This window comes from Sceloporus occidentalis, unplaced genomic scaffold (genome assembly GCF_023333645.1).
Source record: "Sceloporus occidentalis isolate IW3139 unplaced genomic scaffold, rSceOcc1.0.p SCAF_102, whole genome shotgun sequence".
Taxonomy (NCBI): Eukaryota; Metazoa; Chordata; class Lepidosauria; order Squamata; family Phrynosomatidae; genus Sceloporus; species Sceloporus occidentalis.
Window position 1 is genome coordinate 3,555,083 of NW_028317082.1, and position 144,179 is coordinate 3,699,261.

General features: G+C 37.3%; 39 non-coding genes across 39 annotated transcripts; 12 read left to right on the forward strand and 27 right to left on the reverse strand.

The window, feature by feature from the left end:
* Nucleotides 1–12,478: 12,478 nt before the first annotated feature.
* On the reverse strand, nt 12,479–12,565 carry TRNAR-UCU (transfer RNA arginine (anticodon UCU)). Its single transcript is given in 2 exon segments — nt 12,479–12,514; nt 12,529–12,565. It is a non-coding gene; the product is annotated as a tRNA-Arg (tRNA).
* A 247-nt stretch (nt 12,566–12,812) lies between these two features.
* TRNAR-UCG (transfer RNA arginine (anticodon UCG)) lies at nt 12,813–12,885 on the forward strand. The gene has a single exon. It is a non-coding gene; the product is annotated as a tRNA-Arg (tRNA).
* A 782-nt stretch (nt 12,886–13,667) lies between these two features.
* Nucleotides 13,668–13,778, reverse strand: TRNAL-CAA (transfer RNA leucine (anticodon CAA)). Its single transcript has 2 exons — nt 13,741–13,778; nt 13,668–13,713 (listed from the first exon to the last, which is right to left on the reverse strand). It is a non-coding gene; the product is annotated as a tRNA-Leu (tRNA).
* Nucleotides 13,779–14,681: 903 nt separating this feature from the next.
* On the reverse strand, nt 14,682–14,769 carry TRNAR-UCU (transfer RNA arginine (anticodon UCU)). The gene is given in 2 exon segments: nt 14,682–14,717; nt 14,733–14,769. It is a non-coding gene; the product is annotated as a tRNA-Arg (tRNA).
* A 1,101-nt stretch (nt 14,770–15,870) lies between these two features.
* Nucleotides 15,871–15,981, reverse strand: TRNAL-CAA (transfer RNA leucine (anticodon CAA)). Its single transcript has 2 exons — nt 15,944–15,981; nt 15,871–15,905 (listed from the first exon to the last, which is right to left on the reverse strand). It is a non-coding gene; the product is annotated as a tRNA-Leu (tRNA).
* Nucleotides 15,982–27,240: 11,259 nt separating this feature from the next.
* TRNAR-UCG (transfer RNA arginine (anticodon UCG)) lies at nt 27,241–27,313 on the forward strand. Its single transcript has one exon. It is a non-coding gene; the product is annotated as a tRNA-Arg (tRNA).
* A 1,795-nt stretch (nt 27,314–29,108) lies between these two features.
* TRNAR-UCU (transfer RNA arginine (anticodon UCU)) lies at nt 29,109–29,196 on the reverse strand. The gene is given in 2 exon segments: nt 29,109–29,144; nt 29,160–29,196. It is a non-coding gene; the product is annotated as a tRNA-Arg (tRNA).
* A 9,047-nt stretch (nt 29,197–38,243) lies between these two features.
* TRNAR-UCU (transfer RNA arginine (anticodon UCU)) lies at nt 38,244–38,330 on the reverse strand. Its single transcript is given in 2 exon segments — nt 38,244–38,279; nt 38,294–38,330. It is a non-coding gene; the product is annotated as a tRNA-Arg (tRNA).
* A 247-nt stretch (nt 38,331–38,577) lies between these two features.
* On the forward strand, nt 38,578–38,650 carry TRNAR-UCG (transfer RNA arginine (anticodon UCG)). The gene has a single exon. It is a non-coding gene; the product is annotated as a tRNA-Arg (tRNA).
* A 782-nt stretch (nt 38,651–39,432) lies between these two features.
* TRNAL-CAA (transfer RNA leucine (anticodon CAA)) lies at nt 39,433–39,543 on the reverse strand. Its single transcript has 2 exons — nt 39,506–39,543; nt 39,433–39,478 (listed from the first exon to the last, which is right to left on the reverse strand). It is a non-coding gene; the product is annotated as a tRNA-Leu (tRNA).
* A 1,816-nt stretch (nt 39,544–41,359) lies between these two features.
* Nucleotides 41,360–41,469, reverse strand: TRNAL-CAA (transfer RNA leucine (anticodon CAA)). The gene is made up of 2 exons: nt 41,432–41,469; nt 41,360–41,404 (listed from the first exon to the last, which is right to left on the reverse strand). It is a non-coding gene; the product is annotated as a tRNA-Leu (tRNA).
* Nucleotides 41,470–42,371: 902 nt separating this feature from the next.
* TRNAR-UCU (transfer RNA arginine (anticodon UCU)) lies at nt 42,372–42,459 on the reverse strand. The gene is given in 2 exon segments: nt 42,372–42,407; nt 42,423–42,459. It is a non-coding gene; the product is annotated as a tRNA-Arg (tRNA).
* Nucleotides 42,460–43,560: 1,101 nt separating this feature from the next.
* On the reverse strand, nt 43,561–43,671 carry TRNAL-CAA (transfer RNA leucine (anticodon CAA)). The gene is made up of 2 exons: nt 43,634–43,671; nt 43,561–43,595 (listed from the first exon to the last, which is right to left on the reverse strand). It is a non-coding gene; the product is annotated as a tRNA-Leu (tRNA).
* Nucleotides 43,672–55,160: 11,489 nt separating this feature from the next.
* On the forward strand, nt 55,161–55,233 carry TRNAR-UCG (transfer RNA arginine (anticodon UCG)). Its single transcript has one exon. It is a non-coding gene; the product is annotated as a tRNA-Arg (tRNA).
* A 782-nt stretch (nt 55,234–56,015) lies between these two features.
* TRNAL-CAA (transfer RNA leucine (anticodon CAA)) lies at nt 56,016–56,126 on the reverse strand. The gene is made up of 2 exons: nt 56,089–56,126; nt 56,016–56,061 (listed from the first exon to the last, which is right to left on the reverse strand). It is a non-coding gene; the product is annotated as a tRNA-Leu (tRNA).
* Nucleotides 56,127–57,363: 1,237 nt separating this feature from the next.
* On the forward strand, nt 57,364–57,436 carry TRNAR-UCG (transfer RNA arginine (anticodon UCG)). Its single transcript has one exon. It is a non-coding gene; the product is annotated as a tRNA-Arg (tRNA).
* Nucleotides 57,437–66,494: 9,058 nt separating this feature from the next.
* On the forward strand, nt 66,495–66,567 carry TRNAR-UCG (transfer RNA arginine (anticodon UCG)). The gene has a single exon. It is a non-coding gene; the product is annotated as a tRNA-Arg (tRNA).
* A 7,701-nt stretch (nt 66,568–74,268) lies between these two features.
* TRNAL-CAA (transfer RNA leucine (anticodon CAA)) lies at nt 74,269–74,378 on the reverse strand. Its single transcript has 2 exons — nt 74,341–74,378; nt 74,269–74,314 (listed from the first exon to the last, which is right to left on the reverse strand). It is a non-coding gene; the product is annotated as a tRNA-Leu (tRNA).
* A 903-nt stretch (nt 74,379–75,281) lies between these two features.
* TRNAR-UCU (transfer RNA arginine (anticodon UCU)) lies at nt 75,282–75,369 on the reverse strand. The gene is given in 2 exon segments: nt 75,282–75,317; nt 75,333–75,369. It is a non-coding gene; the product is annotated as a tRNA-Arg (tRNA).
* A 1,101-nt stretch (nt 75,370–76,470) lies between these two features.
* Nucleotides 76,471–76,581, reverse strand: TRNAL-CAA (transfer RNA leucine (anticodon CAA)). Its single transcript has 2 exons — nt 76,544–76,581; nt 76,471–76,516 (listed from the first exon to the last, which is right to left on the reverse strand). It is a non-coding gene; the product is annotated as a tRNA-Leu (tRNA).
* Nucleotides 76,582–77,818: 1,237 nt separating this feature from the next.
* TRNAR-UCG (transfer RNA arginine (anticodon UCG)) lies at nt 77,819–77,891 on the forward strand. Its single transcript has one exon. It is a non-coding gene; the product is annotated as a tRNA-Arg (tRNA).
* Nucleotides 77,892–78,673: 782 nt separating this feature from the next.
* On the reverse strand, nt 78,674–78,784 carry TRNAL-CAA (transfer RNA leucine (anticodon CAA)). Its single transcript has 2 exons — nt 78,747–78,784; nt 78,674–78,719 (listed from the first exon to the last, which is right to left on the reverse strand). It is a non-coding gene; the product is annotated as a tRNA-Leu (tRNA).
* A 1,816-nt stretch (nt 78,785–80,600) lies between these two features.
* On the reverse strand, nt 80,601–80,711 carry TRNAL-CAA (transfer RNA leucine (anticodon CAA)). Its single transcript has 2 exons — nt 80,674–80,711; nt 80,601–80,646 (listed from the first exon to the last, which is right to left on the reverse strand). It is a non-coding gene; the product is annotated as a tRNA-Leu (tRNA).
* Nucleotides 80,712–81,614: 903 nt separating this feature from the next.
* On the reverse strand, nt 81,615–81,702 carry TRNAR-UCU (transfer RNA arginine (anticodon UCU)). Its single transcript is given in 2 exon segments — nt 81,615–81,650; nt 81,666–81,702. It is a non-coding gene; the product is annotated as a tRNA-Arg (tRNA).
* A 1,101-nt stretch (nt 81,703–82,803) lies between these two features.
* TRNAL-CAA (transfer RNA leucine (anticodon CAA)) lies at nt 82,804–82,914 on the reverse strand. Its single transcript has 2 exons — nt 82,877–82,914; nt 82,804–82,838 (listed from the first exon to the last, which is right to left on the reverse strand). It is a non-coding gene; the product is annotated as a tRNA-Leu (tRNA).
* An 11,345-nt stretch (nt 82,915–94,259) lies between these two features.
* On the forward strand, nt 94,260–94,332 carry TRNAR-UCG (transfer RNA arginine (anticodon UCG)). Its single transcript has one exon. It is a non-coding gene; the product is annotated as a tRNA-Arg (tRNA).
* Nucleotides 94,333–95,114: 782 nt separating this feature from the next.
* On the reverse strand, nt 95,115–95,225 carry TRNAL-CAA (transfer RNA leucine (anticodon CAA)). The gene is made up of 2 exons: nt 95,188–95,225; nt 95,115–95,160 (listed from the first exon to the last, which is right to left on the reverse strand). It is a non-coding gene; the product is annotated as a tRNA-Leu (tRNA).
* A 1,237-nt stretch (nt 95,226–96,462) lies between these two features.
* Nucleotides 96,463–96,535, forward strand: TRNAR-UCG (transfer RNA arginine (anticodon UCG)). Its single transcript has one exon. It is a non-coding gene; the product is annotated as a tRNA-Arg (tRNA).
* A 9,069-nt stretch (nt 96,536–105,604) lies between these two features.
* Nucleotides 105,605–105,677, forward strand: TRNAR-UCG (transfer RNA arginine (anticodon UCG)). The gene has a single exon. It is a non-coding gene; the product is annotated as a tRNA-Arg (tRNA).
* A 7,680-nt stretch (nt 105,678–113,357) lies between these two features.
* TRNAL-CAA (transfer RNA leucine (anticodon CAA)) lies at nt 113,358–113,467 on the reverse strand. Its single transcript has 2 exons — nt 113,430–113,467; nt 113,358–113,403 (listed from the first exon to the last, which is right to left on the reverse strand). It is a non-coding gene; the product is annotated as a tRNA-Leu (tRNA).
* A 903-nt stretch (nt 113,468–114,370) lies between these two features.
* Nucleotides 114,371–114,458, reverse strand: TRNAR-UCU (transfer RNA arginine (anticodon UCU)). The gene is given in 2 exon segments: nt 114,371–114,406; nt 114,422–114,458. It is a non-coding gene; the product is annotated as a tRNA-Arg (tRNA).
* Nucleotides 114,459–123,994: 9,536 nt separating this feature from the next.
* TRNAL-CAA (transfer RNA leucine (anticodon CAA)) lies at nt 123,995–124,105 on the reverse strand. The gene is made up of 2 exons: nt 124,068–124,105; nt 123,995–124,029 (listed from the first exon to the last, which is right to left on the reverse strand). It is a non-coding gene; the product is annotated as a tRNA-Leu (tRNA).
* Nucleotides 124,106–125,008: 903 nt separating this feature from the next.
* On the reverse strand, nt 125,009–125,096 carry TRNAR-UCU (transfer RNA arginine (anticodon UCU)). Its single transcript is given in 2 exon segments — nt 125,009–125,044; nt 125,060–125,096. It is a non-coding gene; the product is annotated as a tRNA-Arg (tRNA).
* A 9,055-nt stretch (nt 125,097–134,151) lies between these two features.
* TRNAR-UCU (transfer RNA arginine (anticodon UCU)) lies at nt 134,152–134,238 on the reverse strand. The gene is given in 2 exon segments: nt 134,152–134,187; nt 134,202–134,238. It is a non-coding gene; the product is annotated as a tRNA-Arg (tRNA).
* Nucleotides 134,239–134,485: 247 nt separating this feature from the next.
* Nucleotides 134,486–134,558, forward strand: TRNAR-UCG (transfer RNA arginine (anticodon UCG)). The gene has a single exon. It is a non-coding gene; the product is annotated as a tRNA-Arg (tRNA).
* A 782-nt stretch (nt 134,559–135,340) lies between these two features.
* TRNAL-CAA (transfer RNA leucine (anticodon CAA)) lies at nt 135,341–135,451 on the reverse strand. The gene is made up of 2 exons: nt 135,414–135,451; nt 135,341–135,386 (listed from the first exon to the last, which is right to left on the reverse strand). It is a non-coding gene; the product is annotated as a tRNA-Leu (tRNA).
* A 961-nt stretch (nt 135,452–136,412) lies between these two features.
* On the forward strand, nt 136,413–136,485 carry TRNAR-UCG (transfer RNA arginine (anticodon UCG)). The gene has a single exon. It is a non-coding gene; the product is annotated as a tRNA-Arg (tRNA).
* A 782-nt stretch (nt 136,486–137,267) lies between these two features.
* TRNAL-CAA (transfer RNA leucine (anticodon CAA)) lies at nt 137,268–137,378 on the reverse strand. Its single transcript has 2 exons — nt 137,341–137,378; nt 137,268–137,313 (listed from the first exon to the last, which is right to left on the reverse strand). It is a non-coding gene; the product is annotated as a tRNA-Leu (tRNA).
* Nucleotides 137,379–139,470: 2,092 nt separating this feature from the next.
* TRNAL-CAA (transfer RNA leucine (anticodon CAA)) lies at nt 139,471–139,581 on the reverse strand. The gene is made up of 2 exons: nt 139,544–139,581; nt 139,471–139,505 (listed from the first exon to the last, which is right to left on the reverse strand). It is a non-coding gene; the product is annotated as a tRNA-Leu (tRNA).
* Nucleotides 139,582–144,179: the final 4,598 nt, after the last annotated feature.

Here is a 144,179-nt window from a genome sequence, read left to right on the forward strand (position 1 = left end):
TCGGTCGCCCAAGAGAATTCGAAGGATTCCTCAATGCTAGTTTTTGATGAAGCCGAGATATTCATCATTACAGCTTGTGTTTTTGTGATATTCAATTTATAATTCGAGAAGCTGCTAAATAAATTAATTTCGGCCATCAAATGATCAACTGAATTTAACGGATCATACAGAGATAGTAATATGTCATCCGCGTATAGACAAAGTTTATTTTCCAAATCACCAATTCTTATTCCTTTAATGCTTTTATTGAGTCTAATTCTCGAAGCTAATGGTTCTAATGTGAGAATATATAGCAAAGGTGCCAATGGGCAACCTTGTCGAGTCCCGTTATTTAATCTAAAACGTTCCGATTTAAAGCCTTGACCAACTACCATTGCGGTTGGTGTTGTATACAACGCCATAACAGCTCGAATAAAGCCTTCACCAAAGCCATAAGACCTCAATGTCTGTTCTAAGAAGGTCCAGTTAACCCGGTCAAAGGCCTTTTCCGCGTCCAAAGCCAAGAGGATTGATGGAATTTCATGAGTGGTTACATATTCTACTATGTCAATAATCTTACGGACATTATCACTAGATTGTCTTCCTTTTATAAAGCCAGACTGATCTCTACAAATTAACTGTGGGCACAATGGTTTTAAACGGGCAGCTAGTATTGAAGAGTATATTTTAGTATCCAAATTAATCAAAGAGATTGGCCTATAATCGGACACTTTCAAGCACTCTTTCCCAGCTTTAGGTATAGGAAGAATAATAGCCTCCAACATGCCATTAGGAAAGGACTTATTTGCGCTGATTTTGTTGAACATACTTGTTAGGTGCGGAACTATCAATTTGGACAGTTTTTTATAAAACAGTGCTGTATATCCGTCGGGACCAGGAGCTTTACGTACTTTTAGTTTTTTTATCGCTACATTTACTTCACTCTCCAAAAAGGGAGCGTCCAATTGTTCTATCAATGTATCAGTCAACTTCGGCAATCTGGAGTCCTGCAGATATTGTCTCATCTGTACATCATCTTGGGATTGACCTACAATATTATACAGGGATGTATCAAACTTACCAAAAGATGTCCCAATATTATCAGGACTAGAAATATATTTATCCCCATCTATAAGTTTAAGAATTCGATTTTTTAAATTTCTATTTTTTTTTTTTTCCTTTTTTTTTTTTTTTTTTTTTTTTTTTCTTCCTAAGGTATCTAAAACATTCTCCTATTGGGAGATTGAAATCAGCTTGTAATTGCTGGAACGTCTTAATTGTGTCTCCCTCGATTAAATCTTGTATTTTATTTATGCCGCTCTGTTTCCAAGCAAAAAGGTTTAAATTTTCTATCATATATTCTAAAGTAGAGATAGGAAGACTAGTTGGTATCATACCCTCTAGTCCCAGTTTTGATTTAATCTCATGCCAATTTCTTACTATATGCCGCAATGCTAGACTAGTTCCTGTTGCAGTAATTTCAATGGCTTTCCTAGAGGAGATCCAGAACAGATATTGTAGGTCCCCATTTATATTATTACCCGGTAGTTCCCCTTTATACCAGATTTCCTGTCTTGCGTTATTCGCTTGTGTTAAGATAGCCTGCATGAATAATGCCGCTTGTGCATATTCTCTTATCAGGGGGACTGCCAATCCGCCTTGATTTCTATTTTTTATAATAACTTGAAATTTCAATCTGGGTTTTTTTTCTCCCCATATAAATTTATTAATCAATCGTTGGATTAGTTCTAACCAGCTCACCGGAACTATATGTGGAACCATCCTGAAGATATAGATAAACTTAGGCAAAGTATATGAATTAACCACATTTATTCTCCCCCACCATGAGATATATAGTCCTCTCCATTTTTTAAAAGACAGATTCATATCTCTGATTAGGGGGAGGAGATTAATCTCCATCCAAGATTTAGGTACAGAGTTAATTCTTATTCCCAAGTAAGTAAAGTTATCTTTAACCCATTTGAATCCCACTGTCTCAATGCATTGTCTTTGTGTATAATCCAAATTGAAGGGTAAAGCCATTGACTTATCGATATTCAATTTATAGTTAGAGACCCAGCTATATTGATCTATCCATTTCATAATATGTTTTATGGAGTTTACTGGGTCCCTAATTGTCAGTAGCACATCGTCTGCATATAGTTTAATTTTTTGCATTCTCCCTTTTCCACAGCCCCTCACATTATGATCCGCCCTGATATCTCTAGCTAGGGGTTCTAGAGATAAAACGTATAATAGCGGAGAAAGAGGACAGCCCTGACGAGTGCCATTCGAGAAGGGGAACCAATTTGATATGATTCCAGGACCTACTACTTTACCCATTGGTTTAGTGTATAGAGCCATTATTGCATGGTATATTCGTCCTCGAAATCCAAAGGCTTTCAATACTCCTGCCATAAATCTCCAACTGACCCTATCGAAAGCCTTCTCGGCATCTAGCGAGAGGGTCAGTTGTGGAATATTAGTTTTAAGATTTTCCTCAAAAATACCAGCAATTGCTCTTATATGACTAGTAGCTAATCGATTCTTAATAAAGCCTACTTGATCTGTATGGACTAGTTGTGGTAGTACTACACTTAATCTATGGGCCAATATTGCCGCATATATCTTAGCGTCTGTATTGAGGAGAGATATCGGTCTATAGCTAGTTATCTCTTCCGGATTTTTATTTGATTTTAAAATTGGTGTTATATTCCCTCTTAAAAGTTCTTCTGGAAGGGATCTTCTAGCTATACTTTCATTAAATACCCTTACTAAATATGGGGAGAGTTCCTCTATGTATAACTTATAGAAACTTGAGTCAAAACCATCAGGACCTGGTGATTTTTTTTGTTTCAGCTCTCGAATTCTATTCTGGACCTCCTCCAGAGTAATTTGAGCATTTAAACCTGTCAAAGCTTCTTCCGAGATCTTAGGAAAGAATCTCATTGAAAAATAATCTTGGATATCTGTTTCTGTTGCATTATCTGGTAAATTATATAAAGCTTTGTAATAATCATTAAAAGCTTGTGCTATTTCATTCGGGTCCATCAGGATATTACCTTTATATGATATTTTAGAGATAATTCTTTTTTCTCTTCTATTTTTTAACAAGTTCGTGAGCATTTTATCTGCTTTATTTCCCTTGTAATATCTTTTAGAATTTAATGCCATCAAAACTTTATTGGTTTGTTCCATAAGTTTTATATTTATCTTGGTCTTTATAACTTCAATTTTCTCAGTAATTAATTTAGAGGGGGTCTGTTTGTTAATCTTATTTAGCTGGAATAAAGTTATATATAAATCCGATAATTTGGCTTCTGTATTTTTTTTAATATGTGCCGCTAATTTAACAAAATGCCCCCTTATTACTGCTTTGTATGTACACCATAAGTTGGATGCAGACATATTATTTACATCATTTTCTTTAAAGAGTAGTTGGGTTATTTCTTTTATATATTCAACATCTGCATTTTTCCTTAATAGGTTGTAATTCAACCTCCATTCTGAAGCCAATTTTTTCACAGAGTCTTCTATGTCCATAGTTACCAAGTTATGGTCAGACCACGTGATTTCATGGATTTTAGTATTTTTAATTTTTGATGTCAACCCGATATCTCCCACAATTAGGTCTATACGGGAATAAGCACAATGCGTTTTAGAGAAACAGGTAAAGTCTCTTTCGGTTGTGTGTAATATACGCCAAATATCATATAAACTATGTCTATTTAGTAGGGATTGAAGTCTGTTTGCTTGTGAAATAACACTGCGTTCTTTATTTAACTTTTTGAACGACTTTTTATCTAAATGGGGGTCTAGCACACAATTAAAATCTCCCATCCAAATTAATGGGCCTTGTTTTATTTTTAAAGTTTTCTCCAAAATGTTTGTTAAATAAATTACAGGAGAGCTATTAGGAGCATATATGTTGAGTAATGTTAGTATCATATTATTTATCTCTACTATAGCTATGATATAACGGCCATCTAGATCTATATCCATATGTTTAATTTTTACGTCTATATCTTTAGAGAATAAGATCGCAACCCCCCTTTTTTTTTTTGTTTTCAAAGATGCCTCTACGCATAGGGGATAGTTCTGATTTTTTATATTGATTTTATCTATTGTTCGCCAATGTGTCTCTTGTAAAAAGACAACATTTATCTTCTCTTTCCACAATCTCTGGAGAGCTAAAGATCTCTTTTGTGGGGAATTAAGCCCTTGAGTGTTAATCGTGCCGAATCTAATTAAACCCATTAGAAATTTTATACTTAATCTTTCTATCTCGCTTCATACAGAACTTGGATTGTATAAAATTAAAATAAACATGAATAAAATAAAAAAAAATACAACAATTACACAACATATAAAACACATATATTTTTAGGTAGAGTGACACCATGTCACACCTCCTATTTCTACAATCACCCCCTATATTGCAGAAATGTTTTGCCATCTCACAGATGGCAATTTGGAGCCCTGGGCTAAAGAAAAAAAAAAACAAAAAAAAATAAAAAAAAATGAATAATAATAATTATTGGATATAGGTATAAGTGATTAAAAAACTATATAACTCAATTCTTATCCCCAATGTGTATCTACTATTAATGATCCTAGGTGAGCAATTTCAGTGTCTTATCTATTCTTATGTCCATAATCTATATCTGTCAGGTCCAAATTTATATAATGATAACCAAAAAAAAAAAAAAAAAAAAATAGTGGTGTCCAAGGTTCAAGAATATTAAGAATTATCAATCTTGTCCATTAATAATTAACAAGATTACCTAATATCACCATACTGTGAGATATATTATACATTACCTACTCTTATGTATATTATTAATTTATATCTAGATCCAAATTCCATAAAATCATTTCATTTTATATAGTGATATCTCAGAATTAAATATGTAATATATAGAAAGAAAACACCAAAAAAAGGGAAATTATACATATAATAGTACATCCTCTATGTATAGCTATTTAATAATCCTTAGTGATCATTTTTCAGTGTCTTATCTTCTTTTATATCCATAGCCTATAACTGTCATTACTAGCCTTATGATATGTAGTAGTGTTTAATATTTTTAAAATAATATCGTGATATCCGAGATTTAAAAAATATTAAGTGTTGTCCATCCTATGTATTACCAATTAACAGTGTTACCTAATACCCTAAAGACCTAAGGAGATAATGATATCCAAGGTTCAGGAATATCTTATCTATTAATAATTGACATTATTACCTAATATCACCATGCTGTGAAGTATATTGTAGATTACCTACTCATATATATTATTAATTTATATCTAAATCCATAGTCATTTTGTTTTCTATAGTGGTAAAAAAAAATAAAAAAAAAATAAATAAATAATGAAAAAGGACATTATACATGTGATAGCACATCACCTATGTGTATCTATTTAATAATCCTTAGTGATCATTTTTCTGTGTCTTATCTTCTTTTTTATCCATAGCCTATGGCTATCATTTGCTAGACTTATAATATATGGTAGTGTTTAATATTTAGAAATATAGTGATATCCAAAAATAAAAAAAAATATTAAGTGTTGTCCATCTTATCTATTACCAATTAACAGTGTTACCTAATACTCTAAAGTCCTAAAGAGATAATGGTATCCAAGGTTCATGAAAATTGAAAATTATCAATCTTATCTGTTAGCAATTGACAATATTACTTAGTATCACCATACTGTGAAGTGTATTGTAGATTACCTACTCATATATATTATTAATTTATATCTAAATCCATATTCTATATAGTGATTTTGTTTTAAATAGTGATACCCAGAAAAAAAAAAAAAAAAAAAAAGAATTAAATAATAAAAACAAATAAATAAATAAGTAAGTAGGTCCTCCAACGTTAGGAGTTAGCTGCTGCTATTAATTTATGTTCTAGTAGCCACTTTTTCAGATTCTCAGGCGAATCAAACGTCCATGTTTTATACTCGTAAGTTAGAATTATTTTCACTGGGAACGCCCATCGGTAGCGAATTTGTTTTTGTCTTAAGATTTCAGTTAAATGTATATATTGTCGTCTCTTCATTCGTGTATAGTAGGATAAGTCCGGAAAAATTTTTATGTTTTTAAAAGGTTCTTGTGGTGTTACTTCTCTGTGTGCTCTCAGTATCTTTTCCTTTGTGCGCGAATCTGTGCAACAGATTAAGATATCTCGAGGAGTCTCTAATGGTAAATTTGATGGTTTCATCGTCCTGTGGCACCGTTCCCACATTGGGGTCTGATCTTCTTAATAAACTCCAATTTTTGAAAGATATTCTTTAAGATATTTTTCCAGATGCTCTTTAGAGACGGTTTCCGCTATCCCTCTAATCCTCAGATTTAGTCGTCGTGATTGATCCTCTAGATCTGCCATTTTTTCTTCAATGATATCAATTTTCATATTGTATTGTTTAATATTATCCTGGTGCATTAAGTCCATCATTATTAAATTTTCAATTTTCTCTTCATTTACTTTGACTCTGGTAGCAAGTGCCAAAAAATCAGTTCTCAAATCTTGAATCTGTAAGTGTATTTCTTGTTTTATCCTCTCAAACTGTTTGTCAAGTGCGGTATTCAAATATTCCTGTATTTGTGGGATCGGATCCAGGAGAGGTAACGTCATACTGTGTTGCTCTTCTTCACCCGAACTCGATCTATTCATTGCAACTTCTGCATCTGATCTTTCTTTTTCAAGTTTCGAAGTTTGAGGGGAGAAAAAGGATAATCTTTTATCCGTTCTATCCTTCCTATCCTCTCTTTTGTCTCTTCTTGCCGGGAAGATGCCGGGATAATGCCGGTATAGTGCCGGGATAATATCAGGAGCAGCAAGCCGTCGGAGGAGATACTCGAGGTTTTCGCGCCCAGGGCTCCAGAACGCCGCGCGCGAGCACGCTTACGTGCTACGTCATCGCTGAATAAATTTCTATTTTTTAATTGGTTGGTAAGCTGTTTCTCTGCCCGGTTCCCAGCGTAGTAGAATTTTTGCTTTAACTTAATCAAATTATAATTTGCTTTACTTATTAAACGGTCCTCAATTTCTTTTTTGATTTTAATCATATTCATAATGTCTTGTTCTCCATGAGATTGACCGCACTTCCTTTTTAAATTACTCAATGAAATATATAGATCAGACAATTTTTCTTTTCCTTTTTTCCTATTATATGCATCTTTTTTAATTAAATATCCTCTCAAGACACATTTATAAGCGCACCAGATATTACCCAGACTCATATTATGCGTCAAATTCTCAAGAAAAAACTGAGTGGTCGTCTGGGAAATGTAATCAAGAGAATCCTTACAGCCTAATGATGATTCATTTATCCAAGGGCGTAAAGTCAAATGAAATTTCTTTTCTATTTCCAGACAAACTGGATCATGATCTGTCCAGGCTGCATTTCCTATACTAATGCGCTTACAATCTGAAATCACGTTCGCTGTAGTTAATATAAGATCTATACGTGAAAAAGTCTTATGTCGACCCGAAAAAAGGTATAATCTTTGTCTGCCGGTCTCAACGTCCTCCAAATGTCATAGAGTTTATATTTACCAAGAGTAATACTGAAAGCATTAGATAAATTAACTTGATTTCTGTTAGGAGTTCTACCTCGGGGACTGGGAGTGTCCAATACTGCATCAGGAGCACAATTAAAGTCCCCCATACACAAAAAGGTTCCCTGGGTATATTTCTGAATTTTTTGTAGTGTGCCATTTAAGAAATGGTTCTGTTTATAATTAGGTGCATATATATTCAAAATAGAAAATAATCTCTCGTCTAATTTACACACTATGAAAACATATCTAGCGTGAGAATCCTTCTGCTTATAGATCAACTCAACTTTAATTTTATTTGAGATTAGGATAGCTACACCTCGCTTTTTCCTGCTAGGTAACGATGAATGTTCAAGCACCATATATCTTTTATTGTTCAGTCTGTAGATATCTGCATTTTTCAAATGTGTTTCTTGGACGCAACATATGTCTATATGATGATTATTTATATAATTGAATAGCGAATATCTGTTATGAGGCAGATTTAAACCTTGAACATTCAACAAAATAATCTTAAATAGATCTTCCATGTTTCGGATGGTTATTATAACTAACATAAACCTGATAAGGCTTGACACCCTCACAATCCATACATCCTACATCCACACACAAATAACACAATTTACAAAAATTAATGGAAGCCCAAATACTATCCAAACATCGGAGAAAAAACCCAACATTCTCCCAGGATATAGTAACTCCACCTTGTTGAGGAGCTATACGGGAACTAATCTATATTGAGGAAAGAATAATAAATAGACCAAATGGGTGAGGGGGGAAAAAAAAAACAAAAAAAAAACGAAAAAAAAAAAATAAACAAAAAAAAAAAAACTAGTGTATTTGGCAGTTAATCATATTAATCTTGTCTATGCCAAAATTAATCCTAAGTGATCAATAAAGATATCTTAGGGAAATAAGATCCCGTAAAAATATAAAAGATTTAAGTTATAAGTATAATTATGTGTTAAGTGGCATATATCGTGAAATTAGAAACACCATACTCCAAATGGTAAAATGCTTTATATCTAATTACATTTTTTTTTTAAACTAAGTGTGGATTAAATTATATCATTATTGCATATGTACATACCCTTCAAATCCATTAATTCACCAATACCTGTAGTTTAATAATAGCACAAGTGAATATTCCTCCTACACTCCTTCAAAAACCATATAATATGAGATTACACCTATATAATTTTGTATAAATAACACACACTAAAAAAAAAAAAAAAAATCCCCCCCCAGAAGTCGCGCATCCGCGAGATTATTATTGCAAACCATGTACTACATTTCCTTTAAGCCAACTCCTAGCTTCATCAACCGTTGATAGCTTAACTGGTTGATGCTGAGCGGACATAATAAACAATTTTACTGGGAATCCCCACGAGTATCTAATATTTTGCTCTCTCAAAATCTTGGTCACTTCTTTAAATTCAAATCTCTTTTGTCTAGTAAATAGAGAGAGATCTTGAAAGAACATTAAGTTTTGAAATTTATCTACTTTCGGAACATATTTACTTGTTGCCAATAATATTTTGTATCGTATAAAGAAAGTTGAGAAGCGAATAATTATATCTCTGGGTTTTCCTTCAGCAAGATTCTTTGGTTTTAACGTTCTGTGTACACGTTCAATCATATCGTCTCTATCAACATCACGGATGCCCATATCTAAAAACAATTCTTTCAAATACGTTCTGATAGAGTCCTGCTTAATATCCTCCGAAATGCCATGTATCCTTAAGTTCTTCCTGCGTGTGCGATCCTCGGCGTCATTTAATTTTTGTTCCAGGTTTCTTATGATGTTCTCTTTATGGTTAAGGTCATCTTTAATTGATTTTAACTCTAATTCAAGAAACTCATTCTTTTGCATAATTAGATTGAAACATTCTTGCGTTTTTTTAAATTCACTTTTCCACTCCATGTTCACTTTCATGAGTTCATCTTTAAATGAGTTCAGCTGAGATTCCATACATAATTGCAAATATTCTTTGGTAATCATTTGAGTAGATTGTGCTGCAGGACTTAAAGAGTGTCTTCCAATTTCATCAATAGTGGAATCAGATAAGCACACAGATTCCTCCATTTTCCTATGAACCTGGGGTGAAAATAGCATAGAAATCTTTTTTTCTTTTTTTTGGTCTAGATCTCTTTTCTCTCTTTTTTTTGATTTTGGATCCTCTCTTTTTGACGCCATCGTGTCCTCTTTATTATTGTAAATATCGAAATAAACAAATAAAAAGATTATGACTATATTTTTTTTCTTTTTCTTTTTTACTTTTTTTTTCCCTGTCCTTTTCCTTTTTTTTTTTTTTTTTCTTTCTTTTTTTTTCTTCTTATAACCACAGTTCAAGTATTGAGTGATAATCAAAATTTTATAAATTCATTAGTGAAGTATGTGTCAAAATTCATTAGTGAAGTATGTGTCAAAATATGAATCAAAATATATGATCCCAAAATCAATAATTTATATATAGACCATGATCCACTAGTTGATTAGAATCACAGAGACAAATCAAATTTCACCTCCTTCCAAGCTTGATTAGATTAAGGTGTCCTATTCCAGCATAATTATAATAATTAATAATTTAAATTAGATTTCAACATGATTAGAAGACGCAAGCCGTATCACGTAGTGGAGATAAACTGGATCAGTTAATTCCATCCAAATCTGAATTCATGTGTATAGATAATGGGTTGATAACATAATTGATAGCATGATTGATAGCATGATTGGTAAAGTTGAATTCATATAAAGGGATCAATTTTCTTACTCCTGTGTAGCTTGATTAAATTATAAAGTCTGTTTTCCAACATGATTAAGTTATAAAGTCTGTTTCCAACATGATTATAGTACTTTCAATATATTAGTATAATCATACATTTTTTCCCTTTTCCTTTTCTTTTTTCAATGGAAATATCCCTAGATCTGTTACCAAATTAGAATCTCCTCCACCATCATGATTGTAATATAGACAGGTTCCAAAAAATAATTCCAATCTTGATCCAAAAATAAATAAATAAATAAATAAATAAATAGAAAGTACTTTTGACGATTTCCAGGAACTCTGAAGATCCCACTCGGACACCTGCCACAGCTCCTCAGGATCAAAAATCTGTAGCGCGTTTCCCCGCCAAATATTAGATTTCTCTCGGTCTCATTCCAGCTTCCAGCATAACGGCAACATAGCCGAGTCCTTCAATATGGAGCATCAATCGGTAGCTGCCACACCTCAGGATGTTCTCCCGGGGTTGCTGCAACTGAAGAACTTCCAAGGAAGCCGGGGGAAGAAACCGTACGCTAGCCACACGCTGAGAGTTCGCAGCAAGATCGTCAGGCATACCGGGGAGGCAGATCGCAGGACGCCATCACCTGAAGTTCATCCCGCACGCTCCAACGCTCCACCCCGTGAGGGTCTCACGTCATCACACCACCGTCCAGTTTTTTTTTATCTTCTTTTTCCAACTATTGTTATGAAGACTTTGGCTCAAAGCGGCTCCATAAGAGTCACAGGCACCCTTGATTTTCTGTTGTACACTTCCTAATCTCTTTCCCCCAAGAAATCTATGTGACAGCTATTGGAAAGTATCTACACCTGGGTCGTTATTTTCACCTCTTTCGGTATGTCTTGTCTCCAAAGTGCGGAATAAGACTCTCGCGTTCCGTCCAGACCTCGTTGCTTAATTGGTAAGGTGTCTGACTTTGGATTGGAAGATTGCGGATTTGAGTTGTCTTGAGGTTGCTGGTGATTTAGATCCCCAGGTTACTGTTCTTTTGAGTCTAGAGATTGTACATTGCTGTCTTATGTTATGAAATCAATGTCTTCTGCAATGTACTCTTTCAACGCTTAAATTCAGTCTTGGATCTCAAAAAATTGTTGAATTAAATGAAGCTCAAAGCACAAAAGAAAGATGACTGTCAGAAGGGGGATTTGATCCCACGCCTCCACATGGAGACTAGAAGACCCTCGCAGAGAGAAGATAGCATTCTTGAGTCTGGAGCCTTAGACCACTCAGCCATCTTGACAAGCTACTGCTGTTAAGAAAGTAGATATTTTTTTACATGGTTTCAAGGCAAGGGACTAGCTCTTAGGGGACCTTTTGCCACTGCATTGGTTTAAAGTGGCTTCATTAGAGTCACAGGGTAAGCAGACTTGAGATCCTGCATGTGAAGGCTAAGATTTCACATGTGTTTTTTGATGTGCCATATGACCACCAAACTTATCGCCCTCTGGGCATGCAGGGTTCTTCTACGTATTGTGCGTTGCCAACACCTTTAATGAAATCAAAGTTGATTGCGATGTACTGTTTCAAACACTTAAAAGCAAACTTTAATTCTTTCTCCAACTATTGTTATGAAGACTTTGGCTCCAAGTGGCTCCATAAGAGTCACAGGGCACCCTTGATTTTCTGTTGGAAATTTCCTAAACTTTTTGCCCAAAGAAATCTATGTGATCATCCTTTGTATAATGTGCCACAGGGCCCACTACTGAAACACATTTCACACTAGAGTAAAATCTGTAAATTGTATTACAGACATTTTTCAGAGACAATTTGTGGATATTGCAACCTAAAACTAAACAAGTACATCAAATGCAGTCAACCACTGGAAAAAAAACACCACTCTAGTGGGACTCGAACCCACAACCTTTGAATATTGGCATTATTTTCGCATCAAAACTTTAATCTTACAAACGGAGCGCTAAACTGCTTTCCATACTTGTGTTAGATAGTTCTATTGTTTCAGATTACCATAATTTCTCACAGACAAATTGTGGATATTTGGAAATACAATTTAATGCTTCAATTAAAATCTGTCAGATTAAGATCTGTCAATAGTATTACAGAAATTTTTCAGAGACAATTTGTGGATATTGCAACTTACAACTAAACAAGAACATCAAATGCAGTCAACCACTGGAAAAATAACAACACTGGTGGGACTTGAACCCACAACCTTTGAATGCCTTGCCAAGTGCTAGAAGTCCAATGCGCTATCCATTGCGCCACAGAGCCTTGATATGTAGACGGCAAACGTCATGAAACCACCTATCTGACTCACGCATAATCCTTCGTACATAGATGTTTCAAATGCATTATTCGTTTCTGTGTCCTATGTTTGTCTGCGTGTTCTTAATTAACATCAGTCAGAGGAAGGACAGTGGTCATAAAAAGCATATTGTGGCATGTGAAGTAAAGGAAATATAGTTATGTTGCTCTATGAGAAACGTATCCACACATTTTTTCGCAAACGTTACATGCAGACCGCGTGGCCTAATGGATAAGGCGTCTGACTTCGGATCAGAAGATTGAGGCTTCGAGTCCCTTCGTGGTCGGAGTTGATGGAGGTTTGGTTTTGTTGTTCTTTAGAGTTCTTCCATATCAATGAATGTCAGGCAAGTGGAAACTAAGATTTCAACAGTTTCTTTCCATGTTACGTGTCACCCAAGATTTTTAGTCCCTCTTGGTATGAAAGGCAGACATGTCAAAACTAAGATTTCAAGTGTTTTTTTTCAATGTGCCATATGATCACCGAATGTAACCCCATCTTGGCCTACACGGTACCTCTACGGATAGTGCGTTGTTGTGAGATTTGATTCAATCAAAGTTGTCTGCAATTTACTCTTTCAAAAACTTTGAGCAAACATTAATTCTTTTTCCAACTATTGTTATGAAGACTTTGGCTCAAAGCGGCTCCATAAGAGTCACAGGCACCCTTGATTTTCTGTTGTACACTTCCTAATCTCTTTCCCCCAAGAAATCTATGTGACAGCTATTGGAAAGTATCTACACCTGGGTCGTTATTTTCAACTCTTTCGGTATGTCTTTTCTCCAAAGTGCGGAATAAGACTCTCGCGTTCCGTCTGGACCTCGTTGCTTAATGGGTAAGGTGTCTGACTTTGGATTGGAAGATTGCGGATTTGAGTTGTCTTGAGGTTGCTGGTGGTTTAGATCCCCAGGTTACTGTTCTTTCGAGTCTAGAGATTGTACATTGCTGTCTTATGTTATGAAATCAATGTCTTCTGCAATGTACTCTTTCAACGCTTAAATTCAATCTTGGATTCTTTCTCAAAAAATTGTTGAATTAAACGAAGCTCAAAGCACAAAAAGAGATGACTGTCAGAAGTGGGATTTGAACCCACGCCTCCACATGGAGACCAGAAAACCCTCACAGAGAGAAGATAGCATTACTTGAGTCTGGCGCCTTAGACCACTCGGCCATCCTGACAAGCTACTGCTGCAACGAAAGAAGATATTTTTTTTATATGGTTTCAAGGCAAGGGACTAGCTCTTAGGGGACCTTTTGCCACTGCATTGGTTTAAAGTGGCTTCATTAGAGTCACAGGGTAAGCAGACTTGAGATCCTGCATGTGAAGGCTAAGATTTCACATGTGTTTTTTGATGTGCCATATGACCACCAAACTTATCGCCCTCTGGGCATGCAGGGTTCTTCTACGTATTGTGCGTTGCCAACACCTTTAATGAAATCAAAGTTGATTGCGATGTACTGTTTCAAACACTTAAAGGCAAACTTTAATTCTATCTCCAACTATTGTTATGAAGACTTTGGCTCCAAGTGGCTCCATAAGAGTCACAGGGCACCCTTGATTTTCTGTTGTACATTTCCTAATCTTTTTGCCCAAAGAAATCTATGTGATCATCCTTTGTATAATGTGCCACAGGGCCCACTACTGAAACACATTTCACACTAGAGTAAAATCTGTCAATTGTATTACAGACATTTTTCAGAGACAATTTGTGGATATTGCAACCTAAAACTAAACAAGCACATCAAATGCAGTCAACCACTGGAAAAAAAACACCACTCTAGTGGGACTCGAACCCACAACCTTTGAATATTGGCATTATTTTCGCATCAAAACTTTAATCTTACAAACGGAGCGCTAAACTGCTTTCCACACTTGTGTTAGATAGTTCTATTGTTTCAGATTACCATAATTTCTCACAGACAAATTGTGGATATTTGGAAATACAATTTAATGCTTCAATTAAAATCTGTCAGATTAAGATCTGTCAATAGTATTACAGAAATTTTTCAGAGACAATTTGTGGATATTGCAACTTACAACTAAACAAGAACATCAAATGCAGTCAACCACTGGAAAAATAATAACTCTGGTGGGACTTGAACCCACAACCTTTGAATGCCTTGCTCAAGTGCTAGAAGTCCAATGCGCTATCCATTGCACCACAGAGCCTAGATATGTAGACAGAAAACGTCATGAATCCACCTATCTGACTCACGCATAATCCTTCGTACATAGATGTTTCAAATGCATTAGTCGTTTCTGTGTCCTATGTTTGTCTGCGTGTTCTTAATTAACATCAGTCAGAGGAAGGACAGTGGTCATAAAAAGCATATTGTGCCATGTGAAGTAAAGGAAATATAGTTATGTTTCTCTATGAGAAACGTATCCACACATTTTTTTCTCAAACTTTACATGCAGACTGCGTGGCCTAATAGAAAAGGCATCTGACTTTGGATCAGAAGATTGAGGGTTCGAGTCCCTTTGTGGTTGGAGTTGCTGGAGGTTTGGTTCTGTTGTTCTTAAAAGTTCTTCGATATCAATGAATGTCAGGGAAGTGGAAACTAAGATTTCAATAGTTTCTTTCCATGTTATGTGTCACCCAAGATCTTTAGTCCCTCTTGGTTTGAAAGGCAGACATGTCAAAACTAAGATTTCAAGCGTATTTTTTCAATGTGCCATATGATCACCGAATGTAACCCCATCTTGGCCTACACGGTACCTCTACGGATAGTGCGTTGTTGCGAGATTTGATTCAATCAAAGTTGTCTGCAATTTACTCTTTCAAAAACTTTCAGCAAACATGAATTCTTTTTCCAACTATTGTTATGAAGACTTTGGCTCAAAGCGGCTCCATAAGAGTCACAGGCACCCTTGATTTTCTGTTGTACACTTCCTAATCTCTTTCCCCCAAGAAATCTATGTGACAGCTATTGGAAAGTATCCGACCTGGGTCGTTATTTTCAACTCTTTCGGTATGTCTTGTCTCCAAAGTGCGGAATAAGACTATCGCTTTCTGTCCAGACCTCGTGGCTTAATGGGTACGGTGTCTGACTTTGGATTGGAAGATTGCGGATTTGAGTTGTCTTGGGGTTGCTGATGGTTTAGATCCCCAGGTTACTGTGTTTTGAGTCTAGAGATTGTACATTGCTGTCTTATGTTATGAAATCAATGTCTTCTGCAATGTACTCTTTCAACGCTTAAATTCAATCTTGGATTCTTTCTCAAAAAATTGTTGAATTAAACGAAGCTCAAAGCACAAAAAGAGATGATTGTCAGAAGTGGGATTTGAACCCACGCCTCCACATGGAGACGAGAAGACCCTCACAAAGAGAATATAGCATTACTTGAATCTGGCGCCTTAGACCACTCGGCCATCCTGACAAGCTACAGCTGCTCCGAAAGAAGATATTTTTTTTACATGGTTTCAAGGCAAGGGACTAGCTCTTAGGGGACCGTTTGCCACTGCATTGGTTTAAAGTGGCTTCATTAGAGTCACAGGGTAAGCAGACTTGAGATCCTGCATGTGAAGGCTAAGATTTCACATGTGTTTTTTGATGTGCCATATGACCACCAAACTTATCGCCCTCTGGGCATGCAGGGTTCTTCTACGTATTGTGCGTTGCCAACACCTTTAATGAAATCAAAGTTGATTGCGATGTACTGTTTCAAACACTAAAAAAAAAAGGCAAACTTTAATTCTTTCTCCAACTATTGTTATGAAGACTTTGGCTCCAAGTGGCTCCATAAGAGTCACAGGGCACCCTTGATTTTCTGTTGTACATTTCCTAATCTTTTTGCCCAAAGAAATCTATGTGATCATCCTTTGTATAATGTGCCACAGGGCCCACTACTGAAACACATTTCACACTAGACTAAAATCTGTCAATTGTATTACAGACATTTTTCAGAGACAATTTGTGGATATTGCAACCTAAAACTAAACAAGCACATCAAATGTAGTCAACCACTGGAAAAAAAACACGACTCTAGTGGGTCTCGAACCCACAACCTTTGAATATTGGCATTATTTTCGCATCAAAACTTTAATCTTACAAACGGAGCGCTAAACTGCTTTCCACACTTGTGTTAGATCGTTCTATTGTTTCAGATTACCATAATTTCTCACAGACAAATTGTGGATATTTGGAAATACAATTTAATCTTTCAATTAAAATCTGTCATCTTAAAATCTGTCAATAGTATTACAGAAATTTTTCAGAGACAATTTGTGGATATTGCAACTTATAACTAAACAAGAACATCAAATGCAGTGAACCACTGGAAAAACCACGACTCTGGTGGAACTCGAACCCACAACCTTTGAATGCCTTGCCAAGTGCTAAAAGTCTAATGCGCTATCCATTGCACCACAGAGCCTCGATATGTAGACAGAAAACGTCATGAATCCACCTATCTGACTCACGCATAGTCCTTCGTACATAGATGTTTCAAATGCATTAGTCGTTTCTGTGTCCTATGTTTGTCTGCGTGTTCTTATTTAACATCAGTCAGGATAAGAGTGATGACGTAGTCACGTAACTACGTACGTTTGAGGTGTGGTGATGGGCCGGCGGATGGTGAAGGGGCAGCATGGCTAGCGCGGAAGTACCGTAATCCCAAACGCCGACCGCTGACCGCTGACCGCCGACCGCCGAATGTTAAACGCCGAGCACCGAGCACCGAGCATTAAGCACCGACCGCACGCAGTGACCAGGGCTGAGCCCTGAGCTCGGGACGGCTTCAGACGACGGTGCCTTTTCTTCTCCTCCTTGATGGGGGGTGGAATGGAGACAGAGTGCTGAGTTTTGGATGTGGAGCGGTGGGGATTGCCTGGACTCCGGATGACGAACCTTTGTTTTTTGGGTTCCTGACGGCGGTGCTTCATCTGTTGTTTTTGTTTTTTTTTGTTTCCTACGTTTTGGCAACCAATTGCGGCGTGAGTGTTAGAAGCTGGACGCGGATGCTAAGCGTGGCAGAGTGCCAATAAAGCTCCAATAAAGTTGGAAGCGGTAACCGTGAGTTTCCTGGCTACTGGCTATTACACTCTTGATATCTCTAAATGAAATTACTAAAACCTGAATTAGCTGGACGCGGATACTAAGCGTGGCAGAGTACCAATAAAGCTCCAATAAAGTCGGAAGCGGTAACCGTGAGTTTCCTGGCTACTGGCTATTACACTCTTGATATCTCTAAATGAAATTACTAAAACTTGAATTAAACCAACAAGAAATACATGAAACATACGAACTGTGTATATATGTATAAATATATATATATATAAATACTCCCTTTTTTTTTTTTTTTTTTTTTTGGAAATAACATCCTATATTGCTATTGAAGATTATACCTTTCATTTTTTGAAATCTGATGTGTATGGATTTGCATATAATTTGCACTAATTCGCCTTAAATAGATTCTGGTTTAAAGGCGTAAAGATTTTTAAAGGTCTCTTCTCTATAGATAAAAGCGGGCAACGATAATGCCTCCAAAAGGTGACAAAACTGGCAAGGGTGATAAAGAGGAAAAATCTAAAATGTCTGTGAAAACAAAGAAACCTCCTCCAATTAGTGCCTACTACTCTCCTAAAAGTCAAACGGATACTTCTGTCTTATCATCTAAATCGTCTCCAGATCGACTAAGTGAGATTAGTATAACCAACCCGCCAGATTATATTACAAAGACCAATTTGATGATGGCACTAGATTCTTTATATATTAAAATTAAAGCTGATTTGGACCATAATCTTAAAGAATATAAGGAAGAAATGACCCATATGAAGGTCACTTTAGCTGCTCAATCAAAAGAAATTACTATGCTACATTTGAAAATCAAACAGCTTCAATCTCAAAATGAAGTATTAAAAGCAGATTTAACAAGACAAGATCTTAAACTTGCAGACCTAGAAGACAGGTCACGCAGACAAAATCTTAAAATTCGTGGGATATCTGAAGATGTGATCGAACTGGAACCGTACTTGATGGAACTACTTTCAACATATATAGACTGTCCAAAATACGGTCCGATATTAATTGAAAGAGCCCATAGACTTCCGCTGCCTCCTAATTGGACACAAACAAATACACCTAGAGATGTTATTATCTGTTTTGCCAACTCCAGAATCAAAGAAGATCTAGTTAAAGAAATGAGAAGGAACCCTACTAAAATTGCAAAATTTGCATCCCTAACTACATATCTCGATCTTTCACGTGCAACCAGAATACACAGAAAAAAATATTTTGATATTACTACTGGACAGCAAGGTTTTTAAATCTGGCGCCAAACAGAAGATCCCGCCCTGAGCAGAGTCAAGGCCACGCCTCCAGATGTCCATCATGTCCACGGCACCAGCCAGAAGGAGTAGCTGCGCCCCTAGTGGACGGACCGGCGTCCGGGCAGCAGGTAAGGGAACCCCTCTGGGAACTCCTGCATAGACGGGCAGCCTTAGATCTGCTCGTCGAGGAGTTCCCGGATCCGACCCTCCTTCTCCCATGTCGGTGGTCGGTCTGTTCGCCGCCGGCACGGAGAGAACGTGTACGTCCCTCGGGTGCCCGTGCGCCGCGAGCGGTAGTCCGCTCGCCGACCACGGGTCCGGAGGGAGAAGTATCGGGTCCCAGTGATCTGCGAGCAGACCCCCGCCCGCGTCTAACAGGGCCCGAGGACGTGACTGTGACAACTACCTGTTTACGGCAAAATAATATTATTTATTCCTGGGGTTTCCCCACAAAATTGCGAATTAATTATCAAGGGAAAATCTATATTTGCAATGATCCTACACAAGCAAAGGACAATTTACTGAAATGGAATCTTACCATATAAGACTCTCTAATCTATAGAAGAAAATTTATGTTGTTTTTTATTTTTTTTTTTTATTTTACATTTGTTTGGTTTTCTTTTTGTTTGTTTTTTTATGATATAAAGTATACGATATTACCATATTATTACCTAAAATACTATTCTAATTGGGAAATATTATGATTGGTTTATTCATTGAGTTGGCAATGTACTGGTTGGAAATGATGTGTTATGTGTTATAATTTTAGTCCAGTCACTAAGCTGGCAACGTATTGGTTGGATACGATATAAATGATATAAATGGTTGATAACAATATAAAAGATATAATAGATTACTTAGAATATAGATTATCACAAATTCTTTTTTTGTTTTTTTTTTTTCTCTTAAAAATATTAGATAAAATTATGGGACTCACAGAGACTCACAGAGATATATAAGTATTGTTAATCTTTAGATAAGATATCTTCACAAAGTTAGAATTGAGATATTAGGATAGGAAAATTTAAAAGACACTAATATATACTCATGACACATTATATATATGGGTGAATAGTAATAGATTTATTAGAATAAATCACTTGAGAAGAAGGAGACTTCTATTATAGCTATTAACATAAATTTCCTTTCTGATATATATATTGACAAAAACCTATGATCATATACTAATATAGGTATATTTATATATATATATATGTATATATATTTTTTTTCCTTTTTTTTTTTATTTATTTTTTTTTTTAATTACAATATTAGATAAAATTATGGAACTCACAGAGATTCACAGAGATATATGAGTATTGTTAGTCTTTGGATAAGATACTTTCCCAAACTAGAATTGAGATATTAGGATAAGAAAATTTAAAAGACACTAATATATACTCACGACACATTAGATATATGGGTGAATAGTAATAGATTTATTAGAATAAATCACTTGAGAAGAAGGAGACTTCTATTATAGCTATTAATATAAATTTCCTTTCTGATACATATATTGACAAAAACCTATGATCATATACTAATATGGGTATATTTATATATATATATGTATATTATTTCCCCTCCTTTTTTTTTTTTTTTTTTTTCAGGATTAATGATATAAGATATAAGATATTATCACAAGCTATCACCTAAAATACCATCTCAAATGGGAAATATCATGATTGGCTATACTATCATGGTACTGGTTGGAAATGATATATTTTGTGTTATAATCTTGGTCTGGTTATTGAGTTGGTATGTACTGGTTGGAAATGATATATTACTGAGATGGCAATGTATTGACTTGAAATAATATAAATGGTTAATAACAATATAAAAGATGTAGATTATCACATTATTATAAATTATTTTATTTTTTTTGCTTTGCGTAATTTCATTAAATATGATATTTGGATAGATAGATATAGTTTATACTATTTTTATGGAAATAAGAGATGATTGTGCTCCTTACCTTCGTTGGCCTTAAAACACGTCCTCATTCCTTGCTGGTTCAAGGAATTTCTTCACACTAATGGCGGAAATAATGTTTTTCCTGCATAGTGTGTTGGGTTTGATTGTTTTTTTTGTTTATGAATGTTGTTGTCAGGTGTTTTCTAGTTGGAGATTGAGGGATAGGGAGCAGTGCTGGTGGAGGAGGGGAAAACAAATATTCCATGTCCCTTAAATTGATGACAATTAATGCACAGGGTTTAAATTCTCCATATAAGAGATCTTATTTGTATGACACATTAATCAAAGAGGGGATAGATATTGCATTTATTCAAGAGACACACTGGAATCAAATAATAGAAAAATCTGCTTGGAAATATCATAGATACCGACATATTTATGTATCTTCTGAAGCGGGGAGTAGCAGTGGCGTCTCCAGGTTTCATATTTAGGGGGGGCACATGGGGGGCCAGGGACCAAAGTAGGGGGGCCAATTATAAAACGGTACGTATACACTATATATATATATATATATATATATATATATATACACACACACACGTTAGATGTGCATTTTTAACTACATAATATGCACTTATCTCTTTGAAGTAAAGACTGTGATTAAAATATGATTTCAAAATAACAGCTAAAGTGACAGTTATTTTTCATTCTTTAATATTAGCCCCTGCTGACAATATATATAAATATTAGACCCTGCTGCAGATATATAGAAATATTACACCCTGCTTCCGATATATATTAATATTAACCCCTGCTGCCAACATATATTAATATTAGCCCCTACTGCCGATATATAGTATTAGTCCCTGCAGCCAATATATATAAATATTAGCCCCTGCAGCCAATATTTATTGATAATAGGCCCTGCAGCCAATATATATTAATATTAGCCCCTGCTGCCGATATATATAAACATTAGTCCCAGCTTCCGATATATATTAATATTAGCCCCTGCAGCCAATATATATTAATATTAGACCCTGCTGCCAATATATTTGCCACACTGACTGCAGATCAGGGGAAGACAGTGAGAGTCAGTGCAGTGTTCCCTCCTTCTGACTGCACCGTGACATTGAGAGGTCCTCTCCCCTGTAATCATCCCCAGAGTCCCTTTGTCCCCTCATTCACTAAACCATAGCGTTCTTTTACTTACACCCTGTAGTTCAGGTATAGATCAAATAAACAACACATGGAAACAGCACATGCAACTGAATGAGATTAAAAAAAACCTTGTATTTGCAGGTATACATAAATAATGTATGGAAACATAGCATTGCAGGTATAAACCAACAGGACACACAAACCCAGCATTGCAGGTATATATCAACTGGAAATCACATGTACACTCAGCACTGAAGGTTTAGATCAAATAAACAACACATGGAAACAGCACTCCAGGTATTGATCAACTGAATAAGACATACAAATCCTATATTTGCAGGTAAGCATTAATAATGTATGGAAATATAGCCGATACAGATGAACAGAATGACACAAAACCCAGCTTTGCAGATATAAATCAATTGGAAATTACATATAAACTCTGCATTAAAGGTATAGATAAAACCCCCTAAATTACAGGCATAGATCACTGGTCACACACCCCAAAGCCAACCCTGGTGTCCACGCTGCCCACATAGAACCTGACCAGCACCTAAGTTACACATTATGTCAACTTTGTCCCCAAACAGCTGAACGTACACCGTTTTTGTCCCATAAAGACCTCTCCCTCCCAATCTATCCTATCTACCCCCTCTCCCTCCCTATCTACCACAACTGCCTCTCTATCTACCACATCTGCCTCCCAATCTATCCTATGTACCCCCCTCTCCCTCCCAATCTATCCTATGTACCCCCCTCTCCCTCCCAATCTATCCTATCTATCCCCTCTCCCTCCCAATGTATCCCATCCACCCCCATCTCCCTCCCAATCTACACCCTCTCCCTCCCAATCTATCCCATCTACCCCCCTCTCCCTCCCAATCTATCCCATCTACCCCCCTCTCCCTCTCCCTCCCAATCTATCCTATCTACCCCCTCTCCCTCCCAATCTATCCTTATCTACCCCTTCTCACTTCCTACCTCTTCTGACTCTCTAACCCCCTCCTAACTTTCTAACCCCCCCTTTGAAGTTCACTTACCTTGGGCTTGTCCAGCGGTGAGATCGCGAGGTCTCTGTATCCCTGGTTCTGCCGGCTTCACTGCTGGGCGCCGGATATGACGACATATACCGGCGCTCGGCTTGAAATGCCGGCACTGCGAACCAGGAAGAGGCCTCGCGGTCGCGGAGAAGAGTGAGAGGCGCCGAACGGTTGCTGAGAAATTATTCCTCAGCAACCGCTCGGCGCCTCTCACTCTCTCCTCCGGGTCTATAAAAAAAAAAAAAAAGCCGGCGTTTCAATTGGGGGGGCACACCGGGGGGCACAGCATGATGTAGGGGGGGCCATGGCCCCCTCTGGCCCCCCCCCTGCCGACGCCACTGGGGAGTAGCCATATTGATATCAATTAAAAATAAATTTGAGTATATACATCATGAAGCTGATAAGGAAGGAAGAAGGATTATACTTGTCTGTAATATAAATGATGTTACCTATACCATGGTTAGCCTATATGCCCCATCAGAAGGATCGACAAGATTTCTCAATTCAGCTATGGAAACAATAGAAAAAATCTCTAAAGGCTCATTGATTATAGCAGGCGACCTGAATTGCATAATCGATATTGAAAAAGATACTAAGACTTTGAAGAACCGTAAATCAGATGCGTGTTTAAAAACTAGGGCCAAAGCATTTTCCGATTCTCTATTTAAACATGGCCTTTATGATGTGTGGAGGGTGCAACATCCTGAGGAAAGAGACTACTCTTTCTTCTCGAATGTACACCAATCATATTCACGCATTGATTATTTCTTAATGCCTGGTCACTCTTTGGAAATCTCTACTACCTCTCTAATTGGAAATATCTCATGGTCTGACCATGCCCCAGTATTTATTTCTATCAAGGATAACCCTCAATATAGAACAAGAACTCGTTGGAGACTCAACGAATCTCTTTTAAAAACAGAATCCGATAAGATAGATCTGATAAAACAAACAACATCTTTTTTGGAGCATAATGATAATAATGAGACCTCAGATCTAAATTTGTGGTGCACCCTAAAATGTGTTCTTAGGGGACACTTAATAAAAAAGGGTGCTTGGATTAAAAAACAGAGAGGTAAAGAACTTGCCGATCTGTATATTGAGTTGGCAAAACTTGAGAGACTAAATAAACAATATCCATCCAGAGATTTCTCGAAGCAGTTAGAGACTATTAAAGAATCGATAATCATTAAACTTAAAATTAAAACTGAAACAATAATGCAAAGATTGAAATCTAGTTGGCATTATGGAAATAATAGAGTAGGGAAAAATCTTACTAAAAGATTGAAGGCACAAATTGAATCATCTAGAATAAAAAAAATTATACACAATGGAACAACTTGTATATCACCAACACAGATAGGCAATGCCTTTAAACAATATTATGAAACCTTATATAATTTACCCGAACCTAAGATTGCTACTACTGATATAGCTCAATTTTTAGAGACCTTGCATCTTCCAAAACTTTCTGCAGAAAAATTAATACAATTAAATCAACCACTAACAACTCAAGAGACTACTATTGCAATTCTTAATTTGAAAAAAGGGAAAGCTCCAGGCCCTGATGGCTTTTCAGCTATATTTTTTCCAATCTTGAACTCAGTAATTTCTCCCATCCTAACAAAATCTTTTAATTCTATTTCTACTGGAAGAAGTTTTCCAAAAGAGATGTTGGAGGCGAGTATATCGCCAATTCCGAAACCAGGGAAGGATCCTTCACTGGTTGCTAACTACAGGCCAATATCTCTCATCAATTTAGATGTGAAGATATATTCTAAGATCCTGGCCTCTAGATTGGCTCGAATAATACGAGATTTGATACATCCAGATCAGGCAGGATTCATTCCTGGTAGGGCGGGAGAAGAAAATACGCGCAAAATCTTCAATATCATTGAATATATACATAGATATAAAATCTCTTCAGTTATAGTAGCTTTAGATGCCCAAAAGGCATTTGATAGGGTCAATTGGAAGTTCTTAGCTGAAACACTTCAAGCATTTGGTTTAACAGGTCTTTTTCATGACCTAACTATGGCCTTATATACATCTCCGGTCGCAAAGATTAGAGGCCCTTTTTTAGACTCAGATGTGTTTCACATTTATAATGGTACAAGGCAGGGCTGCCCGTTAGCTCCCCTGTTATATGCTCTAACAATTGAGCCTTTAGCTGCCTATATTAGAAACTCTTCTAATATTCATGGTATAAATATTGATAAACATGAATATAGTATTACCTTATATGCAGACAATGTTTTATTAACATTATCTGCACCCTTATTATCTATCCCTGCTTTTTTAAAAGGAATTGAAAAATTTGGATACTATTCTAATTACAAACTTAATTTATCAAAGACTCAGATGATTCCATTTTATCTCTCTGAGTCTCAGATATCTATAGCTCATGGGCATATTCAAAATAATGATCAGACACATCAAATTGATTATTTGGGGATTATAATCGGACCTATACTAGAAGATATCGCCAATATAAATCATAAGAAACTTTTTCTAGAAATAAAATCTTCTCTAGCAAATTGGATGAAACTTGAATTCTCTTGGATGGGTCGTATTAATATTCTTAAAGCTTACATAATTCCCAAAATTTTATATCTTTTTCGATTAATACCTTTTTAAGTTTCGAAAGATGTTATCTTAAAATGGGAAAACTTACTATCTCAATTTGTTTGGGCAGCTAAAATAATAAGATTACCCTCGGAGCTTCTTAAAAGACCTATTGAATCTGGGGGTTTAGGTTATCCTGATATAAAGGAACTATATGAAGCCTCTCAAGTAGCTTTTATGATGGCCTGGGGCTCTATAAAAGAGAAAAGCTCTTTGGGTTGGTATAATATAGAGAAATATAATCTTAAAAATCTCGACCCTTTCTTGTTGTTCTGGCTACCTCAATCCCAATTTCAGAAGAAAAAATTTCCGAGCTTAATAATTGCAGACATATTATCCTCTTTCTATAGAATCAAAAAAAGGTTTGCAAAAGGGATTCCATTTACAAAAAATTGTCCCCTGGATGTTCTATCATTTTACATACCTGATCTTGTACTGGACAATTGGAAAATCTCAGGAATAGAGCAGATAGGGGACCTTTATTTAGAGGGAAATCTGGCCTCTTTCTCTCTTATGACTGATAGATATATATTACCGTCAAGAGAAATCTTTAAATATATCAGATTAAAACATTTCTTAATATCAAACCCACCACCTGAATATAACCCTTGGTTGAAATTTATTACTTCGTGTATTTCTAAGGGAACACTGTCTAAGATTTTGAAATTTTTTAAAGATAATAAGACTCTTGATAAGTCTAAGGCACACAAACAATGGGAGAAAGAATTGGAAATTTCTATTCCCTTAGATTCTTGGTATAAAACATGGCAATTTACTAAAAAAGCAACTCACTGTATAAATCTTCAAGAACTCTTTTTTAAGATTATATATAGATGGTATATACGTATAGTTAAATTTCAACCAAAGAATGGAGACAGGTGCTGGCGATGCCATCTCGAATTAGGATCGCATAAACATATTTGGTGGGATTGTCAAAAACTAACTCAGTTTAAGATAAAAATATCTGAGCTTTATTTGGAATTGTTTGGGTCATATTTGGAACTCTCCCCTCAAAGATTTTTGTTTCATTTAGAGTTTATAGATATTAATAGTAATGAGCAGACCTTATGGGTTAATATACTTTTGGCGTTTAAAATCTGTATTGCTAGATATTGGAGAAAACAGGATTTGCCACATTGGCAAGAGATTAAATTGCAAATAAATTTACAAAGTAATGTAGAAAAATATTTTTTTCTGAAAGAAGCTAACTCAAGAGAGAGGTGTGAGTGCATTTGGCAGAAAAGGTTTCAAATAATAGATTAAAAATTCCCTGTGCAGTAATACAACCACAGCACTGCTCCAACGGCCTTTGTTTTAGATCGATTTTGGCCTTGATAATTTATAATCTCCCTCTCCTCCCAAAGAAACACTGAGCGTTTGAATACTTAAAATTATTATTTTTTAATGCTATGAGCTTTAAGGGAATACAACAAATATTCATATATGAATGTCTATGTATATGTTTCTATGTTGTTATGTACCATATGTATTTTAATGTTTTGTCTAACATCAGTCAGAGGAAGGACAGTGGTCATAAAAAGCATATTGTGGCATGTGAAGTAAAGGAAATATAGTTATGTTTCTCTATGAGAAACGTATCCACACATTTTTTCGCAAACTTTACATGCAGACCGCGTGACCTAATGGATAAGGCGTCTGACTTCGGATCAGAAGATTGAGGGTTCGAGTCCCTTCGTGGTCGGAGTTGCTGGAGCTTTGGTTCTGTTGTTCTTTAAAGTTCTTCCATATCAATGGAGGTCAGGCAAGTGGAAACCAAGATTTCAATAGTTTCTTTCCATGTTACGTGTCACCCAAGATCTTTAGTCTCTCTTGGTATGAAAGGCAGACATGTCAAAACTAAGATTTCAAATGTTTTTTTTCAATGTGCCATATGATCACCGAATGTAACCCCATCTTGGCCTACACGGTACCTCTACGGATAGTGCGTTGTTGCGAGATTTGATTCAATCAAAGTTGTCTGCAATTTACTCTTTCAAAAACTTTCAGCAAACATGAATTCTTTTTCCAACTATTGTTATGAAGACTTTGGCTCAAAGCGGCTCCATAAGAGTCACAGGCACCCTTGATTTTCTGTTGTACACTTCCTAATCTCTTTCCCCCAAGAAATCTATGTGACAGCTATTGGAAAGTATCTACACCTGGGTCGTTATTTTCACCTCTTTCGGTATGTCTTGTCTCCAAAGTGCGGAATAAGACTCTCGCGTTCCGTCCAGACCTTGTGGCTTAATGGGTAAGGTGTCTGACTTTGGATTGGAAGATTGCAAATTTGAGTTGTCTTGAGGTTGCTGGTGGTTTAGATCCCCAGGTTACTGTTCTTTTGAGTCTAGAGATTGTACATTGCTGTCTTATGTTATGAAATCAATGTCTTCTGCAATGTACTCTTTCAACGCTTAAATTCAATCTTGGATTTTTTCTCAAAAAATTGTTGAATTAAACGAAGCTCAATGCACAAAAAAAGATGACTGTCAGAAGTGGGATTTGAACCCACACCTCCACATTGAGACCAGAAGACCCTCACAGAGAGAATATAGCATTCTTGTTTTTGGCACCTTTGACCACTCGGCCATCCTGACAAGCTACTGCTGCTACGAAAGAAGATATTTTTTTTACATGGTTTCAAGGCAAGGGACTAGCTCTTAGGGGACCTTTTGCCACTGCATTGGTTTAAAGTGGCTTCATTAGAGTCACAGGGTAAGCAGACTTGAGATCCTGCATGTGAAGGCTAAGATTTCACATGTGTTTTTTGATGTGCCATATGTCCATCAAACATATCGCCCCCTGGGCATGCAGGGTTCTTCTACGTATTGTGCGTTGCCAACACCTTTAATGAAATCAAAGTTGATTGCGATGTACTGTTTCAAACACTTAAAAGCAAACTTTAATTCTTTCTCCAACTATTGTTATGAAGACTTTGGCTCCAAGTGGCTCCATAAGAGTCACAGGGCACCTTTGATTTTCTGTTGTACATTTCCTTATCTTTTTGCCCAAAGAAATCTATGTGATCATCCTTTGTATAATGTGCCACAGGGCCCACTACTGAAACACATATCACACTAGAGTAAAATCTGTAAATTGTATTACAGACATTTTTCAGAGACAATTTGTGGATATTGCAACCTAAAACTAAACAAGCACATCAAATGCAGTCAAACACTGGAAAAAAAACACCACTCTAGTGGGACTCGAACCCACAACCTTTGAATATTGGCATTATTTTCGCATCAAAACTTTAATCTTACAAACGGAGCGCTAAACTGCTTTCCATACTTGTGTTAGATAGTTCTATTGTTTCAGATTACCATAATTTCTCACAGACAAATTGTGGATATTTGGAAATACAATTTAATGCTTCAATTAAAATCTGTCAGATTAAGATCTGTCAATAGTATTACAGAAATTTTTCAGAGACAATTTGTGGATATTGCAACTTACAACTAAACAAGAACATCAAATGCAGTCAACCACTGGAAAAACAACGACTCAGGTGGTACTCGAACCCACAACCTTTGAATGCCATGCTCAAGTGCTAGAAGTCCAATGCGCTATCCATTGCGCCACAGAGCCTAGATATGTAGTCAGAAAACGTCATGAATCCACCTATCTGACTCACGCATAATCCTTCGTACATAGATGTTTCAAATGCATTAGTCGTTTCTGTGTCCTATGTTTGTCTGCGTGTTCTTAATTAACATCAGTCAGAGGAAGGACAGTGGTCATAAAAAGCATATTGTGCCATGTGAAGTAAAGGAAATATAGTTATGTTTCTCTATGAGAAACGTATCCACACATTTTTTCACAAACTTTACATGCAGACAGCGTGGCCTAATGGATAAGGCATCTGACTTCGGATCAGAAGATTGAGGGTTCGAGTCCCTTCATGGTCGGAGTTGATGGAGGTTTGGTTTTGTTGTTCTTTAGAGTTCTTCCATATCAATGAATGTCAGGCAAGTGGAAACTAAGATTTCAACAGTTTCTTTCCATGTTACGTGTCACCCAAGAGTTTTAGTCCCTCTTGGTATGAAAGGCAGACATGTCAAAACTAAGATTTCAAGTGTTTTTTTTCAATGTGCCATATGATCACCGAATGTAACCCCATCTTGGCCTACACGGTACCTCTACGGATAGTGCGTTGTTGCGAGATTTGATTCAATCAAAGTTGTCTGCAATTTACTCTTTCAAAAACTTGTTTTTTTTATTTTTTTTTATTAGACCACATCACATACAATATAAAGAAAAACATATATATAAGCAGAAAGTGCCGATAATAAATATAGCAGCATATGTATACATATATTCATCATTCCACTTATAAATATAGCAGCATATATGTGCAGATATTCATCATTCCACTTACAGAGAATGGAACAAGTTTTCTACTTTGGATATATAAGTTATTGATGCATCTAAAATTGCAATATAAAACATATACAACACAATTAGACCGGGATTACAGCAAAACTTCCCAGTCTATACCCCACAACGAGAAAAAGAAGAAAAACAAAAAAAAAAACAAAAAAAACAAAAAAAACCACAAGAAAAAAAGAATCACCAACAAACCATCCATACAATACATTCAAACTGTCAAGCCAAGTTGATATAATCAGTATGTTTATACGTTATGTTATAAATTTGGGAGAATGTCAGGGTGCCGAGTCAGCCACGGTCTCCAGATGTTATGGAATTTCTGTAAACACTGGTGAGATAGAAAAAAGCATTCAAACATTGATGGCTGATTTGATTCACCACATGATCCAAAGAAATAGATAATGATTGTAGCCATTGTCTAGCTAAAATTATCTTCATGGCTAGCAAGCATTGTACTATAAAAGCCCTTTGGTTAAATCGAAATCCGTTTAAATCAAAATGTAGTAGGGCTCTTCGCATAGTAGGTGCTATGTTTTGATTTAAAGTATCAGAAATGAGCTTAAATATATCTTGCCAAATACTTTGGATCTGTGGGCATTCCCACCAGATATGGGAGAATGATCCTAAAGAAGAACGGCATCTCCAACAGAGAGGGGACGCATTATAATTAAATTTACACTGTTTCACCGGGGTTATATACCATCTCCACATTATCTTGTAATGCAGTTCAATCATGTTGAGGCAATGCGAAATTTTATTAATTTCAAATAAACTACCAATCCATATATTTAAATCTATCAGACACTTTAAGTCTGATTGCCATGATTTTAATGCAATATGAACAAGGGGAGTTTCTATTTCTTCAAGCAGTATATACCACTTTTTTAGGCTTTTTAGAATAATTTCTGTAGAAAACATATCGCAGATCTTTTGACTCAAAATAGATGAGGACTGCACATACAAATGAGATCTAACATAGAAAGTTATCCTAAAGACATTGAAGGACTCCAGATTGCCGAATTCAAATTCCTCTGAGAGCTGAGAGAACGTTTTTGTTTTATCCTGTATCAAAATATCTATAATCCTTTTATTCCTATAGTTGGTCCAGTTTCTCAAATTTAATTGGGAGATATTATACTGGAGAGTTTCAAGCGGAGCTGTTGAAACTATTTTATTACGGAGGCCTAATCAAGGCTTAATATACTCCCAAAACTCCATAGAACTATGGAGAGTAATTGGTAGGTTATTTCTAATTGATTTAAGCTTAAAATGATGTAGCCAAAGTATGCATTCCAGATTTGAGAAGCCTGTCAGCTCTTGCTCAATCACAAACCAATCTAACAACGGGAGCCTGACCGGAATCATTTGAAGAAGATATAACCATTTGGGGACTATATAGGATCTAATGACATTCATTCTACCAAGCCAAGAAATAAAAAGGCCTTTCCACTCTTTAATTTGCTTAATCAATTCATCTCGTAATTTACTAAAGTTAACTTCTATAATTTCCGAAATCTTGATTGGGATTACAACCCCCAGGTAGTCGATTTTATCGGTCGCCCAAGAGAATTCGAAGGATTCCTCAATGCTAGTTTTTGATGAAGCCGAGATATTCATCATTACAGCTTGTGTTTTTGTGATATTCAATTTATAATTCGAGAAGCTGCTAAATAAATTAATTTCGGCCATCAAATGATCAACTGAATTTAACGGATCATACAGAGATAGTAATATGTCATCCGCGTATAGACAAAGTTTATTTTCCAAATCACCAATTCTTATTCCTTTAATGCTTTTATTGAGTCTAATTCTCGAAGCTAATGGTTCTAATGTGAGAATATATAGCAAAGGTGCCAATGGGCAACCTTGTCGAGTCCCGTTATTTAATCTAAAACGTTCCGATTTAAAGCCTTGACCAACTACCATTGCGGTTGGTGTTGTATACAACGCCATAACAGCTCGAATAAAGCCTTCACCAAAGCCATAAGACCTCAATGTCTGTTCTAAGAAGGTCCAGTTAACCCGGTCAAAGGCCTTTTCCGCGTCCAAAGCCAAGAGGATTGATGGAATTTCATGAGTGGTTACATATTCTACTATGTCAATAATCTTACGGACATTATCACTAGATTGTCTTCCTTTTATAAAGCCAGACTGATCTCTACAAATTAACTGTGGGCACAATGGTTTTAAACGGGCAGCTAGTATTGAAGAGTATATTTTAGTATCCAAATTAATCAAAGAGATTGGCCTATAATCGGCACTCTTTCCCAGCTTTAGGTATAGGAAGAATAATAGCCTCCAACATGCCATTAGGAAAGGACTTATTTGCGCTGATTTCGTTGAACATACTTGTTAGGTGCGGAACTATCAATTTGGACAGTTTTTTATAAAACAGTGCTGTATATCCGTCGGGACCAGGAGCTTTACGTACTTTTAGTTTTTTTATCGCTACATTTACTTCACTCTCCAAAAAGGGAGCGTCCAATTGTTCTATCAATGTATCAGTCAACTTCGGCAATCTGGAGTCCTGCAGATATTGTCTCATCTGTACATCATCTTGGGATTGACCTACAATATTATACAGGGATGTATCAAATTTACCAAAAGATGTCCCAATATTATCAGGACTAGAAATATATTTATCCCCATCTATAAGTTTAAGAATTAGATTTTTTAAATTTCTATTTTTTAATTGGTTGGTAAGCTGTTTCTCTGCCCGGTTCCCAGCGTAGTAGAATTTTTGCTTTAACTTAATCAAATTATAATTTGCTTTACTTATTAAACGGTCCTCAATTTCTTTTTTGATTTTAATCATATTCATAATGTCTTGTTCTCCATGAGATTGACCGCACTTCCTTTTTAAATTACTCAATGAAATATATAGATCAGACAATTTTTCTTTTCCTTTTTTCCTATTATATGCATCTTTTTTAATTAAATATCCTCTCAAGACACATTTATAAGCGCACCAGATATTACCCAGACTCATATTATGCGTCAAATTCTCAAGAAAAAACTGAGTGGTCGTCTGGGAAATGTAATCAAGAGAATCCTTACAGCCTAATGATGATTCATTTATCCAAGGGCGTAAAGTCAAATGAAATTTCTTTTCTATTTCCAGACAAACTGGATCATGATCTGTCCAGGCTGCATTTCCTATACTAATGCGCTTACAATCTGAAATCACGTTCGCTGTAGTTAATATAAGATCTATACGTGAAAAAGTCTTATGTCGACCCGAAAAAAAGGTATAATCTTTGTCTGCCGGTCTCAACGTCCTCCAAATGTCATAGAGTTTATATTTACCAAGAGTAATACTGAAAGCATTAGATAAATTAACTTGATTTCTGTTAGGAGTTCTACCTCGGGGACTGGGAGTGTCCAATACTGCATCAGGAGCACAATTAAAGTCCCCCATACACAAAAAGGTTCCCTGGGTATATTTCTGAATTTTTTGTAGTGTGCCATTTAAGAAATGGTTCTGTTTATAATTAGGTGCATATATATTCAAAATAGAAAATAATCTCTCGTCTAATTTACACACTATGAAAACATATCTAGCGTGAGAATCCTTCTGCTTATAGATCAACTCAACTTTAATTTTATTTGAGATTAGGATAGCTACACCTCGCTTTTTCCTGCTAGGTAACGATGAATGTTCAAGCACCATATATCTTTTATTGTTCAGTCTGTAGATATCTGCATTTTTCAAATGTGTTTCTTGGACGCAACATATGTCTATATGATGATTATTTATATAATTGAATAGCGAATATCTTTTATGAGGCAGATTTAAACCTTGAACATTCAACAAAATAATCTTAAATAGATCTTCCATGTTTCGGATGGTTATTATAACTAACATAAACCTGATAAGGCTTGACACCCTCACAATCCATACATCCTACATCCACACACAAATAACACAATTTACAAAAATTAATGGAAGCCCAAATACTATCCAAACATCGGAGAAAAAACCCAACATTCTCCCAGGACATAGTAACTCCACCTTGTTGAGGAGCTATACGGGAACTAATCTATATTGAGGAAAGAATAATAAATAGACCAAATGGGTGAGGGGGAAAAAAAAAAACAAAAAAAAAACGAAAAAATAAACAAAAAAAAAAAAACTAGTGTATTTGGCAGTTAATCATATTAATCTTGTCTATGCCAAAATTAATCCTAAGTGATCAATAAAGATATCTTAGGGAAATAAGATCCCGTAAAAATATAAAAGATTTAAGTTATAAGTATAATTATGTGTTAAGTGGCATATATCGTGAAATTATAAACACCATACTCCAAATGGTAAAATGCTTTATATCTAATTAAAATTTTTTTTAAAACTAAGTGTGGATTAAATTATATCATTATTGCATATGTACATACCCTTCAAATCCATTAATTCACCAATACCTGTAGTTTAATAATAGCACAAGTGAATATTCCTCCTACACTCCTTCAAAAACCATATAATATGAGATTACACCTATATAATTTTGTATAAATAACACACACTAAAAAAAAAAAAAAAAATCCCCCCCCAGAAGTCGCGCATCCGCGAGATTATTATTGCAAACCATGTACTACATTTCCTTTAAGCCAACTCCTAGCTTCATCAACCGTTGATAGCTTAACTGGTTGATGCTGAGCGGACATAATAAACAATTTTACTGGGAATCCCCACGAGTATCTAATATTTTGCTCTCTCAAAATCTTGGTCACTTCTTTAAATTCAAATCTCTTTTGTCTAGTAAATAGAGAGAGATCTTGAAAGAACATTAAGTTTTGAAATTTATCTACTTTCGGAACATATTTACTTGTTGCCAATAATATTTTGTATCGTATAAAGAAAGTTGAGAAGCGAATAATTATATCTCTGGGTTTTCCTTCAGCAAGATTCTTTGGTTTTAACGTTCTGTGTACACGTTCAATCATATCGTCTCTATCAACATCACGGATGCCCATATCTAAAAACAATTCTTTCAAATACGTTCTGATAGAGTCCTGCTTAATATCCTCCGAAATGCCATGTATCCTTAAGTTCTTCCTGCGTGTGCGATCCTCGGCGTCATTTAATTTTTGTTCCAGGTTTCTTATGATGTTCTCTTTATGGTTAAGGTCATCTTTAATTGATTTTAACTCTAATTCAAGAAACTCATTCTTTTGCATAATTAGATTGAAACATTCTTGCGTTTTTTTAAATTCACTTTTCCACTCCATGTTCACTTTCATGAGTTCATCTTTAAATGAGTTCAGCTGAGATTCCATACATAATTGCAAATATTCTTTGGTAATCATTTGAGTAGATTGTGCTGCAGGACTTAAAGAGTGTCTTCCAATTTCATCAATAGTGGAATCAGATAAGCACACAGATTCCTCCATTTTCCTATGAACCTGGGGTGAAAATAGCATAGAAATCTTTTTTTCTTTTTTTTGGTCTAGATCTCTTTTCTCTCTTTTCTGATTTTGGATCCTCTCTTTTTGACGCCATTGTGTCCTCTTTATTATTGTAAATATCGAAATAAACAAATAAAAAGATTATGACTATATTTTTTTTCTTTTTCTTTTTTTTTTTCTTTTTCTTTTTTACTTTTTTTTCCCTCTCCTTTTCCTTGTTTTTTTTTTCTTTCTTTCTTTTTTTTTCTTCTTATAACCACAGTTCAAGTATTGAGTGATAATCAAAATTTTATAAATTCATTAGTGAAGTATGTGTCAAAATTCATTAGTGAAGTATGTGTCAAAATATGAATCAAAATATATGATCCCAAAATCAATAATTTATATATAGACCATGATCCACTAGTTGATTAGAATCACAGAGACAAATCAAATTTCACCTCCTTCCAAGCTTGATTAGATTAAGGTGTCCTATTCCAGCATAATTATAATAATTAATAATTTAAATTAGATTTCAACATGATTAGAAGATGCAAGCCGTATCACGTAGTGGAGATAAACTGGATCAGTTAATTCCATCCAAATCTGAATTCATGTGTATAGATAATGGGTTGATAACATAATTGATAGCATGATTGATAGCATGATTGGTAAAGTTGAATTCATATAAAGGGATCAATTTTCTTACTCCTGTGTAGCTTGATTAAATTATAAAGTCTGTTTTCCAACATGATTAAGTTATAAAGTCTGTTTCCAACATGATTATAGTACTTTCAATATATTAGTATAATCATACATTTTTTCCCTTTTCCTTTTCTTTTTTCAATGGAAATATCCCTAGATCTGTTACCAAATTAGAATGTCCTCCACCATCATGATTGTAATATAGACAGGTTCCAAAAAATAATTCCAATCTTGATCCAAAAATAAATAAATAAATAAATAAATAAATAGAAAGTACTTTTGACGATTTCCAGGAACTCTGAAGATCCCACTCGGACACCTGCCACAGCTCCTCAGGATCAAAAATCTGTAGCGCGTTTCCCCGCCAAATATTAGATTTCTCTCGGTCTCATTCCAGCTTCCAGCATAACGGCAACATAGCCGAGTCCTTCAATATGGAGCATCAATCGGTAGCTGCCACACCTCAGGATGTTCTCCCGGGGTTGCTGCAACCGAAGAACTTCCAAAGAAGCCGGGGGAAGAAACCGTACGCTAGCCACACGCTGAGAGTTCGCAGCAAGATCGTCAGGCATACCGGGGAGGCAGATCGCAGGACGCCATCACCTGAAGTTCATCCCGCACGCTCCAACGCTCCACCCCGTGAGGGTCTCACGTCATCACACCACCGTCCAGTTTTTTTTTATCTTCTTTTTCCAACTATTGTTATGAAGACTTTGGCTCAAAGCGGCTCCATAAGAGTCACAGGCACCCTTGATTTTCTGTTGTACACTGCCTAATCTCTTTCCCCCAAGAAATCTATGTGACAGCTATTGGAAAGTATCTACACCTGGGTCGTTATTTTCACCTCTTTCGGTATGTCTTGTCTCCAAAGTGCGGAATAAGACTCTCGCGTTCCGTCCAGACCTCGTTGCTTAATTGGTAAGGTGTCTGACTTTGGATTGGAAGATTGCGGATTTGAGTTGTCTTGAGGTTGCTGGTGATTTAGATCCCCAGGTTACTGTTCTTTTGAGTCTAGAGATTGTACATTGCTGTCTTATGTTATGAAATCAATGTCTTCTGCAATGTACTCTTTCAACGCTTAAATTCAGTCTTGGATCTCAAAAAATTGTTGAATTAAATGAAGCTCAAAGCACAAAAGAAAGATGACTGTCAGAAGGGGGATTTGATCCCATGCCTCCACATGGAGACTAGGAGACCCTCGCAGAGAGAAGATAGCATTCTTGAGTCTGGAGCCTTAGACCACTCAGCCATCTTGACAAGCTACTGCTGTTAAGAAAGTAGATATTTTTTTACATGGTTTCAAGGCAAGGGACTAGCTCTTAGGGGACCTTTTGCCACTGCATTGGTTTAAAGTGGCTTCATTAGAGTCACAGGGTAAGCAGACTTGAGATCCTGCATGTGAAGGCTAAGATTTCACATGTGTTTTTTGATGTGCCATATGTCCACCAAACTTATCGCCCCCTGGGCATGCAGGGTTCTTCTACGTATTGTGCGTTGCCACCACCTTTAATGAAATCAAAGTTGATTGCGATGTACTGTTTCAAACACTTAAAAGCAAACTTTAATTCTTTCTCCAACTATTGTTATGAAGACTTTGGCTCCAAGTGGCTCCATAAGAGTCACAGGGCACCCTTGATTTTCTTTTGTACATTTCCTAATCTTTTTGCCCAAAGAAATCTATGTGATCATCCTTTGTATAATGTGCCACAGGGCCCACTACTGAAACACATTTCACACTAGAGTAAAATCTGTCAATTGTATTACAGACATTTTTCAGAGACAATTTGTGGATATTGCAACCTAAAACTAAACAAGCACATCAAATGCAGTCAACCACTGGAAAAAAAACACCACTCTAGTGGGACTCGAACCCACAACCTTTGAATATTGGCATTATTTTCGCATCAAAACTTTAATCTTACAAACGGAGCGCTAAACTGCTTTCCATACTTGTGTTAGATAGTTCTATTGTTTCAGATTACCATAATTTCTCACAGACAAATTGTGGATATTTGGAAATACAATTTAATGCTTCAATTAAAATCTGTCAGATTAAGATCTGTCAATAGTATTACAGAAATTTTTCAGAGACAATTTGTGGATATTGCAACTTACAACTAAACAAGAACATCAAATGCAGTCAACCACTGGAAAAATAGCAACACTGGTGGGACTTGAACCCACAACCTTTGAATGCCTTGCCAAGTGCTAGAAGTCCAATGCGCTATCCATTGCGCCACAGAGCCTCGATATGTAGACGGCAAACGTCATGAAACCACCTATCTGACTCACGCATAATCCTTCGTACATAGATGTTTCAAATGCATTATTCGTTTCTGTGTCCTATGTTTGTCTGCGTGTTCTTAATTAACATCAGTCAGAGGAAGGACAGTGGTCATAAAAAGCATATTGTGGCATGTGAAGTAAAGGAAATATAGTTATGTTGCTCTATGAGAAACGTATCCACACATTTTTTCGCAAATGTTACATGCAGACCACGTGGCCTAATGGATAAGGCGTCTGACTTCGGATCAGAAGATTGAGGGTTCGAGTCCCTTCGTGGTCGGAGTTGATGGAGGGTTGGTTTTGTTGTTCTTTAGAGTTCTTCCATATCAATGAATGTCAGGCAAGTGGAAACTAAGATTTCAACAGTTTCTTTCCATGTTACGTGTCACCCAAGATTTTTAGTCCCTCTTGGTATGAAAGGCAGACATGTCAAAACTAAGATTTCAAGTGTTTTTTTTCAATGTGCCCTATGATCACCGAATGTAACCCCATCTTGGCCTACACGGTACCTCTACGGATAGTGCGTTGTTGTGAGATTTGATTCAATCAAAGTTGTCTGCAATTTACTCTTTCAAAAACTTTGAGCAAACATTAATTCTTTTTCCAACTATTGTTATGAAGACTTTGGCTCAAAGCGGCTCCATAAGAGTCACAGGCACCCTTGATTTTCTGTTGTACACTTCCTAATCTCTTTCCCCCAAGAAATCTATGTGACAGCTATTGGAAAGTATCTACACCTGGGTCGTTATTTTCAACTCTTTCGGTATGTCTTTTCTCCAAAGTGCGGAATAAGACTATCGCTTTCTGTCTGGACCTCGTGGCTTAATGGGTAAGGTGTCTGACTTGGGATTGGAAGATTGCGGATTTGAGTTGTCTTGAGGTTGCTGGTGGTTTAGATCCCCAGGTTACTGTTCTTTCGAGTCTAGAGATTGTACATTGCTGTCTTATGTTATGAAATCAATGTCTTCTGCAATGTACTCTTTCAACGCTTAAATTCAATCTTGGATTCTTTCTCAAAAAATTGTTGAATTAAACGAAGCTCAAAGCACAAAAAGAGATGACTGTCAGAAGTGGGATTTGAACCCACGCCTCCACATGGAGACCAGAAGACCCTCACAGAGAGAAGATAGCATTACTTGAGTCTGGCGCCTTAGACCACTCGGCCATCCTGACAAGCTACTGCTGCAACGAAAGAAGATATTTTTTTTACATGGTTTCAAGGCAAGGGACTAGCTCTTAGGGGACCTTTTGCCACTGCATTGGTTTAAAGTGGCTTCATTAGAGTCACAGGTTAAGCAGACTTGAGATCCTGCATGTGAAGGCTAAGATTTCACATGTGTTTTTTGATGTGCCATATGACCACCAAACTTATCGCCCTCTGGGCATGCAGGGTTCTTCTACGTATTGTGCGTTGCCAACACCTTTAATGAAATCAAAGTTGATTGCGATGTACTGTTTCAAACACTTAAAGGCAAACTTTAATTCTTTCTCCAACTATTGTTATGAAGACTTTGGCTCCAAGTGGCTCCATAAGAGTCACAGGGCACCCTTGATTTTCTGTTGTACATTTCCTAATCTTTTTGCCCAAAGAAATCTATGTGATCATCTTTTGTATAATGTGCCACAGAGCCCACTACTGAAACACATTTCACACTAGAGTAAAATCTGTCAATTGTATTACAGACATTTTTCAGAGACAATTTGTGGATATTGCAACCTAAAACTAAACAAGCACATCAAATGCAGTCAACCACTGGAAAAAAAACACCACTCTAGTGGGACTCGAACCCACAACCTATGAATATTTTCATTATTTTCGCATCAAAACTTTAATCTTACAAACGGAGCGCTAGAAGTCCAATGCGCTATCCATTGCGCCACAGAGCCTCGATATGTAGACGGAAAACGTCATGAAACCACCTATCTGACTCACGCATAATCCTTCGTACATAGATGTTTCAAATGCATTAGTCGTTTCTGTGTCCTATGTTTGTCTGCGTGTTCTTAATTAACATCAGTCAGAGGAAGGACAGTGGTCATAAAAAGCATATTGTGGCATGTGAAGTAAAGGAAATATAGTTATGTTGCTCTATGAGAAACGTATCCACACATTTTTTCGCAAACGTTACATGCAGACCGCGTGGCCTAATGGATAAGGCGTCTGGCTTCGGATCAGAACATTGAGGGTCCGAGTCCCTTCGTGGTATGAGTTGATGGAGGTTTGGTTTTGTTGTTCTTTAGAGTTCTTCCATATCAATGAATGTCAGGCAAGTGGAAACTAAGATTTCAACAGTTTCTTTCCATGTTACGTGTCACCCAAGATTTTTAGTCCCTCTTGGTATGAAAGGCAGACATGTCAAAACTAAGATTTCAAGTGTTTTTTTTCAATGTGCCATATGATCACCGAATGTAACCCCATCTTGGCCTACACGGTACCTCTACGGATAGTGCGTTGTTGTGAGATTTGATTCAATCAAAGTTGTCTGCAATTTACTCTTTCAAAAACTTTCAGCAAACATTAATTCTTTTTCCAACTATTGTTATGAAGACTTTGGCTCAAAGCGGCTCCATAAGAGTCACAGGCACCCTTGATTTTCTGTTGTACACTTCCTAATCTCTTTCCCCCAAGAAATCTATGTGACAGCTATTGGAAAGTATCTACACCTGGGTCGTTATTTTCACCTCTTTCGGTATGTCTTGTCTCCAAAGTGCGGAATAAGACTCTCGCGTTCCGTCCAGACCTCGTTGCTTAATGGGTAAGGTGTCTGACTTTGGATTGGAAGATTGCGGAGTTGAGTTGTCTTGAGGTTGCTGGTGGTTTAGATCCCCAGGTTACTGTTCTTTTGAGTCTAGAGATTGTACATTGCTGTCTTATGTTATGAAATCAATGTCTTCTGCAATGTACTCTTTCAACGCTTAAATTCAATCTTGGATTCTTTCTCAAAAAATTGTTGAATTAAACGAAGCTCAAAGCACAAAAAGAGATGACTGTCAGAAGTGGGATTTCACCCACGCCTCCACATGGAGACCAGAAGACCCTCACAGAGAGAAGATAGCATTACTTGAGTCTGGCGCCTTAGACCACTCGGCCATCCTGACAAGCTGCTGCTGCTATGCAAGAAGATATTTTTTTATATGGTTTCAAGGCAAGGGACTAGCTCTTAGGGGACCTTTTGCCACTGCATTGGTTTAAAGTGGCTTCATTAGAGTCACAGGGTAAGCAGACTTGAGATCCTGCATGTGAAGGCTAAGATTTCACATGTGTTTTTTGATGTGCCATATGACCACCAAACTTATCGCCCTCTGGGCATGCAGGGTTCTTCTACGTATTGTGCGTTGCCAACACCTTTAATGAAATCAAAGTTGATTGCGATGTACTGTTTCAAACACTTAAAGGCAAACTTTAATTCTATCTCCAACTATTGTTATGAAGACTTTGGCTCCAAGTGGCTCCATAAGAGTCACAGGGCACCCTTGATTTTCTGTTGTACATTTCCTAATCTTTTTGCCCAAAGAAATCTATGTGATCATCCTTTGTATAATGTGCCACAGGGCCCACTACTGAAACACATTTCACACTAGAGTAAAATCTGTCAATTGTATTACAGACATTTTTCAGAGACAATTTGTGGATATTGCAACCTAAAACTAAACAAGCACATCAAATGCAGTCAACCACTGGAAAAAAAACACCACTCTAGTGGGACTCGAACCCACAACCTTTGAATATTGGCATTATTTTCGCATCAAAACTTTAATCTTACAAACGGAGCGCTAAACTGCTTTCCACACTTGTGTTAGATAGTTCTATTGTTTCAGATTACCATAATTTCTCACAGACAAATTGTGGATATTTGGAAATACAATTTAATGCTTCAATTAAAATCTGTCAGATTAAGATCTGTCAATAGTATTACAGAAATTTTTCAGAGACAATTTGTGGATATTGCAACTTACAACTAAACATGAACATCAAATGCAGTCAACCACTGGAAAATTAATAACTCTGGTGGGACTTGAACCCACAACCTTTGAATGCCTTGCTCAAGTGCTAGAAGTCCAATGGGCTATCCATTGCACCACAGAGCCTAGATATGTAGACAGAAAACGTCATGAATCCACCTATCTGACTCACGCATAATCCTTCGTACATAGATGTTTCAAATGCATTAGTCGTTTCTGTGTCCTATGTTTGTCTGCGTGTTCTTAATTAACATCAGTCAGAGGAAGGACAGTGGTCATAAAAAGCATATTGTGCCATGTGAAGTAAAGGAAATATAGTTATGTTTCTCTATGAGAAACGTATCCACACATTTTTTTCTCAAACTTTACATGCAGACTGCGTGGCCTAATAGAAAAGGCATCTGACTTCGGATCAGAAGATTGAGGGTTCGAGTCCCTTCGTGGTTGGAGTTGCTGGAGGTTTGGTTCTGTTGTTCTTAAAAGTTCTTCGATATCAATGAATGTCAGGGAAGTGGAAACTAAGATTTAAATAGTTTCTTTCCATGTTATGTGTCACCCAAGATCTTTAGTCTCTCTTGGTTTGAAAGGCAGACATGTCAAAACTAAGATTTCAAGTGTTTTTTTTCAATGTGCCATATGATCACCGAATGTAACCCCATCTTGGCCTACACGGTACCTCTACGGATAGTGCGTTGTTGCGAGATTTGATTCAATCAAAGTTGTCTGCAATTTACTCTTTCAAAAACTTTCAGCAAACATGAATTCTTTTTCCAACTATTGTTATGAAGACTTTGGCTCAAAGCGGCTCCATAAGAGTCACAGGCACCCTTGATTTTCTGTTGTACACTTCCTAATCTCTTTCCCCCAAGAAATCTATGTGACAGCTATTGGAAAGTATCCGACCTGGGTCGTTATTTTCAACTCTTTCGGTATGTCTTGTCTCCAAAGTGCGGAATAAGACTATCGCTTTCTGTCCAGACCTCGTGGCTTAATGGGTACGGTGTCTGACTTTGGATTGGAAGATTGCGGATTTGAGTTGTCTTGGGGTTGCTGATGGTTTAGATCCCCAGGTTACTGTGTTTTGAGTCTAGAGATTGTACATTGCTGTCTTATGTTATGAAATCAATGTCTTCTGCAATGTACTCTTTCAACGCTTAAATTCAATCTTGGATTCTTTCTCAAAAAATTGTTGAATTAAACGAAGCTCAAAGCACAAAAAGAGATGATTGTCAGAAGTGGGATTTGAACCCACGCCTCCACATGGAGACGAGAAGACCCTCACAAAGAGAATATAGCATTACTTGAATCTGGCGCCTTAGACCACTCGGCCATCCTGACAAGCTACAGCTGCTCCGAAAGAAGATATTTTTTTTACATGGTTTCAAGGCAAGGGACTAGCTCTTAGGGGACCGTTTGCCACTGCATTGGTTTAAAGTGGCTTCATTAGAGTCACAGGGTAAGCAGACTTGAGATCCTGCATGTGAAGGCTAAGATTTCACATGTGTTTTTTGATGTGCCATATGACCACCAAACTTATCGCCCTCTGGGCATGCAGGGTTCTTCTACGTATTGTGCGTTGCCAACACCTTTAATGAAATCAAAGTTGATTGCGATGTACTGTTTCAAACACTAAAAAAAAAAGGCAAACTTTAATTCTTTCTCCAACTATTGTTATGAAGACTTTGGCTCCAAGTGGCTCCATAAGAGTCACAGGGCACCCTTGATTTTCTGTTGTACATTTCCTAATCTTTTTGCCCAAAGAAATCTATGTGATCATCCTTTGTATAATGTGCCACAGGGCCCACTACTGAAACACATTTCACACTAGAGTAAAATCTGTCAATTGTATTACAGACATTTTTCAGAGACAATTTGTGGATATTGCAACCTAAAACTAAACAAGCACATCAAATGTAGTCAACCACTGGAAAAAAAACACGACTCTAGTGGGTCTCGAACCCACAACCTTTGAATATTGGCATTATTTTCGCATCAAAACTTTAATCTTACAAACGGAGCGCTAAACTGCTTTCCACACTTGTGTTAGATCGTTCTATTGTTTCAGATTACCATAATTTCTCACAGACAAATTGTGGATATTTGGAAATACAATTTAATCTTTCAATTAAAATCTGTCATTTTAAGATCTGTCAATAGTATTACAGAAATTTTTCAGAGGCAATTTGTGGATATTGCAACTTATAACTAAACAAGAACATCAAATGCAGTCAACCACTGGAAAAACCACAACTCTGGTGGGACTCAAACCCACAACCTTTGAATGCCTTGTCAAGTGCTAGAAGTCTAATGCACTCTCCATTGCGCCACAGAGCCTAGATATGGACGCAGAAAACGTCATGAAACCACCTATCTGACTCACGCATAGTCCTTCGTACATAGATGTTTCAAATGCATTAGTCGTTTCTGTGTCCTATGTTTGTCTGCGTGTTCTTATTTAACATCAGTCAGGATAAGAGTGATGACGTAGTCACGTAACTACGTACGTTTGAGGCGTGGTGATGGGCCGGCGGATGGTGAAGGGGCAGCATGGCTAGCGCGGAAGTACCGTAATCCCAAACGCCGACCGCTGACCGCTGACCGCCGACCGCCGAATGTTAAACGCCGAGCACCGAGCACCGAGCATTAAGCACCGACCGCACGCAGTGACCAGTGCTGAGCCCTGAGCTCGGGACGGCTTCAGACGACGGTGCCTTTTCTTCTCCTCCTTGATGGGGGGTGGAATGGAGACAGAGTGCTGAGTTTTGGATGTGGAGCGGTGGGGATTGCCTGGACTCCGGATGACGAACCTTTGTTTTTTGGGTTCCTGACGGTTTCCTGACGGCGGTGCTTCATCTGTTGTTTTTGTTTTTTTTTGTTTCCTACGTTTTGGCAACCAATTGCGGCGTGAGTGTTAGAAGCTGGACGCGGATGCTAAGCGTGGCAGAGTGCCAATAAAGCTCCAATAAAGTTGGAAGCGGTAACCGTGAGTTTCCTGGATACTGGCTATTACACTCTTGATATCTCTAAATGAAATTACTAAAACCTGAATTAGCTGGACGCGGATACTAAGCGTGGCAGAGTGCCAATAAAGCTCCAATAAAGTCGGAAGCGGTAACCGTGAGTTTCCTGGCTACTGGCTATTACACTCTTGATATCTCTAAATGAAATTACTAAAACTTGAATTAAACCAACAAGAAATACATGAAACATACGAACTGTGTATATATGTATAAATATATATATATATAAATACTCCCTTTTTTTTTTTTTTTTTTTGGAAATAACATCCTATATTGCTATTGAAGATTATACCTTTCATTTTTTGAAATCTGATGTGTATGGATTTGCATATAATTTGCACTAATTCGCCTTAAATAGATTCTGGTTTAAAGGCGTAAAGATTTTTAAAGGTCTCTTCTCTATAGATAAAAGCGGGCAACGATAATGCCTCCAAAAGGTGACAAAACTGGCAAGGGTGATAAAGAGGAAAAATCTAAAATGTCTGTGAAAACAAAGAAACCTCCTCCAATTAGTGCCTACTACTCTCCTAAAAGTCAAACGGATACTTCTGTCTTATCATCTAAATCGTCTCCAGATCGACTAAGTGAGATTAGTATAACCAACCCGCCAGATTATATTACAAAGACCAATTTGATGATGGCACTAGATTCTTTATATATTAAAATTAAAGCTGATTTGGACCATAATCTTAAAGAATATAAGGAAAAAATGACCCATATGAAGGTCACTTTAGCTGCTCAATCAAAAGAAATTACTATGCTACATTTGAAAATCAAACAGCTTCAATCTCAAAATGAAGTATTAAAAGCAGATTTAACAAGACAAGATCTTAAACTTGCAGACCTAGAAGACAGGTCACGCAGACAAAATCTTAAAATTCGTGGGATATCTGAAGATGTGATCGAACTGGAACCGTACTTGATGGAACTACTTTCAACATATATAGACTGTCCAAAATACGGTCCGATATTAATTGAAAGAGCCCATAGACTTCCGCTGCCTCCTAATTGGACACAAACAAATACACCTAGAGATGTTATTATCTGTTTTGCCAACTCCAGAATCAAAGAAGATCTAGTTAAAGAAATGAGAAGGAACCCTACTAAAATTGCAAAATTTGCATCCCTAACTACATATCTCGATCTTTCACGTGCAACCAGAATACACAGAAAAAAATATTTTGATATTACTACTGTCGCTCGTGTATCACTAGAGGAACTCACCGCAGGAGTTATTCTGCCCAGAAAACTGCTGAATAGGGAGAAGCCCCAACAGTGGTAATCCAGGATTTAGATGATCCCAACAGTGAGACACTCTCCGTGAACACAGGTAGCAGGTAAGTACTGAGTATGGCAAACAGGTACAGGTGAGGGTGTCAGACAAGCCGGGTCGGTACACAGGAGCAGGTTAGCAGACAAGCCGGGTCGGTACACAGGAGCAGGTTAGCAGACAAGCCGGGTCGGTACACAGGAGCAGGTTAGCAGACAAGCCGGGTCAGTACACGGGAGCAGGTTAGCAGACAAGCCGGGTCGGTACACAGGAGCAGGTTAGCAGACAGGGCAGCAGGTAAGGGAACCCCTCTGGGAACTCCTGCATAGACGGGCAGCCTTAGATCTGCTCGTCGAGGAGTTCCCGGATCCGACCCTCCTTCTCCCATGTCGGTGGTCGGTCTGTTCGCCGCCGGCACGGAGAGAACGTGTACGTCCCTCGGGTGCCCGTGCGCCGCGAGCGGTAGTCCCCTCGCCGACCACGGGTCCGGAGGGAGAAGTATCGGGTCCCCGTGATCTGCGAGCAGACCCCCGCCCGCGGCTAACAGGACCCGAGGACGTGACTGTGACAACTACCTGTTTACGGCAAAATAATATTATTTATTCCTGGGGTTTCCCCACAAAATTGCGAATTAATTATCAAGGGAAAATCTATATTTGCAATGATCCTACACAAGCAAAGGACAATTTACTGAAATGGAATCTTACCATATAAGACTCTCTAATCTATAGAAGAAAATTTATGTTGTTTTTTATTTATTTTTTTTATTTTACATTTGTTTGGTTTTTTTTGTTGTTTTTTTTTTATGATATAAAGTATACGATATTACCATATTATTACCTAAAATACTATTCTAATTGGGAAATATTATGATTGGTTTATTCATTGAGTTGGCAATGTACTGGTTGGAAATGATGTGTTATGTGTTATAATTTTAGTCCAGTCACTAAGCTGGCAACGTATTGTTTGGTTACGATATAAATGATATAAATGGTTGATAACAATATAAAAGATATAATAGATTACTTAGAATATAGATTATCACAAATTCTTTTTTTTTTTTTTTTTTTCTCTTAAAAATATTAGATAAAATTATGGGACTCACAGAGACTCACAGAGATATATAAGTATTGTTAATCTTTAGATAAGATATCTTCACAAAGTTAGAATTGAGATATTAGGATAGGAAAATTTAAAAGACACTAATATATACTCATGACACATTATATATATGGGTGAATAGTAATAGATTTATTAGAATAAATCACTTGAGAAGAAGGAGACTTCTATTATAGCTATTAACATAAATTTCCTTTCTGATATATATATTGACAAAAACCTATGATCATATACTAATATAGGTATATTTATATATATATATATGTATATATTTTTTTTTTCATTTTTTTTTTAATTTCTTTTTTTTTTTAATTACAATATTAGATAAAATTATGGAACTCACAGAGATTCACAGAGATATATGAGTATTGTTAGTCTTTGGATAAGATACTTTCCCAAACTAGAATTGAGATATTAGGATAAGAAAATTTAAAAGACACTAATATATACTCACGACACATTAGATATATGGGTGAATAGTAATAGATTTATTAGAATAAATCACTTGAGAAGAAGGAGACTTCTATTATAGCTATTAATATAAATTTCCTTTCTGATACATATATTGACAAAAACCTATGATCATATACTAATATGGGTATATTTATATATATATATATGTATATTATTTCCCCTCCTTTTTTTTTTTTTTTTTTTTTTTTCAGGATTAATGATATAAGATATAAGATATTATCACAAGCTATCACCTAAAATACCATCTCAAATGGGAAATATCATGATTGGCTATACTATCATGGTACTGGTTGGAAATGATATATTTTGTGTTATAATCTTGGTCTGGTTATTGAGTTGGTATGTACTGGTTGGAAATGATATATTACTGAGATGGCAATGTATTGACTTGAAATAATATAAATGGTTAATAACAATATAAAAGATGTAGATTATCACATTATTATAAATTATTTTATTTTTTTTGCTTTGCGTAATTTCATTAAATATGATATTTGGATAGATAGATATAGTTTATACTATTTTTATGGAAATAAGAGATGATTGTGCTCCTTACCTTCGTTGGCCTTAAAACACGTCCTCATTCCTTGCTGGTTCAAGGAATTTCTTCACACTAATGGCGGAAATAATGTTTTTCCTGCATAGTGTGTTGGGTTTGATTGTTTTTTTTGTTTATGAATGTTGTTGTCAGGTGTTTTCTAGTTGGAGATTGAGGGATAGGGAGCAGTGCTGGTGGAGGAGGGGAAAACAAATATTCCATGTCCCTTAAATTGATGACAATTAATGCACAGGGTTTAAATTCTCCATATAAGAGATCTTATTTGTATGACACATTAATCAAAGAGGGGATAGATATTGCATTTATTCAAGAGACACACTGGAATCAAATAATAGAAAAATCTGCTTGGAAATATCATAGATACCGACATATTTATGTATCTTCTGAAGCGGGGAGTAGCAGTGGCGTCTCCAGGTTTCATATTTAGGGGGGGCACATGGGGGGCCAGGGACCAAAGTAGGGGGGCCAATTATAAAACGGTACGTATACACTATATATATATATATATATATATATACACACACACACGTTAGATGTGCATTTTTAACTACATAATATGCACTTATCTCTTTGAAGTAAAGACTGTGATTAAAATATGATTTCAAAATAACAGCTAAAGTGACAGTTATTTTTCATTCTTTAATATTAGCCCCTGCTGACAATATATATAAATATTAGACCCTGCTGCAGATATATAGAAATATTACACCCTGCTTCCGATATATATTAATATTAACCCCTGCTGCGGATATATATTAATATTAGCCCCTGCTGCGGATACATACTTATATTATACCCTGCTGCCGATATACATACAAATTATACCCTGCTGCCAACATATATTAATATTAGCCCCTACTGCCGATATATAGTATTAGTCCCTGCAGCCAATATATATAAATATTAGCCCCTGCAGCCAATATTTATTGATAATAGGCCCTGCAGCCAATATATATTAATATTAGCCCCTGCTGCCGATATATATAAACATTAGTCCCAGCTTCCGATATATATTAATATTAGCCCCTGCAGCCAATATATATTAATATTAGACCCTGCTGCCAATATATTTGCCACACTGACTGCAGATCAGGGGAAGACAGTGAGAGTCAGTGCAGTGTTCCCTCCTTCTGACTGCACCGTGACATTGAGAGGTCCTCTCCCCTGTAATCATCCCCAGAGTCCCTTTGTCCCCTCATTCACTAAACCATAGCGTTCTTTTACTTACACCCTGTAGTTCAGGTATAGATCAAATAAACAACACATGGAAACAGCACATGCAACTGAATGAGATAAAAAAACCCTTGTATTTGCAGGTATACATAAATAATGTATGGAAACATAGCATTGCAGGTATAAACCAACAGGACACACAAACCCAGCATTGCAGGTATATATCAACTGGAAATCACATGTACACATGTCCAACAACACATGGAAACAGCACTCCAGGTATTGATCAACTGAATAAGACATACAAATCCTATATTTGCAGGTAAGCATTAATAATGTATGGAAATATAGCCGATACAGATGAACAGAATGACACAAAACCCAGCTTTGCAGATATAAATCAATTGGAAATTACATATAAACTCTGCATTAAAGGTATAGATAAAACCCCCTAAATTACAGGCATAGATCACTGGTCACACACCCCAAAGCCAACCCTGGTGTCCACGCTGCCCACATAGAACCTGACCAGCACCTAAGTTACACATTATGTCAACTTTGTCCCCAAACAGCTGAACGTACACCGTTTTTGTCCCATAAAGACCTCTCCCTCCCAATCTATCCTATCTACCCCCTCTCCCTCCCTATCTACCACAACTGCCTCTCTATCTACCACATCTGCCTCCCAATCTATCCTATGTACCCCCCTCTCCCTCCCAATCTATCCTATGTACCCCCCTCTCCCTCCCAATCTATCCTATCTATCCCCTCTCCCTCCCAATGTATCCCATCCACCCCCATCTCCCTCCCAATCTACACCCTCTCCCTCCCAATCTATCCCATCTACCCCCCTCTCCCTCCCAATCTATCCCATCTACCCCCCTCTCCCTCTCCCTCCCAATCTATCCTATCTACCCCCTCTCCCTCCCAATCTATCCTTATCTACCCCTTCTCACTTCCTACCTCTTCTGACTCTCTAACCCCCTCCTAACTTTCTAACCCCCCCTTTGAAGTTCACTTACCTTGGGCTTGTCCAGCGGTGAGATCGCGAGGTCTCTGTATCCCTGGTTCTGCCGGCTTCACTGCTGGGCACCGGATATGACGAGGAAGAGGCCTCGCGGTCGCGGAGAAGAGTGAGAGGCGCCGAACGGTTGCTGAGAACTTATTCCTCAGCAACCGCTCGGCGCCTCTCACTCTCTCCTCCGGGTCTATAAAAAAAAAAAAAAAAGCCGGCGTTTCAATTGGGGGGGCACACCGGGGGGCACAGCATGATGTAGGGGGGGCCATGGCCCCCTCTGGCCCCCCCCTGCCGACGCCACTGGGGAGTAGCCATATTGATATCAATAAAAAATAAATTTGAGTATATACATCATGAAGCTGATAAGGAAGGAAGAAGGATTATACTTGTCTGTAATATAAATGATGTTACCTATACCATGGTTAGCCTATATGCCCCATCAGAAGGATCAACAAGATTTCTCAATTCAGCTATGGAAACAATAGAAAAAATCTCTAAAGGCTCATTGATTATAGCAGGCGACCTGAATTGCATAATCGATATTGAAAAAGATACTAAGACTTTGAAGAACCGTAAATCAGATGCGTGTTTAAAAACTAGGGCCAAAGCATTTTCCGATTCTCTATTTAAACATGGCCTTTATGATGTGTGGAGGGTGCAACATCCTGAGGAAAGAGACTACTCTTTCTTCTCGAATGTACACCAATCATATTCACGCATTGATTATTTCTTAATGCCTGGTCACTCTTTGGAAATCTCTACTACCTCTCTAATTGGAAATATCTCATGGTCTGACCATGCCCCAGTATTTATTTCTATCAAGGATAACCCTCAATATAGAACAAGAACTCGTTGGAGACTCAACGAATCTCTTTTAAAAACAGAATCCGATAAGATAGATCTGATAAAACAAACAACATCTTTTTTGGAGCATAATGATAATAATGAGACCTCAGATCTAAATTTGTGGTGCACCCTAAAATGTGTTCTTAGGGGACACTTAATAAAAAAGGGTGCTTGGATTAAAAAACAGAGAGGTAAAGAACTTGCCGATCTGTATATTGAGTTGGCAAAACTTGAGAGACTAAATAAACAATATCCATCCAGAGATTTCTCGAAGCAGTTAGAGACTATTAAAGAATCGATAATCATTAAACTTAAAATTAAAACTGAAACAATAATGCAAAGATTGAAATCTAGTTGGCATTATGGAAATAATAGAGTAGGGAAAAATCTTACTAAAAGATTGAAGGCACAAATTGAATCATCTAGAATAAAAAAAATTATACACAATGGAACAACTTGTATATCACCAACACAGATAGGCAATGCCTTTAAACAATATTATGAAACCTTATATAATTTACCCGAACCTAAGATTGCTACTACTGATATAGCTCAATTTTTAGAGACCTTGCATCTTCCAAAACTTTCTGCAGAAAAATTAATACAATTAAATCAACCACTAACAACTCAAGAGACTACTATTGCAATTCTTAATTTGAAAAAAGGGAAAGCTCCAGGCCCTGATGGCTTTTCAGCTATATTTTTTCCAATCTTGAACTCAGTAATTTCTCCCATCCTAACAAAATCTTTTAATTCTATTTCTACTGGAAGAAGTTTTCCAAAAGAGATGTTGGAGGTGAGTATATCGCCAATTCCGAAACCAGGGAAGGATCCTTCACTGGTTGCTAACTACAGGCCAATATCTCTCATCAATTTAGATGTGAAGATATATTCTAAGATCCTGGCCTCTAGATTGGCTCGAATAATACGAGATTTGATACATCCAGATCAGGCAGGATTCATTCCTGGTTCAATGTCATTGAATATATACATAGATATAAAATCTCTTCAGTTATAGTAGCTTTAGATGCCCAAAAGGCATTTGATAGGGTCAATTGGAAGTTCTTAGCTGAAACACTTCAAGCATTTGGTTTAACAGGTCTTTTTCATGACCTAACTATGGCCTTATATACATCTCCGGTCGCAAAGATTAGAGGCCCTTTTTTAGACTCAGATATGTTTCACATTTATAATGGTACAAGGCAGGGCTGCCCGTTAGCTCCCCTGTTATATGCTCTAACAATTGAGCCTTTAGCTGCCTATATTAGAAACTCTTCTAATATTCATGGTATAAATATTGATAAACATGAATATAGTATTACCTTATATGCAGACAATGTTTTATTAACATTATCTGCACCCTTATTATCTATCCCTGCTTTTTTAAAAGGAATAGAAAAATTTGGATACTATTCTAATTACAAACTTAATTTATCAAAGACTCAGATGATTCCATTTTATCTCTCTGAGTCTCAGATATCTATAGCTCATGGGCATATTCAAAATAATGATCAGACACATCAAATTGATTATTTGGGGATTATAATCAGACCTATACTAGAAGATATCGTCAATATAAATCATAAGAAACTTTTTCTAGAAATAAAATCTTCTCTAGCAAATTGGATGAAACTTGAATTCTCTTGGATGGGTCGTATTAATATTCTTAAAGCTTACATAATTCCCAAAATTTTATATCTTTTTCGATTAATACCTTTTTATGTTTCGAAAGATGTTATCTTAAAATGGGAAAACTTACTATCTCAATTTGTTTGGGCAGCTAAAATAATAAGATTACCCTCGGAGCTTCTTAAAAGACCTATTGAATCTGGGGGTTTAGGTTATCCTGATATAAAGGAACTATATGAAGCCTCTCAAGTAGCTTTTATGATGGCCTGGGGCTCTATAAAAGAGAAAAGCTCTTTGGGTTGGTATAATATAGAGAAATATAATCTTAAAAATCTCGACCCTTTCTTGTTGTTCTGGCTACCTCAATCCCAATTTCAGAAGAAAAAATTTCCGAGCTTAATAATTGCAGACATATTATCCTCTTTCTATAGAATCAAAAAAAGGTTTGCAAAAGGGATTCCATTTACAAAAAATTGTCCCCTGGATGTTCTATCATTTTACATACCTGATCTTGTACTGGACAATTGGAAAATCTCAGGAATAGAGCAGATAGGGGACCTTTATTTAGAGGGAAATCTGGCCTCTTTCTCTCTTATGACTGATAGATATATATTACCGTCAAGAGAAATCTTTAAATATATCAGATTAAAACATTTCTTAATATCAAACCCACCACCTGAATATAACCCTTGGTTGAAATTTATTACTTCGTGTATTTCTAAGGGAACACTGTCTAAGATTTTGAAATTTTTTAAAGATAATAAGACTCTTGATAAGTCTAAGGCACACAAACAATGGGAGAAAGAATTGGAAATTTCTATTCCCTTAGATTCTTGGTATAAAACATGGCAATTTACTAAAAAAGCAACTCACTGTATAAATCTTCAAGAACTCTTTTTTAAGATTATATATAGATGGTATATGGTCCCTACACGTATAGTTAAATTTCAACCAAAGAATGGAGACAGGTGCTGGCGATGCCATCTCGAATTAGGATCGCATAAACATATTTGGTGGGATTGTCAAAAACTAACTCAGTTTAAGATAAAAATATCTGAGCTTTATTTGGAATTGTTTGGGTCATATTTGGAACTCTCCCCTCAAAGATTTTTGTTTCATTTAGAGTTTATAGATATTAATAGTAATGAGCAGACCTTATGGGTTAATATACTTTTGGCGTTTAAAATCTGTATTGCTAGATATTGGAGAAAACAGGATTTGCCACATTGGCAAGAGATTAAATTGCAAATAAATTTACAAAGTAATGTAGAAAAATATTTTTTTCTGAAAGAAGCTAACTCAAGAGAGAGGTATGAGTGCATTTGGCAGAAAAGGTTTCAAATAATAGATTAAAAATTCCCTGTGCAGTAATACAACCACAGCACTGCTCCAACGGCCTTTGTTTTAGATCGATTTTGGCCTTGATAATTTATAATCTCCCTCTCCTCCCAAAGAAACACTGAGCGTTTGAATACTTAAAATTATTATTTTTTAATGCTATGAGCTTTAAGGGAATACAACAAATATTCATATATGAATGTCTATGTATATGTTTCTATGTTGTTATGTACCATATGTATTTTAATGTTTTGTCTAACATCAGTCAGAGGAAGGACAGTGGTCATAAAAAGCATATTGTGGCATGTGAAGTAAAGGAAATATAGTTATGTTTCTCTATGAGAAACGTATCCACACATTTTTTCGCAAACTTTACATGCAGACCGCGTGGCCTAATGGATAAGGCGTCTGACTTCGGATCAGAAGATTGAGGGTTCGAGTCCCTTCGTGGTCGGAGTTGCTGGAGCTTTGGTTCTGTTGTTCTTTAAAGTTCTTCCATATCAATGGAGGTCAGGCAAGTGGAAACCAAGATTTCAATAGTTTCTTTCCATGTTACGTGTCACCCAAGATCTTTAGTCCCTCTTGGTATGAAAGGCAGACATGTCAAAACTAAGATTTCAAATGTTTTTTTTCAATGTGCCATATGATCACCGAATGTAACCCCATCTTGGCCTACACGGTACCTCTACGGATAGTGCGTTGTTGCGAGATTTGATTCAATCAAAGTTGTCTGCAATTTACTCTTTCAAAAACTTTCAGCAAACATTAATTCTTTTTCCAACTATTGTTATGAAGACTTTGGCTCAAAGCGGCTCCATAAGAGTCACAGGCACCCTTGATTTTCTGTTGTACACTTCCTAATCTCTTTCCCCCAAGAAATCTATGTGACAGCTATTGGAGAGTATCTACACCTGGTTCGTTATTTTCACCTCTTTCGGTATGTCTTGTCTCCAAAGTGCGGAATAAGACTCTCGCGTTCCGTCCAGACCTCGTTGCTTAATGGGTAAGGTGTCTGACTTTGGATTGGAAGATTGCGGATTTGAGTTGTCTTGAGGTTGCTGGTGATTTAGATCCCCAGGTTACTGTTCTTTTGAGTCTAGAGATTGTACATTGCTGTCTTATGTTATGAAATCAATGTCTTCTGCAATGTACTCTTTAAACGCTAAAATTCAATCTTGGATTCTTTCTCAAAAAATTGTTGAATTAAACGAAGCTCAAAGCACAAAAAGAGATGACTGTCAGAAGTTGGATTTGAACCCATGCCTCCACATGGAGACCAGAAGACCCTCACAGAGAGAAGATAGCATTACTTGAGTCTGGCGCCTTAGACCACTCGGCCATCCTGACAAGCTACTGCTGCTACGAAAGAAGATATTTTCTTTACATAGTTTCAAGGCAAGGGACTAGCTCTTAGGGGACCTTTTGCCACTGCATTGGTTTAAAGTGGCTTCATTAGAGTCACAGGGTAAGCAGACTTGAGATCCTGCATGTGAAGGCTAAGATTTCACATGTGTTTTTTGATGTGCCATATGTCCACCAAACTTATCGCCCCCTGGGCATGCAGGGTTCTTCTACGTATTGTGCGTTGCCACCACCTTTAATGAAATCAAAGTTGATTGCGATGTACTGTTTCAAACACTTAAAAGCAAACTTTAATTCTTTCTCCAACTATTGTTATGAAGACTTTGGCTCCAAGTGGCTCCATAAGAGTCACAGGGCACCCTTGATTTTCTGTTGTACATTTCCTAATCTTTTTGCCCAAAGAAATCTATGTGATCATCCTTTGTATAATGTGCCACAGGGCCCACTACTGAAACACATTTCACACTAGAGTAAAATCTGTCAATTGTATTACAGACATTTTTCAGAGACAATTTGTGGATATTGCAACCTAAAACTAAACAAGCACATCAAATGCAGTCAACCACTGGGAAAAAAACACCACTCTAGTGGGACTCGAACACACAACCTTTGAATATTGGCATTATTTTCGCATCAAAACTTTAATCTTACAAACGGAGCGCTAAACTGCTTTCCACACTTGTGTTAGATAGTTCTATTGTTTCAGATTACCATAATTTCTCACAGACAAATTGTGGATATTTGGAAATACAATTTAATGTTTCAATTAAAATCTGTCAGATTAAGATCTGTCAATAGTATTACAGAAATTTTTCAGAGACAATTTGTGGATATTGCAACTTACAACTAAACAAGAACATCAAATGCAGTCAACCACTGGAAAAATAACAACACTGGTGGGACTTGAACCCACAACCTTTGAATGCCTTGTCAAGTGCTAGAAGTCCAATACGCTATCCACTGCGCCAAAGAGCCTCGATACGTAGACAGAAAACGTCATGAAACCACCTATCTGACTCACGCATAATCCTTCGTACATAGATGTTTCAAATGCATTAGTCGTTTCTGTGTCCTATGTTTGTCTGCGTGTTCTTAATTAACATCAGTCAGAGGAAGGACAGTGGTCATAAAAAGCATATTGTGGCATGTGAAGTAAAGGAAATATAGTTATGTTTCTCTATGAGAAACGTATCCACACATTTTTTCGCAAACTTTACATGCAGACCGCGTGGCCTAATGGATAAGGCATCTGACTTCGGATCAGAAGATTGAGGGTTCGAGTCCCTTTGTGGTCGGAGTTGATGGAGGTTTGGTTTTGTTGTTCTTTAGAGTTCTTCCATATCAATGAATGTCAGGCAAGTGGAAACTAAGATTTCAACAGTTTCTTTCCATGTTACGTGTCACCCAAGATTTTTAGTCCCTCTTGGTATGAAAGGCAGACATGTCAAAACTAAGATTTCAAGTGTTTTTTTTCAATGTGCCATATGATCACCGAATGTAACCCCATCTTGGCCTACACGGTACCTCTACGGATAGTGCGTTGTTGCGAGATTTGATTCAATCAAAGTTGTCTGCAATTTACTCTTTCAAAAACTTTTTTTTTTTTTTTTTTTATTAGACCACATCACATACAATATAAAGAAAAACATATATATAAGCAGAAAGTGCCGATAATAAATATAGCAGCATATGTATACATATATTCATCATTCCACTTATAAATATAGCAGCATATATGTGCAGATATTCATCATTCCACTTACAGAGAATGGAACAAGTTTTTCTACTTTGTATATATAAGTTATTGATGCGTCTAAAATTGCAATATAAAACATATACAACACAATTAGACCGGGATTACAGCAAAACTTCCCAGTCTATACCCCACAACGAGAAAAAGAAGAAAAACAAAAAAAACCCCAAAAAAACCCCAAAAAAACCACAAGAAAAAAAGAATCACCAACAAACCATCCATACAATACATTCAAACTGTCAAGCCAAGTTGATATAATCAGTATGTTTATACGTTATGTTATAAATTTGGGAGAATGTCAGGGTGCCGAGTCAGCCACGGTCTCCAGATGTTATGGAATTTCTGTAAACACTGGTGAGATAGAAAAAAGCCACGTTCCATCAAACATTGATGGCTGATTTGATTCACCACATGATCCAAAGAAATAGATAATGATTGTAGCCATTGTCTAGCTAAAATTATCTTCATGGCTAGCAAGCATTGTACTACAAAAGCCCTTTGGTTAAATCGAAATCCGTTTAAATCAAAATGTAGTAGGGCTCTTCGCATAGTAGGTGCTATGTTTTGATTTAAAGTATCAGAAATGAGCTTAAATATATCTTGCCAAATACTTTGGATCTGTGGGCATTCCCACCAGATATGGGAGAATGATCCTAAAGAAGAACGGCATCTCCAACAGAGAGGGGACGCATTATAATTAAATTTACACTGTTTCACCGGGGTTATATACCATCTCCACATTATCTTGTAATGCAGTTCAATCATGTTGAGGCAATGCGAAATTTTATTAATTTCAAATAAACTACCAATCCATATATTTAAATCTATCAGACACTTTAAGTCTGATTGCCATGATTTTAATGCAATATGAACAAGGGGAGTTTCTATTTCTTCAAGCAGTATATACCACTTTTTTAGGCTTTTTAGAATAATTTCTGTAGAAAACATATCGCAGATCTTTTGACTCAAAATAGATGAGGACTGCACATACAAATGAGATCTAACATAGAAAGTTATCCTAAAGACATTGAAGGACTCCAGATTGCCGAATTCAAATTCCTCTGAGAGCTGAGAGAACGTTTTTGTTTTATCCTGTATCAAAATATCTATAATCCTTTTATTCCTATAGTTGGTCCAGTTTCTCAAATTTAATTGGGAGATATTATACTGGAGAGTTTCAAGCGGAGCTGTTGAAACTATTTTATTACGGAGGCCTAATCAAGGCTTAATATACTCCCAAAACTCCATAGAACTATGGAGAGTAATTGGTAGGTTATTTCTAATTGATTTAAGCTTAAAATGATGTAGCCAAAGTATGCATTCCAGATTTGAGAAGCCTGTCAACTCTTGCTCAATCACAAACCAATCTAACAACGGGAGCCTGACCGGAATCATTTGAAGAAGATATAACCATTTGGGGACTATATAGGATCTAATGACATTCATTCTACCAAGCCAAGAAATAAAAAGGCCTTTCCACTCTTTAATTTGCTTAATCAATTCATCTCGTAATTTACTAAAGTTAACTTCTATAATTTCCGAAATCTTGATTGGGATTACAACCCCCAGGTAGTCGATTTTATCGGTCGCCCAAGAGAATTCGAAGGATTCCTCAATGCTAGTTTTTGATGAAGCCGAGATATTCATCATTACAGCTTGTGTTTTTGTGATATTCAATTTATAATTCGAGAAGCTGCTAAATAAATTAATTTCGGCCATCAAATGATCAACTGAATTTAACGGATCATACAGAGATAGTAATATGTCATCCGCGTATAGACAAAGTTTATTTTCCAAATCACCAATTCTTATTCCTTTAATGCTTTTATTGAGTCTAATTCTCGAAGCTAATGGTTCTAATGTGAGAATATATAGCAAAGGTGCCAATGGGCAACCTTGTCGAGTCCCGTTATTTAATCTAAAACGTTCCGATTTAAAGCCTTGACCAACTACCATTGCGGTTGGTGTTGTATACAACGCCATAACAGCTCGAATAAAGCCTTCACCAAAGCCATAAGACCTCAATGTCTGTTCTAAGAAGGTCCAGTTAACCCGGTCAAAGGCCTTTTCCGCGTCCAAAGCCAAGAGGATTGATGGAATTTCATGAGTGGTTACATATTCTACTATGTCAATAATCTTACGGACATTATCACTAGATTGTCTTCCTTTTATAAAGCCAGACTGATCTCTACAAATTAACTGTGGGCACAATGGTTTTAAACGGGCAGCTAGTATTGAAGAGTATATTTTAGTATCCAAATTAATCAAAGAGATTGGCCTATAATCGGCACTCTTTCCCAGCTTTAGGTATAGGAAGAATAATAGCCTCCAACATGCCATTAGGAAAGGACTTATTTGCGCTGATTTCGTTGAACATACTTGTTAGGTGCGGAACTATCAATTTGGACAGTTTTTTATAAAACAGTGCTGTATATCCGTCGGGACCAGGAGCTTTACGTACTTTTAGTTTTTTTATCGCTACATTTACTTCACTCTCCAAAAAGGGAGCGTCCAATTGTTCTATCAATGTATCAGTCAACTTCGGCAATCTGGAGTCCTGCAGATATTGTCTCATCTGTACATCATCTTGGGATTGACCTACAATATTATACAGGGATGTATAAAACTTACCAAAAGATGTCCCAATATTATCAGGACTAGAAATATATTTATCCCCATCTATAAGTTTAAGAATTCGATTTTTTAAATTTCTATTTTTTAATTGGTTGGTAAGCTGTTTCTCTGCCCGGTTCCCAGCGTAGTAGAATTTTTGCTTTAATTTAATCAAATTATAATTTGCTTTACTTATTAAACGGTCCTCAATTTCTTTTTTGATTTTAATCATATTCATAATGTCTTGTTCTCCATGAGATTGACCGCACTTCCTTTTTAAATTACTCAATGAAATATATAGATCAGACAATTTTTCTTTTCCTTTTTTCCTATTATATGCATCTTTTTTAATTAAATATCCTCTCAAGACACATTTATAAGCGCACCAGATATTACCCAGACTCATATTATGCGTCAAATTCTCAAGAAAAAACTGAGTGGTCGTCTGGGAAATGTAATCAAGAGAATCCTTACAGCCTAATGATGATTCATTTATCCAAGGGCGTAAAGTCAAATGAAATTTCTTTTCTATTTCCAGACAAACTGGATCATGATCTGTCCAGGCTGCATTTCCTATACTAATGCGCTTACAATCTGAAATCACGTTCGCTGTAGTTAATATAAGATCTATACGTGAAAAAGTCTTATGTCGACCCGAAAAAAAGGTATAATCTTTGTCTGCCGGTCTCAACGTCCTCCAAATGTCATAGAGTTTATATTTACCAAGAGTAATACTGAAAGCATTAGATAAATTAACTTGATTTCTGTTAGGAGTTCTACCTCGGGGACTGGGAGTGTCCAATACTGCATCAGGAGCACAATTAAAGTCCCCCATACACAAAAAGGTTCCCTGGGTATATTTCTGAATTTTTTGTAGTGTGCCATTTAAGAAATGGTTCTGTTTATAATTAGGTGCATATATATTCAAAATAGAAAATAATCTCTCGTCTAATTTACACACTATGAAAACATATCTAGCGTGAGAATCCTTCTGCTTATAGATCAACTCAACTTTAATTTTATTTGAGATTAGGATAGCTACACCTCGCTTTTTCCTGCTAGGTAACGATGAATGTTCAAGCACCATATATCTTTTATTGTTCAGTCTGTAGATATCTGCATTTTTCAAATGTGTTTCTTGGACGCAACATATGTCTATATGATGATTATTTATATAATTGAATAGCGAATATCTGTTATGAGGCAGATTTAAACCTTGAACATTCAACAAAATAATCTTAAATAGATCTTCCATGTTTCGGATGGTTATTATAACTAACATAAACCTGATAAGGCTTGACACCCTCACAATCCATACATCCTACATCCACACACAAATAACACAATTTACAAAAATTAATGGAAGCCCAAATACTATCCAAACATCGGAGAAAAAACCCAACATTCTCCCAGGATATAGTAACTCCACCTTGTTGAGGAGCTATACGGGAACTAATCTATATTGAGGAAAGACTAATAAATAGACCAAATGGGTGAGGGGGAAAAAAAAAAACAAAAAAAACCCAAAAAAATAAAATAAACAAAAAAAAAAAAAACTAGTGTATTTGGCAGTTAATCATATTAATCTTGTCTATGCCAAAATTAATCCTAAGTGATCAATAAAGATATCTTAGGGAAATAAGATCCCGTAAAAATATAAAAGATTTAAGTTATAAGTATAATTATGTGTTAAGTGGCATATATCGTGAAATTAGAAACACCATACTCCAAATGGTAAAATGCTTTATATCTAATTACATTTTTTTTTAAAACTAAGTGTGGATTAAATTATATCATTATTGCATATGTACATACCCTTCAAATCCATTAATTCACCAATACCTGTAGTTTAATAATAGCACAAGTGAATATTCCTCCTACACTCCTTCAAAAACCATATAATATGAGATTACACCTATATAATTTTGTATAAATAACACACACTAAAAAAAAAAAAAAAAAATCCCCCCCCAGAAGTCGCGCATCCGCGAGATTATTATTGCAAACCATGTACTACATTTCCTTTAAGCCAACTCCTAGCTTCATCAACCGTTGATAGCTTAACTGGTTGATGCTGAGCGGACATAATAAACAATTTTACTGGGAATCCCCACGAGTATCTAATATTTTGCTCTCTCAAAATCTTGGTCACTTCTTTAAATTCAAATCTCTTTTGTCTAGTAAATAGAGAGAGATCTTGAAAGAACATTAAGTTTTGAAATGTATCTACTTTCGGAACATATTTACTTGTTGCCAATAATATTTTGTATCGTATAAAGAAAGTTGAGAAGCGAATAATTATATCTCTGGGTTTTCCTTCAGCAAGATTCTTTGGTTTTAACGTTCTGTGTACACGTTCAATCATATCGTCTCTATCAACATCACGGATGCCCATATCTAAAAACAATTCTTTCAAATACGTTCTGATAGAGTCCTGCTTAATATCCTCCGAAATGCCATGTATCCTTAAGTTCTTCCTGCGTGTGCGATCCTCGGCGTCATTTAATTTTTGTTCCAGGTTTCTTATGATGTTCTCTTTATGGTTAAGGTCATCTTTAATTGATTTTAACTCTAATTCAAGAAACTCATTCTTTTGCATAATTAGATTGAAACATTCTTGCGTTTTTTTAAATTCACTTTTCCACTCCATGTTCACTTTCATGAGTTCATCTTTAAATGAGTTCAGCTGAGATTCCATACATAATTGCAAATATTCTTTGGTAATCATTTGAGTAGATTGTGCTGCAGGACTTAAAGAGTGTCTTCCAATTTCATCAATAGTGGAATCAGATAAGCACACAGATTCCTCCATTTTCCTATGAACCTGGGGTGAAAATAGCATAGAAATCTTTTTTTCTTTTTTTTGGTCTAGATCTCTTTTCTCTCTTTTTTTTGATTTTGGATCCTCTCTTTTTGACGCCATCGTGTCCTCTTTATTATTGTAAATATCGAAATAAACAAATAAAAAGATTATGACTATATTTTTTTTCTTTTTCTTTTTTACTTTTTTTTTCCTGTCCTTTTCCTTTTTTTTTTTTTTTTCTTTCTTTTTTTTTCTTCTTATAACCACAGTTCAAGTATTGAGTGATAATCAAAATTTTATAAATTCATTAGTGAAGTATGTGTCAAAATTCATTAGTGAAGTATGTGTCAAAATATGAATCAAAATATATGATCCCAAAATCAATAATTTATATATAGACCATGATCCACTAGTTGATTAGAATCACAGAGACAAATCAAATTTCACCTCCTTCCAAGCTTGATTAGATTAAGGTGTCCTATTCCAGCATAATTATAATAATTAATAATTTAAATTAGATTTCAACATGATTAGAAGACGCAAGCCGTATCACGTAGTGGAGATAAACTGGATCAGTTAATTCCATCCAAATCTGAATTCATGTGTATAGATAATGGGTTGATAACATAATTGATAGCATGATTGATAGCATGATTGGTAAAGTTGAATTCATATAAAGGGATCAATTTTCTTACTCCTGTGTAGCTTGATTAAATTATAAAGTCTGTTTTCCAACATGATTAAGTTATAAAGTCTGTTTCCAACATGATTATAGTACTTTCAATATATTAGTATAATCATACATTTTTTCCCTTTTCCTTTTCTTTTTTCAATGGAAATATCCCTAGATCTGTTACCAAATTAGAATGTCCTCCACCATCATGATTGTAATATAGACAGGTTCCAAAAAATAATTCCAATCTTGATCCAAAAATAAATAAATAAATAAATAAATAAATAGAAAGTACTTTTGACGATTTCCAGGAACTCTGAAGATCCCACTCGGACACCTGCCACAGCTCCTCAGGATCAAAAATCTGTAGCGCGTTTCCCCGCCAAATATTAGATTTCTCTCGGTCTCATTCCAGCTTCCAGCATAACGGCAACATAGCCGAGTCCTTCAATATGGAGCATCAATCGGTAGCTGCCACACCTCAGGATGTTCTCCCGGGGTTGCTGCAACCGAAGAACTTCCAAGGAAGCCGGGGGAAGAAACCGTACGCTAGCCACACGCTGAGAGTTCGCAGCAAGATCGTCAGGCATACCGGGGAGGCAGATCGCAGGACGCCATCACCTGAAGTTCATCCCGCACGCACCAACGCTCCACCCCGTGAGGGTCTCACGTCATCACACCACCGTCCAGTTTTTTTTTATCTTCTTTTTCCAACTATTGTTATGAAGACTTTGGCTCAAAGCGGCTCCATAAGAGTCACAGGCACCCTTGATTTTCTGTTGTACACTTCCTAATCTCTTTCCCCCAAGAAATCTATGTGACAGCTATTGGAAAGTATCTACACCTGGGTCGTTATTTTCACCTCTTTCGGTATGTCTTGTCTCCAAAGTGCGGAATAAGACTCTCGCGTTCCGTCCAGACCTCGTTGCTTAATTGGTAAGGTGTCTGACTTTGGATTGGAAGATTGCGGATTTGAGTTGTCTTGAGGTTGCTGGTGATTTAGATCCCCAGGTTACTGTTCTTTTGAGTCTAGAGATTATACATTGCTGTCTTATGTTATGAAATCAATGTCTTCTGCAATGTACTCTTTCAACGCTTAAATTCAGTCTTGGATCTCAAAAAATTGTTGAATTAAATGAAGCTCAAAGCACAAAAAACAGATAACTGTCAGAAGGGGGATTTGATCCCACGCCTCCACATGGAGACTAGAAGACCCTCGCAAAGAGAAGATAGCATTCTTGAGTCTGGAGCCTTAGACCACTCAGCCATCTTGACAAGCTACTGCTGTTAAGAAAGTAGATATTTTTTTACATGGTTTCAAGGCAAGGGACTAGCTCTTAGGGGACCTTTTGCCACTGCATTGGTTTAAAGTGGCTTCATTAGAGTCACAGGGTAAGCAGACTTGAGATCCTGCATGTGAAGGCTAAGATTTCACATGTGTTTTTTGATGTGCCATATGACCACCAAACTTATCGCCCTCTGGGCATGCAGGGTTCTTCTACGTATTGTGCGTTGCCAACACCTTTAATGAAATCAAAGTTGATTGCGATGTACTGTTTCAAACACTTAAAAGCAAACTTTAATTCTTTCTCCAACTATTGTTATGAAGACTTTGGCTCCAAGTGGCTCCATAAGAGTCACAGGGCACCCTTGATTTTCTGTTGGAAATTTCCTAATCTTTTTGCCCAAAGAAATCTATGTGATCATCCTTTGTATAATGTGCCACAGGGCCCACTACTGAAACACATTTCACACTAGAGTAAAATCTGTAAATTGTATTACAGACATTTTTCAGAGACAATTTGTGGATATTGCAACCTAAAACTAAACAAGCACATCAAATGCAGTCAACCACTGGAAAAAAAACACCACTCTAGTGGGACTCGAACCCACAACCTTTGAATATTGGCATTATTTTCGCATCAAAACTTTAATCTTACAAACGGAGCGCTAAACTGCTTTCCATACTTGTGTTAGATAGTTCTATTGTTTCAGATTACCATAATTTCTCACAGACAAATTGTGGATATTTGGAAATACAATTTAATGCTTCAATTAAAATCTGTCAGATTAAGATCTGTCAATAGTATTACAGAAATTTTTCAGAGACAATTTGTGGATATTGCAACTTACAACTAAACAAGAACATCAAATGCAGTCAACCACTGGAAAAATAACAACACTGGTGGGACTCGAACCCACAACCTTTGAATGCCTTGTCAAGTGCTAGAAGTACAATACGCTATCCACTGCGCCAAAGAGCCTTGATACGTAGACAGAAAACGTCATGAAACCACCTATCTGACTCACGCATAATCCTTCGTACATAGATGTTTCAAATGCATTAGTCGTTTCTGTGTCCTATGTTTGTCTGCGTGTTCTTAATTAACATCAGTCAGAGGAAGGACAGTGGTCATAAAAAGCATATTGTGGCATGTGAAGTAAAGGAAATATAGTTATGTTTCTCTATGAGAAACGTATCCACACATTTTTTCGCAAACTTTACATACAGACCGCGTGGCCTAATGGATAAGGCATCTGACTTCGGATCAGAAGATTGAGGGTTCGAGTCCCTTTGTGGTCGGAGTTGATGGAGGTTTGGTTTTGTTGTTCTTTAGAGTTCTTCCATATCAATGAATGTCAGGCAAGTGGAAACTAAGATTTCAACAGTTTCTTTCCATGTTACGTGTCACCCAAGATTTTTAGTCCCTCTTGGTATGAAAGGCAGACATGTCAAAACTAAGATTTCAAGTGTTTTTTTTCAATGTGCCATATGATCACCGAATGTAACCCCATCTTGGCCTACACGGTACCTCTACGGATAGTGCGTTGTTGCGAGATTTGATTCAATCAAAGTTGTCTGCAATTTACTCTTTCAAAAACTTTTTTTTTTTTTTTTTTTTATTAGACCACATCACATACAATATAAAGAAAAACATATATATAAGCAGAAAGTGCCGATAATAAATATAGCAGCATATGTATACATATATTCATCATTCCACTTATAAATATAGCAGCATATATGTGCAGATATTCATCATTCCACTTACAGAGAATGGAACAAGTTTTTCTACTTTGTATATATAAGTTATTGATGCGTCTAAAATTGCAATATAAAACATATACAACACAATTAGACCGGGATTACAGCAAAACTTCCCAGTCTATACCCCACAACGAGAAAAAGAAGAAAAACAAAAAAAACCCCAAAAAAACCCAAAAAAAACCACAAGAAAAAAAGAATCACCAACAAACCATCCATACAATACATTCAAACTGTCAAGCCAAGTTGATATAATCAGTATGTTTATACGTTATGTTATAAATTTGGGAGAATGTCAGGGTGCCGAGTCAGCCACGGTCTCCAGATGTTATGGAATTTCTGTAAACACTGGTGAGATAGAAAAAAGCCACGTTCCATCAAACATTGATGGCTGATTTGATTCACCACATGATCCAAAGAAATAGATAATGATTGTAGCCATTGTCTAGCTAAAATTATCTTCATGGCTAGCAAGCATTGTACTACAAAAGCCCTTTGGTTAAATCGAAATCCGTTTAAATCAAAATGTAGTAGGGCTCTTCGCATAGTAGGTGCTATGTTTTGATTTAAAGTATCAGAAATGAGCTTAAATATATCTTGCCAAATACTTTGGATCTGTGGGCATTCCCACCAGATATGGGAGAATGATCCTAAAGAAGAACGGCATCTCCAACAGAGAGGGGACGCATTATAATTAAATTTACACTGTTTCACCGGGGTTATATACCATCTCCACATTATCTTGTAATGCAGTTCAATCATGTTGAGGCAATGCGAAATTTTCTTAATTTCAAATAAACTACCAATCCATATATTTAAATCTATCAGACACTTTAAGTCTGATTGCCATGATTTTAATGCAATATGAACAAGGGGAGTTTCTATTTCTTCAAGCAGTATATACCACTTTTTTAGGCTTTTTAGAATAATTTCTGTAGAAAACATATCGCAGATCTTTTGACTCAAAATAGATGAGGACTGCACATACAAATGAGATCTAACATAGAAAGTTATCCTAAAGACATTGAAGGACTCCAGATTGCCGAATTCAAATTCCTCTGAGAGCTGAGAGAACGTTTTTGTTTTATCCTGTATCAAAATATCTATAATCCTTTTATTCCTATAGTTGGTCCAGTTTCTCAAATTTAATTGGGAGATATTATACTGGAGAGTTTCAAGCGGAGCTGTTGAAACTATTTTATTACGGAGGCCTAATCAAGGCTTAATATACTCCCAAAACTCCATAGAACTATGGAGAGTAATTGGTAGGTTATTTCTAATTGATTTAAGCTTAAAATGATGTAGCCAAAGTATGCATTCCAGATTTGAGAAGCCTGTCAACTCTTGCTCAATCACAAACCAATCTAACAACGGGAGCCTGACCGGAATCATTTGAAGAAGATATAACCATTTGGGGACTATATAGGATCTAATGACATTCATTCTACCAAGCCAAGAAATAAAAAGGCCTTTCCACTCTTTAATTTGCTTAATCAATTCATCTCGTAATTTACTAAAGTTAACTTCTATAATTTCCGAAATCTTGATTGGGATTACAACCCCCAGGTAGTCGATTTTATCGGTCGCCCAAGAGAATTCGAAGGATTCCTCAATGCTAGTTTTTGATGAAGCCGAGATATTCATCATTACAGCTTGTGTTTTTGTGATATTCAATTTATAATTCGAGAAGCTGCTAAATAAATTAATTTCGGCCATCAAATGATCAACTGAATTTAACGGATCATACAGAGATAGTAATATGTCATCCGCGTATAGACAAAGTTTATTTTCCAAATCACCAATTCTTATTCCTTTAATGCTTTTATTGAGTCTAATTCTCGAAGCTAATGGTTCTAATGTGAGAATATATAGCAAAGGTGCCAATGGGCAACCTTGTCGAGTCCCGTTATTTAATCTAAAACGTTCCGATTTAAAGCCTTGACCAACTACCATTGCGGTTGGTGTTGTATACAACGCCATAACAGCTCGAATAAAGCCTTCACCAAAGCCATAAGACCTCAATGTCTGTTCTAAGAAGGTCCAGTTAACCCGGTCAAAGGCCTTTTCCGCGTCCAAAGCCAAGAGGATTGATGGAATTTCATGAGTGGTTACATATTCTACTATGTCAATAATCTTACGGACATTATCACTAGATTGTCTTCCTTTTATAAAGCCAGACTGATCTCTACAAATTAACTGTGGGCACAATGGTTTTAAACGGGCAGCTAGTATTGAAGAGTATATTTTAGTATCCAAATTAATCAAAGAGATTGGCCTATAATCGGCACTCTTTCCCAGCTTTAGGTATAGGAAGAATAATAGCCTCCAACATGCCATTAGGAAAGGACTTATTTGCGCTGATTTCGTTGAACATACTTGTTAGGTGCGGAACTATCAATTTGGACAGTTTTTTATAAAACAGTGCTGTATATCCGTCGGGACCAGGAGCTTTACGTACTTTTAGTTTTTTTATCGCTACATTTACTTCACTCTCCAAAAAGGGAGCGTCCAATTGTTCTATCAATGTATCAGTCAACTTCGGCAATCTGGAGTCCTGCAGATATTGTCTCATCTGTACATCATCTTGGGATTGACCTACAATATTATACAGGGATGTATAAAACTTACCAAAAGATGTCCCAATATTATCAGGACTAGAAATATATTTATCCCCATCTATAAGTTTAAGAATTCGATTTTTTAAATTTCTATTTTTTAATTGGTTGGTAAGCTGTTTCTCTGCCCGGTTCCCAGCGTAGTAGAATTTTTGCTTTAATTTAATCAAATTATAATTTGCTTTACTTATTAAACGGTCCTCAATTTCTTTTTTGATTTTAATCATATTCATAATGTCTTGTTCTCCATGAGATTGACCGCACTTCCTTTTTAAATTACTCAATGAAATATATAGATCAGACAATTTTTCTTTTCCTTTTTTCCTATTATATGCATCTTTTTTAATTAAATATCCTCTCAAGACACATTTATAAGCGCACCAGATATTACCCAGACTCATATTATGCGTCAAATTCTCAAGAAAAAACTGAGTGGTCGTCTGGGAAATGTAATCAAGAGAATCCTTACAGCCTAATGATGATTCATTTATCCAAGGGCGTAAAGTCAAATGAAATTTCTTTTCTATTTCCAGACAAACTGGATCATGATCTGTCCAGGCTGCATTTCCTATACTAATGCGCTTACAATCTGAAATCACGTTCGCTGTAGTTAATATAAGATCTATACGTGAAAAAGTCTTATGTCGACCCGAAAAAAAGGTATAATCTTTGTCTGCCGGTCTCAACGTCCTCCAAATGTCATAGAGTTTATATTTACCAAGAGTAATACTGAAAGCATTAGATAAATTAACTTGATTTCTGTTAGGAGTTCTACCTCGGGGACTGGGAGTGTCCAATACTGCATCAGGAGCACAATTAAAGTCCCCCATACACAAAAAGGTTCCCTGGGTATATTTCTGAATTTTTTGTAGTGTGCCATTTAAGAAATGGTTCTGTTTATAATTAGGTGCATATATATTCAAAATAGAAAATAATCTCTCGTCTAATTTACACACTATGAAAACATATCTAGCGTGAGAATCCTTCTGCTTATAGATCAACTCAACTTTAATTTTATTTGAGATTAGGATAGCTACACCTCGCTTTTTCCTGCTAGGTAACGATGAATGTTCAAGCACCATATATCTTTTATTGTTCAGTCTGTAGATATCTGCATTTTTCAAATGTGTTTCTTGGACGCAACATATGTCTATATGATGATTATTTATATAATTGAATAGCGAATATCTGTTATGAGGCAGATTTAAACCTTGAACATTCAACAAAATAATCTTAAATAGATCTTCCATGTTTCGGATGGTTATTATAACTAACATAAACCTGATAAGGCTTGACACCCTCACAATCCATACATCCTACATCCACACACAAATAACACAATTTACAAAAATTAATGGAAGCCCAAATACTATCCAAACATCGGAGAAAAAAACCAACATTCTCCCAGGATATAGTAACTCCACCTTGTTGAGGAGCTATACGGGAACTAATCTATATTGAGGAAAGAATAATAAATAGACCAAATGGGTGAGGGGGGAAAAAAAAAACAAAAAAAAACCGAAAAAAAAAAATAAACAAAAAAAAAAAAACTAGTGTATTTGGCAGTTAATCATATTAATCTTGTCTATGCCAAAATTAATCCTAAGTGATCAATAAAGATATCTTAGGGAAATAAGATCCCGTAAAAATATAAAAGATTTAAGTTATAAGTATAATTATGTGTTAAGTGGCATATATCGTGAAATTAGAAACACCATACTCCAAATGGTAAAATGCTTTATATCTAATTACATTTTTTTTTAAAACTAAGTGTGGATTAAATTATATCATTATTGCATATGTACATACCCTTCAAATCCATTAATTCACCAATACCTGTAGTTTAATAATAGCACAAGTGAATATTCCTCCTACACTCCTTCAAAAACCATATAATATGAGATTACACCTATATAATTTTGTATAAATAACACACACTAAAAAAAAAAAAAAAAATCCCCCCCCAGAAGTCGCGCATCCGCGAGATTATTATTGCAAACCATGTACTACATTTCCTTTAAGCCAACTCCTAGCTTCATCAACCGTTGATAGCTTAACTGGTTGATGCTGAGCGGACATAATAAACAATTTTACTGGGAATCCCCACGAGTATCTAATATTTTGCTCTCTCAAAATCTTGGTCACTTCTTTAAATTCAAATCTCTTTTGTCTAGTAAATAGAGAGAGATCTTGAAAGAACATTAAGTTTTGAAATTTATCTACTTTCGGAACATATTTACTTGTTGCCAATAATATTTTGTATCGTATAAAGAAAGTTGAGAAGCGAATAATTATATCTCTGGGTTTTCCTTCAGCAAGATTCTTTGGTTTTAACGTTCTGTGTACACGTTCAATCATATCGTCTCTATCAACATCACGGATGCCCATATCTAAAAACAATTCTTTCAAATACGTTCTGATAGAGTCCTGCTTAATATCCTCCGAAATGCCATGTATCCTTAAGTTCTTCCTGCGTGTGCGATCCTCGGCGTCATTTAATTTTTGTTCCAGGTTTCTTATGATGTTCTCTTTATGGTTAAGGTCATCTTTAATTGATTTTAACTCTAATTCAAGAAACTCATTCTTTTGCATAATTAGATTGAAACATTCTTGCGTTTTTTTAAATTCACTTTTCCACTCCATGTTCACTTTCATGAGTTCATCTTTAAATGAGTTCAGCTGAGATTCCATACATAATTGCAAATATTCTTTGGTAATCATTTGAGTAGATTGTGCTGCAGGACTTAAAGAGTGTCTTCCAATTTCATCAATAGTGGAATCAGATAAGCACACAGATTCCTCCATTTTCCTATGAACCTGGGGTGAAAATAGCATAGAAATCTTTTTTTCTTTTTTTTGGTCTAGATCTCTTTTCTCTCTTTTTTTTGATTTTGGATCCTCTCTTTTTGACGCCATCGTGTCCTCTTTATTATTGTAAATATCGAAATAAACAAATAAAAAGATTATGACTATATTTTTTTCTTTTTCTTTTTTACTTTTTTTTTCCTGTCCTTTTCCTTTTTTTTTTTTTTTTTCTTTCTTTTTTTTTCTTCTTATAACCACAGTTCAAGTATTGAGTGATAATCAAAATTTTATAAATTCATTAGTGAAGTATGTGTCAAAATTCATTAGTGAAGTATGTGTCAAAATATGAATCAAAATATATGATCCCAAAATCAATAATTTATATATAGACCATGATCCACTAGTTGATTAGAATCACAGAGACAAATCAAATTTCACCTCCTTCCAAGCTTGATTAGATTAAGGTGTCCTATTCCAGCATAATTATAATAATTAATAATTTAAATTAGATTTCAACATGATTAGAAGACGCAAGCCGTATCACGTAGTGGAGATAAACTGGATCAGTTAATTCCATCCAAATCTGAATTCATGTGTATAGATAATGGGTTGATAACATAATTGATAGCATGATTGATAGCATGATTGGTAAAGTTGAATTCATATAAAGGGATCAATTTTCTTACTCCTGTGTAGCTTGATTAAATTATAAAGTCTGTTTTCCAACATGATTAAGTTATAAAGTCTGTTTCCAACATGATTATAGTACTTTCAATATATTAGTATAATCATACATTTTTTCCCTTTTCCTTTTCTTTTTTCAATGGAAATATCCCTAGATCTGTTACCAAATTAGAATCTCCTCCACCATCATGATTGTAATATAGACAGGTTCCAAAAAATAATTCCAATCTTGATCCAAAAATAAATAAATAAATAAATAAATAAATAAATAGAAAGTACTTTTGACGATTTCCAGGAACTCTGAAGATCCCACTCGGACACCTGCCACAGCTCCTCAGGATCAAAAATCTGTAGCGCGTTTCCCCGCCAAATATTAGATTTCTCTCGGTCTCATTCCAGCTTCCAGCATAACGGCAACATAGCCGAGTCCTTCAATATGGAGCATCAATCGGTAGCTGCCACACCTCAGGATGTTCTCCCGGGGTTGCTGCAACTGAAGAACTTCCAAGGAAGCCGGGGGAAGAAACCGTACGCTAGCCACACGCTGAGAGTTCGCAGCAAGATCGTCAGGCATACCGGGGAGGCAGATCGCAGGACGCCATCACCTGAAGTTCATCCCGCACGCTCCAACGATCCACCCCGTGAGGGTCTCACGTCATCACACCACCGTCCAGTTTTTTTTTATCTTCTTTTTCCAACTATTGTTATGAAGACTTTGGCTCAAAGCGGCTCCATAAGAGTCACAGGCACCCTTGATTTTCTGTTGTACACTTCCTAATCTCTTTCCCCCAAGACAGCTATTGGAAAGTATCTACACCTGGGTCGTTATTTTCACCTCTTTCGGTATGTCTTGTCTCCAAAGTGCGGAATAAGACTCTCGCGTTCCGTCCAGACCTCGTGGCTTAATGGGTAAGGTGTCTGACTTTGGATTGGAAGATTGCAAATTTGAGTTGTCTTGAGGTTGCTGGTGGTTTAGATCCCCAGGTTACTGTTCTTTTGAGTCTAGAGATTGTACATTGCTGTCTTATGTTATGAAATCAATGTCTTCTGCAATGTACTCTTTCAACGCTTAAATTCAATCTTGGATTTTTTCTCAAAAAATTGTTGAATTAAACGAAGCTCAAAAAGAGATGACTGTCAGAAGTGGGATTTGAAGCCACACCTCCACATGGAGACCAGAAGACCCTCACAGAGAGAAGATAGCATTCTTGAGTCTGGCACCTTAGACCACTCGGCCATCCTGACAAGCTACTGCTGCTACGAAAGAAGATATTTTTTTTACATGGTTTCAAGGCAAGGGACTAGCTCTTAGGGGACCTTTTGCCACTGCATTGGTTTAAAGTGGCTTCATTAGAGTCACAGGGTAAGCAGACTTGAGATCCTGCATGTGAAGGCTAAGATTTCACATGTGTTTTTTGATGTGCCATATGTCCACCAAACATATCGCCCCCTGGGCATGCAGGGTTCTTCTACGTATTGTGCGTTGCCAACACCTTTAATGAAATCAAAGTTGATTGCGATGTACTGTTTCAAACACTTAAAGGCAAACTTTAATTCTATCTCCAACTATTGTTATGAAGACTTTGGCTCCAAGTGGCTCCATAAGAGTCACAGGGCACCCTTGATTTTCTGTTGTACATTTCCTAATCTTTTTGCCCAAAGAAATCTATGTGATCATCCTTTGTATAATGTGCCACAGGGCCCACTACTGAAACACATTTCACACTAGAGTAAAATCTGTAAATTGTATTACAGACATTTTTCAGAGACAATTTGTGGATATTGCAACCTAAAACTAAACAAGCACATCAAATGCAGTCAACCACTGGAAAAAAAACACCACTCTAGTGGGACTCGAACCCACAACCTTTGAATATTGGCATTATTTTCGCATCAAAACTTTAATCTTACAAACGGAGCGCTAAACTGCTTTCCACACTTGTGTTAAATAGTTCTATTGTTTCAGATTACCATAATGTCTCACAAACAAATTGTGGATATTTGGAAATACAATTTAATGCTTCAATTAAAATCTGTCAGATTAAGAACTGTCAATAGTATTACAGAAATTTTTCAGAGACAATTTGTGGATATTGCAACTTACAACTAAACAAGAACATCAAATGCAGTCAACCACTGGAAAAACAACGACTCAGGTGGGACTCGAACCCACAACCTTTGAATGCCTTGCTCAAGTGCTAGAAGTCCAATGCGCTATCCATTGCGCCACAGAGCCTAGATATGTAGTCAGAAAACGTCATGAATCCACCTATCTGACTCACGCATAATCCTTCGTACATAGATGTTTCAAATGCATTAGTCGTTTCTGTGTCCTATGTTTGTCTGCGTGTTCTTAATTAACATCAGTCAGAGGAAGGACAGTGGTCATAAAAAGCATATTGTGCCATGTGAAGTAAAGGAAATATAGTTATGTTTCTCTATGAGAAACGTATCCACACATTTTTTTCTCAAACTTTACATGCAGACTGCGTGGCCTAATGGATAAGGCATCTGACTTCGGATCAGAAGATTGAGGGTTCGAGTCCCTTCATGGTTGGAGTTGCTGGAGGTTTGGTTCTGTTGTTCTTAAAAGTTCTTCGATATCAATGAATGTCAGGGAAGTGGAAACTAAGATTTCAATAGTTTCTTTCCATGTTACGTGTCACCCAAGATCTTTAGTCCCTCTTGGTATGAAAGGCAGACATGTCAAAACTAAGATTTCAAGTGTTTTTTTTCAATGTGCCATATGATCACCGAATGTAACCCCATCTTGGCCTACACGGTACCTCTACGGATAGTGCGTTGTTGCGAGATTTGATTCAATCAAAGTTGTCTGCAATTTACTCTTTCAAAAACTTTCAGCAAACATGAATTCTTTTTCCAACTATTGTTATGAAGACTTTGGCTCAAAGCGGCTCCATAAGAGTCACAGGCACCCTTGATTTTCTGTTGTACACTTCCTAATCTCTTTCCCCCAAGAAATCTATGTGACAGCTATTGGAAAGTATCCGACCTGGGTCGTTATTTTCAACTCTTTCGGTATGTCTTGTCTCCAAAGTGCGGAATAAGACTATCGCTTTCTGTCCAGACCTCGTGGCTTAATGGGTACGGTGTCTGATTTTGGATTGGAAGATTGCGGATTTGAGTTGTCTTGGGGTTGCTGATGGTTTAGATCCCCAGGTTACTGTGTTTTGAGTCTAGAGATTGTAGATTGCTGTCTTATGTTATGAAATCAATGTCTTCTGCAATGTACTCTTTCAACGGTTAAATTCAATCTTGGATTCTTTCTCAAAAAATTGTTGAATTAAACGAAGCTCAAAGCACAAAAAGAGATGACTGTCAGAAGTGGGTTTTGAACCCACGCCTCCACATGGAGACAAGAAGACCCTCACAAAGAGAATATAGCATTACTTGAATCTGGCGCCTTAGACCACTCGGCCATCCTGACAAGCTATTACTGCTACGAAAGAAGATATTTTTTTTACATGGTTTCAAGGCAAGGGACTAGCTCTTAGGGTACCTTTTGCCACTGCATTGGTTTAAAGTGGCTTCATTAGAGTCACAGGGTAAGCAGACTTGAGATCCTGCATGTGAAGGCTAAGATTTCACATGTGTTTTTTGATGTGCCATATGTCCACCAAACTTATCGCCCCCTGGGCATGCAGGGTTCTTCTACGTATTGTGCGTTGCCACCACCTTTAATGAAATCAAAGTTGATTGCGATGTACTGTTTCAAACACTTAAAAGCAAACTTTAATTCTTTCTCCAACTATTGTTATGAAGACTTTGGCTCCAAGTGGCTCCATAAGAGTCACAGGGCACCCTTGATTTTCTGTTGTACATTTCCTAATCTTTTTGCCCAAAGAAATCTATGTGATCATCCTTTGTATAATGTGCCACAGGGCCCACTACTGAAACACATTTCACACTAGAGTAAAATCTGTCAATTGTATTACAGACATTTTTCAGAGACAATTTGTGGATATTGCAACCTAAAACTAAACAAGTACATCAAATGCAGTCAACCACTGGAAAAAAAACACCACTCTAGTGGGACTCGAACCCACAACCTTTGAATATTGGCATTATTTTCGCATCAAAACTTTAATCTTACAAACGGAGCGCTAAACTGCTTTCCATACTTGTGTTAGATAGTTCTATTGTTTCAGATTACCATAATTTCTCACAGACAAATTGTGGATATTTGGAAATACAATTTAATGCTTCAATTAAAATCTGTCAGATTAAGATCTGTCAATAGTATTACAGAAATTTTTCAGAGACAATTTGTGGATATTGCAACTTACAACTAAACAAGAACATCAAATGCAGTCAACCACTGGAAAAATAACAACACTGGTGGGACTTGAACCCACAACCTTTGAATGCCTTGCTAAGTGCTAGAAGTCCAATGTGCTATCCATTGCGCCACAGAGCCTTGAAATGTAGACGGCAAACGTCATGAAACCACCTATCTGACTCACGCATAATCCTTCGTACATAGATGTTTCAAATGCATTATTCGTTTCTGTGTCCTATGTTTGTCTGCGTGTTCTTAATTAACATCAGTCAGAGGAAGGACAGTGGTCATAAAAAGCATATTGTGGCATGTGAAGTAAAGGAAATATAGTTATGTTGCTCTATGAGAAACGTATCCACACATTTTTTCGCAAACGTTACATGCAGACCGCGTGGCCTAATGGATAAGGCGTCTGTCTTCGGATCAGAAGATTGAGGGTTCGAGTCCCTTCGTGGTCGGAGTTGATGGAGGTTTGGTTTTGTTGTTCTTTAGAGTTCTTCCATATCAATGAATGTCAGGCAAGTGGAAACTAAGATTTCAACAGTTTCTTTCCATGTTACGTGTCACCCAAGATTTTTAGTCCCTCTTGGTATGAAAGGCAGACATGTCAAAACTAAGATTTCAAGTGTTTTTTTTCAATGTGCCATATGATCACCGAATGTAACCCCATCTTGGCCTACACGGTACCTCTACGGATAGTGCGTTGTTGTGAGATTTGATTCAATCAAAGTTGTCTGCAATTTACTCTTTCAAAAACTTTGAGCAAACATTAATTCTTTTTCCAACTATTGTTATGAAGACTTTGGCTCAAAGCGGCTCCATAAGAGTCACAGGCACCCTTGATTTTCTGTTGTACACTTCCTAATCTCTTTCCCCCAAGAAATCTATGTGACAGCTATTGGAAAGTATCTACACCTGGGTCGTTATTTTCAACTCTTTCGGTATGTCTTTTCTCCAAAGTGCGGAATAAGACTATCGCTTTCTGTCTGGACCTCGTGGCTTAATGGGTAAGGTGTCTGACTTTGGATTGGAAGATTGCGGATTTGAGTTGTCTTGAGGTTGCTGGTGGTTTAGATCCCCAGGTTACTGTTCTTTCGAGTCTAGAGATTGTACATTGCTGTCTTATGTTATGAAATCAATGTCTTCTGCAATGTACTCTTTCAACGCTTAAATTCAATCTTGGATTCTTTCTCAAAAAATTGTTGAATTAAACGAAGCTCAAAGCACAAAAAGAGATGACTGTCAGAAGTGGGATTTGAACCCACGCCTCCACATGGAGACCAGAAGACCCTCACAGAGAGAAGATAGCATTACTTGAGTCTGGCGCCTTAGACCACTCGGCCATCCTGACAAGCTACTGCTGCAACGAAAGAAGATATTTTTTTTACATGGTTTCAAGGCAAGGGACTAGCTCTTAGGGGACCTTTTGCCACTGCATTGGTTTAAAGTGGCTTCATTAGAGTCACAGGGTAAGCAGACTTGAGATCCTGCATGTGAAGGCTAAGATTTCACATGTGTTTTTTGATGTGCCATATGACCACCAAACTTATCGCCCTCTGGGCATGCAGGGTTCTTCTACGTATTGTGTGTTGCCAACACCTTTAATGAAATCAAAGTTGATTGCGATGTACTGTTTCAAACACTTAAAGGCAAACTTTAATTCTTTCTCCAACTATTGTTATGAAGACTTTGGCTCCAAGTGGCTCCATAAGAGTCACAGGGCACCCTTGATTTTCTGTTGTACATTTCCTAATCTTTTTGCCCAAAGAAATCTATGTGATCATCTTTTGTATAATGTGCCACAGGGCCCACTACTGAAACACATTTCACACTAGAGTAAAATCTGTCAATTGTATTACAGACATTTTTCAGAGACAATTTGTGGATATTGCAACCTAAAACTAAACAAGCACATCAAATGCAGTCAACCACTGGAAAAAAAACACCACTCTAGTGGGACTCGAACCCACAACCTATGAATATTGGCATTATTTTCGCATCAAAACTTTAATCTTACAAACGGAGCTCTAGAAGTCCAATGCCCTATCCATTGCGCCACAGAGCCTCGATAAGTAGACGGAAAACGTCATGAAACCACCTATCTGACTCACGCATAATCCTTCGTACATAGATGTTTCAAATGCATTAGTCGTTTCTGTGTCCTATGTTTGTCTGCGTGTTCTTAATTAACATCAGTCAGAGGAAGGACAGTGGTCATAAAAAGCATATTGTGGCATGTGAAGTAAAGGAAATATAGTTATGTTTCTCTATGAGAAACGTATCCACACATTTTTTCGCAAACTTTGCATGCAGACCGCGTTGCCTAATGGATAAGGCGTCTGGCTTCGGATCAGAAGATTGAGGGTTCGAGTCCCTTTGTGGTCGGAGTTGCTGGAGTTTTGGTTTTGTTGTTCTTTAGAGTTCTTCCATATCAATGAATGTCAGGCAAGTGGAAACTAAGATTTCAACAGTTTCTTTCCATGTTACGTGTCACCCAAGATTTTTAGTCCCTCTTGGTATGAAAGGCAGACATGTCAAAACTAAGATTTCAAGTGTTTTTTTTCAATGTGCCATATGATCACCGAATGTAACCCCATCTTGGCCTACACGGTACCTCTACGGATAGTACGTTGTTGCGAGATTTGATTCAATCAAAGTTGTCTGCAATTTACTCTTTCAAAAACTTTCAGCAAACATTAATTCTTTTTCCAACTATTGTTATGAAGACTTTGGCTCAAAGCGGCTCCATAAGAGTCACAGGCACCCTTGATTTTCTGTTGTACACTTCCTAATCTCTTTCCCCCAAGAAATCTATGTGACAGCTATTGGAAAGTATCTACACCTGGGTCGTTATTTTCACCTCTTTCGGTATGTCTTGTCTCCAAAGTGCGGAATAAGACTCTCGCGTTCCGTCCAGACCTCGTTGCTTAATGGGTAAGGTGTCTGACTTTGGATTGGAAGATTGCGGAGTTGAGTTGTCTTGAGGTTGCTGGTGGTTTAGATCCCCAGGTTACTGTTCTTTTGAGTCTAGAGATTGTACATTGCTGTCTTATGTTATGAAATCAATGTCTTCTGCAATGTACTCTTTCAACGCTTAAATTCAATCTTGGATTCTTTCTCAAAAAATTGTTGAATTAAACGAAGCTCAAAGCACAAAAAGAGATGATTGTCAGAAGTGGGATTTGAACCCACGCCTCCACATGGAGACCAGAAGACCCTCACAGAGAGAAGATAGCATTACTTGAATCTGGCGCCTTAGACCACTCGGCCATCCTGACAAGCTACTGCTGCTACGAAAGAAGATATTTTTTTTATATGGTTTCAAGGCAAGGGACTAGCTCTTAGGGGACCTTTTGCCACTGCATTGGTTTAAAGTGGCTTCATTAGAGTCACAGGGTAAGCAGACTTGAGATCCTGCATGTGAAGGCTAAGATTTCACATGTGTTTTTTGATGTGCCATATGACCACCAAACTTATCGCCCTCTGGGCATGCAGGGTTCTTCTACGTATTGTGCGTTGCCAACACCTTTAATGAAATCAAAGTTGATTGCGATGTACTGTTTCAAACACTTAAAGGCAAACTTTCATTCTATCTCCAACTATTGTTATGAAGACTTTGGCTCCAAGTGGCTCCATAAGAGTCACAGGGCACCCTTGATTTTCTGTTGTACATTTCCTAATCTTTTTGCCCAAAGAAATCTATGTGATCATCCTTTGTATAATGTGCCACAGGGCCCACTACTGAAACACATTTCACACTAGAGTAAAATCTGTCAATTGTATTACAGACATTTTTCAGAGACAATTTGTGGATATTGCAACCTAAAACTAAACAAGCACATCAAATGCAGTCAACCACTGGAAAAAAAACACCACTCTAGTGGGACTCGAACCCACAACCTTTGAATATTGGCATTATTTTCGCATCAAAACTTTAATCTTACAAACGGAGCGCTAAACTGCTTTCCACACTTGTGTTAGATAGTTCTATTGTTTCAGATTACCATAATTTCTCACAGACAAATTGTGGATATTTGGAAATACAATTTAATGCTTCAATTAAAATCTGTCAGATTAAGATCTGTCAATAGTATTACAGAAATTTTTCAGAGACAATTTGTGGATATTGCAATTTACAACTAAACAAGAACATCAAATGCAGTCAACCACTGGAAAAATAATAACTCTGGTGGGACTTAAACCCACAACCTTTGAATGCCTTGCTCAAGTGCTAGAAGTCCAATGCGCTATCCATTGCACCACAGAGCCTAGATATGTAGACAGAAAACGTCATGAATCCACCTATCTGACTCACGCATAATCCTTCATACATAGATGTTTCAAATGCATTAGTCGTTTCTGTGTCCTATGTTTGTCTGCGTGTTCTTAATTAACATCAGTCAGAGGAAGGACAGTGGTCATAAAAAGCATGTTGTGCCATGTGAAGTAAAGGAAATATAGTTATGTTTCTCTATGAGAAACGTATCCACACATTTTTTTCTCAAACTTTACATGCAGACTGCGTGGCCTAATAGAAAAGGCATCTGACTTCGGATCAGAAGATTGAGGGTTCGAGTCCCTTCGTGGTTGGAGTTGCTGGAGGTTTGGTTCTGTTGTTCTTAAAAGTTCTTCGATATCAATGAATGTCAGGGAAGTGGAAACTAAGATTTCAATAGTTTCTTTCCGTGTTATGTGTCACCCAAGATCTTTAGTCCCTCTTGGTTTGAAAGGCAGACATGTCAAAACTAAGATTTCAAGTGTATTTTTTCAATGTGCCATATGATCACCGAATGTAACCCCATCTTGGCCTACACGGTACCTCTACGGATAGTGCGTTGTTGCGAGATTTGATTCAATCAAAGTTGTCTGCAATTTACTCTTTCAAAAACTTTCAGCAAACATGAATTCTTTTTCCAACTATTGTTATGAAGACTTTGGCTCAAAGCGGCTCCATAAGAGTCACAGGCACCCTTGATTTTCTGTTGTACACTTCCTAATCTCTTTCCCCCAAGAAATCTATGTGACAGCTATTGGAAAGTATCCGACCTGGGTCGTTATTTTCAACTCTTTCGGTATGTCTTGTCTCCAAAGTGCGGAATAAGACTATCGCTTTCTGTCCAGACCTCGTGGCTTAATGGGTACGGTGTCTGACTTTGGATTGGAAGATTGCGGATTTGAGTTGTCTTGGGGTTGCTGATGGTTTAGATCCCCAGGTTACTGTGTTTTGAGTCTAGAGATTGTACATTGCTGTCTTATGTTATGAAATCAATGTCTTCTGCAATGTACTCTTTCAACGCTTAAATTCAATCTTGGATTCTTTCTCAAAAAATTGTTGAATTAAACGAAGCTCAAAGCACAAAAAGAGATGATTGTCAGAAGTGGGATTTGAACCCACGCCTCCACATGGAGACGAGAAGACCCTCACAAAGAGAATATAGCATTACTTGAATCTGGCGCCTTAGACCACTCGGCCATCCTGACAAGCTACAGCTGCTCTGAAAGAAGATATTTTTTTTACATGGTTTCAAGGCAAGGGACTAGCTCTTAGGGGACCGTTTGCCACTGCATTGGTTTAAAGTGGCTTCATTAGAGTCACAGGGTAAGCAGACTTGAGATCCTGCATGTGAAGGCTAAGATTTCACATGTGTTTTTTGATGTGCCATATGACCACCAAACTTATCGCCCTCTGGGCATGCAGGGTTCTTCTACGTATTGTGCGTTGCCAACACCTTTAATGAAATCAAAGTTGATTGCGATGTACTGTTTCAAACACTAAAAAAAAAAGGCAAACTTTAATTCTTTCTCCAACTATTGTTATGAAGACTTTGGCTCCAAGTGGCTCCATAAGAGTCACAGGGCACCCTTGATTTTCTGTTGTACATTTCCTAATCTTTTTGCCCAAAGAAATCTATGTGATCATCCTTTGTATAATGTGCCACAGGGCCCACTACTGAAACACATTTCACACTAGAGTAAAATCTGTCAATTGTATTACAGACATTTTTCAGAGACAATTTGTGGATATTGCAACCTAAAACTAAACAAGCACATCAAATGTAGTCAACCACTGGAAAAAAAACACGACTCTAGTGGGTCTCGAACCCACAACCTTTGAATATTGGCATTATTTTCGCATCAAAACTTTAATCTTACAAACGGAGCGCTAAACTGCTTTCCACACTTGTGTTAGATCGTTCTATTGTTTCAGATTACCATAATTTCTCACAGACAAATTGTGGATATTTGGAAATACAATTTAATCTTTCAATTAAAATCTGTCATCTTAAAATCTGTCAATAGTATTACAGAAATTTTTCAGAGACAATTTGTGGATATTGCAACTTATAACTAAACAAGAACATCAAATGCAGTGAACCACTGGAAAAACCACGACTCTGGTGGAACTCGAACCCACAACCTTTGAATGCCTTGCCAAGTGCTAAAAGTCCAATGCGCTATCCATTGCACCACAGAGCCTCGATATGTAGACAGAAAACGTCATGAATCCACCTATCTGACTCACGCATAGTCCTTCGTACATAGATGTTTCAAATGCATTAGTCGTTTCTGTGTCCTATGTTTGTCTGCGTGTTCTTATTTAACATCAGTCAGGATAAGAGTGATGACGTAGTCACGTAACTACGTACGTTTGAGGTGTGGTGATGGGCCGGCGGATGGTGAAGGGGCAGCATGGCTAGCGCGGAAGTACCGTAATCCCAAACGCCGACCGCTGACCGCTGACCGCCGACCGCCGACCGCCGAATGTTAAACGCCGAGCACCGAGCACCGAGCATTAAGCACCGACCGCACGCAGTGACCAGGGCTGAGCCCTGAGCTCGGGACGGCTTCAGACGACGGTGCCTTTTCTTCTCCTCCTTGATGGGGGGTGGAATGGAGACAGAGTGCTGAGTTTTGGATGTGGAGCGGTGGGGATTGCCTGGACTCCGGATGACGAACCTTTGTTTTTTGGGTTCCTGACGGTTTCCTGACGGTTTCCTGACGGCGGTGCTTCATCTGTTGTTTTTGGTTTTTTTTGTTTCCTACGTTTTGGCAACCAATTGCGGCGTGAGTGTTAGAAGCTGGACGCGGATGCTAAGCGTGGCAGAGTGCCAATAAAGCTCCAATAAAGTTGGAAGCGGTAACCGTGAGTTTCCTGGCTACTGGCTATTACACTCTTGATATCTCTAAATGAAATTACTAAAACCTGAATTAGCTGGACGCGGATACTAAGCGTGGCAGAGTGCCAATAAAGCTCCAATAAAGTCGGAAGCGGTAACCGTGAGTTTCCTGGCTACTGGCTATTACACTCTTGATATCTCTAAATGAAATTACTAAAACTTGAATTAAACCAACAAGAAATACATGAAACATACGAACTGTGTATATATGTATAAATATATATATATATAAATACTCCCTTTTTTTTTTTTTTTTTTGGAAATAACATCCTATATTGCTATTGAAGATTATACCTTTCATTTTTTGAAATCTGATGTGTATGGATTTGCATATAATTTGCACTAATTCGCCTTAAATAGATTCTGGTTTAAAGGCGTAAAGATTTTTAAAGGTCTCTTCTCTATAGATAAAAGCGGGCAACGATAATGCCTCCAAAAGGTGACAAAACTGGCAAGGGTGATAAAGAGGAAAAATCTAAAATGTCTGTGAAAACAAAGAAACCTCCTCCAATTAGTGCCTACTACTCTCCTAAAAGTCAAACGGATACTTCTGTCTTATCATCTAAATCGTCTCCAGATCGACTAAGTGAGATTAGTATAACCAACCCGCCAGATTATATTACAAAGACCAATTTGATGATGGCACTAGATTCTTTATATATTAAAATTAAAGCTGATTTGGACCATAATCTTAAAGAATATAAGGAAGAAATGACCCATATGAAGGTCACTTTAGCTGCTCAATCAAAAGAAATTACTATGCTACATTTGAAAATCAAACAGCTTCAATCTCAAAATGAAGTATTAAAAGCAGATTTAACAAGACAAGATCTTAAACTTGCAGACCTAGAAGACAGGTCACGCAGACAAAATCTTAAAATTCGTGGGATATCTGAAGATGTGATCGAACTGGAACCGTACTTGATGGAACTACTTTCAACATATATAGACTGTCCAAAATACGGTCCGATATTAATTGAAAGAGCCCATAGACTTCCGCTGCCTCCTAATTGGACACAAACAAATACACCTAGAGATGTTATTATCTGTTTTGCCAACTCCAGAATCAAAGAAGATCTAGTTAAAGAAATGAGAAGGAACCCTACTAAAATTGCAAAATTTGCATCCCTAACTACATATCTCGATCTTTCACGTGCAACCAGAATACACAGAAAAAAATATTTTGATATTACTACTGGACAGCAAGGTTTTTAAATCTGGCGCCAAACAGAAGATCCCGCCCTGAGCAGAGTCAAGGCCACGCCTCCAGACGTCCATCATGTCCACGGCACCAGCCAGAAGGAGTAGCTGCGCCCCTAGTGGACGGACCGGCGTCCGGGCAGCAGGTAAGGGAACCCCTCTGGGAACTCCTGCATAGACGGGCAGCCTTAGATCTGCTCGTCGAGGAGTTCCCGGATCCGACCCTCCTTCTCCCATGTCGGTGGTCGGTCTGTTCGCCGCCGGCACGGAGAGAACGTGTACGTCCCTCGGGTGCCCGTGCGCCGCGAGCGGTAGTCCGCTCGCCGACCACGGGTCCGGAGGGAGAAGTATCGGGTCCCAGTGATCTGCGAGCAGACCCCCGCCCGCGTCTAACAGGGCCCGAGGACGTGACTGTGACAACTACCTGTTTACGGCAAAATAATATTATTTATTCCTGGGGTTTCCCCACAAAATTGCGAATTAATTATCAAGGGAAAATCTATATTTGCAATGATCCTACACAAGCAAAGGACAATTTACTGAAATGGAATCTTACCATATAAGACTCTCTAATCTATAGAAGAAAATTTATGTTGTTTTTTATTTATTTTTTTTATTTTACATTTGTTTGGTTTTTTTTTTGTTTTTTTTTTTATGATATAAAGTATACGATATTACCATATTATTACCTAAAATACTATTCTAATTGGGAAATATTATGATTGGTTTATTCATTGAGTTGGCAATGTACTGGTTGGAAATGATGTGTTATGTGTTATAATTTTAGTCCAGTCACTAAGCTGGCAACGTATTGGTTGGATACGATATAAATGATATAAATGGTTGATAACAATATAAAAGATATAATAGATTACTTAGAATATAGATTATCACAAATTCTTTTTTTTTTTTTTTTTTCTCTTAAAAATATTAGATAAAATTATGGGACTCACAGAGACTCACAGAGATATATAAGTATTGTTAATCTTTAGATAAGATATCTTCACAAAGTTAGAATTGAGATATTAGGATAGGAAAATTTAAAAGACACTAATATATACTCATGACACATTATATATATGGGTGAATAGTAATAGATTTATTAGAATAAATCACTTGAGAAGAAGGAGACTTCTATTATAGCTATTAACATAAATTTCCTTTCTGATATATATATTGACAAAAACCTATGATCATATACTAATATAGGTATATTTATATATATATATATATGTATATATTTTTTTTTTCCTTTTTTTTTTTATTTATTTTTTTTTTTAATTACAATATTAGATAAAATTATGGAACTCACAGAGATTCACAGAGATATATGAGTATTGTTAGTCTTTGGATAAGATACTTTCCCAAACTAGAATTGAGATATTAGGATAAGAAAATTTAAAAGACACTAATATATACTCACGACACATTAGATATATGGGTGAATAGTAATAGATTTATTAGAATAAATCACTTGAGAAGAAGGAGACTTCTATTATAGCTATTAATATAAATTTCCTTTCTGATACATATATTGACAAAAACCTATGATCATATACTAATATGGGTATATTTATATATATATATGTATATTATTTCCCCTCCTTTTATTTATTTTTTTTTTTTTTCAGGATTAATGATATAAGATATAAGATATTATCACAAGCTATCACCTAAAATACCATCTCAAATGGAAAATATCATGATTGGCTATACTATCATGGTACTGGTTGGAAATGATATATTTTGTGTTATAATCTTGGTCTGGTTATTGAGTTGGTATGTACTGGTTGGAAATGATATATTACTGAGATGGCAATGTATTGACTTGAAATAATATAAATGGTTAATAACAATATAAAAGATGTAGATTATCACATTATTATAAATTATTTTATTTTTTTTGCTTTGCGTAATTTCATTAAATATGATATTTGGATAGATAGATATAGTTTATACTATTTTTATGGAAATAAGAGATGATTGTGCTCCTTACCTTCGTTGGCCTTAAAACACGTCCTCATTCCTTGCTGGTTCAAGGAATTTCTTCACACTAATGGCGGAAATAATGTTTTTCCTGCATAGTGTGTTGGGTTTGATTGTTTTTTTTGTTTATGAATGTTGTTGTCAGGTGTTTTCTAGTTGGAGATTGAGGGATAGGGAGCAGTGCTGGTGGAGGAGGGGAAAACAAATATTCCATGTCCCTTAAATTGATGACAATTAATGCACAGGGTTTAAATTCTCCATATAAGAGATCTTATTTGTATGACACATTAATCAAAGAGGGGATAGATATTGCATTTATTCAAGAGACACACTGGAATCAAATAATAGAAAAATCTGCTTGGAAATATCATAGATACCGACATATTTATGTATCTTCTGAAGCGGGGAGTAGCAGTGGCGTCTCCAGGTTTCATATTTAGGGGGGGCACATGGGGGGCCAGGGACCAAAGTAGGGGGGCCAATTATAAAACGGTACGTATACACTATATATATATATATATATATATATATATATATATATACACACACACACGTTAGATGTGCATTTTTAACTACATAATATGCACTTATCTCTTTGAAGTAAAGACTGTGATTAAAATATGATTTCAAAATAACAGCTAAAGTGACAGTTATTTTTCATTCTTTAATATTAGCCCCTGCTGACAATATATATAAATATTAGACCCTGCTGCAGATATATAGAAATATTACACCCTGCTTCCGATATATATTAATATTAACCCCTGCTGCGGATATATATTAATATTAGCCCCTGCTGCGGATACATACTTATATTATACCCTGCTGCCGATATACATACAAATTATACCCTGCTGCCAACATATATTAATATTAGCCCCTACTGCCGATATATAGTATTAGTCCCTGCAGCCAATATATATAAATATTAGCCCCTGCAGCCAATATTTATTGATAATAGGCCCTGCAGCCAATATATATTAATATTAGCCCCTGCTGCCGATATATATAAACATTAGTCCCAGCTTCCGATATATATTAATATTAGCCCCTGCAGCCAATATATATTAATATTAGACCCTGCTGCCAATATATTTGCCACACTGACTGCAGATCAGGGGAAGACAGTGAGAGTCAGTGCAGTGTTCCCTCCTTCTGACTGCACCGTGACATTGAGAGGTCCTCTCCCCTGTAATCATCCCCAGAGTCCCTTTGTCCCCTCATTCACTAAACCATAGCATTCTTTTACTTACACCCTGTAGTTCAGGTATAGATCAAATAAACAACACATGGAAACAGCACATGCAACTGAATGAGATTAAAAAAAACCTTGTATTTGCAGGTATACATAAATAATGTATGGAAACATAGCATTGCAGGTATAAACCAACAGGACACACAAACCCAGCATTGCAGGTATATATCAACTGGAAATCACATGTACACTCAGCACTGAAGGTTTAGATCAAATAAACAACACATGGAAACAGCACTCCAGGTATTGATCAACTGAATAAGACATACAAATCCTATATTTGCAGGTAAGCATTAATAATGTATGGAAATATAGCCGATACAGATGAACAGAATGACACAAAACCCAGCTTTGCAGATATAAATCAATTGGAAATTACATATAAACTCTGCATTAAAGGTATAGATAAAACCCCCTAAATTACAGGCATAGATCACTGGTCACACACCCCAAAGCCAACCCTGGTGTCCACGCTGCCCACATAGAACCTGACCAGCACCTAAGTTACACATTATGTCAACTTTGTCCCCAAACAGCTGAACGTACACCGTTTTTGTCCCATAAAGACCTCTCCCTCCCAATCTATCCTATCTACCCCCTCTCCCTCCCTATCTACCACAACTGCCTCTCTATCTACCACATCTGCCTCCCAATCTATCCTATGTACCCCCCTCTCCCTCCCAATCTATCCTATGTACCCCCCTCTCCCTCCCAATCTATCCTATCTATCTCCTCTCCCTCCCAATGTATCCCATCCACCCCCATCTCCCTCCCAATCTACACCCTCTCCCTCCCAATCTATCCCATCTACCCCCCTCTCCCTCCCAATCTATCCCATCTACCCCCCTCTCCCTCTCCCTCCCAATCTATCCTATCTACCCCCTCTCCCTCCCAATCTATCCTTATCTACCCCTTCTCACTTCCTACCTCTTCTGACTCTCTAACCCCCTCCTAACTTTCTAACCCCCCCTTTGAAGTTCACTTACCTTGGGCTTGTCCAGCGGTGAGATCGCGAGGTCTCTGTATCCCTGGTTCTGCCGGCTTCACTGCTGGGCGCCGGATATGACGACATATACTGGCGCTCGGCTTGAAATGCCGGCACTGCGAACCAGGAAGAGGCCTCGCGGTCGCGGAGAAGAGTGAGAGGCGCCGAACGGTTGCTGAGAACTTATTCCTCAGCAACCGCTCGGCGCCTCTCACTCTCTCCTCCGGGTCTATAAAAAAAAAAAAAAAAGCCGGCGTTTCAATTGGGGGGGCACACCGGGGGGCACAGCATGATGTAGGGGGGAGTAGCCATATTGATATCAATTAAAAATAAATTTGAGTATATACATCATGAAGCTGATAAGGAAGGAAGAAGGATTATACTTGTCTGTAATATAAATGATGTTACCTATACCATGGCTAGCCTATATGCCCCATCAGAAGGATCGACAAGATTTCTCAATTCAGCTATGGAAACAATAGAAAAAATCTCTAAAGGCTCATTGATTATAGCAGGCGACCTGAATTGCATAATCGATATTGAAAAAGATACTAAGACTTTGAAGAACCGTAAATCAGATGCGTGTTTAAAAACTAGGGCCAAAGCATTTTCCGATTCTCTATTTAAACATGGCCTTTATGATGTGTGGAGGGTGCAACATCCTGAGGAAAGAGACTACTCTTTCTTCTCGAATGTACACCAATCATATTCACGCATTGATTATTTCTTAATGCCTGGTCACTCTTTGGAAATCTCTACTACCTCTCTAATTGGAAATATCTCATGGTCTGACCATGCCCCAGTATTTATTTCTATCAAGGATAACCCTCAATATAGAACAAGAACTCGTTGGAGACTCAACGAATCTCTTTTAAAAACAGAATCCGATAAGATAGATCTGATAAAACAAACAACATCTTTTTTGGAGCATAATGATAATAATGAGACCTCAGATCTAAATTTGTGGTGCACCCTAAAATGTGTTCTTAGGGGACACTTAATAAAAAAGGGTGCTTGGATTAAAAAACAGAGAGGTAAAGAACTTGCCGATCTGTATATTGAGTTGGCAAAACTTGAGAGACTAAATAAACAATATCCATCCAGAGATTTCTCGAAGCAGTTAGAGACTATTAAAGAATCGATAATCATTAAACTTAAAATTAAAACTGAAACAATAATGCAAAGATTGAAATCTGGTTGGCATTATGGAAATAATAGAGTAGGGAAAAATCTTACTAAAAGATTGAAGGCACAAATTGAATCATCTAGAATAAAAAAAAATATACACAATGGAACAACTTGTATATCACCAACACAGATAGGCAATGCCTTTAAACAATATTATGAAACCTTATATAATTTACCCGAACCTAAGATTGCTACTACTGATATAGCTCAATTTTTAGAGACCTTGCATCTTCCAAAACTTTCTGCAGAAAAATTAATACAATTAAATCAACCACTAACAACTCAAGAGACTACTATTGCAATTCTTAATTTGAAAAAAGGGAAAGCTCCAGGCCCTGATGGCTTTTCAGCTATATTTTTTCCAATCTTGAACTCAGTAATTTCTCCCATCCTAACAAAATCTTTTAATTCTATTTCTACTGGAAGAAGTTTTCCAAAAGAGATGTTGGAGGCGAGTATATCGCCAATTCCGAAACCAGGGAAGGATCCTTCACTGGTTGCTAACTACAGGCCAATATCTCTCATCAATTTAGATGTGAAGATATATTCTAAGATCCTGGCCTCTAGATTGGCTCGAATAATACGAGATTTGATACATCCAGATCAGGCAGGATTCATTCCTGGTAGGGCGGGAGAAGAAAATACGCGCAAAATCTTCAATATCATTGAATATATACATAGATATAAAATCTCTTCAGTTATAGTAGCTTTAGATGCCCAAAAGGCATTTGATAGGGTCAATTGGAAGTTCTTAGCTGAAACACTTCAAGCATTTGGTTTAACAGGTCTTTTTCATGACCTAACTATGGCCTTATATACATCTCCGGTCGCAAAGATTAGAGGCCCTTTTTTAGACTCAGATGTGTTTCACATTTATAATGGTACAAGGCAGGGCTGCCCGTTAGCTCCCCTGTTATATGCTCTAACAATTGAGCCTTTAGCTGCCTATATTAGAAACTCTTCTAATATTCATGGTATAAATATTGATAAACATGAATATAGTATTACCTTATATGCAGACAATGTTTTATTAACATTATCTGCACCCTTATTATCTATCCCTGCTTTTTTAAAAGGAATTGAGAAATTTGGATACTATTCTAATTACAAACTTAATTTATCAAAGACTCAGATGATTCCATTTTATCTCTCTGAGTCTCAGATATCTATAGCTCATGGGCATATTCAAAATAATGATCAGACACATCAAATTGATTATTTGGGGATTATAATCGGACCTATACTAGAAGATATCGCCAATATAAATCATAAGAAACTTTTTCTAGAAATAAAATCTTCTCTAGCAAATTGGATGAAACTTGAATTCTCTTGGATGGGTCGTATTAATATTCTTAAAGCTTACATAATTCCCAAAATTTTATATCTTTTTCGATTAATACCTTTTTAAGTTTCGAAAGATGTTATCTTAAAATGGGAAAATTTACTATCTCAATTTGTTTGGGCAGCTAAAATAATAAGATTACCCTCGGAGCTTCTTAAAAGACCTATTGAATCTGGGGGTTTAGGTTATCCTGATATAAAGGAACTATATGAAGCCTCTCAAGTAGCTTTTATGATGGCCTGGGGCTCTATAAAAGAGAAAAGCTCTTTGGGTTGGTATAATATAGAGAAATATAATCTTAAAAATCTCGACCCTTTCTTGTTGTTCTGGCTACCTCAATCCCAATTTCAGAAGAAAAAATTTCCGAGCTTAATAATTGCAGACATATTATCCTCTTTCTATAGAATCAAAAAAAGGTTTGCAAAAGGGATTCCATTTACAAAAAATTGTCCCCTGGATGTTCTATCATTTTACATACCTGATCTTGTACTGGACAATTGGAAAATCTCAGGAATAGAGCAGATAGGGGACCTTTATTTAGAGGGAAATCTGGCCTCTTTCTCTCTTATGACTGATAGATATATATTACCGTCAAGAGAAATCTTTAAATATATCAGATTAAAACATTTCTTAATATCAAACCCACCACCTGAATATAACCCTTGGTTGAAATTTATTACTTCGTGTATTTCTAAGGGAACACTGTCTAAGATTTTGAAATTTTTTAAAGATAATAAGACTCTTGATAAGTCTAAGGCACACAAACAATGGGAGAAAGAATTGGAAATTTCTATTCCCTTAGATTCTTGGTATAAAACATGGCAATTTACTAAAAAAGCAACTCACTGTATAAATCTTCAAGAACTCTTTTTTAAGATTATATATAGATGGTATATGGTCCCTACACGTATAGTTAAATTTCAAACAAAGAATGGAGACAGGTGCTGGCGATGCCATCTCGAATTAGGATCGCATAAACATATTTGGTGGGATTGTCAAAAACTAACTCAGCTTAAGATAAAAATATCTGAGCTTTATTTGGAATTGTTTGGGTCATATTTGGAACTCTCCCCTCAAAGATTTTTGTTTCATTTAGAGTTTATAGATATTAATAGTAATGAGCAGACCTTATGGGTTAATATACTTTTGGCGTTTAAAATCTGTATTGCTAGATATTGGAGAAAACAGGATTTGCCACATTGGCAAGAGATTAAATTGCAAATAAATTTACAAAGTAATGTAGAAAAATATTTTTTTCTGAAAGAAGCTAACTCAAGAGAGAGGTATGAGTGCATTTGGCAGAAAAGGTTTCAAATAATAGATTAAAAATTCCCTGTGCAGTAATACAACCACAGCACTGCTCCAACGGCCTTTGTTTTAGATCGATTTTGGCCTTGATAATTTATAATCTCCCTCTCCTCCCAAAGAAACACTGAGCGTTTGAATACTTAAAATTATTATTTTTTAATGCTATGAGCTTTAAGGGAATACAACAAATATTCATATATGAATGTCTATGTATATGTTTCTATGTTGTTATGTACCATATGTATTTTAATGTTTTGTCTAACATCAGTCAGAGGAAGGACAGTGGTCATAAAAAGCATATTGTGGCATGTGAAGTAAAGGAAATATAGTTATGTTTCTCTATGAGAAACGTATCCACACATTTTTTCGCAAACTTTACATGCAGACCACGTGGCCTAATGGATAAGGCGTCTGACTTCGGATCAGAAGATTGAGGGTTCGAGTCCCTTCGTGGTCGGAGTTGCTGGAGCTTTGGTTCTGTTGTTCTTTAAAGTTCTTCCATATCAATGGAGGTCAGGCAAGTGGAAACCAAGATTTCAATAGTTTCTTTCCATGTTACGTGTCACCCAAGATCTTTAGTCCCTCTTGGTATGAAAGGCAGACATGTCAAAACTAAGATTTCAAATGTTTTTTTTCAATGTGCCATATGATCACCGAATGTAACCCCATCTTGGCCTACACGGTACCTCTACGGATAGTGCGTTGTTGCGAGATTTGATTCAATCAAAGTTGTCTGCAATTTACTCTTTCAAAAACTTTCAGCAAACATGAATTCTTTTTCCAACTATTGTTATGAAGACTTTGGCTCAAAGCGGCTCCATAAGAGTCACAGGCACCCTTGATTTTCTGTTGTACACTTCCTAATCTCTTTCCCCCAAGAAATCTATGTGACAGCTATTGGAAAGTATCTACACCTGGTTCGTTATTTTCACCTCTTTCGGTATGTCTTGTCTCCAAAGTGCGGAATAAGACTCTCGCGTTCCGTCCAGACCTCGTTGCTTAATGGGTAAGGTGTCTGACTTTGGATTGGAAGATTGCGGATTTGAGTTGTCTTGAGGTTGCTGGTGATTTAGATCCCCAGGTTACTGTTCTTTTGAGTCTAGAGATTGTACATTGCTGTCTTATGTTATGAAATCAATGTCTTCTGCAATGTACTCTTTAAACGCTTAAATTCAATCTTGGATTCTTTCTCAAAAAATTGTTGAATTAAACGAAGCTCAAAGCACAAAAAGAGATGACTGTCAGAAGTGGGATTTGAACCCACGCCTCCACATGGAGACCAGAAGACCCTCACAGAGAGAAGATAGCATTACTTGAGTCTGGCGCCTTAGACCACTCGGCCATCCTGACAAGCTACTGCTGCTACGAAAGAAGATATTTTTTTTACATAGTTTCAAGGCAAGGGACTAGCTCTTAGGGGACCTTTTGCCACTGCATTGGTTTAAAGTGGCTTCATTAGAGTCACAGGGTAAGCAGACTTGAGATCCTGCATGTGAAGGCTAAGATTTCACATGTGTTTTTTGATGTGCCATATGTCCACCAAACTTATCGCCCCCTGGGCATGCAGGGTTCTTCTACGTATTGTGCGTTGCCACCACCTTTAATGAAATCAAAGTTGATTGCGATGTACTGTTTCAAACACTTAAAAGCAAACTTTAATTCTTTCTCCAACTATTGTTATGAAGACTTTGGCTCCAAGTGGCTCCATAAGAGTCACAGGGCACCCTTGATTTTCTGTTGTACATTTCCTAATCTTTTTGCCCAAAGAAATCTATGTGATCATCCTTTGTATAATGTGCCACAGGGCCCACTACTGAAACACATTTCACACTAGAGTAAAATCTGTCAATTGTATTACAGACATTTTTCAGAGACAATTTGTGGATATTGCAACCTAAAACTAAACAAGCACATCAAATGCAGTCAACCACTGGAAAAAAAACACCACTCTAGTGGGACTCGAACACACAACCTTTGAATATTGGCATTATTTTCGCATCAAAACTTTAATCTTACAAACGGAGCGCTAAACTGCTTTCCACACTTGTGTTAGATAGTTCTATTGTTTCAGATTACCATAATTTCTCACAGACAAATTGTGGATATTTGGAAATACAATTTAATGCTTCAATTAAAATCTGTCAGATTAAGATCTGTCAATAGTATTACAGAAATTTTTCAGAGACAATTTGTGGATATTGCAACTTACAACTAAACAAGAACATCAAATGCAGTCAACCACTGGAAAAATAACAACACTGGTGGGACTCGAACCCACAACCTTTGAATGCCTTGTCAAGTGCTAGAAGTCCAATACGCTATCCACTGCGCCAAAGAGCCTCGATACGTAGACAGAAAACGTCATGAAACCACCTATCTGACTCACGCATAATCCTTCGTACATAGATGTTTCAAATGCATTAGTCGTTTCTGTGTCCTATGTTTGTCTGCGTGTTCTTAATTAACATCAGTCAGAGGAAGGACAGTGGTCATAAAAAGCATATTGTGGCATGTGAAGTAAAGGAAATATAGTTATGTTTCTCTATGAGAAACGTATCCACACATTTTTTCGCAAACTTTACATGCAGACCGCGTGGCCTAATGGATAAGGCATCTGATTTCGGATCAGAAGATTGAGGGTTCGAGTCCCTTTGTGGTCGGAGTTGATGGAGGTTTGGTTTTGTTGTTCTTTAGAGTTCTTCCATATCAATGAATGTCAGGCAAGTGGAAACTAAGATTTCAACAGTTTCTTTCCATGTTACGTGTCACCCAAGATTTTTAGTCCCTCTTGGTATGAAAGGCAGACATGTCAAAACTAAGATTTCAAGTGTTTTTTTTCAATGTGCCATATGATCACCGAATGTAACCCCATCTTGGCCTACACGGTACCTCTACGGATAGTGCGTTGTTGCGAGATTTGATTCAATCAAAGTTGTCTGCAATTTACTCTTTCAAAAACTTTTTTTTTTTTTTTTTTTATTAGACCACATCACATACAATATAAAGAAAAACATATATATAAGCAGAAAGTGCCGATAATAAATATAGCAGCATATGTATACATATATTCATCATTCCACTTATAAATATAGCAGCATATATGTGCAGATATTCATCATTCCACTTACAGAGAATGGAACAAGTTTTTCTACTTTGTATATATAAGTTATTGATGCGTCTAAAATTGCAATATAAAACATATACAACACAATTAGACCGGGATTACAGCAAAACTTCCCAGTCTATACCCCACAACGAGAAAAAGAAGAAAAACAAAAAAAAACCCAAAAAAACCCAAAAAAAACCACAAGAAAAAAAGAATCACCAACAAACCATCCATACAATACATTCAAACTGTCAAGCCAAGTTGATATAATCAGTATGTTTATACGTTATGTTATAAATTTGGGAGAATGTCAGGGTGCCGAGTCAGCCACGGTCTCCAGATGTTATGGAATTTCTGTAAACACTGGTGAGATAGAAAAAAGCCACGTTCCATCAAACATTGATGGCTGATTTGATTCACCACATGATCCAAAGAAATAGATAATGATTGTAGCCATTGTCTAGCTAAAATTATCTTCATGGCTAGCAAGCATTGTACTACAAAAGCCCTTTGGTTAAATCGAAATCCGTTTAAATCAAAATGTAGTAGGGCTCTTCGCATAGTAGGTGCTATGTTTTGATTTAAAGTATCAGAAATGAGCTTAAATATATCTTGCCAAATACTTTGGATCTGTGGGCATTCCCACCAGATATGGGAGAATGATCCTAAAGAAGAACGGCATCTCCAACAGAGAGGGGACGCATTATAATTAAATTTACACTGTTTCACCGGGGTTATATACCATCTCCACATTATCTTGTAATGCAGTTCAATCATGTTGAGGCAATGCGAAATTTTCTTAATTTCAAATAAACTACCAATCCATATATTTAAATCTATCAGACACTTTAAGTCTGATTGCCATGATTTTAATGCAATATGAACAAGGGGAGTTTCTATTTCTTCAAGCAGTATATACCACTTTTTTAGGCTTTTTAGAATAATTTCTGTAGAAAACATATCGCAGATCTTTTGACTCAAAATAGATGAGGACTGCACATACAAATGAGATCTAACATAGAAAGTTATCCTAAAGACATTGAAGGACTCCAGATTGCCGAATTCAAATTCCTCTGAGAGCTGAGAGAACGTTTTTGTTTTATCCTGTATCAAAATATCTATAATCCTTTTATTCCTATAGTTGGTCCAGTTTCTCAAATTTAATTGGGAGATATTATACTGGAGAGTTTCAAGCGGAGCTGTTGAAACTATTTTATTACGGAGGCCTAATCAAGGCTTAATATACTCCCAAAACTCCATAGAACTATGGAGAGTAATTGGTAGGTTATTTCTAATTGATTTAAGCTTAAAATGATGTAGCCAAAGTATGCATTCCAGATTTGAGAAGCCTGTCAACTCTTGCTCAATCACAAACCAATCTAACAACGGGAGCCTGACCGGAATCATTTGAAGAAGATATAACCATTTGGGGACTATATAGGATCTAATGACATTCATTCTACCAAGCCAAGAAATAAAAAGGCCTTTCCACTCTTTAATTTGCTTAATCAATTCATCTCGTAATTTACTAAAGTTAACTTCTATAATTTCCGAAATCTTGATTGGGATTACAACCCCCAGGTAGTCGATTTTATCGGTCGCCCAAGAGAATTCGAAGGATTCCTCAATGCTAGTTTTTGATGAAGCCGAGATATTCATCATTACAGCTTGTGTTTTTGTGATATTCAATTTATAATTCGAGAAGCTGCTAAATAAATTAATTTCGGCCATCAAATGATCAACTGAATTTAACGGATCATACAGAGATAGTAATATGTCATCCGCGTATAGACAAAGTTTATTTTCCAAATCACCAATTCTTATTCCTTTAATGCTTTTATTGAGTCTAATTCTCGAAGCTAATGGTTCTAATGTGAGAATATATAGCAAAGGTGCCAATGGGCAACCTTGTCGAGTCCCGTTATTTAATCTAAAACGTTCCGATTTAAAGCCTTGACCAACTACCATTGCGGTTGGTGTTGTATACAACGCCATAACAGCTCGAATAAAGCCTTCACCAAAGCCATAAGACCTCAATGTCTGTTCTAAGAAGGTCCAGTTAACCCGGTCAAAGGCCTTTTCCGCGTCCAAAGCCAAGAGGATTGATGGAATTTCATGAGTGGTTACATATTCTACTATGTCAATAATCTTACGGACATTATCACTAGATTGTCTTCCTTTTATAAAGCCAGACTGATCTCTACAAATTAACTGTGGGCACAATGGTTTTAAACGGGCAGCTAGTATTGAAGAGTATATTTTAGTATCCAAATTAATCAAAGAGATTGGCCTATAATCGGCACTCTTTCCCAGCTTTAGGTATAGGAAGAATAATAGCCTCCAACATGCCATTAGGAAAGGACTTATTTGCGCTGATTTCGTTGAACATACTTGTTAGGTGCGGAACTATCAATTTGGACAGTTTTTTATAAAACAGTGCTGTATATCCGTCGGGACCAGGAGCTTTACGTACTTTTAGTTTTTTTATCGCTACATTTACTTCACTCTCCAAAAAGGGAGCGTCCAATTGTTCTATCAATGTATCAGTCAACTTCGGCAATCTGGAGTCCTGCAGATATTGTCTCATCTGTACATCATCTTGGGATTGACCTACAATATTATACAGGGATGTATCAAACTTACCAAAAGATGTCCCAATATTATCAGGACTAGAAATATATTTATCCCCATCTATAAGTTTAAGAATTCGATTTTTTAAATTTCTATTTTTTAATTGGTTGGTAAGCTGTTTCTCTGCCCGGTTCCCAGCGTAGTAGAATTTTTGCTTTAACTTAATCAAATTATAATTTGCTTTACTTATTAAACGGTCCTCAATTTCTTTTTTGATTTTAATCATATTCATAATGTCTTGTTCTCCATGAGATTGACCGCACTTCCTTTTTAAATTACTCAATGAAATATATAGATCAGACAATTTTTCTTTTCCTTTTTTCCTATTATATGCATCTTTTTTAATTAAATATCCTCTCAAGACACATTTATAAGCGCACCAGATATTACCCAGACTCATATTATGCGTCAAATTCTCAAGAAAAAACTGAGTGGTCGTCTGGGAAATGTAATCAAGAGAATCCTTACAGCCTAATGATGATTCATTTATCCAAGGGCGTAAAGTCAAATGAAATTTCTTTTCTATTTCCAGACAAACTGGATCATGATCTGTCCAGGCTGCATTTCCTATACTAATGCGCTTACAATCTGAAATCACGTTCGCTGTAGTTAATATAAGATCTATACGTGAAAAAGTCTTATGTCGACCCGAAAAAAAGGTATAATCTTTGTCTGCCGGTCTCAACGTCCTCCAAATGTCATAGAGTTTATATTTACCAAGAGTAATACTGAAAGCATTAGATAAATTAACTTGATTTCTGTTAGGAGTTCTACCTCGGGGACTGGGAGTGTCCAATACTGCATCAGGAGCACAATTAAAGTCCCCCATACACAAAAAGGTTCCCTGGGTATATTTCTGAATTTTTTGTAGTGTGCCATTTAAGAAATGGTTCTGTTTATAATTAGGTGCATATATATTCAAAATAGAAAATAATCTCTCGTCTAATTTACACACTATGAAAACATATCTAGCGTGAGAATCCTTCTGCTTATAGATCAACTCAACTTTAATTTTATTTGAGATTAGGATAGCTACACCTCGCTTTTTCCTGCTAGGTAACGATGAATGTTCAAGCACCATATATCTTTTATTGTTCAGTCTGTAGATATCTGCATTTTTCAAATGTGTTTCTTGGACGCAACATATGTCTATATGATGATTATTTATATAATTGAATAGCGAATATCTGTTATGAGGCAGATTTAAACCTTGAACATTCAACAAAATAATCTTAAATAGATCTTCCATGTTTCGGATGGTTATTATAACTAACATAAACCTGATAAGGCTTGACACCCTCACAATCCATACATCCTACATCCACACACAAATAACACAATTTACAAAAATTAATGGAAGCCCAAATACTATCCAAACATCGGAGAAAAAACCCAACATTCTCCCAGGATATAGTAACTCCACCTTTTTGAGGAGCTATACGGGAACTAATCTATATTGAGGAAAGAATAATAAATAGACCAAATGGGTGAGGGGGGAAAAAAAAAACAAAAAAAAACCGAAAAAAAAAAAATAAACAAAAAAAAAAAAACTAGTGTATTTGGCAGTTAATCATATTAATCTTGTCTATGCCAAAATTAATCCTAAGTGATCAATAAAGATATCTTAGGGAAATAAGATCCCGTAAAAATATAAAAGATTTAAGTTATAAGTATAATTATGTGTTAAGTGGCATATATCGTGAAATTAGAAACACCATACTCCAAATGGTAAAATGCTTTATATCTAATTACATTTTTTTTTAAAACTAAGTGTGGATTAAATTATATCATTATTGCATATGTACATACCCTTCAAATCCATTAATTCACCAATACCTGTAGTTTAATAATAGCACAAGTGAATATTCCTCCTACACTCCTTCAAAAACCATATAATATGAGATTACACCTATATAATTTTGTATAAATAACACACACTAAAAAAAAAAAAAAAAATCCCCCCCCAGAAGTCGCGCATCCGCGAGATTATTATTGCAAACCATGTACTACATTTCCTTTAAGCCAACTCCTAGCTTCATCAACCGTTGATAGCTTAACTGGTTGATGCTGAGCGGACATAATAAACAATTTTACTGGGAATCCCCACGAGTATCTAATATTTTGCTCTCTCAAAATCTTGGTCACTTCTTTAAATTCAAATCTCTTTTGTCTAGTAAATAGAGAGAGATCTTGAAAGAACATTAAGTTTTGAAATTTATCTACTTTCGGAACATATTTACTTGTTGCCAATAATATTTTGTATCGTATAAAGAAAGTTGAGAAGCGAATAATTATATCTCTGGGTTTTCCTTCAGCAAGATTCTTTGGTTTTAACGTTCTGTGTACACGTTCAATCATATCGTCTCTATCAACATCACGGATGCCCATATCTAAAAACAATTCTTTCAAATACGTTCTGATAGAGTCCTGCTTAATATCCTCCGAAATGCCATGTATCCTTAAGTTCTTCCTGCGTGTGCGATCCTCGGCGTCATTTAATTTTTGTTCCAGGTTTCTTATGATGTTCTCTTTATGGTTAAGGTCATCTTTAATTGATTTTAACTCTAATTCAAGAAACTCATTCTTTTGCATAATTAGATTGAAACATTCTTGCGTTTTTTTAAATTCACTTTTCCACTCCATGTTCACTTTCATGAGTTCATCTTTAAATGAGTTCAGCTGAGATTCCATACATAATTGCAAATATTCTTTGGTAATCATTTGAGTAGATTGTGCTGCAGGACTTAAAGAGTGTCTTCCAATTTCATCAATAGTGGAATCAGATAAGCACACAGATTCCTCCATTTTCCTATGAACCTGGGGTGAAAATAGCATAGAAATCTTTTTTTCTTTTTTTTGGTCTAGATCTCTTTTCTCTCTTTTTTTTGATTTTGGATCCTCTCTTTTTGACGCCATCGTGTCCTCTTTATTATTGTAAATATCGAAATAAACAAATAAAACGATTATGACTATATTTTTTTTTCTTTTTCTTTTTCTTTTTATTTTTTACTTGTTTTTTCCTCTCCTTTTCCTTTTTTTTTTTTTTTCTTTCTTTTTTTTTCTTCTTATAACCACAGTTCAAGTATTGAGTGATAATCAAAATTTTATAAATTCATTAGTGAAGTATGTGTCAAAATTCATTAGTGAAGTATGTGTCAAAATATGAATCAAAATATATGATCCCAAAATCAATAATTTATATATAGACCATGATCCACTAGTTGATTAGAATCACAGAGACAAATCAAATTTCACCTCCTTCCAAGCTTGATTAGATTAAGGTGTCCTATTCCAGCATAATTATAATAATTAATAATTTAAATTAGATTTCAACATGATTAGAAGACGCAAGCCGTATCACGTAGTGGAGATAAACTGGATCAGTTAATTCCATCCAAATCTGAATTCATGTGTATAGATAATGGGTTGATAACATAATTGATAGCATGATTGATAGCATGATTGGTAAAGTTGAATTCATATAAAGGGATCAATTTTCTTACTCCTGTGTAGCTTGATTAAATTATAAAGTCTGTTTTCCAACATGATTAAGTTATAAAGTCTGTTTCCAACATGATTATAGTACTTTCAATATATTAGTATAATCATACATTTTTTCCCTTTTCCTTTTCTTTTTTCAATGGAAATATCCCTAGATCTGTTACCAAATTAGAATGTCCTCCACCATCATGATTGTAATATAGACAGGTTCCAAAAAATAATTCCAATCTTGATCCAAAAATAAATAAATAAATAAATAAATAAATAGAAAGTACTTTTGACGATTTCCAGGAACTCTGAAGATCCCACTCGGACACCTGCCACAGCTCCTCAGGATCAAAAATCTGTAGCGCGTTTCCCCGCCAAATATTAGATTTCTCTCGGTCTCATTCCAGCTTCCAGCATAACGGCAACATAGCCGAGTCCTTCAATATGGAGCATCAATCGGTAGCTGCCACACCTCAGGATGTTCTCCCGGGGTTGCTGCAACCGAAGAACTTCCAAGGAAGCCGGGGGAAGAAACCGTACGCTAGCCACACGCTGAGAGTTCGCAGCAAGATCGTCAGGCATACCGGGGAGGCAGATCGCAGGACGCCATCACCTGAAGTTCATCCCGCACGCTCCAACGCTCCACCCCGTGAGGGTCTCACGTCATCACACCACCGTCCAGTTTTTTTTTATCTTCTTTTTCCAACTATTGTTATGAAGACTTTGGCTCAAAGCGGCTCCATAAGAGTCACAGGCACCCTTGATTTTCTGTTGTACACTTCCTAATCTCTTTCCCCCAAGAAATCTATGTGACAGCTATTGGAAAGTATCTACACCTGGGTCGTTATTTTCACCTCTTTCGGTATGTCTTGTCTCCAAAGTGCGGAATAAGACTCTCGCGTTCCGTCCAGACCTCGTTGCTTAATTGGTAAGGTGTCTGACTTTGGATTGGAAGATTGCGGATTTGAGTTGTCTTGAGGTTGCTGGTGATTTAGATCCCCAGGTTACTGTTCTTTTGAGTCTAGAGATTGTACATTGCTGTCTTATGTTATGAAATCAATGTCTTCTGCAATGTACTCTTTCAACGCTTAAATTCAGTCTTGGATCTCAAAAAATTGTTGAATTAAATAAAGCTCAAAGCACAAAAGAAAGATGACTGTCAGAAGGGGGATTTGATCCCACGCCTCCACATGGAGACTAGAAGACCCTCGCAGAGAGAAGATAGCATTCTTGAGTCTGGAGCCTTAGACCACTCAGCCATCTTGACAAGCTACTGCTGTTAAGAAAGTAGATATTTTTTTACATGGTTTCAAGGCAAGGGACTAGCTCTTAGGGGACCTTTTGCCACTGCATTGGTTTAAAGTGGCTTCATTAGAGTCACAGGGTAAGCAGACTTGAGATCCTGCATGTGAAGGCTAAGATTTCACATGTGTTTTTTGATGTGCCATATGACCACCAAACTTATCGCCCTCTGGGCATGCAGGGTTCTTCTACGTATTGTGCGTTGCCAACACCTTTAATGAAATCAAAGTTGATTGCGATGTACTGTTTCAAACACTTAAAAGCAAACTTTAATTCTTTCTCCAACTATTGTTATGAAGACTTTGGCTCCAAGTGGCTCCATAAGAGTCACAGGGCACCCTTGATTTTCTGTTGGAAATTTCCTAATCTTTTTGCCCAAAGAAATCTATGTGATCATCCTTTGTATAATGTGCCACAGGGCCCACTACTGAAACACATTTCACACTAGAGTAAAATCTGTAAATTGTATTACAGACATTTTTCAGAGACAATTTGTGGATATTGCAACCTAAAACTAAACAAGCACATCAAATGCAGTCAACCACTGGAAAAAAAACACCACTCTAGTGGGACTCGAACCCACAACCTTTGAATATTGGCATTATTTTCGCATCAAAACTTTAATCTTACAAACGGAGCGCTAAACTGCTTCCCATACTTGTGTTAGATAGTTCTATTGTTTCAGATTACCATAATTTCTCACAGACAAATTGTGGATATTTGGAAATACAATTTAATGCTTCAATTAAAATCTGTCAGATTAAGATCTGTCAATAGTATTACAGAAATTTTTCAGAGACAATTTGTGGATATTGCAACTTACAACTAAACAAGAACATCAAATGCAGTCAACCACTGGAAAAATAACAACACTGGTGGGACTCGAACCCACAACCTTTGAATGCCTTGTCAAGTGCTAGAAGTACAATACGCTATCCACTGCGCCAAAGAGCCTCGATACGTAGACAGAAAACGTCATGAAACCACCTATCTGACTCACGCATAATCCTTCGTACATAGATGTTTCAAATGCATTAGTCGTTTCTGTGTCCTATGTTTGTCTGCGTGTTCTTAATTAACATCAGTCAGAGGAAGGACAGTGGTCATAAAAAGCATATTGTGGCATGTGAAGTAAAGGAAATATAGTTATGTTTCTCTATGAGAAACGTATCCACACATTTTTTCGCAAACTTTACATGCAGACCGCGTGGCCTAATGGATAAGGCATCTGACTTCGGATCAGAAGATTGAGGGTTCGAGTCCCTTTGTGGTCGGAGTTGATGGAGGTTTGGTTTTGTTGTTCTTTAGAGTTCTTCCATATCAATGAATGTCAGGCAAGTGGAAACTAAGATTTCAACAGTTTCTTTCCATGTTACGTGTCACCCAAGATTTTTAGTCCCTCTTGGTATGAAAGGCAGACATGTCAAAACTAAGATTTCAAGTGTTTTTTTTTCAATGTGCCATATGATCACCGAATGTAACCCCATCTTGGCCTACACGGTACCTCTACGGATAGTGCGTTGTTGCGAGATTTGATTCAATCAAAGTTGTCTGCAATTTACTCTTTCAAAAACTTTTTTTTATTTTTTTTTTATTAGACCACATCACATACAATATAAAGAAAAACATATATATATAAGCAGAAAGTGCCGATAATAAATATAGCAGCATATGTATACATATATTCATCATTCCACTTATAAATATAGCAGCATATATGTGCAGATATTCATCATTCCACTTACAGAGAATGGAACAAGTTTTTCTACTTTGTATATATAAGTTATTGATGCGTCTAAAATTGCAATATAAAACATATACAACACAATTAGACCGGGATTACAGCAAAACTTCCCAGTCTATACCCCACAACGAGAAAAAGAAGAAAAACAAAAAAAACCCCAAAAAAACCCAAAAAAAACCACAAGAAAAAAAGAATCACCAACAAACCATCCATACAATACATTCAAACTGTCAAGCCAAGTTGATATAATCAGTATGTTTATACGTTATGTTATAAATTTGGGAGAATGTCAGGGTGCCGAGTCAGCCACGGTCTCCAGATGTTATGGAATTTCTGTAAACACTGGTGAGATAGAAAAAAGCCACGTTCCATCAAACATTGATGGCTGATTTGATTCACCACATGATCCAAAGAAATAGATAATGATTGTAGCCATTGTCTAGCTAAAATTATCTTCATGGCTAGCAAGCATTGTACTATAAAAGCCCTTTGGTTAAATCGAAATCCGTTTAAATCAAAATGTAGTAGGGCTCTTCGCATAGTAGGTGCTATGTTTTGATTTAAAGTATCAGAAATGAGCTTAAATATATCTTGCCAAATACTTTGGATCTGTGGGCATTCCCACCAGATATGGGAGAATGATCCTAAAGAAGAACGGCATCTCCAACAGAGAGGGGACGCATTATAATTAAATTTACACTGTTTCACCGGGGTTATATACCATCTCCACATTATCTTGTAATGCAGTTCAATCATGTTGAGGCAATGCGAAATTTTATTAATTTCAAATAAACTACCAATCCATATATTTAAATCTATCAGACACTTTAAGTCTGATTGCCATGATTTTAATGCAATATGAACAAGGGGAGTTTCTATTTCTTCAAGCAGTATATACCACTTTTTTAGGCTTTTTAGAATAATTTCTGTAGAAAACATATCGCAGATCTTTTGACTCAAAATAGATGAGGACTGCACATACAAATGAGATCTAACATAGAAAGTTATCCTAAAGACATTGAAGGACTCCAGATTGCCGAATTCAAATTCCTCTGAGAGCTGAGAGAACGTTTTTGTTTTATCCTGTATCAAAATATCTATAATCCTTTTATTCCTATAGTTGGTCCAGTTTCTCAAATTTAATTGGGAGATATTATACTGGAGAGTTTCAAGCGGAGCTGTTGAAACTATTTTATTACGGAGGCCTAATCAAGGCTTAATATACTCCCAAAACTCCATAGAACTATGGAGAGTAATTGGTAGGTTATTTCTAATTGATTTAAGCTTAAAATGATGTAGCCAAAGTATGCATTCCAGATTTGAGAAGCCTGTCAACTCTTGCTCAATCACAAACCAATCTAACAACGGGAGCCTGACCGGAATCATTTGAAGAAGATATAACCATTTGGGGACTATATAGGATCTAATGACATTCATTCTACCAAGCCAAGAAATAAAAAGGCCTTTCCACTCTTTAATTTGCTTAATCAATTCATCTCGTAATTTACTAAAGTTAACTTCTATAATTTCCGAAATCTTGATTGGGATTACAACCCCCAGGTAGTCGATTTTATCGGTCGCCCAAGAGAATTCGAAGGATTCCTCAATGCTAGTTTTTGATGAAGCCGAGATATTCATCATTACAGCTTGTGTTTTTGTGATATTCAATTTATAATTCGAGAAGCTGCTAAATAAATTAATTTCGGCCATCAAATGATCAACTGAATTTAACGGATCATACAGAGATAGTAATATGTCATCCGCGTATAGACAAAGTTTATTTTCCAAATCACCAATTCTTATTCCTTTAATGCTTTTATTGAGTCTAATTCTCGAAGCTAATGGTTCTAATGTGAGAATATATAGCAAAGGTGCCAATGGGCAACCTTGTCGAGTCCCGTTATTTAATCTAAAACGTTCCGATTTAAAGCCTTGACCAACTACCATTGCGGTTGGTGTTGTATACAACGCCATAACAGCTCGAATAAAGCCTTCACCAAAGCCATAAGACCTCAATGTCTGTTCTAAGAAGGTCCAGTTAACCCGGTCAAAGGCCTTTTCCGCGTCCAAAGCCAAGAGGATTGATGGAATTTCATGAGTGGTTACATATTCTACTATGTCAATAATCTTACGGACATTATCACTAGATTGTCTTCCTTTTATAAAGCCAGACTGATCTCTACAAATTAACTGTGGGCACAATGGTTTTAAACGGGCAGCTAGTATTGAAGAGTATATTTTAGTATCCAAATTAATCAAAGAGATTGGCCTATAATCGGCACTCTTTCCCAGCTTTAGGTATAGGAAGAATAATAGCCTCCAACATGCCATTAGGAAAGGACTTATTTGCGCTGATTTCGTTGAACATACTTGTTAGGTGCGGAACTATCAATTTGGACAGTTTTTTATAAAACAGTGCTGTATATCCGTCGGGACCAGGAGCTTTACGTACTTTTAGTTTTTTTATCGCTACATTTACTTCACTCTCCAAAAAGGGAGCGTCCAATTGTTCTATCAATGTATCAGTCAACTTCGGCAATCTGGAGTCCTGCAGATATTGTCTCATCTGTACATCATCTTGGGATTGACCTACAATATTATACAGGGATGTATCAAACTTACCAAAAGATGTCCCAATATTATCAGGACTAGAAATATATTTATCCCCATCTATAAGTTTAAGAATTCGATTTTTTAAATTTCTATTTTTTAATTGGTTGGTAAGCTGTTTCTCTGCCCGGTTCCCAGCGTAGTAGAATTTTTGCTTTAACTTAATCAAATTATAATTTGCTTTACTTATTAAACGGTCCTCAATTTCTTTTTTGATTTTAATCATATTCATAATGTCTTGTTCTCCATGAGATTGACCGCACTTCCTTTTTAAATTACTCAATGAAATATATAGATCAGACAATTTTTCTTTTCCTTTTTTCCTATTATATGCATCTTTTTTAATTAAATATCCTCTCAAGACACATTTATAAGCGCACCAGATATTACCCAGACTCATATTATGCGTCAAATTCTCAAGAAAAAACTGAGTGGTCGTCTGGGAAATGTAATCAAGAGAATCCTTACAGCCTAATGATGATTCATTTATCCAAGGGCGTAAAGTCAAATGAAATTTCTTTTCTATTTCCAGACAAACTGGATCATGATCTGTCCAGGCTGCATTTCCTATACTAATGCGCTTACAATCTGAAATCACGTTCGCTGTAGTTAATATAAGATCTATACGTGAAAAAGTCTTATGTCGACCCGAAAAAAAGGTATAATCTTTGTCTGCCGGTCTCAACGTCCTCCAAATGTCATAGAGTTTATATTTACCAAGAGTAATACTGAAAGCATTAGATAAATTAACTTGATTTCTGTTAGGAGTTCTACCTCGGGGACTGGGAGTGTCCAATACTGCATCAGGAGCACAATTAAAGTCCCCCATACACAAAAAGGTTCCCTGGGTATATTTCTGAATTTTTTGTAGTGTGCCATTTAAGAAATGGTTCTGTTTATAATTAGGTGCATATATATTCAAAATAGAAAATAATCTCTCGTCTAATTTACACACTATGAAAACATATCTAGCGTGAGAATCCTTCTGCTTATAGATCAACTCAACTTTAATTTTATTTGAGATTAGGATAGCTACACCTCGCTTTTTCCTGCTAGGTAACGATGAATGTTCAAGCACCATATATCTTTTATTGTTCAGTCTGTAGATATCTGCATTTTTCAAATGTGTTTCTTGGACGCAACATATGTCTATATGATGATTATTTATATAATTGAATAGCGAATATCTGTTATGAGGCAGATTTAAACCTTGAACATTCAACAAAATAATCTTAAATAGATCTTCCATGTTTCAGATGGTTATTATAACTAACATAAACCTGATAAGGCTTGACACCCTCACAATCCATACATCCTACATCCACACACAAATAACACAATTTACAAAAATTAATGGAAGCCCAAATACTATCCAAACATCGGAGAAAAAACCCAACATTCTCCCAGGATATAGTAACTCCACCTTGTTGAGGAGCTATACGGGAACTAATCTATATTGAGGAAAGAATAATAAATAGACCAAATGGGTGAGGGGGAAAAAAAAAAACAAAAAAAACCCGAAAAAATAAAATAAACAAAAAAAAAAAAAACTAGTGTATTTGGCAGTTAATCATATTAATCTTGTCTATGCCAAAATTAATCCTAAGTGATCAATAAAGATATCTTAGGGAAATAAGATCCCGTAAAAATATAAAAGATTTAAGTTATAAGTATAATTATGTGTTAAGTGGCATATATCGTGAAATTAGAAACACCATACTCCAAATGGTAAAATGCTTTATATCTAATTAAATTTTTTTTTAAAACTAAGTGTGGATTAAATTATATCATTATTGCATATGTACATACCCTTCAAATCCATTAATTCACCAATACCTGTAGTTTAATAATAGCACAAGTGAATATTCCTCCTACACTCCTTCAAAAACCATATAATATGAGATTACACCTATATAATTTTGTATAAATAACACACACTAAAAAAAAAAAAAAAAAATCCCCCCCCAGAAGTCGCGCATCCGCGAGATTATTATTGCAAACCATGTACTACATTTCCTTTAAGCCAACTCCTAGCTTCATCAACCGTTGATAGCTTAACTGGTTGATGCTGAGCGGACATAATAAACAATTTTACTGGGAATCCCCACGAGTATCTAATATTTTGCTCTCTCAAAATCTTGGTCACTTCTTTAAATTCAAATCTCTTTTGTCTAGTAAATAGAGAGAGATCTTGAAAGAACATTAAGTTTTGAAATTTATCTACTTTCGGAACATATTTACTTGTTGCCAATAATATTTTGTATCGTATAAAGAAAGTTGAGAAGCGAATAATTATATCTCTGGGTTTTCCTTCAGCAAGATTCTTTGGTTTTAACGTTCTGTGTACACGTTCAATCATATCGTCTCTATCAACATCACGGATGCCCATATCTAAAAACAATTCTTTCAAATACGTTCTGATAGAGTCCTGCTTAATATCCTCCGAAATGCCACGTATCCTTAAGTTCTTCCTGCGTGTGCGATCCTCGGCGTCATTTAATTTTTGTTCCAGGTTTCTTATGATGTTCTCTTTATGGTTAAGGTCATCTTTAATTGATTTTAACTCTAATTCAAGAAACTCATTCTTTTGCATAATTAGATTGAAACATTCTTGCGTTTTTTTAAATTCACTTTTCCACTCCATGTTCACTTTCATGAGTTCATCTTTAAATGAGTTCAGCTGAGATTCCATACATAATTGCAAATATTCTTTGGTAATCATTTGAGTAGATTGTGCTGCAGGACTTAAAGAGTGTCTTCCAATTTCATCAATAGTGGAATCAGATAAGCACACAGATTCCTCCATTTTCCTATGAACCTGGGGTGAAAATAGCATAGAAATCTTTTTTTTGATTTTGGATCCTCTCTTTTTGACGCCATCGTGTCCTCTTTATTATTGTAAATATCGAAATAAACAAATAAAAAGATTATGACTATATTTTTTTTCTTTTTCTTTTTTACTTTTTTTTTCCTGTCCTTTTCCTTTTTTTTTTTTTTTTTCTTTCTTTTTTTTTCTTCTTATAACCACAGTTCAAGTATTGAGTGATAATCAAAATTTTATAAATTCATTAGTGAAGTATGTGTCAAAATTCATTAGTGAAGTATGTGTCAAAATATGAATCAAAATATATGATCCCAAAATCAATAATTTATATATAGACCATGATCCACTAGTTGATTAGAATCACAGAGACAAATCAAATTTCACCTCCTTCCAAGCTTGATTAGATTAAGGTGTCCTATTCCAGCATAATTATAATAATTAATAATTTAAATTAGATTTCAACATGATTAGAAGACGCAAGCCGTATCACGTAGTGGAGATAAACTGGATCAGTTAATTCCATCCAAATCTGAATTCATGTGTATAGATAATGGGTTGATAACATAATTGATAGCATGATTGATAGCATGATTGGTAAAGTTGAATTCATATAAAGGGATCAATTTTCTTACTCCTGTGTAGCTTGATTAAATTATAAAGTCTGTTTTCCAACATGATTAAGTTATAAAGTCTGTTTCCAACATGATTATAGTACTTTCAATATATTAGTATAATCATACATTTTTTCCCTTTTCCTTTTCTTCTTTCAATGGAAATATCCCTAGATCTGTTACCAAATTAGAATCTCCTCCACCATCATGATTGTAATATAGACAGGTTCCAAAAAATAATTCCAATCTTGATCCAAAAATAAATAAATAAATAAATAAATAAATAAATAAATAGAAAGTACTTTTGACGATTTCCAGGAACTCTGAAGATCCCACTCGGACACCTGCCACAGCTCCTCAGGATCAAAAATCTGTAGCGCGTTTCCCCGCCAAATATTAGATTTCTCTCGGTCTCATTCCAGCTTCCAGCATAACGGCAACATAGCCGAGTCCTTCAATATGGAGCATCAATCGGTAGCTGCCACACCTCAGGATGTTCTCCCGGGGTTGCTGCAACTGAAGAACTTCCAAGGAAGCCGGGGGAAGAAACCGTACGCTAGCCACACGCTGAGAGTTCGCAGCAAGATCGTCAGGCATACCGGGGAGGCAGATCGCAGGACGCCATCACCTGAAGTTCATCCCGCACGCTCCAACGATCCACCCCGTGAGGGTCTCACGTCATCACACCACCGTCCAGTTTTTTTTAATCTTCTTTTTCCAACTATTGTTATGAAGACTTTGGCTCAAAGCGGCTCCATAAGAGTCACAGGCACCCTTGATTTTCTGTTGTACACTTCCTAATCTCTTTCCCCCAAGACAGCTATTGGAAAGTATCTACACCTGGGTCGTTATTTTCACCTCTTTCGGTATGTCTTGTCTCCAAAGTGCGGAATAAGACTCTCGCGTTCCGTCCAGACCTCGTGGCTTAATGGGTAAGGTGTCTGACTTTGGATTGGAAGATTGCAAATTTGAGTTGTCTTGAGGTTGCTGGTGGTTTAGATCCCCAGGTTACTGTTCTTTTGAGTCTAGAGATTGTACATTGCTGTCTTATGTTATGAAATCAATGTCTTCTGCAATGTACTCTTTCAACGCTTAAATTCAATCTTGGATTTTTTCTCAAAAAATTGTTGAATTAAACGAAGCTCAAAGCACAAAAAGAGATGACTGTCAGAAGTGGGATTTGAAGCCACACCTCCACATGGAGACCAGAAGACCCTCACAGAGAGAAGATAGCATTCTTGAGTCTGGCACCTTAGACCACTCGGCCATCCTGACAAGCTACTGCTGCTACGAAAGAAGATATTTTTTTTACATGGTTTCAAGGCAAGGGACTAGCTCTTAGGGGACCTTTTGCCACTGCATTGGTTTAAAGTGGCTTCATTAGAGTCACAGGGTAAGCAGACTTGAGATCCTGCATGTGAAGGCTAAGATTTCACATGTGTTTTTTGATGTGCCATATGTCCACCAAACATATCGCCCCCTGGGCATGCAGGGTTCTTCTACGTATTGTGCGTTGCCAACACCTTTAATGAAATCAAAGTTGATTGCGATGTACTGTTTCAAACACTTAAAGGCAAACTTTAATTCTATCTCCAACTATTGTTATGAAGACTTTGGCTCCAAGTGGCTCCATAAGAGTCACAGGGCACCCTTGATTTTCTGTTGTACATTTCCTAATCTTTTTGCCCAAAGAAATCTATGTGATCATCCTTTGTATAATGTGCCACAGGGCCCACTACTGAAACACATTTCACACTAGAGTAAAATCTGTAAATTGTATTACAGACATTTTTCAGAGACAATTTGTGGATATTGCAACCTAAAACTAAACAAGCACATCAAATGCAGTCAACCACTGGAAAAAAAACACCACTCTAGTGGGACTCGAACCCACAACCTTTGAATATTGGCATTATTTTCGCATCAAAACTTTAATCTTACAAACGGAGCGCTAAACTGCTTTCCACACTTGTGTTAGATAGTTCTATTGTTTCAGATTACCATAATTTCTCACAAACAAATTGTGGATATTTGGAAATACAATTTAATGCTTCAATTAAAATCTGTCAGATTAAGATCTGTCAATAGTATTACAGAAATTTTTCAGAGACAATTTGTGGATATTGCAACTTACAACTAAACAAGAACATCAAATGCAGTCAACCACTGGAGAAACAACAACTCAGGTGGGACTTGAACCCACAACCTTTGAATGCCTTGCTCAAGTGCTAGAAGTCCAATGCGCTATCCATTGCGCCACAGAGCCTAGACATGTAGTCAGAAAACGTCATGAATCCACCTATCTGACTCACGCATAATCCTTCGTACATAGATGTTTCAAATGCATTAGTCGTTTCTGTGTCCTATGTTTGTCTGCGTGTTCTTAATTAACATCAGTCAGAGGAAGGACAGTGGTCATAAAAAGCATATTGTGCCATGTGAAGTAAAGGAAATATAGTTATGTTTCTCTATGAGAAACGTATCCACACATTTTTTTCTCAAACTTTACATGCAGACTGTGTGGCCTAATGGATAAGGCATCTGACTTCAGATCAGAAGATTGAGGGTTCGAGTCCCTTCATGGTTGGAGTTGCTGGAGGTTTGGTTCTGTTGTTCTTAAAAGTTCTTCGATATCAATGAATGTCAGGGAAGTGGAAACTAAGATTTCAATAGTTTCTTTCCATGTTACGTGTCACCCAAGATCTTTAGTCCCTCTTGGTATGAAAGGCAGACATGTCAAAACTAAGATTTCAAGTGTTTTTTTTCAATGTGCCATATGATCACCGAATGTAACCCCATCTTGGCCTACACGGTACCTCTACGGATAGTGCGTTGTTGCGAGATTTGATTCAATCAAAGTTGTCTGCAATTTACTCTTTCAAAAACTTTCAGCAAACATGAATTCTTTTTCCAACTATTGTTATGAAGACTTTGGCTCAAAGCGGCTCCATAAGAGTCACAGGCACCCTTGATTTTCTGTTGTACACTTCCTAATCTCTTTCCCCCAAGAAATCTATGTGACAGCTATTGGAAAGTATCCGACCTGGGTCGTTATTTTCAACTCTTTCGGTATGTCTTGTCTCCAAAGTGCGGAATAAGACTATCGCTTTCTGTCCAGACCTCGTGGCTTAATGGGTACGGTGTCTGATTTTGGATTGGAAGATTGCGGATTTGAGTTGTCTTGGGGTTGCTGATGGTTTAGATTAGACTTGTGCATTCGTCTTCGGGCGAACATGAAAACGAGCACGAAGAGGCCGGTTTTTTGTTCGTTCCGAAGGAACGTAGAACAGAATACAGTGCCGGCAAACCGTAGGCGAAGACGAAGACTCACAATCACGAAGAATCGAAGATTCTTCGTGATCGTCTTCGTTTTTGCCGCGCAACCGCCAAAATTTCAAACAGGAGTGAGCTGATCCTCGTCTGTCCAATCAGCTCACTCTTGTGACGTAACGCTAAGGGTCTCGTCCAATGCCTGTGCTGCTGTTTTTTGAATTCTGAAGGCGCCTTTATAAGACCAGAGCTTGCCTGAGAGATCCATTCATTTTTCGCTGTGACTGCTTTGGCAACACTGCTGTGCTGCATCCGAGCGTTACAGAGAGAGATTGTTCTGTTCTGTGTGAGACTGGTAAGCCTTAGCCTGCCATTTCTCACTGTGTACTTCAGCCTCACTTCAGTGCTACTTAATTAATATATTTAATAATAATAATTTGATTAATTTAATTTTTTTAAAATTAATTTGTCATCAACTTTAGTGTAAGTGCTGTTGAGTTGACAGTGCACCCAGTGCCTCAGTGGCACTGGGGTGCCCTTGCCCTGGGCTGGCACTAGTGCCTATTGCCTGTCCTGCTTAAATAAATTAAATAGAATTTATAAATTACAATTTAATAGAATCTATAATTTAATAGTTCATTATAATATTATATATATATATATTTGTCAGTCATATATATATATATACTATAGTATACTAGTGTAGAGTGTACTGTAGACATTCATCTACTAGTGTCTAATTTAAAATCAGTAATATTAATTAATATAATTAATAATTGAATTCATTATAAAATTATATATATATTTGTCAGTTATAGTTAGTAATAGTATACTAGTGTAGAGTGTACTGTAGACATTCAGAACATCTACTAGTGTCTAATCTAAAATCAGTAATATCAATAATTCTCTAATTCTTTCTTATCTTAATAGTTAATTAAATTAGCTATAAATAAAAGTAATAATATTAATTAATTACTACTAGCGTATAGTTCAGCTAATCTTATTAGTACTGGTGCTGCAGCTCTATAGTTTGTGCTTTGTTTTAGCAACAGTAAGAGACCAAGTCAATTTTTCTTAATTAATCTTTCATTTTATTTCATTTGTTTTGCTCACCTCAGTCCATCAGTGAAGTGAACTTGTTGGGCTAGTGAGTGCAGCCGCATAAGTGCTGTGTTTTTTTTTGATCAGCAAGCAGTGACGTTAACTGTTTTGCAAAGATTTTCTCATTTATTTTACATTTTATTTCAATTTTATTAAAAGTACCCTTAGTGTTTTGCTCACCTCAGTCCATCAGTGAAGTGAACTTGTTGGGCTAGTGAGTGCAGCAAGCAATGAAGATAACCGTTTTGCTGTGACATTTTATTTTATTTCTAATTCTTTTCAAGAAAAATTGACTGTGACGAGCTGTACTAAGCAAAGCTTCAAGCTACTAGCTGTAGTACTAAAATAATTCTAATCTTCTTTAATCTTAATCTATAATATATTATAAATAATAATATTCTAATTCATAATCTATAATATAAGTAATTCTAATTCTAAATTCTAATTCATAATCTATATTCTTCTATCTATAATACATAATATATAAGTAAATTAGTTCTAATCTATTAATATTATATAACTTAATATTAATTAATAAATCATATACTGAATCTGATTTAACCTCACTTTAGCTTAGTGGGTTTGAGAGCGTCTGCCTAGAGGTAGACTTATAGTAAGGAAATATAGCTTTAGGCTAGCATAGTGGTAGGCTAAGCTCTTAGGCCCGTGTAAATTCAAATTAAAAATAAAATACTGCTAGTTATTAAATAGTTAATCTTGAGTTAATAATTTCAATAACTTTAGGATTTTGGCAGATTGCACACAGCACAGTGCAGTAGTGCATAGTTTTACTTTTTAAGCAGTAGCACTGAAGAGAACTTCCTCTAATTTTTTTGTCTTTAATTCGTTTTTCCTTTTTTTTATTTTTTTTTTTTTATTTTTTTTTTTATAGTTTTTTAAACACTACACTACACTACACTACACTACACTACACTACACACACAACACAAAATTTGAAATGGATCCTCCTTTTGGGACTAAGGAGGGACAAGCTCCATCTACCACCACCACCACCACCACCAGCACCACCACCAGCACCACCACCAGCTCTAAGATGCAGCCTTTGCGTCAGTCTAGTCGGCCAAGTAGGCCAAGCTCTCGCTTATCATTTGGGGAAGCATTGCTTGAAGGATCATCAAGTAAAGGAAAGGCACCAAAAGCAGGCAGTAGTAGTGCGGCTAGGCCCACAAGCTCTATGGTTTTTTACGGAAAGCCTAAAGCACCAGAAGCACGTTCAAAGTTAAAGGGTAGCACAAGTAGTACCAGCCCAGTGACTAAAAAGAAGTGCCTTTTGCCCCAAGCAGCATCTTCCCCATCCACCAGCAGCATGCAAGGTACCAAGCAGAGCCAAATTAGCAGCAAGACTCAGAGGGGTCCCAAACCAAAGCGATCTCATTCCTTTGTAGGGAAAACCACCACCACCACCACCCCCGCCTCTACCACCACTAGTGCTGCGCCTACTGTTCCCACTGGTACCGCCACGCCATGTCCTCCTAGTACCTCTAGCAAGCCACCAAGTCCTTACAAAATTTTTGTAAAGACAGTTAGAGAGAGGGCTACACATAGTGGAACTCCACCTAGCGAGGTAGCAGAGGAGCCTGAGACTGAGAGGCCAAGTGCAGAGTCTATTCTTCCTGCTCGCACTACTACTAGTCACGAGTCTCACGACGATATCAGTCTTAGCTCCAGCCTAGCAGGAATTCCATTCGATCTGGCTAATGAAGAGCTAGACTATGAGCCAGAGGAAGTAGAGGAGATGAGTGGTCAGGAATCAGATTCCTCAGGGAGCAGTGTCCAAATGACTAGTGCACAATTTTCCCCTGAGCCTCCACCTTCTCCGCTACGATCATCACCATCACCACCACCAGCAGCAGCAGCAAAACCTAGCAAATCTAAAGCAATTAGCAGTCCCACTATGGCCAGTACTGTTACCACCAGTCCCACCACCACTAGTTCTGCCTCTGTTCATCCACCCCGAGCAGTAAGAGCAGCACCCAAGGCACACTCCAAGGCTATGCGCGCCCCAATTTGGGAGCACTTTGAAAATGTTGAAGAAGGGCGCTATGGAAAGTGCAAACATTGTGGGAAGCTAATAAGCAGAGGGAAAGTGTCTGGCCATTTTACCAGTGCTAGCATGAAGCATCACCTCAGCACTCAACACAACGCTGTGCTATTGGGGAAAGATGCAGAGGTAAAACTTAGTGCAGGCAGCATAGCTGGTGGCCGTGGAAAAACCCCAACAGCTTCTTCTTCTGAGCCAATAGCAGCAGCAGCAGCAGCAGCAGCAACTAGTGCTGGCAGCCAGAGACCAAGGCAGGTTGGAGCACTGCATGCCCAGCCCACCCTGGAAGAATTTGGGGCATTCCACTCCAAGAGAACGATGCCCAAACAGCAGGCCAATAAAGTAACGCGACTTATTGGTCAGTTCATTGCTGTTGGAGGGGCATCCTTCTCCATGATTGAAGGGGAGCCTTTCAAACAATTGATGGCGGCTGTGGCTCCACAATACACAGTTCCGTCACGTTCCACTTTCAGCAGGAACATTGTCCCCTCGCTGTATCGGTCCTGTGTTGCAGCAGTGAAAGAGGAGCTTTCCAAGGCTGCTGGTCAGTGTGTTCATTTCACTACAGATTTGTGGAGTGCACCTAGCGCCCAGCATGCCTTTCTTTCTTTGACAGCACACTGGTGGCAGCCCGGTGTGTCTAAGGAAGTTGCTGCAGCAGGCTACCGATCATTCCTTCTCCATGCAGAAGTGATGGATGAAAAGCACACTTCCCAAAATATTCTGCATGCGATTAGGAAAATGTTTAGCCTTTGGGTGGGAGCAGAGGCGGGCACCAATGTTGAAGTTGGTTTTGTGGTAACTGACGGAGGTGCCAATATGGTGAAAGCGCTGCGAGATGGTCATATTGTTGGTGTGCGCTGTGCAGCCCACATCATCCATCTTGTAGTGAAGGCAGCAATGTCAGAAGGAACTAATGTGGCAGCAGTAGTTCTGTCCCGCTGCAGAAAGATCGCTGGGCACTTTCACCATAGTGTTAAGGCTAGCCAACTTTTGAGGGAAGAGCAAGAGAGGTCAGGTCTTCCCGTACACTGCCTACGTCAGGATGTCAGTACACGGTGGAACTCCACGTTAGACATGCTAGAGAGGATTTTGGAGCAGCAGAGGGCAATCCATAATCTTGCCTCAGAGCACAATATTGGGATTACCTCTCCATTGAATAGGGAGGATTGGACAGTGATCGCCCAGCTAGTGGCAGTCCTTAAACCATTCAGGGATGCCACAGAAAATTTAAGCTCAAACACTGCCAGTCTGGCCCAGGTAATCCCAGTGTTCTCCCATCTAGGCAGCAAGATGGATGTGTTCCTTGGAAACCGTGAGGCTGTTCAAGGTGGCACTCTACATCCTGACGTAGCAGCCATAGTCAGGAAGCTGAAGGATCTGCTAAAAGTACACCTTCGCAAGCGAATGGAAGAGAGTCCCGAAATGATGCTAGCGTGCCTTTGTGATCCAAGAATTAAGGGAAAGCTAGCTTTGAAATTCAATGTTCTCAGTAGCTACCGGGAGCAATTGGTCAACAAGGTGCGTGACTGGCAGCGTAAAATGGGAATGCTGTCCGAGGAGGGTGAGGTGCAGGAGGAGGAAGAGATGATGTGGTCTGCTACCCCTAGCAGCAGCATCAGCAGCAGTGCCACAAGCAGCACAACACAGCTGAGTGGAGCAGCTGCGTTTTGGGAAGAGGCACTTGGCAGTATAGTTGGACCATCTGACAGAGCTAGCAGCAGAAAGGAGAGTAGTGCTGCTGAAATGGTCAAACTTTACCTCTGTGAAGTTCCTTCTGCTCCTAATGTTGATCCTCTTAGCTACTGGGATGAAAAGAAGAGTGTGTGGCCTGCACTCTCATGGGTTGCGCAGCAGCTTCTATCATGTCCGCCAACCACTGTTCAAAGTGAGCGCGTGTTTTCTATGACTGGAAACATACTGAGTCCACAGCGCTCACGCATGGCACCTCATCTGATGGAGCAGATTGCCTTTCTTAAATTCAATCTGCCCAAATTGGGTTACCCAGCTCTTAGCTTGGAAAGTTACATTTTTTCTCTCTAATGTTTAAGGTAGTTTCTCCCCCTGGTTGCACTTGCTGCGGTGTGGCAATGCCTGCTACCTCCGCTGGTGTAGCCAATTTACGCTAGGGCCTAGTGTCTGAGCTCTGTAAGTCCGCTCCCAAACGCCTAGGACTGACAGTCTTTGGATGCTTTGCCCTGGGGTGAAACAGGTGAGTGGGTCGTCAATTGCCCACTCATTCACCTTTTTCCGTTTCCAACGCTGCTGCTGGTGGTGGTGCCAGTATCTTTTGCCAGTTCGCTTCCTGGCTGAAATCATGCCTCAGATGTCCCTAATGGAAAGGGTAGTTTCTCCCCCCTGGTTGCACTTGCTGCGGTGTGGCAACGCCTGCTACCTCCGCCGGTGTAGCTAGCTTATGCTAGGGCCTTGTGTCTGAGTTCTGTAGGTCTGCTCCCAAACGCCAAGGACTGACAGTGCTTGGATGCTTTGCCCTGGGGTGAAACAGGTGAGCGGGTCGTCAATTGCCCACTCATTCGCCTTTCCCAATTCTGCTGCTGCTGGTGGTGGTGCCAGTGTCTCTCTTCAATGCCAGTTCGCTTCCTGGCTAGTGTCATGCCTCGAATGTCCCTGATGGTAAGGGTAGTTTCTCCCCCCTGGTTGCACTTGCTGCGGTGTGGCAACGCCTGCTACCTCCGCCGGTGTAGCCAGCTTACGCTAGGGCCTTGTGTCTGAGTTCTGTAGGTCTGCTCCCAAACGCCAAGGACTGACAGTGCTTGGATGCTTTGCCCTGGGGTGAAACAGGTGAGCGGGTCGTCAATTGCCCACTCATTCGCCTTTTCCAATGCTGCTGCTGCTGGTGGTGGTGCCAGTGTCTCTTCTCTGCCAGTTCGCTTCCTGGCTAGTGTCATGCCTCAAATGTCCCTTATGGTAAGGGCAGTTTCTCCCCCCTGGTTGCACTTGCTGCGGTGTGGCAACGCCTGCTACCTCCGCCAATGTAGCCAGCTTACGCTAGGGCCTTGTGTCTGAGCTCTGGAAGTCCGCTCCCAAACGCCAAGGACTGACAGTGTTTGGATGCTTTGCTCTGGGGTGAAACAGGTGAGTGGGTCGCCAATTGCCCACTCATTCGCCTTTCCCAATTCTGCTGCTGCTGCTGCTGGTGGTGGTGCCAGTGTCTCTTCGATGCCAGTTCGCTTCCTGGCTAGTGTCATGAATCAAATGTCCCTAATGGTAAGGGCAGTTTCTCCCCCCTGGCTGCCTCTGTCTGCGGTGTGGCAACGCCTGCTACCTCCGCCGGAGTGGCCAGCTTACGCTAGGGCCTAGTGTCTGAGCTCTGGAAGTCTGCTGCCAAACGTCTAAGACTGACAGTCTTTGGGTGCTTTGCCCTGGGGTGAAACAGGTGAGTGGGTCGCCAATTGCCCACTCATTCGCCTTTCCCATTTTTCAATGCTGCTGCTGGTGGTGGTGGTGGTGCCAGCATCTCTTCTCTGCCAGTTCGCTTCCTGGCTAGAGTCATGCCCAAAATGTCCCTAATTGTAAGGGCAGTTTCTCCCCCCTGGCTGCCTCTGTCTGCGGTGTGGCAACGCCTGCTACCTCCGCCGGAGTGGCCAGCTTACGCTAGGGCCTTGTGTCTGAGCTCTGGAAGTCTGCTGCCAAACGTCTAAGACTGACAGTGTTTGGGTGCTTTGCCCTGGGGTGAAACAGGTGAGTGGGTCGCCAATTGCCCACTCATTCGCCTTTTCAATGCTGCTGCTGGTGGTGGTGCCAGCATCTCTTCTCTGCCAGTTCGCTTCCTGGCTAGAGTCATGCCCAAAATGTCCCTAATGGTAAGGGCAGTTTCTCCCCCCTGGCTGCCTCTGTTTGCGGTGTGGCAACGCCTGCTACCTCCGCCGGAGTGGCCAGCTTACGCTAGGGCCTTGTGTCTGAGCTCTGGAAGTCTGCTGCCAAACGTCTAAGACTGACAGTGTTTGGGTGCTTTGCCCTGGGGTGAAACAGGTGAGCGGGTCGCCAATTGCCCACTCATTTGCCTTTCCCATTTCCTTTTCCATTTCATTATTTTCCTTCTGATACACAACCAACCAAACATAACACACACAATAACACATATAACACATATAACACACAGTGACATCACACATAACACACATACACACACACTTACAATGCACAAAACACAAGGACCTTTTCCTTGTTATTTGCCCTGGCCTTCACTCACTAATAGCATTACATTAACACTATAACTCACACTTCACCCTATAACATTTTTCCATCCACATACCTGCCAACAGACCCAACTTTTTCAGGGACAGTCCTGCTTTTTTCCAGTCCTGTCCCATCTAATTTAGCTAAACTAGGTATGCAAAATGCAAATACACATAGGTAGTTATAGCTCGGTAGGTAACGCTACTATAAACATTTAATAAATATAATCAAGTACTAAATAATAAATCTAACTTTAAAATACATTTAAATAAACCCCTATTTTTTTTTAAAAAAAACCATTAAAATTAAATTATTATTATTTAGACATAATCCATCTTTAACCAAACCAGTGCACTGCTACTAATCTTAAACATAACCGTACATTAACCCTAAGCTATTTTTTAGTTCTTGTCCAACATTTTTCCATCAGCATACCTGCCAACACACCCAAGATTTTGGTGGACAGTCCTGCTATTTTCCAGTCCTGTCCAATAAGTAAGTTGGGTTGTTGCAAAGTATGCCATTGTAAATAGGTAGCAAATGTTAGGCATGTAAAGTGGTCCAAAATCAATTTAAAAATGTAAAATATTCCCTATTCTTTTATTAAACATCTATGGACAGTACACCTCGGTATGTGTGTGCAACTCTATTGGTCGTTTCGGCAGGGGGCTCGCCTGCCATCAACGAATGAAGTGCATTCTGCAGTTCTGCAATTCACTCGTTGATGCCAGACCAGCCCCCTGCCGAAACGACCAATAGAGCTGCACACACGTACCTTCACGGCAGCTGCTGCTGCTGTGATGTGTTATTAACCCCGTATTAACCCCTGCTAGGCAACCAGGAGGAAAACGAAGATTAAACGAGCACGAAGAATGTCCGCGAATATTCGCCCGAAGAGAAGACAGGAACGGGCGAATATTCGCGGAATACGAAGATTTTTTTTTCCCCGAAGACGAGCACGAAGACGAACACGAAGAGCCCCCTGGTGCCCAAGTCTAGTTTAGATCCCCAGGTTACTGTGTTTTGAGTCTAGAGATTGTACATTGCTGTCTTATGTTATGAAATCAATGTCTTCTGCAATGTACTCTTTCAACGGTTAAATTCAATCTTGGATTCTTTCTCAAAAAATTGTTGAATTAAACGAAGCTCAAAGCACAAAAAGAGATGACTGTCAGAAGTGGGTTTTGAACCCACGCCTCCACATGGAGACGAGAAGACCCTCACAAAGAGAATATAGCATTACTTGAATCTGGCGCCTTAGACCACTCGGCCATCCTGACAAGCTACTGCTGCTACGAAAGAAGATATTTTTTTTACATGGTTTCAAGGCAAGGGACTAGCTCTTAGGGGACCTTTTGCCACTGCATTGGTTTAAAGTGGCTTCATTAGAGTCACAGGGTAAGCAGACTTGAGATCCTGCATGTGAAGGCTAAGATTTCACATGTGTTTTTTGATGTGCCATATGTCCACCAAACTTATCGCCCCCTGGGCATGCAGGGTTCTTCTACGTATTGTGCGTTGCCACCACCTTTAATGAAATCAAAGTTGATTGCGATGTACTGTTTCAAACACTTAAAGGCAAACTTTAATTCTATCTCCAACTATTGTTATGAAGACTTTGGCTCCAAGTGGCTCCATAAGAGTCACAGGGCACCCTTGATTTTCTGTTGTACATTTCCTAATCTTTTTGCCCAAAGAAATCTATGTGATCATCCTTTGTATAATGTGCCACAGGGCCCACTACTGAAACACATTTCACACTAGAGTAAAATCTGTCAATTGTATTACAGACATTTTTCAGAGACAATTTGTGGATATTGCAACCTAAAACTAAACAAGCACATCAAATGCAGTCAACCACTGGAAAAAAAACACCACTCTAGTGGGACTCGAACCCACAACCTTTGAATATTGGCATTATTTTCGCATCAAAACTTTAATTTTACAAACGGAGCGCTAAACTGCTTTCCACACTTGTGTTAGATAGTTCTATTGTTTCAGATTACCATAATTTCTCACAAACAAATTGTGGATATTTGGAAATACAATTTAATGCTTCAATTAAAATCTGTCAGATTAAGATCTGTCAATAGTATTACAGAAATTTTTCAGAGACAATTTGTGGATATTGCAACTTACAACTAAACAAGAACATCAAATGCAGTCAACCACTGGAAAAACAACAACTCAGGTGGGACTCGAACCCACAACCTTTGAATGCCTTGCTCAAGTGCTAGAAGTCCAATGCGCTATCCATTGCGCCACAGAGCCTAGATATGTAGTCAGAAAACGTCATGAATCCACCTATCTGACTCACGCATAATCCTTCGTACATAGATGTTTCAAATGCATTAGTCGTTTCTGTGTCCTATGTTTGTCTGCGTGTTCTTAATTAACATCAGTCAGAGGAAGGACAGTGGTCATAAAAAGCATATTGTGCCATGTGAAGTAAAGGAAATATAGTTATGTTTCTCTATGAGAAACGTATCCACACATTTTTTTCTCAAAATTTACATGCAGACTGCGTGGCCTAATGGATAAGGCATCTCACTTCGGATCAGAAGATTGAGGGTTCGAGTCCCTTCATGGTTGGAGTTGCTGGAGGTTTGGTTCTGTTGTTCTTAAAAGTTCTTCGATATCAATGAATGTCAGGGAAGTGGAAACTAAGATTTCAATAGTTTCTTTCCATGTTACGTGTCACCCAAGATCTTTAGTCCCTCTTGGTATGAAAGGCAGACATGTCAAAACTAAGATTTCAAGTGTTTTTTTTCAATGTGCCATATGATCACCGAATGTAACCCCATCTTGGCCTACACGGTACCTCTACGGATAGTGCGTTGTTGCGAGATTTTATTCAATCAAAGTTGTCTGCAATTTACTCTTTCAAAAACTTTTTTTTTTTTTTTTTTTTATTAGACCACATCACATACAATATAAAGAAAAACATATATATAAGCAGAAAGTGCCGATAATAAATATAGCAGCATATGTATACATATATTCATCATTCCACTTATAAATATAGCAGCATATATGTGCAGATATTCATCATTCCACTTACAGAGAATGGAACAAGTTTTTCTACTTTGTATATATACGTTATTGATGCGTCTAAAATTGCAATATAAAACATATACAACACAATTAGACCGGGATTACAGCAAAACTTCCCAGTCTATACCCCACAACGAGAAAAAGAAGAAAAACAAAAAAAACCCCCAAAAAAACAAAAAAAAACACAAGAAAAAAAGAATCACCAACAAACCATCCATACAATACATTCAAACTGTCAAGCCAAGTTGATATAATCAGTATGTTTATACGTTATGTTATAAATTTGGGAGAATGTCAGGGTGCCGAGTCAGCCACGGTCTCCAGATGTTATGGAATTTCTGTAAACACTGGTGAGATAGAAAAAAGCCACGTTCCATCAAACATTGATGGCTGATTTGATTCACCACATGATACAAAGAAATAGATAATGATTGTAGCCATTGTCTAGCTAAAATTATCTTCATGGCTAGCAAGCATTGTACTATAAAAGCCCTTTGGTTAAATCGAAATCCGTTTAAATCAAAATGTAGTAGGGCTCTTCGCATAGTAGGTGCTATGTTTTGATTTAAAGTATCAGAAATGAGCTTAAATATATCTTGCCAAATACTTTGGATCTGTGGGCATTCCCACCAGATATGGGAGAATGATCCTAAAGAAGAACGGCATCTCCAACAGAGAGGGGACGCATTATAATAAAATTTACACTGTGTCACCGGGGTTATATACCATCTCCACATTATCTTGTAATGCAGTTCAATCATGTTGAGGCAATGCAAAATTTTATTAATTTCAAATAAACTACCAATCCATATATTTAAATCTATCAGACACTTTAAGTCTGATTGCCATGATTTTAATGCAATATGAACAAGGGGAGTTTCTATTTCTTCAAGCAGTATATACCACTTTTTTAGGCTTTTTAGAATAATTTCTGTAGAAAACATATCGCAGATCTTTTGACTCAAAATAGATGAGGACTGCACATACAAATGAGATCTAACATAGAAAGTTATCCTAAAGACATTGAAGGACTCCAGATTGCCGAATTCAAATTCCTCTGAGAGCTGAGAGAACGTTTTTGTTTTATCCTGTATCAAAATATCTATAATCCTTTTATTCCTATAGTTGGTCCAGTTTCTCAAATTTAATTGGGAGATATTATACTGGAGAGTTTCAAGCGGAGCTGTTGAAACTATTTTATTACGGAGGCCTAATCAAGGCTTAATATACTCCCAAAACTCCATAGAACTATGGAGAGTAATTGGTAGGTTATTTCTAATTGATTTAAGCTTAAAATGATGTAGCCAAAGTATGCATTCCAGATTTGAGAAGCCTGTCAGCTCTTGCTCAATCACAAACCAATCTAACAACGGGAGCCTGACCGGAATCATTTGAAGAAGATATAACCATTTGGGGACTATATAGGATCTAATGACATTCATTCTACCAAGCCAAGAAATAAAAAGGCCTTTCCACTCTTTAATTTGCTTAATCAATTCATCTCGTAATTTACTAAAGTTAACTTCTATAATTTCCGAAATCTTGATTGGGATTACAACCCCCAGGTAGTCGATTTTATCGGTCGCCCAAGAGAATTCGAAGGATTCCTCAATGCTAGTTTTTGATGAAGCCGAGATATTCATCATTACAGCTTGTGTTTTTGTGATATTCAATTTATAATTCGAGAAGCTGCTAAATAAATTAATTTCGGCCATCAAATGATCAACTGAATTTAACGGATCATACAGAGATAGTAATATGTCATCCGCGTATAGACAAAGTTTATTTTCCAAATCACCAATTCTTATTCCTTTAATGCTTTTATTGAGTCTAATTCTCGAAGCTAATGGTTCTAATGTGAGAATATATAGCAAAGGTGCCAATGGGCAACCTTGTCGAGTCCCGTTATTTAATCTAAAACGTTCAGATTTAAAGCCTTGACCAACTACCATTGCGGTTGGTGTTGTATACAACGCCATAACAGCTCGAATAAAGCCTTCACCAAAGCCATAAGACCTCAATGTCTGTTCTAAGAAGGTCCAGTTAACCCGGTCAAAGGCCTTTTCCGCGTCCAAAGCCAAGAGGATTGATGGAATTTCATGAGTGGTTACATATTCTACTATGTCAATAATCTTACGGACATTATCACTAGATTGTCTTCCTTTTATAAAGCCAGACTGATCTCTACAAATTAACTGTGGGCACAATGGTTTTAAACGGGCAGCTAGTATTGAAGAGTATATTTTAGTATCCAAATTAATCAAAGAGATTGGCCTATAATCGGACACTTTCAAGCACTCTTTCCCAGCTTTAGGTATAGGAAGAATAATAGCCTCCAACATGCCATTAGGAAAGGACTTATTTGCGCTGATTTCGTTGAACATACTTGTTAGGTGCGGAACTATCAATTTGGACAGTTTTTTATAAAACAGTGCTGTATATCCGTCGGGACCAGGAGCTTTACGTACTTTTAGTTTTTTTATCGCTACATTTACTTCACTCTCCAAAAAGGGAGCGTCCAATTGTTCTATCAATGTATCAGTCAACTTCGGCAATCTGGAGTCCTGCAGATATTGTCTCATCTGTACATCATCTTGGGATTGACCTACAATATTATACAGGGATGTATCAAACTTACCAAAAGATGTCCCAATATTATCAGGACTAGAAATATATTTATCCCCATCTATAAGTTTAAGAATTCGATTTTTTAAATTTCTATTTTTTAATTGGTTGGTAAGCTGTTTCTCTGCCCGGTTCCCAGCGTAGTAGAATTTTTGCTTTAACTTAATCAAATTATAATTTGCTTTACTTATTAAACGGTCCTCAATTTCTTTTTTGATTTTAATCATATTCATAATGTCTTGTTCTCCATGAGATTGACCGCACTTCCTTTTTAAATTACTCAATGAAATATATAGATCAGACAATTTTTCTTTTCCTTTTTTCCTATTATATGCATCTTTTTTAATTAAATATCCTCTCAAGACACATTTATAAGCGCACCAGATATTACCCAGACTCATATTATGCGTCAAATTCTCAAGAAAAAACTGAGTGGTCGTCTGGGAAATGTAATCAAGAGAATCCTTACAGCCTAATGATGATTCATTTATCCAAGGGCGTAAAGTCAAATGAAATTTCTTTTCTATTTCCAGACAAACTGGATCATGATCTGTCCAGGCTGCATTTCCTATACTAATGCGCTTACAATCTGAAATCACGTTCGCTGTAGTTAATATAAGATCTATACGTGAAAAAGTCTTATGTCGACCCGAAAAAAAGGTATAATCTTTGTCTGCCGGTCTCAACGTCCTCCAAATGTCATAGAGTTTATATTTACCAAGAGTAATACTGAAAGCATTAGATAAATTAACTTGATTTCTGTTAGGAGTTCTACCTCGGGGACTGGGAGTGTCCAATACTGCATCAGGAGCACAATTAAAGTCCCCCATACACAAAAAGGTTCCCTGGGTATATTTCTGAATTTTTTGTAGTGTGCCATTTAAGAAATGGTTCTGTTTATAATTAGGTGCATATATATTCAAAATAGAAAATAATCTCTCGTCTAATTTACACACTATGAAAACATATCTAGCGTGAGAATCCTTCTGCTTATAGATCAACTCAACTTTAATTTTATTTGAGATTAGGATAGCTACACCTCGCTTTTTCCTGCTAGGTAACGATGAATGTTCAAGCACCATATATCTTTTATTGTTCAGTCTGTAGATATCTGCATTTTTCAAATGTGTTTCTTGGACGCAACATATGTCTATATGATGATTATTTATATAATTGAATAGCGAATATCTTTTATGAGGCAGATTTAAACCTTGAACATTCAACAAAATAATCTTAAATAGATCTTCCATGTTTCGGATGGTTATTATAACTAACATAAACCTGATAAGGCTTGACACCCTCACAATCCATACATCCTACATCCACACACAAATAACACAATTTACAAAAATTAATGGAAGCCCAAATACTATCCAAACATCGGAGAAAAAACCCAACATTCTCCCAGGACATAGTAACTCCACCTTGTTGAGGAGCTATACGGGAACTAATCTATATTGAGGAAAGAATAATAAATAGACCAAATGGGTGAGGGGGGAAAAAAAAAACAAAAAAAAAACGAAAAAAAATAAAATAAACAAAAAAAAAAAAACTAGTGTATTTGGCAGTTAATCATATTAATCTTGTCTATGCCAAAATTAATCCTAAGTGATCAATAAAGATATCTTAGGGAAATAAGATCCCGTAAAAATATAAAAGATTTAAGTTATAAGTATAATTATGTGTTAAGTGGCATATATCGTGAAATTAGACACACCATACTCCAAATGGTAAAATGCTTTATATCTAATTAAAATTTTTTTTAAAACTAAGTGTGGATTAAATTATATCATTATTGCATATGTACATACCCTTCAAATCCATTAATTCACCAATACCTGTAGTTTAATAATAGCACAAGTGAATATTCCTCCTACACTCCTTCAAAAACCATATAATATGAGATTACACCTATATAATTTTGTATAAATAACACACACTAAAAAAAAAAAAAAAAATCCCCCCCCAGAAGTCGCGCATCCGCGAGATTATTATTGCAAACCATGTACTACATTTCCTTTAAGCCAACTCCTAGCTTCATCAACCGTTGATAGCTTAACTGGTTGATGCTGAGCGGACATAATAAACAATTTTACTGGGAATCCCCACGAGTATCTAATATTTTGCTCTCTCAAAATCTTGGTCACTTCTTTAAATTCAAATCTCTTTTGTCTAGTAAATAGAGAGAGATCTTGAAAGAACATTAAGTTTTGAAATTCATCTACTTTCGGAACATATTTACTTGTTGCCAATAATATTTTGTATCGTATAAAGAAAGTTGAGAAGCGAATAATTATATCTCTGGGTTTTCCTTCAGCAAGATTCTTTGGTTTTAACGTTCTGTGTACACGTTCAATCATATCGTCTCTATCAACATCACGGATGCCCATATCTAAAAACAATTCTTTCAAATACGTTCTGATAGAGCCCTGCTTAATATAATCCGAAATGCCATGTATCCTTAAGTTCTTCCTGCGTGTGCGATCCTCGGCGTCATTTAATTTTTGTTCCAGGTTTCTTATGATGTTCTCTTTATGGTTAAGGTCATCTTTAATTGATTTTAACTCTAATTCAAGAAACTCATTCTTTTGCATAATTAGATTGAAACATTCTTGCGTTTTTTTAAATTCACTTTTCCACTCCATGTTCACTTTCATGAGTTCATCTTTAAATGAGTTCAGCTGAGATTCCATACATAATTGCAAATATTCTTTGGTAATCATTTGAGTAGATTGTGCTGCAGGACTTAAAGAGTGTCTTCCAATTTCATCAATAGTGGAATCAGATAAGCACACAGATTCCTCCATTTTCCTATGAACCTGGGGTGAAAATAGCATAGAAATCTTTTTTTCTTTTTTTTGGTCTAGATCTCTTTTCTCTCTTTTTTTTGATTTTGGATCCTCTCTTTTTGACGCCATCGTGTCCTCTTTATTATTGTAAATATCGAAATAAACAAATAAAAAGATTATGACTATATTTTTTTTCTTTTTTTTTTTCTTTTTCTTTTTTACTTTTTTTTCCCTCTCCTTTTCCTTGTTTTTTTTTTTCTTTCTTTCTTTTTTTTTCTTCTTATAACCACAGTTCAAGTATTGAGTGATAATCAAAATTTTATAAATTCATTAGTGAAGTATGTGTCAAAATTCATTAGTGAAGTATGTGTCAAAATATGAATCAAAATATATGATCCCAAAATCAATAATTTATATATAGACCATGATCCACTAGTTGATTAGAATCACAGAGACAAATCAAATTTCACCTCCTTCCAAGCTTGATTAGATTAAGGTGTCCTATTCCAGCATAATTATAATAATTAATAATTTAAATTAGATTTCAACATGATTAGAAGACGCAAGCCGTATCACGTAGTGGAGATAAACTGGATCAGTTAATTCCATCCAAATCTGAATTCATGTGTATAGATAATGGGTTGATAACATAATTGATAGCATGATTGATAGCATGATTGGTAAAGTTGAATTCATATAAAGGGATCAATTTTCTTACTCCTGTGTAGCTTGATTAAATTATAAAGTCTGTTTTCCAACATGATTAAGTTATAAAGTCTGTTTCCAACATGATTATAGTACTTTCAATATATTAGTATAATCATACATTTTTTCCCTTTTCCTTTTCTTTTTTCAATGGAAATATCCCTAGATCTGTTACCAAATTAGAATGTCCTCCACCATCATGATTGTAATATAGACAGGTTCCAAAAAATAATTCCAATCTTGATCCAAAAATAAATAAATAAATAAATAGAAAGTACTTTTGACGATTTCCAGGAACTCTGAAGATCCCACTCGGACACCTGCCACAGCTCCTCAGGATCAAAAATCTGTAGCGCGTTTCCCCGCCAAATATTAGATTTCTCTCGGTCTCATTCCAGCTTCCAGCATAACGGCAACATAGCCGAGTCCTTCAATATGGAGCATCAATCGGTAGCTGCCACACCTCAGGATGTTCTCCCGGGGTTGCTGCAACCGAAGAACTTCCAAGGAAGCCGGGGGAAGAAACCGTACGCTAGCCACACGCTGAGAGTTCGCAGCAAGATCGTCAGGCATACCGGGGAGGCAGATCGCAGGACGCCATCACCTGAAGTTCATCCCGCACGCTCCAACGCTCCACCCCGTGAGGGTCTCACGTCATCACACCACCGTCCAGTTTTTTTTTATCTTCTTTTTCCAACTATTGTTATGAAGACTTTGGCTCAAAGCGGCTCCATAAGAGTCACAGGCACCCTTGATTTTCTGTTGTACACTTCCTAATCTCTTTCCCCCAAGAAATCTATGTGACAGCTATTGGAAAGTATCTACACCTGGGTCGTTATTTTCACCTCTTTCGGTATGTCTTGTCTCCAAAGTGCGGAATAAGACTCTCGCGTTCCGTCCAGACCTCGTTGCTTAATTGGTAAGGTGTCTGACTTTGGATTGGAAGATTGCGGATTTGAGTTGTCTTGAGGTTGCTGGTGATTTAGATCCCCAGGTTACTGTTCTTTTGAGTCTAGAGATTGTACATTGCTGTCTTATGTTATGAAATCAATGTCTTCTGCAATGTACTCTTTCAACGCTTAAATTCAGTCTTGGATCTCAAAAAATTGTTGAATTAAATGAAGCTCAAAAGAAAGATGACTGTCAGAAGGGGGATTTGATCCCACGCCTCCACATGGAGACTAGAAGACCCTCGCAGAGAGAAGATAGCATTCTTGAGTCTGGAGCCTTAGACCACTCAGCCATCTTGACAAGCTACTGCTGTTAAGAAAGTAGATATTTTTTTACATGGTTTCAAGGCAAGGGACTAGCTCTTAGGGGACCTTTTGCCACTGCATTGGTTTAAAGTGGCTTCATTAGAGTCACAGGGTAAGCAGACTTGAGATCCTGCATGTGAAGGCTAAGATTTCACATGTGTTTTTTGATGTGCCATATGACCACCAAACTTATCGCCCTCTGGGCATGCAGGGTTCTTCTACGTATTGTGCGTTGCCAACACCTTTAATGAAATCAAAGTTGATTGCGATGTACTGTTTCAAACACTTAAAAGCAAACTTTAATTCTTTCTCCAACTATTGTTATGAAGACTTTGGCTCCAAGTGGCTCCATAAGAGTCACAGGGCACCCTTGATTTTCTGTTGGAAATTTCCTAATCTTTTTGCCCAAAGAAATCTATGTGATCATCCTTTGTATAATGTGCCACAGGGCCCACTACTGAAACACATTTCACACTAGAGTAAAATCTGTCAATTGTATTACAGACATTTTTCAGAGACAATTTGTGGATATTGCAACCTAAAACTAAACAAGTACATCAAATGCAGTCAACCACTGGAAAAAAAACACCACTCTAGTGGGACTCGAACCCACAACCTTTGAATATTGGCATTATTTTCGCATCAAAACTTTAATCTTACAAACGGAGCGCTAAACTGCTTTCCATACTTGTGTTAGATAGTTCTATTGTTTCAGATTACCATAATTTCTCACAGACAAATTGTGGATATTTGGAAATACAATTTAATGCTTCAATTAAAATCTGTCAGATTAAGATCTGTCAATAGTATTACAGAAATTTTTCAGAGACAATTTGTGGATATTGCAACTTACAACTAAACAAGAACATCAAATGCAGTCAACCACTGGAAAAATAACAACACTGGTGGGACTTGAACCCACAACCTTTGAATGCCTTGCCAAGTGCTAGAAGTCCAATGCGCTATCCATTGCGCCACAGAGCCTCGATATGTAGACGGCAAACGTCATGAAACCACCTATCTGACTCACGCATAATCCTTCGTACATAGATGTTTCAAATGCATTATTCGTTTCTGTGTCCTATGTTTGTCTGCGTGTTCTTAATTAACATCAGTCAGAGGAAGGACAGTGGTCATAAAAAGCATATTGTGGCATGTGAAGTAAAGGAAATATAGTTATGTTGCTCTATGAGAAACGTATCCACACATTTTTTCGCAAACGTTACATGCAGACCGCGTGGCCTAATGGATAAGGCGTCTGACTTCGGATCAGAAGATTGAGGGTTCGAGTCCCTTCGTGGTCGGAGTTGATGGAGGTTTGGTTTCGTTGTTCTTTAGAGTTCTTCCATATCAATGAATGTCAGGCAAGTGGAAACTAAGATTTCAACAGTTTCTTTCCATGTTACGTGTCACCCAAGATCTTTAGTCCCTCTTGGTATGAAAGGCAGACATGTCAAAACTAAGATTTCAAGTGTTTTTTTTCAATGTGCCATATGATCACCGAATGTAACCCCATCTTGGCCTACACGGTACCTCTACGGATAGTGCGTTGTTGTGAGATTTGATTCAATCAAAGTTGTCTGCAATTTACTCTTTCAAAAACTTTGAGCAAACATTAATTCTTTTTCCAACTATTGTTATGAAGACTTTGGCTCAAAGCGGCTCCATAAGAGTCACAGGCACCCTTGATTTTCTGTTGTACACTTCCTAATCTATTTCCCCCAAGAAATCTATGTGACAGCTATTGGAAAGTATCTACACCTGGGTCGTTATTGTCAACTCTTTCGGTATGTCTTTTCTCCAAAGTGCGGAATAAGACTATCGCTTTCTGTCTGGACCTCGTGGCTTAGTGGGTAAGGTGTCTGACTTTGGATTGGAAGATTGCGGATTTGAGTTGTCTTGAGGTTGCTGGTGGTTTAGATCCCCAGGTTACTGTTCTTTTGAGTCTAGAGATTGTACATTGCTGTCTTATGTTATGAAATCAATGTCTTCTGCAATGTACTCTTTCAACGCTTAAATTCAATCTTGGATTCTTTCTCAAAAAATTGTTGAATTAAACGAAGCTCAAAGCACAAAAAGAGATGACTGTCAGAAGTGGGATTTGAACCCACACCTCCACATGGAGACCAGAAGACCCTCACAGAGAGGAGATAGCATTACTTGAGTCTGGCGCCTTAGACCACTCGGCCATCCTGACAAGCTACTGCTGCAACGAAAGAAGATATTTTTTTTACATGGTTTCAAGGCAAGGGACTAGCTCTTAGGGGACCTTTTGCCACTGCATTGGTTTAAAGTGGCTTCATTAGAGTCACAGGGTAAGCAGACTTGAGATCCTGCATGTGAAGGCTAAGATTTCACATGTGTTTTTTGATGTGCCATATGACCACCAAACTTATCGCCCTCTGGGCATGCAGGGTTCTTCTACGTATTGTGCGTTGCCAACACCTTTAATGAAATCAAAGTTGATTGCGATGTACTGTTTCAAACACTTAAAGGCAAACTTTAATTCTTTCTCCAACTATTGTTATGAAGACTTTGGCTCCAAGTGGCTCCATAAGAGTCACAGGGCACCCTTGATTTTCTGTTGTACATTTCCTAATCTTTTTGCCCAAAGAAATCTATGTGATCATCTTTTGTATAATGTGCCACAGGGCCCACTACTGAAACACATTTCACACTAGAGTAAAATCTGTCAATTGTATTACAGACATTTTTCAGAGACAATTTGTGGATATTGCAACCTAAAACTAAACAAGCACATCAAATGCAGTCAACCACTGGAAAAAAAACACCACTCTAGTGGGACTCGAACCCACAACCTATGAATATTGGCATTATTTTCGCATCAAAACTTTAATCTTACAAACGGAGCGCTAGAAGTCCAATGCGCTATCCATTGCGCCACAGAGCCTCGATATGTAGACGGAAAACGTCATGAAACCACCTATCTGACTCACGCATAATCCTTCGTACATAGATGTTTCAAATGCATTAGTCGTTTCTGTGTCCTATGTTTGTCTGCGTGTTCTTAATTAACATCAGTCAGAGGAAGGACAGTGGTCATAAAAAGCATATTGTGGCATGTGAAGTAAAGGAAATATAGTTATGTTTCTCTATGAGAAACGTATCCACACATTTTTTTGCAAACTTTACATGCAGACCGCGTTGCCTAATGGATAAGGCGTCTGGCTTCGGATCAGAAGATTGAGGGTTCGAGTCCCTTCGTGGTCGGGGTTGCTGGAGTTTTGGTTTTGTTGTTCTTTAGAGTTCTTCCATATCAATGAATGTCAGGCAAGTGGAAACTAAGATTTCAACAGTTTCTTTCCATGTTACGTGTCACCCAAGATTTTTAGTCCCTCTTGGTATGAAAGGCAGACATGTCAAAACTAAGATTTCAAGTGTTTTTTTTCAATGTGCCATATGATCACCGAATGTAACTCCATCTTGGCCTACACGGTACCTCTACGGATAGTGCGTTGTTGCGAGATTTGATTCAATCAAAGTTGTCTGCAATTTACTCTTTCAAAAACTTTCAGCAAACATTAATTCTTTTTCCAACTATTGTTATGAAGACTTTGGCTCAAAGCGGCTCCATAAGAGTCACAGGCACCCTTGATTTTCTGTTGTACACTTCCTAATCTCTTTCCCCCAAGAAATCTATGTGACAGCTATTGGAAAGTATCTACACCTGGGTCGTTATTTTCACCTCTTTCGGTATGTCTTGTCTCCAAAGTGCGGAATAAGACTCTCGCGTTCCGTCCAGACCTCGTTGCTTAATGGGTAAGGTGTCTGACTTTGGATTGGAAGATTGCGGAGTTGAGTTGTCTTGAGGTTGCTGGTGGTTTAGATCCCCAGGTTACTGTTCTTTTGAGTCTAGAGATTGTACATTGCTGTCTTATGTTATGAAATCAATGTCTTCTGCAATGTACTCTTTCAACGCTTAAATTCAATCTTGGATTCTTTCTCAAAAAATTGTTGAATTAAACGAAGCTCAAAGCACAAAATGAGATGACTGTCAGAAGTGGGATTTGAACCCACGCCTCCACATGGAGACCAGAAGACCCTCACAGAGAGAAGATAGCATTACTTGAGTCTGGCGCCTTAGACCACTCGGCCATCCTGACAAGCTACTGCTGCTACGAAAGAAGATATTTTTTTTATATGGTTTCAAGGCAAGGGACTAGCTCTTAGGGGACCTTTTGCCACTGCATTGGTTTAAAGTGGCTTCATTAGAGTCACAGGGTAAGCAGACTTGAGATCCTGCATGTGAAGGCTAAGATTTCACATGTGTTTTTTGATGTGCCATATGACCACCAAACTTATCGCCCTCTGGGCATGCAGGGTTCTTCTACGTATTGTGCGTTGCCAACACCTTTAATGAAATCAAAGTTGATTGCGATGTACTGTTTCAAACACTTAAAGGCAAACTTTAATTCTATCTCCAACTATTGTTATGAAGACTTTGGCTCCAAGTGGCTCCATAAGAGTCACAGGGCACCCTTGATTTTCTGTTGTACATTTCCTAATCTTTTTGCCCAAAGAAATCTATGTGATCATCCTTTGTATAATGTGCCACAGGGCCCACTACTGAAACACATTTCACACTAGAGTAAAATCTGTCAATTGTATTACAGACATTTTTCAGAGACAATTTGTGGATATTGCAACCTAAAACTAAACAAGCACATCAAATGCAGTCAACCACTGGAAAAAAAACACCACTCTAGTGGGACTCGAACCCACAACCTTTGAATATTGGCATTATTTTCGCATCAAAACTTTAATCTTACAAACGGAGCGCTAAACTGCTTTCCACACTTGTGTTAGATAGTTCTATTGTTTCAGATTACCATAATTTCTCACAGACAAATTGTGGATATTTGGAAATACAATTTAATGCTTCAATTAAAATCTGTCAGATTAAGATCTGTCAATAGTATTACAGAAATTTTTCAGAGACAATTTGTGGATATTGCAACTTACAACTAAACAAGAACATCAAATGCAGTCAACCACTGGAAAAATAATAACTCTGGCGGGACATGAACCCACAACCTTTGAATGCCTTGCTCAAGTGCTAGAAGTCCAATGGGCTATCCATTGCACCACAGAGCCTAGATATGTAGACGGAAAACGTCATGAATCCACCTATCTGACTCACGCATAATCCTTCGTACATAGATGTTTCAAATGCATTAGTCGTTTCTGTGTCCTATGTTTGTCTGCGTGTTCTTAATTAACATCAGTCAGAGGAAGGACAGTGGTCATAAAAAGCATATTGTGCCATGTGAAGTAAAGGAAATATAGTTATGTTTCTCTATGAGAAACGTATCCACACATTTTTTTCTCAAACTTTACATGCAGACTGCGTGGCCTAATAGAAAAGGCATCTGACTTCGGATCAGAAGATTGAGGGTTCGAGTCCCTTCGTGGTTGGAGTTGCTGGAGGATTGGTTCTGTTGTTCTTAAAAGTTCTTCGATATCAATGAATGTCAGGGAAGTGGAAACTAAGATTTCAATAGTTTCTTTCCATGTTATGTGTCACCCAAGATCTTTAGTCCCTCTTGGTTTGAAAGGCAGACATGTCAAAACTAAGATTTCAAGTGTTTTTTTTCAATGTGCCATATGATCACCGAATGTAACCCCATCTTGGCCTACACGGTACCTCTACGGATAGTGCGTTGTTGCAAGATTTGATTCAATCAAAGTTGTCTGCAATTTACTCTTTCAAAAACTTTCAGCAAACATGAATTCTTTTTCCAACTATTGTTATGAAGACTTTGGCTCAAAGCGGCTCCATAAGAGTCACAGGCACCCTTGATTTTCTGTTGTACACTTCCTAATCTCTTTCCCCCAAGAAATCTATGTGACAGCTATTGGAAAGTATCCGACCTGGGTCGTTATTTTCAACTCTTTCGGTATGTCTTGTCTCCAAAGTGCGGAATAAGACTATCGCTTTCTGTCCAGACCTCGTGGCTTAATGGGTACGGTGTCTGACTTTGGATTGGAAGATTGCGGATTTGAGTTGTCTTGGGGTTGCTGATGGTTTAGATCCCCAGGTTACTGTGTTTTGAGTCTAGAGATTGTACATTGCTGTCTTATGTTATGAAATCAATGTCTTCTGCAATGTACTCTTTCAACGCTTAAATTCAATCTTGGATTCTTTCTCAAAAAATTGTTGAATTAAACGAAGCTCAAAGCACAAAAAGAGGTGACTGTCAGAAGTGGGATTTGAACCCACACCTCCACATGGAGACGAGAAGACCCTCACAAAGAGAATATAGCATTACTTGAATCTGGTGCCTTAGACCACTCGGCCATCCTGACAAGCTACTGTTGCTCCGAAAGAAGATATTTTTTTTACATGGTTTCAAGGCAAGGGACTAGCTCTTAGGGGACCTTTTGCCACTGCATTGGTTTAAAGTGGCTTCATTAGAGTCACAGGGTAAGCAGACTTGAGATCCTGCATGTGAAGGCTAAGATTTCACATGTGTTTTTTGATGTGCCATATGACCACCAAACTTATCGCCCTCTGGGCATGCAGGGTTCTTCTACGTATTGTGCGTTGCCAACACCTTTAATGAAATCAAAGTTGATTGCGATGTACTGTTTCAAACACTAAAAAAAAAAGGCAAACTTTAATTCTTTCTCCAACTATTGTTATGAAGACTTTGGCTCCAAGTGGCTCCATAAGAGTCACAGGGCACCCTTGATTTTCTGTTGTACATTTCCTAATCTTTTTGCCCAAAGAAATCTATGTGATCATCCTTTGTATAATGTGCCACAGGGCCCACTACTGAAACACATTTCACACTAGAGTAAAATCTGTCAATTGTATTACAGACATTTTTCAGAGACAATTTGTGGATATTGCAACCTAAAACTAAACAAGCACATCAAATGTAGTCAACCACTGGAAAAAAAACATGACTCTAGTGGGTCTCGAACCCACAACCTTTGAATATTGGCATTATTTTCGCATCAAAACTTTAATCTAAACTGCTTTCCACACTTGTGTTAGATCGTTCTATTGTTTCAGATTACCATAATTTCTCACAGACAAATTGTGGATATTTGGAAATACAATTTAATCTTTCAATTAAAATCTGTCATCTTAAGATCTGTCAATAGTATTACAGAAATTTTTCAGAGGCAATTTGTGGATATTGCAACTTATAACTAAACAAGAACATCAAATGCAGTCAACCACTGGAAAAACCACAACTCTGGTGGGACTCGAACCCACAACCTTTGAATGCCTTGTCAAGTGCTAGAAGTCTAATGCACTCTCCATTGCGCCACAGAGCCTAGATATGGAAGCAGAAAACGTCATGAAACCACCTATCTGACTCACGCATAGTCCTTCGTACATAGATGTTTCAAATGCATTAGTCGTTTCTGTGTCCTATGTTTGTCTGCGTGTTCTTATTTAACATCAGTGAGGATAAGAGTGATGACGTAGTGTAAAAGATTCTAATAAACCTCAATTAAGAAATGGACCATATATAATTATTGGTATAGGCAATAGTCAAAGATATGTAATCATTGTTCATAAATAAATGATTATTAAGATATATTAATAGGTTTCAATAATAAGCTTCAGGGTTTCCTTGACCTTAAATATAGAATGAAGGATTTGCTGAACAGGCATTCTATAGATAGGATAGTAGCTTGCTAATGCGTGGTATAGTTGTAACTCTAAAAGGGCATTACAATATATACGTACAGCGACCACCTAAAATAGGGTTTCGACGTGCAAAGATCTTAGTGAGCATGTTTACCCAATTAGGTGAAGACCAATACCCTGACATCACTATCCAATCCACATATAAGCTAGGCTTTTGTAAGACATGGAGAGGCATGGGAAGAGAGGTCGAGAGAAGATGTACTTGCCATCCACGGACTCTTCACGTCCCAACACTCCCTCCCTCCATCCTCAGGAATGCATAGGACAGATGTCATGAACTAAATTCCTCTCCAAGTTTTTGTAAGACTTGTTTCGTATTTTTGTTATCTACTTTTTATATTCTTCGTCTATTTTTGTTCGTATTAAATGTTTTACCTTTGTTTGCATCTAAGTGACTCTGCCTATTTTTGACGCACATACATTTATATGTGTTCCAATTATTTGAAGTTTGTATTTGGCCCTATATATATATTTTATTACATATCTGGCGAGCCAGCCCTGCGTATTTCTTCCTGACCTTTGCCCTCCAGCTTGCTCAGGGGGAAGGGCAGATATATCTGTACACTTTTTGCAAACTGTCGGGAGATAATTAAGAAAAGGACTTTTGAGGATACAGACTTTCAGATTTTATTGGAACCACAAGTGCTAAGAGACGCTATTGACGGCAGACGCAAGACAGCCATACAGCGTGAAACAACAGCCACTCACGGAGAGTTCACTAAACAGGGTAAGTCATGGATTTTATAAAAACTTATGCTAACAAAAGTAAAATAACTTTTCAATTTGATAATTGTCCTACTAATGCACAGTTATGGGCTAGTATGTACAAACAATGTGAGCTAGAAAATATGAAATTGGATAAGAAATTGTTTTGTATTGATAAACTTAAGAAGAAACTGCAAAATGCCCTAAGCATGTTTAAAACGTTTAATGACTTGATTGTGGAGGATTTACAGCCTAGACAAAGTATTTGCATGATTAACAAAGTTGTACCAGAATCTAACCCTGATGACAGTACTGACGACTTTAACAGCTGTCCCGACTGTTTTGTTTTAGCTCAGCAATTAGAGAACTTGGAGAGGGATATGGACAGACAAACGGCTAGAATTAACTCAGAATGACTGTCACAAGCCACAAACTAATCCTACTAATTTTGAACGATTTGATAATACTAACCAAAAGATATTCAGACCAAATGTTAGTTGTTATCATTGTGGTAAAAGAGGACATTTGAAGTGGCAGTGTAAACAATTTCTTAAAAATAGAAAATTTGTCCCTAGAACACAAAATTTTGGGAAAGAGAATGGGCTGGTGCCAACAGCCCCACCTACTGGTGAACAGTTTAAGTCAATGTCCCCATACACTCCACTAATAAGACAGGTGCAAGAGCTGACAACAAATAGTACTGCTACTAATGTAACAGGAAAGAATGTCAGGGGGGGTCTGACACCCTCTCAGTGACTAGATAAGAATCAATCACTCTGTAAGTTGACCCATGTAGCTCCAGTGTCAACTGACAACTGTGGCAGACCATATGTCAAGGGAAAATTACAGGGAAAAGAGATTACATTCCTAATTGATACAGGAGCTCAATTAAGTGTGACTAATCAAGCTTTGCCTATAACATCTAATTCACCTGTTTGCACGATTGTAGGTTTTAGTGGTAAAGGTAATACTTCACCAACTTTAGTTACTGGTGTTTTGTTTGAGATTCCTGGCTATTTGTGTACTGAAATTGATATCTGGCATTGTCCTAGCTCAGAAAATATCTTAGGGGCTGATGTAATGAGAGAACGAGGCTGGGTCATTGACTTAGGGAATCAAGTGATTTGGAGAAGTAATAACCTAAAAGGGCCTGTAGTAATTGATCCAAGTGACTACAGTGTAGTGGCCGTTATCAATTTAATTGAGGAGGTATCCCCAAATCATGTATGGCCACAAATGGATTGTAATGACTTGACTCTTGTAGAAATTGTGCAGAAACATCCCTCGTTATGGGCTCAATCTAAGAATGAGGTAGGGACGATGAAAGATGTTGTTGTCAAAGTGGAAGGAACAGATCCCATAGCTCAGAAACAGTACCTTTTGCCTCCAGATTCAATTGAGCCTTTGTCCAAAATTATTGAAGAACTACTTCAACAAGGCGTCATACGCAAATCAAATTCGGGGACAAACTATCCGTTATGGGCAGTTAAGTTACCAGATAATTCTTATAGAATGCTTCTAGATCTGCGTATGTTTAATAAATGTACCCCAAATGTGGCACCAATTGTAGCAGATACCCCTGACATCATGTCTCGATTGAATGCTAAGGCAAAGTTTTTCTCGGTACCTCGATATCGATATCAGTAATGGTTTTTTCAGTATTCAGATAAAGGAGTTGTCAATACAAATTTGCTTTTACCTTTCTGAATGAGCAATATGTATTTTGCAGATTACCACAAGGGGCGCACATGTCACCTAGTCTGTTTCATCAGGCATTGGCAAAAGTGTTATCAAAATTCTCAAGGCAAGATTGTATTCTACAGTATGTGGATGATATCTTGTTGGCAACAGAGAGTAGAGAGGAACACCTCACCTTGCTAGCAGAATTGTTTGATCTGTTGTACGAGTCAGGATTGAAATTAAATCCAAGGAAGGTCCAATTACTGAAACAAGAGGTTCAGTACTTGGCAGTTTTGATAAGTCCAGGCCAGAGACGTCCTTTGCAGGAAAGAGTAGCAACAGTAGCAGCTTTGCCTGTACCTACAACTTTCAAAGCTTTAAGACAATTCCTGGGACTTGTAAATTTTTCTAGAGACTTCATAGAGGGCTTTGCTGAAAAAGCTAAACCCTTATATGACTTACTAAAAAGTACTGATGATGACAATTTGTTTGGTCCATGGGGAGATGAGCAGCAGAAAGCGTTTGAACAACTAAAACTTGATTTACAGAGAGCACCAGCTTTGACAACTGTGTATCCATCTAAGCCTTTTGCTTTACAAGTTCATACCTCGGAGACGGCTGTCTCGGCAGTTTTACTGCAGCTACAGGGAAAGGAATGGAGAATAGTTGGCTATTTTTCCAAACTCCTTTCACCTGTGGAAAAAGGGTTTGAAACGTGTGCAAGACATCTGGTGGGTGTACACTTTGCAGTCAAGGCGACTGAACATATTGTTGGGTTTAACAAACTAATTCTGCAGACCCCTCACTCCACCTTGAAATTGCTTCTTGAAAAAAGTATCCCAGGAGTGTCACA